Source organism: Anguilla rostrata, chromosome 3, assembly GCF_018555375.3.
Source record: "Anguilla rostrata isolate EN2019 chromosome 3, ASM1855537v3, whole genome shotgun sequence".
Classification (NCBI taxonomy): Eukaryota; Metazoa; Chordata; class Actinopteri; order Anguilliformes; family Anguillidae; genus Anguilla; species Anguilla rostrata.
Window position 1 is genome coordinate 50,057,943 of NC_057935.1, and position 109,533 is coordinate 50,167,475.

The 109,533-nt window shown below is 39.9% G+C and overlaps 3 protein-coding genes across 6 annotated transcripts; 2 read left to right on the forward strand and 1 right to left on the reverse strand.

Moving 5' to 3' along the window:
- The first annotated feature begins 11,171 nt into the window (after positions 1-11,171).
- On the forward strand, positions 11,172-24,534 carry mtnr1al (melatonin receptor type 1A like). The gene is made up of 2 exons (XM_064328065.1): positions 11,172-11,358; positions 22,484-24,534. The coding sequence occupies exons 1-2, from the start codon at positions 11,172-11,174 to the stop codon at positions 23,251-23,253; spliced, it is 957 nt and encodes a 318-aa protein (XP_064184135.1). The 3' UTR covers positions 23,254-24,534.
- A 14,310-nt stretch (positions 24,535-38,844) lies between these two features.
- On the reverse strand, positions 38,845-97,578 carry slc36a1 (solute carrier family 36 member 1). Of its 4 annotated transcripts, none has more exons than XM_064328068.1 (12): positions 94,979-95,206; positions 92,658-92,769; positions 92,303-92,426; positions 89,792-89,882; positions 89,267-89,355; positions 87,807-87,896; positions 87,308-87,392; positions 86,116-86,334; positions 84,107-84,205; positions 83,169-83,335; positions 77,779-77,948; positions 38,845-42,489 (listed from the first exon to the last, which is right to left on the reverse strand). In XM_064328068.1, the coding sequence occupies exons 2-12, from the start codon at positions 92,680-92,682 to the stop codon at positions 42,221-42,223; spliced, it is 1,428 nt and encodes a 475-aa protein (XP_064184138.1). In that variant the 5' UTR covers positions 92,683-92,769; positions 94,979-95,206; the 3' UTR covers positions 38,845-42,220. The 4 variants fall into 4 exon arrangements, with proteins under 4 accessions (XP_064184138.1, XP_064184139.1, XP_064184137.1 ...); XM_064328069.1 differs by lacking the exon at positions 38,845-42,489 and adding an exon at positions 66,534-67,535; XM_064328067.1 differs by lacking the exons at positions 38,845-42,489; positions 94,979-95,206 and adding exons at positions 74,504-75,458; positions 97,204-97,578.
- On the forward strand, positions 95,768-100,885 carry atox1 (antioxidant 1 copper chaperone). The gene is made up of 4 exons (XM_064328070.1): positions 95,768-95,927; positions 96,057-96,129; positions 98,635-98,785; positions 100,490-100,885. The coding sequence occupies exons 1-3, from the start codon at positions 95,922-95,924 to the stop codon at positions 98,757-98,759; spliced, it is 204 nt and encodes a 67-aa protein (XP_064184140.1). The 5' UTR covers positions 95,768-95,921; the 3' UTR covers positions 98,760-98,785; positions 100,490-100,885.
- Positions 100,886-109,533: the final 8,648 nt, after the last annotated feature.

Consider the following 109,533-nt stretch of genomic DNA (forward strand, 5'->3'; position numbering starts at 1 on the left):
GTAATACCAGTTCAGTCCACTGGAAGGAGACATCATGAATGGAAGCAAATGTGCACACACACACACGCTCACAATATTCATAAAAACTTACTCAAATAACTATTTCGTTTAAATTGATCCTGCAGAGTGCAACTATATCGCAGTGTTCACTGAAAATGAATTTAACTTTTAAAGTTTTGGTGTGCTCAAACTAATCTCTGAAATCAATTCCTTTTTTACCCAATCAGTGGTCTAGTTCATAGTATATTAGACTTCACTCTGTATGAAACTGCAAAGAATGTTTCAATGAAATAAATTCCTACCTGGACAACATTTGTTTTATTCACAGACACTGGTGGACTGACACAGTTTTACTTTAAATAAAGTGCAACATATACAAATACAGCAGTTCAAAAATTAAGTTTATGTATCTCCTACTTAAATGCCAATGACGTTTCCCTCAGTCACACAATTTAGCATGTGCAGCTGAACCCTCCAGGGAGTCCAACAGACTGGCTGATGACCTTAAATGTTTGCAATTTGCCCTTTCTCTCCCTTTCCAAGCATGGCGGGCCACTATTGCAGCAACATTCAAACCATTTTAGAAAAAGCACTCCACCTGTGACAGTACTTGTAAATGGTAAATGGACTGCATTTATATAGCGCTTTTATCCAAAGCGCTTTACAATTGATGCCTCTCATTCGCCAGAGCAGTTAGAGGTTAGGGGTTAGGTGTCTTGCTCAAGGACACTTCGACATGCCCAGGGCGGGGTTTGAACCGGCAATCCTCCGACTGCCAGACAACCGGTCTTACCGACTGAGCTATATCGCACTTACTGTTTAAAAACACCGGTAATGTTTTCATATACCCTGATGCCTTAATGTTGCATGGATCAGAATCAGGGTAATAAGTTAAATGATAAATATTGATAACGTGCACTTCCTCACAGTGTCTGCTGCCTGGGTGCTTTGCCTTTCTAAAAGGCGTCTATGAGGTGGTGTATATTTTTTTATATATTTATGTATTTTTTACATTTTGTGCACCACCATTCCCATAGCTTTATGATATAGTCTTCTTTTCACAGAGACTTGTCAATGTGGAGAATTGCTTGCCAGGCCATGGAGCAGAGGTACAGCCCCAGAAGGTACTAATGTACAGGCCTAACATAATGGTGGATACTCTCTAGCCTGTACATAAATGAGGCCTGATGGGCCGTCATTATGTGTCCTTATCGCGTGCTCTTGTGCTCTTATAAATGCTGCCCGTGGATGCGCACAGCAGTTTGAAAATGGGAAGGTGTACTGCTCCTGAACCATTCAGGCAGCTCGAGGGCTACAATGCCAGTGTCACCATGCATGCTGTCATGCTAACAGCCAGCCATCCAGTATCCCACTGTGCAGAGAGGGAAAACTTTGAAATGGCCCCCTGGATCTCCAGGAGCCGCTACAGAATCAGTTCTTTTGAATTCTGATTTGAGCGCCTTCCTGTCTGGTACAATTCCAAAACACTTTAGATTCTCAGCATTAGACTTGTGACAGGGTGAACTCTGCAAGTGTTGCAAGTGATTTCTGAGACCACTGTGCAACACAGCTGACTGAGAGTCATGATATCTAACAAAGACCGTGGCTTTTGTCTTTGTTGTTCATTGCACATGGTTGTCATTTCAAACCTTGTGTTACCAATATGGTCACAGGTTTAAGGGAGTATGAGCAAAATAAAAAACTATGTGTAAAAAATGTCAAAAAAGAGTTTCTAGGCCTACTGGTTAAACAGAAAGGGCATTATGATTCTCTACAGGGCTGGAAACATATGCAAGTGCTAGGGTCAGGCAAACAAAATTACGTAACTGGAAAAAAACATGAGGTTGTTTTGCATCTATGATATGTGGGCTTCCCAGAATTTAACTATGTGCGGGTCCAGAGACAGGACTGATTAGCAAAGAAGCGCCACAATTGATCGGGCCTAACTGAGTCACAGATGTGGTGGCAATGCTACTCTGGTGGCTTATAATCACTAGGAAATTAAGAGAGCCTGGGCACAGAGGTGAAGAACTGCAACCATCCACATGAGGCGACAAATGGGCTACAACCAAATGGCCTCAGTCCCCTGGAACTGTGGGGAAAGATGATCATTTGGATGTCAAACAGGGGAGAATGTAGAAAAGACAAAATTGTTAAAGCAAAAAAAGAAAAATGGCCAAAACTCATAGTTTTCAATGATGTTTAAACAGTTCCCATGCAGACATATGTAGGCTATAGATAGCCATTGTCACGTCACATGTTCCAGTTTTTAGTGTCTGTCTTCATTGCTCTGTTGGCTGCTATTTATAAAAGTATTAGTTAATTGTTAGCGTGATAAATGGCAAGCTTGAGCGGGTTGACTCGTCTAATACTCGGCATTATGTGTTCTTCGTATTAGCTAGAATTTATCTGTATACTTAGCCTATTTGACTCTTTCCTTGCCATGGTACTTACCGAACATGAAATGAGACTATTAAAAGGAGGATCGTATGAGCTGAAAGATCTAAAACAGTAATAATTAATAAGCCAATTATAATGTATTAATAAGCCAAGTGTATAATGTAATGCAATCATTTGAACACCCAAGGTTATCTCAAAAGAGCAAATAAGCAGAAATGCCCTCCACTCACTGTTCAGTGATCAATGTTTCCTTGCCATTTTCCCCAATACGATACCCAGACTGAGCACAACACAAGGAAACAGCTTCCATGCACTGCAATGAATCCTGGGACGTGGAGGAGTTGGAAGTGTACAGTATCTAAGCATAGGCTGCATTTATGACTGCTATACAGACCAGCGTTATGGCTAACAGACCCTGGGTAATTTCTGTCCGCAGACGAACAGCACAGCTTTAACAGCTGTATGTACTGAATGAATTCATCCTTACTCACTAATTATAGCAGAAACATTAAATTAAATGAAACATTATGAAACATTATTCCTTGCCGAGGAGCATACACAATTGCCTATCTACTTCCCAGAGCTCGATTTCCACCCAAAATTATTCACCACCAGCGTCTGCGAAATCTTAAAAACCAGACTTGTGCAACCTCCAAATGGTGTGAAATCTCTGGAGGTAAATGCAAACAACTCTCAGACGTATCCATCCCTCTCACCTTTGTTTCTTAACAGAAATTTGAGGCACCGCCCTACATAAATTACACACCAGAGACAAACTCTTCAAAACTGGATGTTTTCCAATGGCAGTGCGGGACACATTGAGAACCATGGCTTGGACAACAGCAAGGGAAATTATTTTATCTGAACTCTGAACAGAATTTACTTTGAATTCATTTCACTTTTTAAAATTTACTCCTACAATTCATCTGATGCAGTCTGGTGGCTATGAATATCGATAGTTACCCAATGTCTCTTTCTGTCTCAATAATTTAGACACTTTAAGGGGAATAATCCACAACACTGAGACAAAAAGAAACAAAAGAAGGTTCTTCAAATGCACATAGAACAGATCCGAACAGCCTTGTCAAGCACTTGTTTTGTTCGTTGAGTAAGCCATTTGGTCAAGTGAAATCTTAAACAGCTTTAATTCGCTTAACTTTAATTTCCTGTGGGGTGACTGACACACATTGCTGTCACAGTCAAAATCAGTTTGACAAGGGTAGAGTCACAAACACATACAGGCAACTGCTAAGGGGAAACACAGAGAAATGTCTCCTTGAATATTTATGGTAATGAAAACTTGCACAGAACCAGAATAGAACAGAATAGAAAATGTCTTTTTGGATGTCAATGGTGTGGAACGTGACTGCACCTTGTCTCTGCATACACAAAGTGCTGAGCACTCTTTTGTGTAAACAGAGTACTAATACTAATTCAATTTTGATCATCTTTCATTTCTCCTTTCTTTTCTCCCCTCTACTCCTTTGCTTTTCCCACATATTAAGCCTGCCATATTGTGACTTGTGTCATATGTATAATTCCATATGATTTATACCCCCCCATCCCAACCGCCCAACCCAGAAATGCACCCAAGTTAGTAGTTGTGCAATTTGAGGGAAATCACAATCTGAACACAGGCCACAACCCTGAACTCATACATAATGCAATACTGCATTATGATGTGCATGACTGACAGACAGCGGCTAACAGACATATTAGCAAACAAGGCCTCAGAACAGTTAAATGTTTTACTTACTATAGTACATCAGCTTGTGCAAATATTGTAGCACACCTTTTAGAATGATGCCTGTTTGTTGTATTGTACATTTGGTTCTTGGTGTTTGCCGCTTCTGTGATACATATCGAAATGCATAAGGTCATAACTCTTGCCAGCTGCTCTGGAAAATAATTCCTAGCGAATAAATATAGGTATATACTGGTACATTACTACTATAATTAATTTTTTTTCTACTGAAATTATATACAGTTCATTTCTGACCAAAGTAGTGTGAATGTAAAAAGCTGAATATATTAAATAAATGACAGAGATTGGTAGTGACAGGATCAAGGCAAAATCTTCCACAGAAAAGCTTGCTGACAGATGACAGGAGTAAGCCAAGAAGGAGAAACGCTGCAACTGATAATGTCAGCAAATCATGACCCAGAAAAAAAAACAAAACAAAGCATCCATATGATTAATTAATACAAAGCAGATCACAATACAAAGCAAATCACATATCATATACACATGGCTATCTTCTGAAGCCAACAGAATTATTATTATTATTATTATGATTATTATTATTATTATATATTTTTAAGTCACCCAAGAGTATTTTCAATATATTTTCCAATCAAGCATAAAGAAAAGGCATGATGGATGAAGGAGGGAGCAAATAAGACAAATGGAAATGCACACGTAATCGTAACAAGAAGATATATAGCCCATAGACCCAGAGTGAATCCTGGGACCAAAAGAAGGAATTTGTTTGATGAATGAATGCATTATTCAGTACTCTGGACAAAACATGTTTCATATCTTGTCTTGGTGCCAAAATAAATAAATAAATAAATAAATAAATAAATAACCCAGAGCATGCCCAGTTTTATATTTGAAATTAACTTTGCCTGGACATTGCTGCTGTGATTCTCATTCGACTCCTATATTTACCACATTTAAAATCCAATACGTAACAATCATTTTTATTATAATAAATAAATTATGTGTATTATAACTCACATGAAGAAAAAAATCTATATAGTTATAATTGAAAATGTAAAGGGACTAATTATGCGACATATAGTATTTATTTAGCATCAGTGTGACAGAATATTTTCAAGAGACTATCCAGTCAGTTTTATACATTTGTTAGGCAGAAAAACTGAATGTAACATAATATAAGGGAGCTTGTGACAGAATAAACATATGCTTTATCAAATCACAGGATTTAATATAAAAATAATTTCTATATTTTCTCTGTCTTTGTTCTCCTTCAACTAACATGTCATAAACACATCATTTTTATCCATTTCCTTCTGAGAATGAATAATGTGCACATACTGTAGGTCACATGATCCAGGAAAGAATTTAAATGGATTCTAAAGAGCTATCGCCAAACCTCTGAAAGCCATTCATTTTGCCGTCGTGTGGAAGTTGAAGCATTTCACCTCTGGGAAATCAAATTCCACCAAGCAACAAGTGCTGCGTGCAACTCAAACAGTGTGTAAGGCTAGGATACTCAAATACACACCATTCACTTTGGTAATCACTGTTACTAATTACTAATAGCATTTTTGTTTTCAGAAATTTCACTCATTTTTTACTGTGCAACCATGCTGTGATTATAATGTGATTTTTTTTGTATATGTTCTTCTTATGTATCCATATTGCTGCCTTATTGCCCTTTTGGAACAGGTTTCCCTCACTAAAGCGAATATTTTTCTCATTAGGACATCCTGTAAGAATAAAGGTGACTGTCGAACAGTGCACAGTAAACTGTCTGGAGAAACTAGTCACTGACTTCCCCGCCCTCAGTACCCCAATGGCCTTTTAACCCTGTTTTCAGGTTTGTGACATTTTTATTAGGACATCATTCATTTGCACTTATCCCCAGCAGGTGTATCTATATTCATCTTCTTCTACAAAATATACAGTTCAATTTTATTTGCATAGCCCTTTTTACAGAGACACACAAACAGACATATTTTAAAGAAAAACAGGAAATAAGAAAAATAAGGAGAGCCCCCAAATAAATAAATAAATAAATAAATAAATAAATAAATAAATAAATAAATAAATAAATAAATGTGGCAATCTAGTTATACAAAATGTTGATAGGAACCTAGCATAAGTCATTACCATCCATTCATTCATTATCGGAGGGGGGGGGGGGGTCTGGAGCCTATCCCAGCTACTTAATTGCCAATGAAAACTAATATTTAAACTTCCTTTGATAATACTTTTAAAAGAGGTGCTATGGAGAGAACAACCAGTTACTTATTTAATCACTCGGACTCATACTCAAAATTAGAAAAAACATTTAGGCTAACCAAACATGAATCCCTTTTCAATGTTTATGTACTTACTCTCCATTGCCCTCTGGTGAGTTTTCTGGGTAACTCAGTTTCTGGACACATGAATCATATTCAATTTCCTGTTACATACTTTTTCCTTTGGCAAGCATTGAGTGGGAGAAGATATATTACAACCTGCATATATGCCCTGTTATCTCTGTCCAGAGACTGTGATGTGCACAGAATGAAAAACATGATGTATGGCTACTTTTTTATATGGCAACATTCTAAATTATTAAATATGAAGTATATGTATATAGTTTCGATGAACATATGCAGTATTCCTCAGCAAGGTTGAAAAAAGCAAGCTTCTTCTCTCTCACTGAGTAGTAATACAGAATTATTTGCTTGGGTGCTGTTGCAGGCTTGAAATACCCCTGTGAAAAAATCACATGACATTTGCCTTTGGACATGTGAAAATCGCAAGTTCTCATGTGAATTTAACAATTTTACACATGAATTAAAATATCTATATGCAAAATAAAATGTCCCATGAGAACTGGACATTTTCATGTGGTTTTTTTCCACATGTGAATGATTTTCACATGAGAAAAAAAAATGTGCGACTTGAAATAGCACCAGTTACCTATTCCCGCACTCATCTTATAGAATTCCTCGTTTGTTCTTTCTCTCTCTGCCATTTTCAGCCAATACTTTTGATGACAAATACCCAGCCTTCATTACAACTGATACAAAGCGATAGCCGTTAGCACCACGATCCAATGGCCTGCGGAGGACCAGGAAAAACTTTTCCGAAAGAACCACAATTAATCTTAAAGGGTCATAGAGGGCATTTGGATAGCAGCAGGGTTAACTTTTTAAAATTTGGGGCACACCGTACAACAACAATAAGACGACACACCCTTGAATGCCTGACCGAAAGAATTGCGCCATTATTTGGTTCCGTGTTTTAACCTTTCCTAAATGACCAATCACAAGATTACTATGAGGCACTTGGAAAACCCAATGGCATTTGGTAACAACAACAGAGTGTTTTCTTTCTCATGTATTGAACAGCTGACCATCAATCTTAATAACTTAGTTTGCCACCCTACAGAGTGTCTTGTCCTGTGACTGCTCAAGAGCAAAGTCAGACCCACCAGGTGAGCAGGGAGGACCCATCAGCCCTGCCCATTGCCTGAAGCAACATTTCTGTCTTCCCAGGCTGCGTTGAAGCGAGAGACGGTGGCCCCTCCTCCGGGTCATTGTCATTCATGACACTATCCCCAGCAACCGCAAGACGACATTATACACACACCTCCCGCTGTCTGGCGCCCTCTGTAATCATATTCCAAGCCATATCCCTAAGCCTAGACCAATCTGTTCCCAATATCAGTGGAAGGGGAGTGCTGGAGGTAACTACGGCCACCATACTGTTTTTTTTTCCCACAATGGTAAATTCAATCCAGGTGGCAGCATCCCCTTACCAACAGACGGACACTTATCCATAGACGGACACGCCACCCTCTGACGTATGTTCAATCCTTTTCGCAGGGGTGCAAAAAAATTGGTGTCTGGTATTTATGCTAATATTTTGTGAAATTTCATGTGGATCCAAGCAAATATGGACATATAAGGAAGAGTGGAATTGTCTGAGTGCATAAAAGTAAGCCAATAATAGTTACTTGACCTTACAATTCATATATGCGTTTGTAAAAAGTTTTCCTTTGTTTTCAAACTTCTTATTTTTGGGTCACCAGACAAAGAACAACACAGGCACATATTATTATACAAAAATAATGAAGCAGCATCCATCCATGGGTAATGTGATGCTACTATAACAGTCACCGTGCACACACCTTATACCCATCTCAGTGAGATCAGTCACAGCCTCAGTTTGAACCAAACAATAATGGACTAGGGTGTGGTAGTCTCTCATAGCCAGACCTATCTCCACACTGCGTTTCAGCGCTGTGCCAGCGCTGGAGAAAGGTCTGGCTCAACCCATTATCATTCCGGTATAGGGGAAAAAAACGCCCTGGCTTGCTTGTATTTCTTTAAACCAATCACAATCATCTTGGGCGGCGCTAAGCCCAGGATGCAGCGATGGTGCCCTTGCAAAAACGGTAACACGCAGATAGCGGAAGGGGAGGAGAATTCCGACTGAAATAGTCGGCCAATGGCAGGCTTATACCCACAGTCTATATCCTGTGAGTCAGAGTAACAGTGTGGTAACAAATGCAAGAGATTGTAGCCCCTTTGCTACTTGCAGATATCTGAAATGACTCTGCTGGAGTCCTGTTTGAGGAGGAGTCTCAAGTTAACCTGCACTAACAGGCACTCGGTACAGAAATGGCTGGGAGGTGCATGCTGCCAGCATTCCAGCGCCAGCGTCCCTGGCGGCCCTGGGTGACCTGGGACAGGGAGAGGAGTACAGTTAAAGTTGGGGTCCAAGGAAGGAAATGGGGCTTGGGATGTGGGACGGTAGCACGTTGGGGTCAGGGTGTGGGTTTAGAAAAGACTGGGGTTCTTGGGGTGAGGGACAAACTTTTCAGTCCATGGCGCCCACACTGACATCGCCCAACCGCGTGCCGTGGCAGTGATTTCAATGGTCTTGTCAACCTCTTTATTTTTCCTCCTAATTGAGGGAAACACCCATAGAGAGAGAGATCAGGCACATAAACTAAATTACTAAGAGAGGAGAGAACTTTATAGGGGACAAATAACACCTCACCTGTGTGCAATCGCTACTCTGCCAGTAGGCGTGGTCCTAACCAGCCCAATTCCTCCACCCAGACCCACGCCTTCCACAGAAATAAATATATTTCACGTATGACGCATAGGCTTCTTCTCTACAAACTCACAGTATATGGATACTGGCCAGGCCTTACCTGTAGGATTGCACACGTGCTATTTCATATGCAGCCAAAGATTTATATGATCACACACCTCACTGCATATTGCGCACAACTAAAAGACACTTGAAAACAAATAAAAAAGATACAAGTAGCCTATTATAACCCATTGAAGCCATTTTTGTAATATGGATGGATGAGAGGAACTCAGGGGGAGGAGTGCGAACAAAGTTTTTATGGTGGGTGCTTGAAATTATCAACTGCCCCAGCTAACCAAATTAGTTGCAGAGATCTGCTTCCACAAATCGGATTGCAGTACATACTGCAAGTGCTCCATATTCTGCATCCGAGATTGAACGTCTGGATTTGAGTCTACAGCTAGGGTAAAAGTCCTTTTCTAATGCCAAAGTCCTGCAAGCAGTATTCACTAAAGATTCTTGTTCAAAGGTTGTGAATTTATGGTTCAGTTTATATGCTCACTCTGGTTTTCTCCCTGCACTTTCCTGGCATGACATCTCATAAACCTCTCCAACACTGTTTCTTCAATGTGGGTGGATGTACGACAGGGTGTAATGTTGGAGCATTTACTGAAAAAAGCAGGACGGTTACCCACCAAAGCTTTAACCACATATTAAATTCCTTGATTGAAATTGCCTGTGCGCTTTGAATTAAGTTGTACCATCAAGAAATATGCATATCACATTCTGACCAAATATATGAATCCATAAATCAAAAAAAAAAACAACAACAACAACAATACAGCTTGATCCATCCAACCAATGACCCAACCAATGTTCAGCAGCGGAAGCATGCAAGATAAATGGGGTGTTGAAAGTGTTACACGTAATGGACAAAAGACGTCCCGATGGACGGAGCGCACACAATGAGAGTCACTGATGTGCTCAGAATAAGCGACTTCGAATTCGTAAGCAGGCACATTCTAACGCGCACGAGGAAAGGGAGACTGGGGAAAGGGAGAGACCGAGGTCGACACTGTTGTACGTTAACCACACTTGAAGATAAAATTTCTGGATTACAAGAAACGGGGGAAAACAATTATGCGTGTCAAAAATAAAGACAGTAACACCTCTCCAAAGTTTGGAAATGATGGCCATTTCCCGTGGTATGTAATTGACAAAAAATTATGAATGAACGAATTGCAGGAAAGGGATGAATGACGGAAAACCATGAATAAGGACCGTACTTGTGAATGGGTACAGCGCCGCTGCTTCTTCCAAACTCGTGGACGGTGGGTTACTATACAATGGTACACTACACCGGTAGTCCTAGAAAAAGGAAAAAAAGAAAATGTACTACAATTGAAGAGCAGTGTAAAGGACAATGTTTCATTAAACTTGTAGTAGATGAAGAATAAAAACGGGCATTTTTATTTTACTTCAAGAATCATTCTTTTGAGTTGGATTGAAAATGATCAGTTTGCATTTCGTGTAAATCTAAACGCAATGACTGAGGAAAATCGACCTAATAGACGTCCGCTTGTTATTATTTCACCGGAAAAATTGAGGATAGTCGTTGCATTTTGAAGTTGATTCAGTTTACTTAAGAAAAGTGCCCATTGGTGCTCAACAGATATAAAATCGTTATTCTGTTCACAGTCCTTAGGTCTCGTGATTGTATCGCGTATAATAGACTATAGATATTGTGCGAGGGAACGTTTCGGTTTTATTGCTGCCAGTATGTTACGAAATGTAGGATTTTGTTACTAAGCTTGGTGTACTCTGCTTGTAGTTGGATCCAACTTGTGGCGATTGAAAAAATATCGAAAGCAATCAAATATGTTATGCGTTCACTGATAGCACTTTCATTCAGCATATTGGCTGCAAATCAGCGTGAGGACACTGTCATTCTTACCTGCCTCATGCGTCGGAAGATGAACTGAGGATGGCCGAGGGAAGTAATTCCCCGTTGAAAAACATTTCATCTAGAGACGGGGGCTACCAGGATCTCCCATTCCCCTGGGTGGTAACCGTACTGGCCAGTGTCCTCATCACCACGATGGTGGTCGATATTTTGGGCAACCTGTTGGTGATCTTCTCTGTCTTCAGAAACAAGAAACTCAGGAAAGCAGGTAAAAGTGTTAGTTTTGCTTTTATTTTGCCACGTCACAAGAAATGTTTTTCTAACCTCTCTGTTCATCTTCATTATAACCACGTCACTACGCTAATAAAATAAGTTTCAAGGTGTTTGTGTTGTTTATGTTAATTTTAATACCATAAGTATATATGCTAATTTATTACACTTAGTCTTTTACGGAGACATAGATCGTATACTGGTTTCTTATATATCAAAGTGTGAACTGTGAGCAATCAGACAATCAGATATTAGTCAAAGGTTTCACTAGTTTCCATCGGCTAACTTTTGGTGCTCCCACGGTGTCTTTCAAATTACTTGTCCGTTTACTTGCAATTTTACCTGCATGCACTAAAGGGACTGAACATCTTGCTGATTAGCCTTTCTAGTCTTTTCTTCATGTTTTCTATTTTAAATATTTTTTTCTTAAATACCTATACTACACTTTCTTTGGTAGCCTACCTGATCTTAAATATCATTTTCAAAGCTCACTCTTTTACGTTTTGTGGTAAGCTTTTTTTCAACTGTTAGTTCCTACATACCACAGTTTAACTGTCATTTGACAATTGATGTTTTCTTCATCCCCCAACCTCCAATAAATAATTATGCTGTTGGCATGTCTTTTAAAACCTGTGGATGGCAGATCATTTTGCAAGAAAATAAGTTCTCCAAAAAGTAGCAAAAATATTTGAACAGAAATATTTTTTCTTAGCCAGGTGTAGCTGTGTAGCCAAATATATGGCTATATACGTATATATATAGCTTGTTGCGCAGCTGTCATTTGTACAATAGGCACTTGTAGTGTGTTGTCATGATTCCATTTGGCAACATACCATTTATATTAATGCTCCATCTTCTTTTTGGGTTGTATCGTTTAATATTGTGTTGCTAGGAATTATATTTTAAAATTGGATTTGCAGGATTCTTTTTTCCCCATGGATTATTAGGTCAGTACTCTTCAATCCTGGTCCTGGCAGGCGACAGGGTCAGCTGTTTTTTTTTTTTTTTACCTGGAACTTAATTGATCAATTAAAGCAGTTAACTCACCTCACCTCGTTTCTTGGGTCTGAATTGGTTGGTGATATTAAGGCGAAAACAAAAACCAGCACACCCTGCAGCCCACTAGGACTAGGAATGAAGATCATTGGATTAGACCTTTGCATTAGGGTATACTATTGAGGTAAGAGCTATCAAGTGTTTCCATGTTGCTGAGCCTATGATGATTCATTTTGGGATGCATGCGGCACCACTCTCCAACCAATCAGTACAAAGGTTGGGAAACAGTAGGGTAACAGATGAAGATACAATTGTCTGCTATTCTCAATGTACTGAAATGGTATTTTACTGTTGCTTTCAGTTGTCTTGAGTTGGTCATTGCCAGTGTGTTGTGCATAGGCATATTCACTTTCAAAAAACATCAGTGGCTGTTCTTTTGATGATGTCAAGGTCAGTGTGCAACCATTGATAAACTCCTTTCTGCAAGCATCTGTTAATCTGCCAGCTTTTTCAGCACTGCCAGATGACATCCTATTGTATTTCCCAGACCTCAGAAATACTTCTTCCAATTCACCAATTCATTCACTTGCAGTGTATGAAAAGACATTTCCTTGCTATGTGTTATTTTAATTGAAAACATTTGTAAGATGCAATTGATTGTTTTTTTTCCCTACATCTTACACAATGCTTCCTGCCATGCCACATTTCTGCCACAGATAGCCCACGCCTTGTAAGCCAAGGAAAGAAAAAAGAATTGAAAGCCCGGAAAAGCTGTTGTTGTATAATGGTAGTGGTACTGGAGGATGACCTCGGAACTGGAGTTGTGAAAGTATTTAGATGCATCAAAATAATATAATTGGGCATTTCTTTCTGTCTTCCTTTACTTGTTATTTATTTGTTTTTCTTCCTCATGCTGGTTTTCCCAGTATTTGCTGGATTCTGCTAAACTGTGCCACACATATTAGTCTGTTGATGGGCATCAAACATCTTTTCTTGCCCTAGGTGTTGCTCAGTACTGCTGCCAAAAGTGTTTTCTGATATGTGACCCAGGACACCAAAACAAAAGTTAGCCAAAATAATTTCTCAGTACGGTTACAAAAAATGAACTGCTCGAGAATTTTCACATTGGGTTCAATCAGTAAAAGGTGGCAAAGGTGCGAATTAGGGAAAGGATAATTCTGCATGAATATCAGGAAGCATTTCTTTACAGAGTTGGATCAATGCTGGGAACCGCTTGCCGAGCTATGTTTGTGTGGGGAATCCTTGGGGTATTCTTGTCCACACTTGATACCCTGCTGAAAACTCTGTAGTTCTTAGTAAATAGCATGCCTAGATGGGCTGAATGGCCTTTCCTCATAAAGTGAAGACACCAGCTTTCAATTTGGGAGTTTCTAGAGATATCTATTTGTCCTGTCCAGTGGTATGCTGTCTGTGTCATGAATGGTGTGAATGGGAGAAGAAGTATGATTATTTCAGTGTATTTTCATTTCAATTCACAATCATGACTGTGTCATTGCTTGGACAATGCAAAGAACATTTTGGGACAATTAGAAGAAGAATAAAAATCCACAAAGGTAATTTTGTCAGTTTACTGAATTTCAGGTTTTACAACATGTGGTCTGGTCTGACTAAATTTCTTTTTCTCAGGTCAGAGTACACAAGGACCACCCCCAGTAATTTGTGTGGTTGCTTGAAAAATCATATCGGCACCCTGGTAAAATTAAAAACCAGTCTGTACTTTGAAAATTCACAGACTGTTTGTTACTGTTGGTTGATTTGTTTCAGTTGATGCTGTATCATCTTCAAATAAATGACATGCCATGTATTTCTGACAATTTAGAGGAAAGTATATTGAGATCATGATGCAATTTACAGTAGTCAAAGGTAAAGTTGATTTAAGATAATGAGTTGAGAATATGATTTAAAGTTATTCATATTCATAACATCCATCCATCCATTATCTATACCCACTTATCCTAATCCAATTTTCATGCTACAGAAGAGAGCTATAAGAATTGTAAATCGATCGGATTATTACAAACCAACCAACGCACATTTATTAACTTACATGCTTTAAAATTTTGTGATCTAGTTGATCTTAAAACTGCACAGATAATGTACAAAGCACAAAATAATTTGCTTCCTAACTGTATTCAGAAGTTGTTTGAAATTAGAGAGAGCCAGTTTGAATTTAGGGGAATAGGTATGTTTAAAAAAACAAGGGTAAGGACAAATATAAAGAATAGATGTATATCTGTCAAAGGGGTTAACTTGTGGAATAGTTGTGACAAGGAATTAAGAATGTGTAGTTCACTTTGCAAATTAAAAAAAAATGTTTTAAAAAAATGAGGTAAACAAATATAAAACTGAGGTATGATTATTATTGTGTATGAAACGTTTGGAACTTTTGTTTTTGTTTATGTTTTGTTTATGTATAGCCTAAACCTTGTAGTGAAAGGGTTGCCTATTAGAATATGTTATGTAAAAAGGGTAGGTATAATAAGCTAAAGCTTCAGCCTACACCTTTTCGATCAATATTTGTTTTCCTTTTAATTTAATGCCTTATTGTTATTTATTTATTTCTATGTGCATTCTTTTTGGAAAATTGTTAATAAGGAGCTAAATAAATGACTAATTAAATAATTAATTAATTATTAATGACAAACAGCTGAAACATGATTGAAATGTTTATTTAAAGTAGTTCTTATTACAATCTTACACTAGTGCTCGGTTAAGTACGTTGCCAGTTGCCATTCAAACATGACAGAATGATCTGTTCATGTGATTAGGGTTATCTTGACACAATATTTGTCTTTGACAAGAAAACCTGTATATGTTAGGCCTAGGTCATAAAATCTAGGTCTTGGTGGATTTAAAAAAATGATGGGTGCTGTATTTATATTATATTAAACCAGATTTATCTGTATTTCAAAATCCTTCCCAAATAACTATACTATCTCTTTCAGGGAGGGTCTGAGAAATTCTGTGACGTGTGGGTGTCTGATTAAAGTGACAATACCTGTCAGTTTATGTCTTTGTCACTAACATTCTGTTTAAAAATGAATAGTACTGTATGCAGTAGAGAATGTGCATCAACACTCATTTCAGCTCTCGTGTAAATTAACATTTACATTGTTCCATAATGAAATTGTGTTTGCATAGTGTTGTACTTGTTAATCTCTTTGAATCATTCCCTGAAGGCGAAATTGCTGGCATGTTAGAAAATAGCTCTCTAGGACCTTGGCATCAAATAAATCCATTTAACTTCAGTGCCAGTAGTGCAAAAACAGGTATATGTCCAACAAATGCAGGCCAGTTAACATCTTCAGCTGAGGCGATTTGAGGTAATGTGATGCTCCCTGGTGTTTTGAGCAGCATAAACCTCAAAGAAGCAAAAAAAAAAAAAAATGTTTTTTTCAATTTCATTTAAGAAAAAAGCAAGATCACCCCAGTTAATGGGTAACATAGAGGGTGACTATAATCTATACAGTCCATACTTACTACATGGATGATGGTCATAGCATCCTTTCACTTGAATGGGACTAGTTTATCAATGATTCAAGAGAGCAGCCTGACATGGATGTGGCAATGCATGGAGCTTACATATAATGAAAGATTCCTTGACTGCATTTTGCCTGTCATTGAAAATAACTCACCAAGCATGCTTCTAAGGGAATGTGCATTGCTGCTTTAGTGGGGGGAAATGGACCAGCATTAGGCTCATAATTGTCATCATTCATTCCAGGGCAGAACCACTCTGATGGAACTGATGCATTACTTTCATCAGAATTTACTTTGCATTCTTAAGTGAGAATATAAATTCATTACCTAACGCCTGATGAGCATTAATGAATTTACAGCAGATGATTGTAGATTAATCAACGGGCTGTCACTTAACATGGATCACTGGAGGATATGGACATAGTGCATGCCTGTGACCTCTCCTTAACAGTTGCCCTTCATCAGATCAATAACTCTGCCTGCTTTTGGCTATGCCCTACTTTTGAAGACCAGAGAGATAGCGAAATAATTCATTCACAGAACTGTCCTCTGCCCTGTGGCTCAATCCTCAGCTCCTAAGACACCAAACTATGTTCCCTCACTGGACCCACCAATAAGACTGGTTTTATGCTGCCATGTAGAGCTAATATATCATGTAGTTCTGTGGAGAGTGCCATGTTTTAGATTACCAAGGAAGACACTAAGTTCTATGAATAGTTGACCTCATGCACATTTATGAGTTTATGCACATCAATGCTGTTCACCAAATTTCACATATAATTCATATGCATACTCCTGCAATGCATTTTTACAATTGAAATGTTTATTTTTATGTTTAAAGGCTTGCCAGTAGTTTAATGTAGAACCTGGGTGTAAATATTGAAATAGATAATAACCTACAGATAACTGAACATTAGTTAAGTAGTAGATTTTAACATTTGCAGATGATATAAAACTTCAGCAGTTTGGTATCTTTTAATGTTATCCAAGAAGATTTGAACAGAATCCAGAAGTGAGTGGAAACCTGGCAAATTAAATGCAATATAGCCAAATGTAAAGGTCTGCATGTGAGAAACAAAAACATTAGGTATGATTACTTTATGGGAGAAACAAAACTAGCATGTGTTCAGTTTGGAAAAAGACTTGGGAATAATAGTTGATCGAAGCCTTTCAGGTTTTAGGCACTGTGCTATAGCAGTAAAAAAGGCCAACATGATGCTGGGATATACATTATAGCCAAAATAGGGCGGTTGGAGGTTGGGGAGAAAAATTGTTATCGCAAAGGGCACCTGTGGTTAAAAAAAATCACAGCAGCCCAAAGGGCAGGGGGCCATCTTTGCACATGCCTGCCCGGAAGCCTTATTCTAACGTGAGGAAAATCTTAAATCTGAGTGCATTTGTGAATTAGATAGTTTTCCTGTGGTATGATGTTCCATGTTCTGACTGTGCATCTGTGGTGTGGGGATGGCTGGTTTAAGCAGCCACACCTGCCCTGGGTCAAGCTAATTAGACCTGGCCAATTGGATAATTGGTTAATAATTAGATAATTGGCCAGGCTAATTGGACCCAGGAACAGGAGTGGCTGCACCTGTGCGTAGTGAGGTAATCACTGCGCACAGGTTAAATCTGCCATCCCCACCCACATCAGGAGCTTCCGTCATGACAGGGTTAACATCTGCTCATTTGGCGTTACCATCTTGCCAAACCCTCGTGGAATAAATGTGGACTGTTTTAACATCTTCTCCCTGTGTCTCTGTGCTGGAGGGCCCCAAAGAAAGCCACTTCGGTGGCCTGTGGCAGGTGTGTTTGCCACAGTGGCGCCCAACGTGGGGCTCCTCCAGCACAGCAAAGAGGCACAGGAGGGCCAGCCAGGAAGCACACTGGAGGAGGGGCGGCTGAGGTGTTCCCGACAGGGCTTCGGGCGGATCCTCCGGGCCAAAAATGGGGAGCGGAAGATGACCAGGGAGGGGAAGGAGGCAATCCTCAGCTGGGACGCTGAGGAGCTGCACCTGGCCGAGGAGGCAGGTCAGCGACGGGCGGTGCACGAGAGGTGGTCGCGCCGTGAGCTGGACTTGGCCGGGAAGGCGGGTCAGCCACGGGCGGCGCACGAGCGGTGGCCGCGCCGTTTTGCTTCCTTTCTCGTCCGTTTGGTTGTTTTTAGCTCTTTGTTTTGGCCTGGTTGGTTTGCCCGGAGCCCATGAGGGGATAAGCCTGCAGCCGCCCGCCAGCAGAGCCGACTGGCGGCCACCACAGCCACGAGGGTTCCTGGTCCCCAGCACCACAAGGCCAGTCCACCAGCCCACCAGCCCAGCCACCCCACCACAGCCCCTGGAACAGCCCAAGCCGGTGACGCCCCCACCAGCCAGCAGAGCAGCCCAGGACTTCCCGTGCTCCAGGAGGGAGGAGGAAGAAGGGCTGCCTGGTCGTCCGAAGGAGGGTCACCGCATGTACTGGACTGTTCCGGGGCCACCCACCCTGACTTTTTTTTATTTAATTTTTTAGCGTGTTTGGAGTGTTTTGTTTTTGTTTGTTGTCTTTGGCTTTGTTGGGAGTGTGGGGGTGGGGGTGGGGGTGGGGGGAGTAGGCTTCGGCCAGGGATTCTCCCTGGCCTCAGTTTGGCGTTGGGGGTATGTGGTGTGGGGATGGCTGGTTTAAGCAGCCACACCTGCCCTGGGTCAAGCTAATTAGACCTGGCCAATTGGATAATTGGTTAATAATTAGATAATTGGCCAGGCTAATTGGACCCAGGAACAGGAGTGGCTGCACCTGTGCGTAGTGAGGTAATCACTGCGCACAGGTTAAATCTGCCATCCCCACCCACATCAGGAGCTTCCGTCATGACAGGGTTAACATCTGCTCATTTGGCGTTACCATCTTGCCAAACCCTCGTGGAATAAATGTGGACTGTTTTAACATCTTCTCCCTGTGTCTCTGTGCTGGAGGGCCCCAAAGAAAGCCACTTCGGTGGCCTGTGGCAGGTGTGTTTGCCACAGCATCTTTCACATGTCAGACATTCCTCCACCTTGGACACCAGCCATTTTACTCTCTGGGGAACCTGGGGTGGCACCACAGAGCTAGTCTGGATAAAGATGTGGCCCTGGCAGTGGTTTCATAGCCACAATGTCCTGTGCGTACATTCAAATTTTTTCTGATAATGACATCATATTTTCTCCAGCACTGACGATGTGCTTTTGGAGCAGGGAGATGGAGGTTCAAATAAAAATTCTGATCATCGTCCGTAGCATTTTTCCATGTACATGAATTATGTATTTGAGGTGGAGTGCTCTTATGCTCTCATTACAAAAGATTACTGTAGCTCTTACCACAGATATACAGCTTTCACCCGAAACATGCACCAGTGCCCTCTTAAGCCACTTACAGCCAATTCCTCTGAATTATTAGAAGGAAGCAGCCGACCATGAGCAATAACAATTGCAAAACCCCTCAGAAAAGACAAGAGGCGCTGTGCAAAGAAAAAATGGTAAAAGCAAAGGATGGATTTATCAATACCAATCCCTCCCTCACCCCCAACCCCCCCAAGCCCCCCCCCCCACCATGTGTGAAATGCACTGTTGGAAGAAGCATGACCTGGCAGCACCTGTCTGAGATAAAAATGCAGCGCGTGATGCAGGCCACCCGCACCGCACGCTTCGGATGACTCCCCCGCACTTCCCGGCAGGCGATTGGAAATGGCCGCGGTCACGGGAAGCGATAATTTTGCACGTGCGCGCATGAAAGCACGTCAAAGCCCCGCCCCGCCTCTGTGTAATGCAATTCAGTCCACTGGCTCCCAGCGCATTCAGTCTGTTCCCAGATGAAGGGTTTTTCCTTTCCTGCAGAAGAGGGCGAGGCTCGCAGTGTTACGGGGCTGAAACTGTGAGTGGAGTCCATTCCAAGCTGAGTGCTCAGATGCTTGAACACCATAGCTGTTCCACCACTTTATTCACTTTCCCTGTAAAAAAGCAACAAAAGCACTTGAGGAAGAGCACTACCATGGCAATACTGACAGTGCATTAGGACATATTAGAAGGCATTTAATGTACCTGGCACCTGATTACTACTTCATAGTTCATATTTTACACTGTTATCAGTGCTACACATATTAATGTTGAAATGCATCTAATTGTTTAAAATTGTTTGTTGTTGCTGTATAAAATAATTCTCATTAATAAAATTAACATTTCTCTCATTTACTTATCACAGAAATTTGTTGTCCTACGTTTGTCCATGTATCGGTGGTTGTAGCTGTGTGTCCTTAGCTCGTACTCATGCGTGCAAGCTAGCATACGTACGCGCTAACTAGGTTAACTAAAGTAAGTGATTCGTACGCGCTAACTAGGCTAGCTAAAGTAGACAAAACGTGAACATGTTTGGGTTAGCTAAAGTAACGTTAGGCAATAAAGCTGTGCTTAAAAATGTTGTGCCGTACGACCTGCGCATGCGTCCTACTAAACAAAGCACCACCTGCGCATGCGTCCCACAAAACGTCCCTGAAAAGTCGTCCGTGAGTGAGTGAGTGAGTGACCACAATTTGCCATGCATAGCCCACGGCACCAGTTCCTGCACACCGTGGGAAAAAAAGTTAATGAAATTGCCTGCAGCCATGTCACCAATATTGCCTCATCATGCTTCAAACAACTGAATATGAGTTTAGTTAATGCTTGTGATGGGAACCATGTAGATGTTAAAGGAAGCTGCTTTCAAAAACGCGGGCTTGCTTCAAGTTGGGCTTCAGGTAATGTGAAATCCTATTCCATTTGTGATAGCGAGCTGAAGCCATCTTATTCAATGTCACTGCTTGTCAGACCATGATAAGTGATTGTGATACCATTTGCAATTGGTGAAAAGGGATTAAAGAGAAGGTAAAAAAGAGTGTGACCCTTAAGCGGACTTTGAGAAAAGGAAATGCTGGCTCCCGGGCAGTGTATAGGGGACTGTTATAATCTGAAAATGTAGAATAAGGAATGAGTGGTTATACAGAATGAGCTCCATTATGATTTGTACAAAGACATATTTTTTCATGATTTGACTTGTATTTCAGAATCAAAGAATTCACATGTGGTCAAAGTGCACATTCTCAGGTTTTATTTAAGGGCATTTTTATACACTTTGGTTTCACAATATTATTTAAGGGCTTTCTATACATACCCCCACAGTTAGGTTTGTTTTATGTTTCTGTTTTGTGAGGTTTTAACACTGCTTTCTTTTAGATAAGGAATAGCCTAGCTCTGGCCTGTTTTCTGCCTGAACCATCCTGTTAACCTACACATGGTAATATGCTTGTATTTATTTTGTATTAGTGTTTGTAATAAATCTCATCTTTTGGTTATTGTATGTAGATTTCGATCCTTGTTCGGTTTGTGGCATTTGTTGTGTTACTGTCCATTGTACTCCCCGGTTATTAGAACTTGGGCTGGCTTTTGGGACGTAACACATATGTGTAGTTGCCTACTCCGACAATTGTAGCAATATAAACCTTGTGTTCGTGTATTATATCTTTTCACCTCATATTCACCTCATGAACATTCCTTAAACTGCACAATTGTAGATCTAAAAACCCCTGTACTTTGCATGTAACTGGAAAGTGCAACAATGTTACATCAGCCTTCCAAAGAAAATAAAAAGCCCTCCACTGTAAAAATGATTTTAAAATATGTCTTATTCATGTTAATTATTCACACACTCCTCTCTAAAGCATATTTATAGGATTATGATACATCCATTGACCCCTTGTGTGATTAGTCTTATTTCATCCAATCATGGTGTTAAATTTTACTTAGAAAAGTTTGATTTATTTGGTCAGGGCATGGCTTAATGAATAACTAGGATAACACCCAGAAGTCTGCTGTATGGGGGGATTAAGTTTCTGGAAGTTTTGCATGGAACTGGAAAACTTATTCCACATTATTTCCAAAAGATAACTCATTAATCCTGCTTTGTAAAACAGCCTCCAAGTTCATTTGGAAGTAATGTTGGTTAGCTATTACAGGGCATTCTTCCAATGCCCCAGCTCAGTGATAAGGACCCCAGAGTCAGACTCAGAAATCTGTCCAACACACTCACCTGGTTTGGATTGCATTGGATCTTATTTATGTGTTCATATAAATTCTCATGCAAAGAGCTGCCACACATATTTGAGAAAAGAGCTCATAAAAGATTCTCAGAACATTTCGATCTGGTCTTTAGTGCAAACAAGTGAAAATCTATGAATAGAACAACATTAACAATAATGGGTGAAATATATTATATTGGTGAAAATGGTAGCACAAATATAATGTAATATAATGCCCCCCCCCACACATACACACTTCTTAACTCAGACACTGGTGTGATTTCCTTTATGGTGTTAGCCATGTGCACATAAGACTGTTGAACAAAAGGGGCAGCCAAGCGATCAAATAGGACTGTGGCTGCTGAAAGAGAGAGAAATCGTCTCTACGCATGTCAAGACTAGTCAAAACAGTGGTTTTATTATACAGTTTTAAGTGTTTATAATGACGCATTTGTGTTTTTTGGCTGTGCACACATATTTTTTACTGGGTGCCACTAATATTCTTAAAAGTTTGAAAGTTTAACCCAAAATCCTGGAGCCTAACACCCTGCTCTGCCATTAATTCTCTCCTCAGGAAATGCCTTTGTGGTGAGCCTGGCTATAGCAGACCTGGTAGTGGCCATCTACCCCTACCCCCTGGTGCTGACAGCTATCTTCCACGATGGCTGGATTGCCGGCTATATCCACTGCCAGATCAGCGGCTTCCTCATGGGCCTGAGTGTCATCGGTTCCATCTTCAACATCACTGGCATCGCCATCAACCGCTACTGCTACATCTGCCACAGCCTTAAGTACGACAAGCTCTTCTCCAACAAGAACACTGTGTGCTACGTCATCCTGGTGTGGATGCTCACCATCCTGGCCATCGTACCTAACTGGTTTGTTGAGTCTCTGCAGTACGACTCGCGGGTCTACTCCTGCACCTTCGCCCAGTCGGTCAGCTCGCTGTACACCATCACGGTGGTGGTTGTGCACTTCATCCTCCCCATCAGCATCGTCACCTACTGCTACCTGCGCATCTGGATCCTGGTCATCCAGGTGCGCAAACGGGTCAAGCCGGACAACCGGCCCAAGATCAAGCCCCACGACTTCCGCAACTTCCTCACCATGTTTGTGGTGTTTGTGCTCTTTGCCGTTTGCTGGGCGCCCCTGAACTTCATCGGCCTGGCAGTGGCCTTGAACCCGCGGCTGGGCATGGCCATCCCAGAGTGGCTCTTCACTGCCAGCTACTTCATGGCCTACTTCAACAGCTGCCTGAATGCCGTGGTCTATGGGGTCCTCAACCACAACTTCCGGAAGGAGTACAAACGGATCTTGCTGGCCATCTTCAAGCTGCGCTGCTGAATGGCCCTGTGATGGACCGGTCGGTCCTGAAGCAAAAAAAAAAAAAAAAAAGATTGGACAGCATGGCAGTCACATTGAGCATGCTGAATGAATGGCTTCAAATAAAAGAAATGGAATGTAAATAACAATATTAATGTCATGGTGCATTCTATGTTTAGGCTTCTATAACTTATTGATTTATTTTTGGGCTTTATGTGGTGAGGGTGCCTGTTGGTGTCATATCTTTTAATGCGTTATTTGAAACTTTTTAATGGAACTGCTCACTGTTAATAGTTGCCATATTGGATCACAGATGTAGAGCTGGAAGGCTCACAATCAGGCACAGAATTTCACTTAACAATATGATACCTCTTCTTGGCTGCCTAGCCCAGATTTCCTCTACAGAAATATGTTTAAGCTTCAGCAATTTTATTTCTTCCTCCAAAGAAATTACCTTGTTACAATCAATACGTTATTCCAATGAGATAAGCCATAGCAACCAAATGGCTAAGTGCAATATATGAATGTCTGTTTCCATCATGTCGAAAGGTTTTCCTACATCATCATAGTGTATATTTGATAAAATTGTCATTACAAATCATTGGAGTGTACATTGAGCACATCGAAGCAACAAAAGATGCAGGGACCTTAGTTCTGTGCACAAAAAAAAGTAGTAGTAACAAGTCAGAGTTGCTTATCGATAATACTCAGGAGTGAAAAGAAAATGTGTACTTCTCTAAAAGTCTGCGCATGTAAGAGCAAATAGGGTATTTCATTTTGTGCTGCATCTGCAAAGTGAATGCTCTGCAAATCATTCTGCAGGTGAATTTATCCTCATGATGTTTCCCAGTTCTTGTAACCCTCCACCAGATATTATACCGCATACAGAGAGATACAGGGGGACAGCTAATAGAAATGAAATGTGTGGCATAGCATGCAAACATTGTTTGGGTAAGACTAAATATACAATAATGCAAATATTGGACATATAGTGTACCAGTCATGTGTTTTTTGCACATTTCCACGAAGAAGGATATATTGAAATACCTATGAAAATTCATATTTTTATATGAAGAATTCTGGTTAGCATTGGCAAGTACAAAGGAATTATTTGGTCATCCACAGTTGTAAAGGATCACCCTTTTCTTTGTAACATGCACACACCCACAGACACAAGGAGACCTAATAAAGAATGTTCACTGTGTATAGTGTCTGGGAGTTTATGCATTTTTGTGTACCTGTATACATTTTAAATGCACCAAAGGTTAATGTTCACATCATTTTCAGAACATAAAAAGATACCATCCCAACCAAGAAAAAAAACAAAAAAGAATGCTTTGACAGACAATAAAAACATTATTTACATTGAAACAATCACATCAGACCTTGTCAGACCTCTGTTTTCTAGTTATTCCATTGACCTTTGGTATGCGCTTATTATATGTCGCTTTTGATAAAAGCATCTGCCAAATAAATGTAATGTAACATCAAATAGTATGATAAAATTTACATTTTATCAAATTGACTTGAACTTCTAGTTCTGAAGATGGAAGATACCTGGGTGAGTGTGAGCATGACGCATTTTACAGAGATCACCTGCGACTGAGAGAGGTAGCGCTGATAGGGCAACACCGATTGCTCAATAATAACAAGCAGTGTGAAGGTTATAACATGGTAGCAAGCTTGCTAACATTGAAAGTGTCTCATTTAAGGGGTTATTTTATTCACTGACCTGCACACTATAAATAATCAAAGTTGTTCTGTTCCATGTTGTGGAAACCTCTCAGATTTTCAGTACAATGTGCTAAAGCAAGTCTTCAACAAATACATTGACCAATGATTGTGTGCTAACATAACATTTTTTTTTCTAATTATCAGGTATCACTTTGATTTAAAGGTCATTTGAATTTGAACATACATATTCAGCCAGCTATAATACAGATCTTTCAGAGTACGTAATGTAACCTTACCACATCCGTAAAGCCATAACCAGATCAAACAAATGGTGCTTAAAAGTAATACGTAATACGAGTCATACGTATGGTATTACCAACATTCAGTGGTACACATTAAGTAGATCAGGGGTGTCCAGTCTTATCTGAAAAGGGCCAGTGTAGGTGCAGGTTTCTGTCTTAGCCCAGCACTATGACATCTTATTCAACTAATTAACTAATCACAGTCTTCAATCAAGACCTTGTCAAATCCTGCTTATGGCCCCTCAAAGGCACAGGCTGGCAAAAGTCCTCAAAGTAAATGTTTACAACTGGCCATATTGCTCTGAAGTGGAATTGTTACCTTTAGTGACACAATGCATGTACCACTCATTCACAAATTGAAAAATAATTTGAAATAACCCGAAAGAACTAAATCAATGAATACATTCATCCCCTGACCTCAGCACTAAAGTCCAAAGAGCAAGCAATTTCTGTGAGCTGAAATGTGGTTAAGCTGAGGAACAGGATTTGAAATGTATCCTTGTATGAACTTCTACAAACTCTTCCATAAAATTGCAGCTAAATAAAAAAGCATTTCAGTTTCCCCTGGCTGCAGCCTAAAAATAAACTTCCTGCCTGTCAAAATATAGCAGCAGGGGACTCAACATGGCTGCCCTGTACAGGAGCCTGACCTTTAAGTCATACTCGAAGAGAGGAGTAAGAGAGGTAGACACATCTTCAGGAGACCCTTACCTGACGGAGGCCTTTCTGCCAGGTACCATGAGCCAGACCACCAAGAGCTGCTCAGTGCAAAATCTGTGGAATGACACTTCATGGGTCAACAGAAGGTATAAGGACATAGATGTGCTGCATAAGCCTTGATTTAGGGCCAGTTTCCCAGACATGGATTAAGCCTAGTCCTAGACTAAAATGAAAAGTTCCATTGAAAAAAGTTTTTAGTCTAGGACTAGGCTTAATCCATGTCTGGGAAACCAGCAGGAGGAGTGCCATGAGCTAAAATCAATCATGGCACTGGTGGAGTATATTTGAGACAGTGTTTGATGTGGGAGCTAAGCCCTCAAACCTTTCTTTTAATGTTTTTGCCGTGATTTAAAAAACTGCAAAGAACGACCTTTGAAAGCACTGTCAATGGTTTTCCACAATGAAACACCACATGCTTAAGAAAAATAAATAAATGCCTGCACTAAGCAAATCGTGGTTCACAATTTTGGCTTAAGACAAACCTGATGTGAAATATGCTGTTAGAAATAATTGTCAAAATGAAACATCATAAACCTGCTCCTTGGCAGGCTGTTGCAGAATCAGTCAATTCTCTCTGTACACAATTACATATTCTCTCAGTAATGGTAGTGAAAGTAGTGGTTCGGCATAATTTAGTTAAGCTCAAGATACTCAAGATACAGTGTCTGTATTTCAGTTGTGTCATTCTGTCCAATTAAGGATGAAGATTTTTGTGTGTGCTGTGTTTTAATGTTATACCTGATAGGTGCAAATGCTTTAGAGGAAATTATTTATTTATAACTCAATGGTTTTACTCGTGGGTTTTACATCTGAAGGAAAATTCAAATATCAGTTATTGAGTATTTTCTGAAGCTGTCTCGGTCTAAAACTTTTTTTTCTTCAAAGTAAAACTATCAAAAAGGATAATAGTATGATCTAAAAGCACGAGACCATGCTTGATTGAAAATTCATTGTTAAGTATTTCAAACTTGATCATAATAATCACCAGATGGCTGCAGGGACACATTAACCCTGTCAGGGTTTTCAGGGAAAGGACCCAAATGCAGTGTAAAAAATTTTTTTTTTTTAAACTTGAGGTATCAAAAAGGGAAAATTCACATAAACACTTTACTTTCAAGAGTAACAAAAATCAGGAAACCAAAAAATAGGCCACGCAGGGCAATGCTCGATAAACACAAAAAACTTTAGCACAGAAAACAGAAAACTTCTCTAAATTCAAAACCCAGACAGAACAGAACAAGGTCAGGTCAGAACAAACAGGCAGAGGTGTGGGCGGAAGCACAGAGTCAGAACCACAAGGAACCAGTACCCGAGTCAGGGAAGCAGAGAACTTAAATAGACAGGGAAACTAATAAGACACAGGTGAATTCAAAGAACAGTTAAACCGAAGAGGGAGGGGGTAACAAGTCATGAACAAAAACAATGATTGAATAATAGAAAACAATAATAGAAAACAATAATACAATTAACACAGTGGAAAACAACGAGGGAACGAACAGAAATGCAAAACTGAGAAGTGCCGCCATCTGGTGGCCCAAAAAGGAAAAACAGAAACAAAAAGACAGAACCATGACACACCCAATGACTATATCATTATTATATTCATTCAAGGACTTGTATCTGAGATCAAAGAATATTTCTCAATGAATGTTCTGTTAACACAAATGTGCAAGTCATTTTTCATCTCACACTACTGAATAATTGTTTGTATTGAAAAATAGTTTAATCCAGAGAGCAAACAAAAGATGATGGGCAAATTGTTATTTAATCCCAAAACTTAATTAATCGAATAAGGTAATTCTTTTGAAGGTTCTTCAATAAAGATACAATAAGACAATAATGAGGTGCCCACAACCAATTTCAGTTAAGTTCAGAAACAGTCTGAAATACACAATGGACTTTTGGAGGGCATTAGCATTTTCTTTTCTTTTTTTCTGGGCATTTACAGCGGTCTGATAATTTTTCCAGTCACCCAGCTTTATATATACAGCAAAAAGAAAACTAAGCTCCTTATTAATAAATGCCAAACTGATTTTTATGTAGAGCAACCATGGTAGGGCATTTTTATTTAAGAATATTAAATTCAAATGTTAACACTTTTAAATGCAAACTTTTATTTTTATTTTTTTATTTTACTTTTTTATATTGGCTTTTAACTATGGTGTTTTTAGTTTCTTTTAATTTTTAAGCTTTTAATTTATATATGTGTTTATTTTCACATACGTAAGGAATAAACCACGATGGGCTGTCCCATTATTGGAAAATAATATACGATGGGAGTGGTGCTGCGGCCGAGGTGAAGCCAAGGACGCTTAACCACCACCGAAGTATATTCCAATATCGGGAGAGCCCGGAGGGGTTTATTCCACTTATGCAACATGTTATCAAAAATGGCTATATATGGTTACTTTAATATTTATTGATTTTTATCGACTTAATCAGATGAAAGTGAGCAAAACTCTGGTTGGTAGTTCTATTTGGACCGTTGTTACTCAAAAACTCTGGTTGGTAGTTCTATTTGCACCGTTGTTAAGCAAAAACCTCTGGCCGTTAATTCTATGAAAACAACGATTCCATCAAGAAAAAATAGTTCCTTCTTGTTTTATACCATACAATTAGCACCAATTTTGGTCATTTTTGTCATTACATTATTTAAGAAAACTGCATGAAACCAACCATAACTCAATCAAATTAATGTCCCAACTCTGTCTTGCTCTTTAAAATGGTGCGGTCACACAGTGAAGACAAGCGTTTTTCCAAGACCCTCTGAAACCAGGTTTGAATCCCAGCTAGCTTGTCACCTAGCCAATATTGAAATTCAGCTGGGTTTTAGGTCAAAATGATCTCACGGCATGCTTTTTATCCCGGCTAGCTAGCTAGCTAACTACTGAATTATATTCAAAACAGTGGTTACTATAAATGCAATAGTTAACAAAGATACAGAAGAAAATGCGTCCCATAGCCACAACTTAAATACAGAACACCTATTCTACTGTCCAAATAAGGGACGATTCAGTATTTTGCGGGATTATTGTCAACTCTAAATGAAGCCAGTAACTAGAAATGTGATTCAATGTTGCCATCAATTGTGAAATTGGTCATTGTAAAGGGTGAGGTGATGTAACAACAATTCAAAATCGAAAGAATACTGTTGCTGTTTTTACTGCTTTTGAATGCTGCATTTCGTTGCACATTGATTTTAGAACTGTTAAAAGACCGAGGTGTCTTTACTGAGAATTAATGCCCACCCTTGGACCAATCAGAATCGAGTATTCAGCCGAGCCGTTGTATAATTGGTTTTATTTTACTTTATTTATTTTTATGTTACTCTACCCTGATAATTTCTTCCCTTGTGTTTTGAGCATTATTCTGTGCATTAGTCTATCCTTTGAATCTCTAATGTTTCCTCCTTCCAGTTTTGATTCTTTGAACATACATGCAGTCCATTGTAATCACTGTAGCTGTGGACTATTATCTAATCACCTAGTCCAATAAAAGGCCTGTTCACAGTGCTGTGTGTGCGTACAAGTTTGTGTTTACGAGTTTTTGTTATTCCCTTTTCTTTGTAGAGTTTGGTCGCCAGATTGGTCTTTTTGTGTTCCCATTGTTTTGGGGTTTTTTGAACCAAAACTGAACAAATGTTAAATAAAGGATTTTTTCTGTTGCAGGAGTGACGGATGTACTTTCTAATTCTAACCATGAACTTTATATGAACTCTCTTTCTCTCTGTGAAAGTATGGGACACGTCGGGAAAGTCGAGCACCCTCTCTGAGGAAATGCCTTGATTACATTGGCCGTTGGTTCATCATGATGACTTGTTATCTCCCTTGTTGACCTATCCGTTAATTGGACCTTCATGTCAGGCACCCCCTCCCCAGAGCTCAATTAAAACATTTTCTGAAGGAGGCACTATCTGAAACCACAGCATAGCTCCAGTGTGCATTGCAATTCTAAAGCATCAATGAGATCCAATTTAAAGCTAATAAAGCCTTGCCAGCGGTCTTTCTAGAGATACTGTAGCAGAGGTTAGTGCTGCTTGAGTGGGCTGCATGCACTGTATCATTTTTTGCTTCAATAACAGACCAGGGTGCAAAGATGGTCACTGTTATCTGGTATTTGTACTAACATCATGACGCTTGCCTTTGTGAGTTTTATATGAGTTCACCATTTATTTTGCATTTTCACACAGATATTCAAACACTTGAATTGAGTGTGCCAGATGATCTGGGATATGGAAAGCTCCCAAGTCACTTGTGCATACCAGACAGTTTTTAATGGGTTCTGTGGGTGTTTGATGGTCTTTTTTCATTAAATAAATGAAATGATAAATAAAAAATGTGTTTTTGTTTACTCAGTTTCCCTTTGCCCCATTCAGTGGGACAAATATGCAATAATAGAGAAAGGAATGAGGCAAACACTTTTTTACCGCAATGCACCTTGCAAACACCAGTTTAAAATGTTAGCTAGGCCTATAGATCATCTATCACCATGAAATGAGTAGGTCTATTATGTATACAATAACCCGCAAAAAAAACTGTAATCTAGTATGACAAGCATTTTCATATATTTGTGGTAAAATGACTAAATCCATGTCTATATGTTTCTTTCAGTTGTGTGTCTGCATGTATGTACATTTTATGACCAAATCTGGACACCCCTCGGTCTAGGGCTGTTTTTCATGGTTTTGGCTAGGCCCCTTGCAACGCATCATATTGCAAGTGTGTTCATGCAAGCAACTCAATAAATCGGTTGTCATTCTTATCCGCCTGCCTCATTTTAGTTTTGCATTGTACTTTTGCATCTGTGCACCGCATTGCAGCACCCCTCAGCTCTACGTGGACTGGTCACAGGTGTCATAAGACAAGGTTTCACAGGATATCTTTGGGATGGAACAATTCAGCTTTTATAATTATGATTATAAACCTACGTTATAATATGAAAATGTCATCATAATGATTTATTTTATTTGAACTATTATTATCTCCCCAGTTCACCTAATATAGCCTAGCCTATAATTTACAGTGACATCAGACGTTTTGCTATTTGTAATATTTGTACTTGCTATTTGCAATTTGCATTATCGTGTTTTGACAAGTTATTGCTATCTGCGAGTAAAAATCCTCACAAATCCCCGCTTTTGTGAAACGAGCTCCTGTGTCACTGGATTACTGCACAGTGTAATAATTGTTCCCTTTGTGCTTTCATTCATATTAACTTGTATTGGACTGTAAGAGGGAGAATCTCACAACTAACCATTTCCTCTACCAGTAACAATATTGTATACATGCTTTCCTGATATATTTGACACAAAAATCCATGGAGAAAATATCCATCCATCAATTTATATTGTGCTCTATTATGTCTGGTGTTCATATAGACACTGTACATCTCGTACATCCAATAAACACAGGGCACAAAAACCTTACTTGGGTAGTTCTGCAAGCAGACACAGCGTGGAACAAGCACAAACATGACAGCTTGAATGGAAAGCAATTAAAAGTCTGTAAACAATTCTGTTTAGTCTTACAACTGTAACCTCAAGCTAACACTGACAAATGAAAACAAATGAAAGAATCCATCATTGAAGTCAATCTTGTTTACATCAGAATGATTTGTTCCAAAAAAAGATTTAATGAAAGAATCTGTCTAAAAAAGGATTCATCGACACAGTTACCCTGTGGTTTTTAGTGTCAAATGGATAAATAAATCAAACAAAAGTAAGTGATGGTAAGGATGATGGCGATGATGTCGTTGGTTTGAGCCTGGATAGCCTGGAGGTAACAGCAGAGAGGAGGGTGAGGGCCAAAAATAACTCCAGCCTGGATAACCCCTCCCATCCTCACTACTACAAGCTTCAGCCCCTGGCTCATCGTACCCTGGTGTTCGAAGGAGCACTTCAGGTGTTCACTTGTGCCGGCGGCCATAAGGCTGTATAACACTACATGTGACAGTGACACTAGCCTTACCAGATGGTGACCCCCCCATCCACACACAACAAACACTCCCCTGCACCCCGACTCCACTGGATTGTAATGGATGGTAAATGGACTGCATTTATGTAGCGCTTTTATCCAAAGCGCTTTACAATTGATGCCTCTCATTCACCCATTCAAACACACGCTCACACACCAATAGTGAAAGGCTGCCATGCAAGGTACCAATCAACTCATTGGGAGAAATTAGGGGTGAGGTGTTTTGCTCAGGGACACTTCGACATGCCCAGGGCAGGGGATCGAACCGGCAACGCTCCGACTGCCAGTCAACCTCTCTTACCTCCTGAGCTATGTCGCCCCCGTGTCATGTCATACTGTATCACTTCAGTATTGCATAGAATCTAATGCTAAATTACGGTATATGTCAATATTCTATTAACTTCCAGTCCAAGGTCATCCACGTATTTGAGACTGAGAAATAGCTAGGTCTGGCTGCACACTGGGACACACTTTGCTATGGAGAAAAACACATGGCAAAAAAAATACATACAAAAGGGAATAATAAAATGTAAAAACAGGAATAGGCTGACCGCAATTAGGGAGTGAAGATAACAATCAGAAGATGGAGGTTTTCATAAGTGGTTGTGGTGCATTTCAATTGCTTAACTGTCCTCTACATTCAAGCATCCAGCACCCATTGTGAGAGTCCTCAGGTTAATGGTAACACTCTGACGGTAAGGACGAAGCAGTCTATTGTTAGAAAGCAACTCTACTGATGTTGATAAGCTTCTGAATGTCTTATGTCTCGTCTATATGTGCAGACCTTATGTTTTCTGGGGAAAAAAAGATTTGCTTCAACTGCAGCAGAAAGAAAAAGACATGGAGATTTTAAAGGAATGAGAATGTTGAGTGCAAGGCCATTTAACCGTAAGCCGGGCTTTCAGGTAAAGAGATTACGTAAAAACTCATCATTTAGTCATCATTTATTCACTAGATATACATTAAACTTGATTGCCTTTTAATAAATAATCAATTTTTTAAAATTATATTTCTGACTTATATCCAAATATATAGAAATATTACAGTAAAATCCACTGCAAAGCAAATAATACAAAAAAGTTATTTTGGCAGTATAATTCTACAAGTCTGTCCTTTCACAGTTTCAGCTATCTGCTTTGGCTTTAATAGAACTGCTTCTATTTGCAATGTCCCAAGGCAAAGTGCAAAAACAATTTGATATAAACTGAAAATAATTCAACTTTTAGTATTTGATCGATTTACTCACTGAACTGTCGTTTAGTTCTTGAGCTGAGATATGGCCCAAAGATCATCTTTAAATAGCTGCATCATCTTTAAATTTGGACAATAAAAACAAGTAATTCTGCAGTGTGGGAAGAGCAAAAGAAATGTGAGTTGGAGGTTAAACAGTGCATTCATGGATGTTCCTTTGTTGCTTGAGTGCAAGCAATTGTCTCACCAGAGTACATTAACTTCAAAATCCACTTTTGTGTTGCATAAAGATACAAAAAGAGATTGTTCTGCAGAAATCCAAATCCTGCTTGAAATAAAATCACTTCAGATTGTATACTGCATGAATCTTTGGCCGAGCCTGTAAAAACTATGTTCATCTAAGTTTGTAAACTGCCAGCCTCTAGTTAGTAAGCAAGTTAGAAGGTAATAGTGGAGAGTTGCCTAGTGAAAGACAATACAGCCTACTTTCCAGGGGAAAATGAATCAGATGGTCATGAAGTAGACTATGGTCCACAGATTAATAAATATTCAAACCCCATAACTCAAGGAAAAGATGACTGCGAAAGAGAGAACTGTTTCACAGCAACGCTACGTTTCTGTGCCATTCACTCTGTGCCATGCTCTGCCTGCATCGACAGGTGCACTTAGCATTATGCTGATCATGGTCATGGGGAGTGCTGGAGTCTATATACACCCTGGACAAATCACCAATCCATCGCAGGGGCCACACTCCATCCACTCACACATTCATACCCAAAGGGCAATTTAATCTAACCTGAATGTATTCTAACCTGCAGAATCAAACCTGTACATGGAAGAAACCCACGGACATAGGGAGAACAGTTCCAGGTCCACACATGAAGACCCTCGGCTGGGATTCGGCATCTGAAACTATTTTTGGGGGCCAGTCATTATACTACCTCAAATAACTATTTGTGAATAAGTAGGGACTAGTGATTGGTTATTATTGAGAACGTGAACAGTATTGTTATGCAAAGAATCATTTTTTATCTTGTTTGATTGAATAAAAATATTAAGTGATGCAATTAGGTTCACTGTAATTTTGATTTCAAAAATAAAATGTTCCATCATAAAGGTTGATAAACAATCATTAAAACCTTAAAGATTTAAGGTTTACATCAGCTGCCCAAAGTGCTCCCCAGAACATTGTGTCTTATTGTAAAACCCCGGCCAAAAGCTGTTGAAGACGCTTGGGTTTCTTTTTGTGTTTATTCTGTGCTGAGCAAACACTGCTGTGTGCCTTCATGGTTAGCCTAGGGGAATGATCTTATAATCTTTATTTTTGGATTGGCATCAGAGTCAGAGGGTTAGTTTCCTGGAAAATTGAGCATTATAGATCGCCTCTCCCCTTGGTTGTCCTTATTCTGCCACTTTGATGCAGCTTGTCCAGTCAGAGTTCAGGAAGTGCTAATCTCCACAGGCCCCAATCACGGCGTGAGTGTGCACCTGCCCCTGCTCTCCCCTACCGGAGAGTCACGTTTCTATACCTCCTGTCTGCAGTAGATAGCTTGGACGTTGACAGCCCCAGCTAAAGTAATAATGTAAAGACGATGTTGGACTGTCAGCTTGAGTGAGAGTTTTCTGTAATTTTCCTAAATTAGCTTGTATATGATCATATAAACTGTGACAAATAATTCTATAATGGTAGAAAAATGTCAGCTGTAATAGATGACAAGATCGTTACAGCAGATATTCCTTTAAAAAATGTAATCATTGTCAGAATAAAGTTGGTATGTCTATCTTGTCTTTTCTTATCTTGTTCCATTGCTGAACAATAGATATTTTCTGTGACACATTTTCACGGATGTACTCAAATCAGCAAACCTGATCACGTAATGCCAGAGTGTCATGCAGACTGTAAGCAGCATAACTGAATCAGGTCAACATATGACTCACTCTCATGCTGAGAATGCATCTTCCCTGTGAGAAATATTTCAGTTTGCATTAGTCAATTTAGAGTGAGTAGATTCACACATGAGCTTCCAAATCCCATTCAGAACAACTGCTGATAATGCAAATAGAGTAGGTTAAGGTCAATGAAGCATTTTATAAATGTAATCACTTATGTTGCAACTATGCTGAGTACAAGAGTGGAAGTCTTTGTAATTAATGAAATGGCAGTTCATTTCAATGTCATCATCCCATTAGTACAACATTACTGGCTTCAGCATATTCAGTGGGGTTATTTTATAATACAGGGCTTTGCACTATATTGCTTCAAAATGGAAATTACTGCCAATACTTTCAATACTTATAGTTATATGCCCCACTTCTGAACAGTTAGTGAGATTTAGACAGGCCTCCTTATCATTGTCCTTAAGACTGTAATTCATCTGTGCACTTCCCGATCAAACTGCATTTGAGAAATTGAATTATTTACTTTGTCCTACTGCCTATCTTTGTCAACGTGTGTGATTGTTACATATTTCTTGGGGAAAAAATTGACCATGCAGACATTGAGCAGAGATGACAGACAGCAATATGCTCTGTTCCCCAAAGATGTGACCAGTTTAAAAGGCTGTGAATGGCTCAAAGCAAATAGGAACATTTACATAGACTGGTGCACTTTTCAAACACACTAAGTGTGTAATGCCAGCCTTAGTGCTAAACTAGCTGCTTTTAGGTCACCGGATGCATGGTGAGTTCATGTGTCACAGTGTGTATATGTATAATATATAATTCTGGAAGATTTTTGTCAATCTGTGCCATTGGGAAGTTATTAAAGCTATTAAAGCTGCAGTAGAAGCAATCTCAGTAATTTCACTGCACATGATGTTTAGTTGGCCTAATGCTTTGCAGAGGAGTATACACAATCTTAACGCATGAATGGGGCACCTGTACAGACTATTAATGTAGTGACTGGAAATATTTCAGTGAGTACAGTATAGCATGGACGTGCATACAGTATACCTGTATTAGGCCTGTTGAGTTTCAGCTCGTGAAAATAATTTGACTCCAAAACCATGGGATTTTTTGACCACACCACATAATATCAAACCGATTATTCCCATTTAATTAAATTATATCATAGTTCTATATACTTTTAGGGGGGGAAATGTTTTTACCTTTTAAGTTATGTTTCAACATAGCATTCTCACCAGTATTATATTCAAATTACTGCATGGCACCAGGGTTATACTCCAAACTGTCCATTACAGGCAGTGAACAAAAAAATTAAACAACAATGTAAAGTCAATAGGGTGTTGGGCTACCATATGTTGCCTGTGTAGCCAGTATGGCCCATGGTATGGGGAATGCTAGTGTCTGCAATCCTTGTAAGAAAGAAAGACACATTTCTATGAGAAAGTCTGCAAGCATTTGGAAGTAAAAAAAGTATGTCTCAGGCATTGTTCCAGAATATCTCATACGTGTTAGACAGATTTCAGACCTGGTTCCTGAGAGTATCATGGCATGAGGGTCAGCGGTATACTCTTTCAACCACTGGGCCCACTGGGCCATTACTCATGAAAATGCACCCCACATCATTATGGAATGTGGTTCTAGTTTAGTTCACTGCCTGTACATTTTAAAAATTGCATGCTGTCTTATCAAGTATGGGCTAAGACTAACACAGTTATATGGCTATTTGGTAGATATTTGAATATTTGAATTTTACCACCCTCAGGTGCTCTATTTGGTTATGTTTGTTCTAAAAATTCCTTGTATATACATGAAAAAACAGGTTTGAATGTACTGTAGATCTTCACAAACGTCTCATTTGGTTGAGGTAAGATTTTCAGCAAGATGCCACCCTGTCTTACCCTTCTCCCCATAGAAACAAATAGCAATCCGGCGATTATGATAACATAGAAATTGATGAGTGATAAGGAAGGAATACATTTTCCTTGACATTTTAAAATATAAATGGCACAGCCATGTTGAAAAAAAAAAAAAAAACTAGTATACCTGTACATTTTCAAGCTGCATAACAAATGCGTATCAACTGATGGCAAAAATATCTTGGAAAATACATTATTATTTGTGATATAATTTATATATCTCCAAAATATTATAGGTGACTTTACATTATTTTGATTTGCCTTCATACTGATGGAATTTATACTAGAAACATTTAGGGATTGAACAGCTACTTCAAGACAAGTACTCACATTAAGAAGAGCCGCATTTAAAGCACATTTGGTACAGTTCCGTATGGTAACAGTAGAGCGAAATTAGATATTTTTGCTATATATTTGGACTTATGAATGAGAAATACGAATGAGAAAAAAAGTACAGAAAACTGACTTTTATAAATTGTGTGTGTATGTCCTTATGTTAATGACACCACTGCAATACAGCTTCAATGTATCACCCTGAAAAGTTGGCAGAAGCCATCAGTACTAACTACCCCTTTATGAAAATCAGTTATACATCAGCATTCCACTCTATGATAGTTCTTTGATTGATAATGTCTTATATTTCATTAATGCACAAGCGCACAGGAGACTGTGAACCCTCCCTCCAGGTCAGAATATTTCCATGCAGAATAATTTAGCCCTTAACCTCATGAATCTTCATGTTTTGTCATTGCATCTACGTGCTAAATTGTCCAATGCATGTACATGACTGAAATACAGAATTCAAGACATTCTGGGCAGAACTGCAACACTTTCCTTCATTGTCCTGTGAACAAAAAAACTGGGGCAGTGGAAAGCACCCATCATACTCAATTATATTCTAGACAAAACAATTCTTTCAGTGATAATAATATCTGAAAATGCTGAAAAAGCAAGAAATGAAAGTGCATTTACAATGCAGTTTTTAATACTGTACTGTACTGTATATGGGCTTCAGAAAGAATGTGTTCACCTCTTTGCATGTCAGTGGGGTTTTGAGTATTAATGTGTTGAAATTATAAGCACCGTTTGCTTATAATTCTGCCTAACAGTACGTGCTATATGTGCACTGTACTATTCCGATTAAACCACATGATGCCCCCCTCCCCTTAAAATAGCCAAGATGAAAGAAATAGTGGTCTGTCTTTTCGTGGCTGGTCATCACATGTTTTGTTGTGACAGACATGTGCAGTCCTACAGGTCCCTCAAAGGTGAAAAACAAATACAGTCTCCAAGTCTTCACCTGAAAATTTGATCAAAAAAAGAAAAGAAAAATGAAAAAAAAGTAATACACTTTCATTGTCCGCTGAATTTGTTAATGGAATTCCCATCCTTTTCTAGCCCTCTGGAAAGGCTGTATTCTCTGCCACAGTCTATAACTTCCCATATCCCATATGTCGCTCCCTAGCCATTAATTTTCATTTCTCTGTGGGTGCTCAAGGGTGTGATGTCAATCAAGCTGAAACAGGATTGCTTGATGCCGTTAATGCCCCGACAGCTCAAAAAGCAGACAATAAAAATAAACGGCCCTGTCCTTAAAAAGGAAACTGCCAATGTTCCTGCACCGTGATTTCTCAGGGATGTACTGCTGTCAAGGCCCTGCATTCACTCTGACAATGCTCGCAACAAAATGGTGTCCACATAGATGCACAATGAGCTGAAGGACCCGCGGCGCGTGGTGTGTGTTCATTTGCGAAAGGAAACAATCTCCCTTTAGAATGCTTCAATGACAGCATAATTAAACACTAAATAAATATAACTAGTAACTTATAGTGCAGTGTTTTACAGCTCTTAGCTCAGAAAGAATTCCTTCAGGCAAAGAAAATGCAAACACACTTTTACACAAAAAGAAAGATAAGACGGTTCGAAACAGACTGAATTCACATTCAGTTATATTCTGAAAAATTATCACATTAAACAAACATATTGTTCAGTATTACATCTAATGGGAAAACGCATGTGATGTTTACAGCAGCAAAAAATGCACAATGTTTTTGGTGATAAATTATTTCTAGTGTATGTCACCATTTAAGCCACTTAACGTCTAATTACAGGTTAGAATATCTGCAATTCATATACATATAATGGGCCCTCATTAATTATGTGCATGAATCATATGCAAACCCACCACCACCACCCCCCTTCCCCCCAAAAAAAAAAGAAAAGAAAAAAAAACTGCTCTAAAATACAACTATTTACATCTCATTTACACAGTGGTCTACACTGTTGTAATGTCTGATAGAGAGAAGAAAAAAAAAACAGATCACAACCGTTTGTTCAGGATCATGACATATATATACTGTACAAACACATACAGTAGCAGTTACATCATGTCATATACAGTATTTACAGAGTGGGTGACGGAGCATGCATTAAAAGTGGTCGGTATAAAATATTGTCTATAAAAAAAAAGAAATCATTACACCAACATGACTGCATTTTACCTTTGGAGGGGATCAACAGCTGGGTTTCTAATTTAGGATTACGCTGTCCTTACACCAATATTAAAACCAAAACCTAAAATAGCCATGTAGCCATGTGTAGCTATAATACTTTCTGAAAACACATTTCTGAATAAACAGCATCCTAAAAAAGCTTGTGTTCATTTAAAAGTCATCATTTTGTAACTGAAATGGCATAATACAGCACATTACGGACATGACTATTTGCAAAATGAACCACCAGAATGGTAAGGCATAGCATTCTTCAAGAATCAATTATAGTTTACAGCAAGCAAGCAAAAAAAAAAAAAAAAAAAAGTCTAAAATGAAATAAAAAAAACTCAAACTAAAAATAGTCAAATCAAGCAACTTTTTTCTAAAAAAATGCTTGACTTGCAAAATTCTTTAACTGGCATTTATGCATTATGTGTGACAGAAAGACGTGTAAGTTTGTGTTCATGTATGTAAGCGGATGGTACAACGTCACAATGTAAATTGTGTTTAATAATCAACTCATCAAAAGAGGAAGCATTCCTCCATTCCAATTAAACAGCGGGTGACAATCAAACAGCTGGAGATGAACACAATAATGCAACCGCAGTCAATTAAACATTCAAAAATAAGCATCCAATATAAAAATAAAATAAAATAAAATGTTTAAACATTCCCTCATATTTCTTGACATTTTTTTATCTATGAAATTTTAAAGGCTTACATACTATATATTTCAAATTTGTAAAGTCTAGCTGCTAAATACAGACATTCCATATGATTTGCTTTAAAATATTTTCATAAGGTGTCAATCATGTGCATAACACATTATACATGTACAATACTTTATAACAAAAGATACAAGTTAACTAAATTAATAGACAAAGCCATGTCCAGTTCTCTGGTGTGAAATTCATTGACTGTAATTTCACTGCAATCTTGACTGCTCTATATTGAGCTTAAAATTGTACCATTGCACCAAACAAATTTTAACATGGAGCATACTATCCCTGAGAATACCCCCAACTCCCTTCTGGAATTTAAAATATAGAAATGTCTAGGAAATATCTGACCATGCTCATACAGTATTCAGATATAAATGATAAAAAGCATAAGAAATAAACATAAGAAATAAGTCCCTTTATTTCAAACAAAAGCACTCAAGACAAAAAAAAATAAAATAAATAAATTTAAAAACTATTAATTCTTAAACTATCCAGACACAATTGAGCAACTGAACTGTCCACTAAATGAATACAATTATTTAGTGAATATTAAATTCTACCGATAATAAAATTGTGATTTTTAAAATCCAAAATAATAAAATTATTACCCAAAATCACAACATAATTATATTCATCACTCTAGTGTAAACAGTTTCTAAGTAATGACAGAAAACAATGTTTCAATGGTGAATGTGATTGCAAGGCAATTAAAAACAAAATTTATCTCAAAACTGTATTTTTTACTGAAAAATACTGACTAAAATTTTTAAAAAACAAATATATATCTTTGTTTTTGTTTGATTTATGAGATACACAACTGTTTTTTTCGGAAGTAAGTGCAATTCTACATATCAAGAGGTTATAGTTCCCAGTTTTCTTATGTCTAATCTGTCACACATATGAATGGATCTTCAATCAGTTAAAACAGGCAAAATCCTAATAGACGTATCCCATTACACAACTGCACTCCAATTTCCTAATCTTCTGATTATTGGGCTGTAATCTTGCTGCTGTAAAACCCAGGCAAGCACAAATTTAACAATAATCATCCTCACATTCATAAATCCAAATTTCTTAATAGTTCAAATTCAAATAGTTGAAAGTGTGTAGTGTTATTTTGTTAGAATTTCTGTATGAATAACACTGCTAGGGCCTATTTGGCAGGGCTGATTATATATTTTTGCAAATATTACTGGCAGGATTGTTTTGAGCAAGACTGATTAGCAGAAAAAGATAATGTATTTTTTTTGGGGGGGGGGGGGGCTGGCTGGACTGGTGAGCACTGTTAAAAATCAAGGGGCATCACAAAACTTATTTACAGGTCTTTTGATACCTTCTGATTACAACCAGAGCAGGAGTTATTTTTTTTCTGTAGAAAAATAAATGGTAAAATGAAGTACAGTAGGGATTATGGGATTGTGGAAAAAGGAGGAGTAAGCAGAAACAGAACAAGCAAACAAAACTGATGTGTACGGTTTAATGTTTCGCCTACGCATGATTGTGGCTCTCCTGCCAACATAGTTATTCTGGTGATTAAATTAAATACTAAGACATACGAGAAAAAATAAAATAAATAAAAACCAAAAAAGTTAAAAGATAAAAAAGTACCATCTGGGTGGCAAACTTCACCAGATGTTTTGAAGGTTGTAGTGACAAAAGTACAACTGGTATCAAACAGGCCTGGATTCAGAAGGCCTGGATACAAGTGACATTGGTCCTTTGCTCTAACGGCCAACTGCAAGTGTTCATTTTTATCTCCACCAACACAGCTGCGACAAGTTTAGCAATAATCTAAACCGGTGGTTCTCAAATCACTCCTTGGGTATCCCCAGCCATCACCTGCAACTAATGAAGCCAAAGATTAGTTGAATCAGGAGTGCTTCAGAGGAGCGGTTTGGAACCACTGACCTAAACTAACTTGCCAAATTGCTGCTGTGTTTAAGGGGGGAAAAAAAAAAACCCTTGCTCAACACAAGTTCAAAGTCAAAGTTTAGGACGAACATTGATTCAATATGGGCAAAAAACAACAAAAGAAGTGACTTTGTGCAAGTTTTCTTTTCCCCACAAACAGGCGACTCCGGCTTGCATCCACCCTCAGGTGCTCTCAAAGAAGGCGCTGCTAGACCTCAGCCTGCTGCGGGCGATGATCTGCTCGATGCTGACGTAGGTGCCGGCCACGAAGCCCACGATGCCCACCAGGCTGATGAGGCAGTTCTTGAGCACCACCCAGCGGGAGAGGCCATCGTCGTGATAGGCGAGTATCTGCAGCAGCGGGGGGAAGATGAGGGCCAGAGCGCTGCTGCTGATGGAGCCCACCAGGGAGATGACCAGGTCCAGCTCCGGGATCAGTATGGCCAGGAGACCTGCAGAGAGCAGCCAAGAGCGCCATCTTAACATCAAAACCAGCGGCCCACAATGATGGACAGGAAAGCCGCACACAATAGTTCTCTGCTGTCTTCCTTGTATTGATTAAAGAAAACTTTCACGCATTTTAGCAATCAGGGCATAGCTGAGGCTTATAAAAACGTTTGTGACTTACTCAATGTAGGACAGATCATCGGGTATCGTAGTGTGTGTGGCTTTCTTTCCTTTATGTTTTGGTTTACAACAACAACAACAACAACTACTACTACTACTACTACTACTACTACAGTAATATCATAAATAGTAACATACCACCAATATCAATATCATCAGTCATGATATCAGTAGTAATAATGCTTAGTCATAGTACAAATGCACACAATTGGGAAAGGCCAGGAGGGGGAGCCCATCACCTGCTGGCCAGCCCAGTGACAGTAGCTAAAGTTAGACTAAAGGGTATGATTGAGGCATCAGGGAACCTACTGGGTACAGTAAATGATCACAGTAGCAATAGAGCAGACTCTGATCCAGAGTATTTTCAGGACCCTAGTGAAAGGTCAAAGAGATAGGTAGAAAGAGCACTTACAGAAGATTAAGTAATGTCATGATAGATTTCATGATAGATATAAGGGAACAAATCAAATAACCCCATCTAAGATAGAGGTCTGTTCCTACCAATTTTACAGGATATGGTTACACAAAAGTGCAAAAATGAAAATTTAACACAAATATTAAATTTGCCCCCCACAACCAAATAATTTGATAATTCATTATTTACGAATAAAATTTAAATATAGCAGTTTAAAATAATGAAATGGTGTACAGATGCTAATGACACTGCAGGGCCTTTTAAAATTCAATTCGTATTTGATGCCATTTTGAAGCAGAAATTATTCCATCCATGTCCTGGTTAACACACATTAAATTGCCAATGGAAAATTCCAAATTTAAATACTTATCAAGGCCTTGCAATGAATTCAAATATTAATGTGAAATGATTTCTTAATTTCATTTTCTGGGGAGATGAAGAAGAAGAAAAATAAATATTTTAAAATGCACAGCCTGGAGTGGTATCTTCAGTCTGACAGACCAACTGAGCAAAGCTTGACAGTTTACTCCCACTGAAATGTGACTATCATGATCAAGATTCATGATTCAGTAAAACTGCCAGCAATTTCAAAGCACCAACGAATCAAAGATGTTCCATATAATTGCAAAGAATGTTTGTCTAACATTTGCAATGTAACAGGCAAAAATTTTGTATCCTTTGTGTGTGTCGCTCTGGTTATCCACACGTGCAATGGAAAAGTCCCTCCGTTGTAGGCAACAGTCGGTTTTTGTTTGACCTCCTTGGTGGGAAAACGTCACTTAAAGCCTTGAGAATTGATCATGTGTTGCACTTCCATTCTGGGCACAAGCAGCTCATTGTGGCAACTGTGGCTAGGTACAGGAGGCCACTGCAGACAAACCACATCAGACACTAAAGACTAAAGGAGTCCTCAAACAAACGAGGAAGCTGCAGCAGGGCAAGGCATCACACTGTTCACTGATATATGCAACACGAATAGCATAAAAAACAATGCTAATCATCCAAAAAAAAAGATAACTTCAGTGTTTTATTTACAATGATTTAAAGGCTACAATCTTCCGACTATGTATACATTAATTTTAAAGCATTTTGGCGAATTCTGCTTCATACAATAAGCAGCTGTCCTTATTAGCAAGCCAATTCAGATAAGCCTCAGATGAACTTCTGTCATTTTCCATTCCCAGCCTTCAATCCTGAGAGACAGAATACATTGAAAATGTCATGACGCGTCATGCTTGGCCACTTCTTCATATTATCCTCCCAATCCATTGCTTTGCTGATAACAGATCATTTTTCCATTTGTCTTACAAAGACATGAAGGTGAACGTTCCCATTGTAGGATACACACGATCCTGGGAAAGTAACCAATGTGTTTACATGGATTTTAACAAATGCAAAATGCCTTGAATTGGGCACAATGACAACTAAAATATCTACAATGGTATGCAAACTGTTCTTCAAGCAAAGGAAATGCTTGGGGTGAAATGTCAGAATCCATATAGAAAGAATGGTTAAAATGGCTCATTGAAAAGATGTATTTGGGCCATCATTTAATGTTCACTTGCATCTGGTTGGAAGAAATAATGAGTAAAATAAAATGCATAGGATCAGGAAGGATATGAGCTGACATATTTCCACGGGCTGATAACCGCAGTCTCCGAGTTCTCATTACTCAAGCAATCAAGGCCGACGTCGGAATTTTCCTTCGTTCGTTTATTTTCAATAATAACTGGCATCCACTGACTATCCTTCTTTATCAATTTTTCCCCCCATTCCACTTACAGGTAATAACAGACTTTTCATTTTAACTGTCAAGCCTAAAGGCAAGTTTTTGAACATTAATCAAACTTACAGCATGAAGAAAGACAGACGAGGGGATGCTGGGAGGAAGGCAACTGGCAAAGTAAGCTCCTGAATGAGAAAAAAATTGTTGCCGTCACCATCGACGCCTGGTTCCACGTCAGAGCAAAAACGACAGCAGGAAAGCTACAGAACTTAAACAATAAATGAATGCAAATGAGTGGCAGGGGCTACCTCTGGGGTAGATGGAAGGCCAGTGGGCCTGTAGCACATAAAACGTGAAAAGTGACAGAGGAAATAAAGACGGATATTGAAACTAGCCCACAGAACTGACTTGTAGCTTAAAATGTTTCCTTCCGGCTAGCCAGGCAATAGTGAACTTAAAAGGACACAAGGGGATTGAAGTAGGGATAGTTAACTTTACTATAGGGGAATTTTGTGATTTGCAGGCTACAGCAAGAACATGAACTTCAAGTGACTGCAAACTGCTTGTATAGTGACGTTATGAGGTTGATCTGTGTCGATTGCTCGATTATCCTTTAAATATATATATATGCTCAATGTTGGTTGCAACTATTTCCTATGACATGTGCAAACTGAGACCACCGCATTCAAAGAAGGAAGTACTGGCACGATATAAAAGCCAATATTTACGTTTAGAATTGTGAAAAAAACACTATAAAAAATAAAATAATAAAAAATGACTGTATTCATATATACAGCCCCTGGAGAAAAAAAAAAAACACGGCTGTACAAGATGCTTTGGAGTTAGCTGACGCGTGTCTTCCTGCAACACCCATTGTAAAATTGACTGGTCATCAGAAACTTCTGTGAGTAACTGAATTATCCTTCATTGTACACAAAACTGTCTGGGTCAGTTGAAGACATGCGCTAAAACTGAAATATCAAAAAGCCCAGACCGTGAACTGTCCCTTACAACTGAATAAAGACAGCTGCACAGGCAGCTGGGACGGTCTGAATACGTGGCCAAAATGCCATTCGTCCTTTCGCCCATTTCGGCTTCCTCCCACAGAGCAAGGCAGGGACACGCCGGGGCTTTTAAATCATCAGACACTTCCAGAGCATGCTCCCGGCGCGCAACGCACACTCGCCGTCATGTGCCATTTCATTGACAGCGACTGTAAAAGACTTTGTCTTTTTCCTCATATTCGACAAACGTAAAGCAGATAAAAGTCTTTACATCTTTAAATCGTTCTTTTTTGCTTTTATTCTCCCCGCCCCCATCCCCAACCCCCCCAAATTGACTATTTGCATTCACAAAGACTGTGAAATGACACTGCAAAGGGAATAGGTAGGCTGAGCCTGCGATTGACGTCCATGAGACGTTTCGTGCCACCAGACTTTGAGAACTCGCGCATGCAGCTTGACAGCTATGTTGAGAAACAGAGCAAAAAACCGGGACAAAGTCTATGGAGAGAGACATGGTTTGAACGTTCGAGAGGCCTTCTGCTTTAGCTTCCACTTGAGAAGAATCAAGAGCCCTAAAAGAGGCTGCTATTGTTTTGGTCAAAGGCAATTTCCAGTGAAACAAATTGACTTTGTCTACTCATTCAAAAACTGTAATAATAATAATTAGAGCTTCACATAATCATACATTGTTTACACAATATGGAAAAATGGACAAAAATGAATGGGATAAAAACAGTGACACACACACACACACACACACACACAGACACACATGCACACACACACACACAATATACTAGGTAAACTTCCTACTTTGTTCAATTGAATGCTTATGGATGACAGCTGAATTCAAAAAGCCATTGACAAGAAATGGAGTGAAGATATTTACAGCTGGTAATGGAATCAACCACTATTCAAATAAAAAAGGGATATAGTTATATTTACAACACGGGACACAGTCAAGGTTAGAAAAGATTAGGATGAAATATGAGTTTTTTGATGGAAGAAGCCTGTGGTAAGTGGCGTGCATTAATATTGAACAACAGCACAAGGTCACCCCACACAAGGGTTTCACACTCCACTGAAAGGGTCTTAATTGCTCCTCAAAGACGCTTTTGGAGATCAACAGCACATGAAGCAGGCTTCCCCCTCCTCCCAATGTCTCAACAGGCACTCCAATCTGCTCGAACTGCAGGCTCCTACTCAGCTTCTCTCAAAGAGAGGGCTTCCCCTTGATAAGCCCGGTCTGCATTCATCATTGCTTTCACTACAACGGCTTCGGGCCAGTCGGATTTTTGGCTGCCGTTTCATGCTTGCGCACTTTTATGAGGTGACCGCTAATGTTGCTCGTTACTGTCCCCTTCATCCCAGAGTCCGTGGGCCTTGATTATGCACAAATACTAATTCATGAACAAGGAGGATAAGAAATGAAAGAGGGACAGAGAGAGAGAGAGAGAGAGATGGGAGCTCAGGTGGTGACTCATTTTCAGTGTCACACTGCCTGCCCTTTGCAGGTACTGTAAATGAAGGCAAACTCCGATAGCCATCTCAGTGCAGCTAGAGCTCTCAGATCACACACATCATACTGATGTGCACTGAACCTCAAAAAAAATAAATAATAATAATCTGCTACTTTTTTCAACTTTACCCACAGTTTTTATTCTATGTTGTAATGGAAAGTAAATCTTACACATATTTATATTAGGAATGCATTTGAAGATGTTAAATAAACGTTAGAGTGAACAGACAAACAAGTTCCACAAGAAGCAGATTCAACAGGATTAATGTCAAAACCCACCAGATCAAAGATCCACCAAACATTCTGCTACAGCAAACCTAACACTGTTGCGCAAATCCAATCAGAATGCAAATGTTCTTAACAAAACAGGCTTCGACATGTCATCTCATGGGAGGCCCCATGAAGGACATTCCCACCTCTAGGCATGTGCGCTTCATAGTTTTGGAGGGGTAGTCATCTTGGAGATTCGGCATCAGATGCTGCCCATTTATATTCAAAGGCAAGACAACGGTGAGACCACACAGGAACCTGTGTGCCCTGTTGTGAACCTGACCTCTCTGCACCCAAATGCTTCCGTTACCGTAATAACCTCATTGAACTAGAAACGGTTGCTTCGGTCTTTTTCCTACTTCAGTCTTCCATCCTTCGGTTGTTTGGTAAACGGCTATTTCAAGGTTCACTACATACTGGTCAAGGAGACATAAATTATGTAATGCGTGAAAAAAAGAAAAGAATAAGACCTGGACATTGCTTTGTTCTTTAACTGACACCTTAGCTTAACTGTGTTGGGGTGCTGTCAGACCAGGAACACTCCAAAAGTGTTGTGCAGACCCCTTTCTTTTCATCTTTTAGCACCCTGGGGATTTTCCGTGTTTCACTCACATGTTCAACCCCTTTCCCCCACTATAAGTTCACAGAGAGCTCCAGCCCTGACCCTTTCCCTATTCAAGCCCACGCTGTGTTACATCCCATCAGGCATCCTCTACCTGGAGTCCATTCTCTTTGGTCCATTCTCTTTAGTCCTCACAAAAATGTGATTGAGAATATTAAATAATTGTAATTTCTATAATAACCTCTTTCTGTCCTGTAAATATGGGCAGAATGAGTATTCAAAGAGTATTCCATTTTCTATCATAATGTCCCAGACGGCAGGACAAAATAAAGACTGCAAAGGACCCTGAAATACAGACAGCAGCTATGTTGGATTCTGTGGCACTGTTGTTTCCCTTTAGAATGTCATGTCATGCTATATAACGTTGAGCAAAGGCCATCTATTGAAAACAACCTCCCCTCATAAAGCCTTCACTTGACTGCTAGCTCTCAAGAAAATATAAAAAAGCAGTAAGGGGCTGATGAAATTCTTAATTCATTCGATGATAATATTCAGTCTGTGGCTCTGGAGCAAGTAGAAACCATTTTGAATAAGGCTAGCTTAGTCTAACCATAGAATTCTGATCAATAGAAAGTGTGACTCACTGACTAATGGCAAATCAGCAGTCAAAGGCTGCTGGTGGATTTGTGATCTGACAAAAAGCCACCGTCAATTTTAAGCAGGCCTATGTCACTCAGCTCCAACCGCTGGGCACACGTTTTACTAACACAGATTGATTTTCAAGGCGCAATTAAAAGTTAACAGATAAATGTGATTTCATGCTTTCACAGTATGGTGGCCAGTTTAAAAGGATTTAATTACGTTTCCACCACTTTCAGAACCATTCTATTATATACCGACAGCAGTGAATGCAGATTTATTTGTTCTTTATTCCCCATTTCTTTTAGGCCGAATTGTAACGGTAAGCCATTTGCCGTCTGGGGGGCGGGGCGGCGTACGCATCCCCCAGAACGCATGCAGCCAGCCGTGACGTCAATCGCTGAGCAGCGTACCAGCTGAGCAGCGCAGCCACTGAGCTGAAGCCAACGTGCCTCAAGCTCCCAACCGCCACAGAAAGCTTGACAGGGAAAATTCCCTTCCAGCTAAAAACCCCCCTTCCCCAGGTAACTCTACGACAATCAGACGCAAACCCATGGACCTCCTGACTAGAGGCACTGCCATGCCACTGCACTGGCATGGCAGGGAATTGTGGGGCTGAGGGGTACATCACAGTGCCAAAAACCAGCGCATTGGCTGAATACAGGCCGACCACATAGTAGCACCATGAAAGAAAATCTCGGGTTAATATCAATTAAAATACACAAAATCATTGATTAAATATATCCAGATGATAACATTGAATTAGTGTCATGTTGATATTTGAAATGAAAAAAGTAACATGGCATTTCTGCACAATCAACACTATCGGTAATACGCAGAACCAGTGATGGGCAAGACTGCTCTCTTTCCACAACACACGTCCCGTGTGTCCTTCCACAACACACACACATCACCTGGGTGACTTTTATGCACACAAACACGTCATACATGTGCACTTCCTGTACCAATAAACACATTACCACTTTATAAAGGCACAAACACACATTACCTGTGTGTACTGTCTACAGACATATGCACACATATATACATTATATAGGCACATGCAGACTTTACCCAAGTCCTGCCGACACACACACACACACACACACACACAAATCATGTGTGTGTCCCTTCTGTCTTTTCTCTCTTTGTCACAATGTGGCCATTAAACTACATCACATGGGACTTGCCAAAATGTGTTTTTCATGACTGACCTAAAGTTCACCTTATGAATTAATGGACATAATAGAAAGCAAGGAAATAAGAATGTAATTTCTTTTTTTTTTTTTGTTCCTTGGAGACAATTTATCTAGTTAGTGTGTCGGTACTTTAGAAACACTGAGATTTTGAGGTGAGCAGATGTTTCCTTCAAACGCAGACAGATCTATGTCCCTGCAGGTGACCCTGAGAATAATGTACAACAGGTGATGGATTCTGAAATTAAATATTTTATGTATATAACCCAGAGCAAAAATATTATAAAGGGATTTAAATAATCAACAGGCACAACATTCAAAGGAAAACGGTTCAGACTATTTCATTTGCAAGAATGTTACACATTTCCACCTGCTCTAAAATTCACAAAGCCTCAGTCAGTTATGTGAAGGTCACATAAATGGCTACTGCTCTTTCACTTAGCAACTGTATTCATTTGGCCGCTGTTTCTACCTTTTCCCTATCTGCACATCTGTGTGCTTACTAGACCTTTACCGTGCATGAACAGCTTTCCTCTACATTGTTAATGTGAACATTTCAGTTACTACAGGGTCTCTTTTAGAAACTGAAACTACGCCACTTACTTACAGAGATGCAAAGTGTCTGTTAAAGGCAACCGAGCAAAATAGCAATTCAGGCATATTTTAAATAACAGAACAGGAGAAAGACATCTGGGACGCACAGGATCGTCACAGTTAGCGAACCTGCGGTGTCAAAAGGACATCAACAATGGAAATACACTGCTGTTAAAGTAAGCAAGGTACATTATAAAGCCTTTCCATGACATTAAAAAGCCTTTCAATGGGCCCTTCAAGAGAACAAAATCACACTCCTGGTATCTGGATTGGAGCCACATTATGGGTGAAAACAATACCGCCAACAACAATATTGCAGCATTTATGCTATTGCATGAATGCATCATTGACATTGAATGCCATTTCCAAGAGGGAGATGGGCTAAAACACAATACAGCCCAGGTTCCACTGGATCTGCATTGTACATATGCAGTGCATTCAGAATATTATAATACCAACATGCATTTACCATTATGTGAATATTTCATGAATAAAGCACACCTACACAGAACAAGATGAAAAGAAGAAGGCTATGGTATTGGTTTGAAAATGACTCACATAAGTCCAGAAAGTGTTCTTTGAAAAATGCACAAATTCGAGTGCCTGTTCTATAGCTGGAGAAAACAAGGAGGAAAAAACTCACTGACCTGAATATGAGTATTTATCATTAGGCCAGTCATTAAAATTTTCAAAATGAATTAAATAAAGGAACTGAAATGTGGTGACAAAAATCCTGACCAGGGCTGCGGTGATTGTGAGCTGGCCTGGGATGTCCTTCCAGGACCCCCCGTTGTTTAGAGACAAGGGCATAAAGTTTCCACTTATCTTTTTTTCAGCTCCAACTAATGAAGAACCTCTGTGAGAATGTGATGTATGCTGACAGGGCTGCCGTGGAAACAAGCTGCTCTGTTAACCAATTGCCTCTGCACACACAAAACTAACTAGCTGAGCCAGAGAGTGGAATTGTGTGATAATTCAATTTCCTGAAATTGATGCCTGTTCCTTTAAGCTGGAATTCCAGCACAGCCAGCACATCCACAAGCGAACGGCCTGTTTAGTGCCACATTAAACCAAATAACTTTAACGGATGTTAAATTATTGGCATTTTGCTGCACAAAATTATGCTTTGCCATGTACTACTATCGGTTATGACCCTGATAACTATGCATCAGCACTGTTTGTTGCCCAAACTTTTATGTATGCACTTACAGAAGCATCTGATAAATCCCTAATTTACTATATTACGCAACTACAGCTAAATTGATTACGTTGAGATGTCATAAATAATGCAATAGGATGTACTGCATCTTGTTCAATTCCATTTTCTATTAGTGCCAGCATATATTTATGAAAAAACAAAAAGTTGGTTTAGTTTATATAACAGCCAGTGTTAGGAGCTAGAATTAGGAACACCTACTTCCATGTTAGGAACTAGGGTTGTTACACTATACAAACATCAAATATTGAATTTAACTTTGAATTTGCATACCATTTGCTCCCCATTTGTAATTCAGTGAATTACGGGGGAGCAGAAACTTTAACCTCACATGATTATTTAAAATGACATAGCCTTTTGGGAATGTCAAATCAAAATAAAAAATTGGTACCACAAACATATAAATAGTAATCAATAGCAACATGCTACATATCCAAACAGAGTACATGAATAAGAATCTAAGAATTGATTTCAGAGATTTCACTGCATTTACACTCCTTGCCTTTTGATAAAAGTCCACCATCGTATTTACACCGTACTGTGTTCTGCTGCAGAAAAGGCCTGGTTTGCAAAAATGGCATTTTTTCGGTGGCAGTGTAATATCCCGACCCAGTACGTTTCCAGTGTTTCGCTGCCCTTCAGCAAGCTCTATCTCCTCTTTCATCATTATTATGCAGTCTTGTGTGAATTCTGTGAATGGAGGAAAGGTCAGTATTTGTGCCCTCCATTTCTTGAAAGCAAATAGGGGGTGATCATACTTTAGTCGCTGAGATGCAAGCATGCATCATGTTTACACATAAACATACATTAGCAGCTCTGAACTCATCATCCTTTACTGTTGCTGGAACCCATTGTATGGCAGCTTTAATCAAATGTTATTTACATTACATTACATTTATTTGGCAGACGCTTTTATCCAAAGCGACGTACAAAAAGTGCATTTCATGGTCATAGACAACTGCTGAACACAGGTTCAGTAAGGTACAATACTTATTTTGTACAGCTATTTCTAGCCAAGAACACAGTGAACACTATTCTGACCTATTCGTCCGGGTAGAGCAACACTGTCACAAAATGAACCCCAGCCACTGCTGAATAGCACATCACACATGCAAGACTTAAAAGAACGGCCTGTAATGATTTTGAAAACCTGTAGGCTTCTCAATAAGGCCTTGCTAGAAAATGATAAATAAAGCAGGGCCATACACATTGAAACATTGTGTACATTGTGTTCCTACAGGCATTGTGTTTTGTAAATGCCATTTAAAACCATTCCTCTGCCAATAATGTCATAATCATGTTGGAAGGAGGGAGGTGGGGAGTTGGGGCGGGTATACAATTTGGCAACTCACAGTGCAATTTTACAGCCCATTTCTAGATTCCCATTGTTGGCTGTATGTCCATTTCCCACTAGCTGCACAGAAGCTTCCAGAAGACCCTATAACAGAGAGGTGGCCAGGCTCTGTAGATGACTCACAGAAAGATTAAATTGTGACCTCATACCCCATCACCATGTGAGGTCACAGTGTAGCCTTCCTTCTATGGCTACTGCTGAAATTTAGGCTGCAGGCTGCCAAAGCACACCAGCCACAGAGGTACACAGTTCAGTCTATACATTTATTAAAAATTCATCAAATTTTTTTTCAGTTATAACGAAGCTAATCTTAACTTCAAATGCTATAGAATATAGCCTGATAGACTAATGACAGCAGCCTTGTACACCTCTTACTGTATACACATCATGTGCGTGATTCAAAGGCTTGAGGATTACTTGATATGCAATTGACAAAAAATTAATAAACAAATAAAAAATCAGCTACTGTACTATAGCACTGCACAGCACAGGCATTTAAATGTCTTCTCTTCTGAGACCAAGGGCTGTGAGAGTCTATGAATAATTTAATCCACAGCAGGGCTGACCAATCCTGTTCCTGGAGTTCCACCATCCTGTAGGTTTTCATTCAAACCCCATCAAAGCGCTCCTCATGCAACATCTTGTTGAGCCACTAATTAGTTGAATCAGGTGTGAAATGATAACCTACAGGATGGTAGATCTCCAGGAACAGGGTTGGGCAGCCTTGAGCTACGACAAGCATACCAAAACAATTTTTTGTTTTTCCTTGACCCGTTTTTCTCGCTTGCATTCCCATTCTCCACACACACACAGTAACAATCAAGACTAAATGAACTGAATTCTATTTCATTCTGATCCAGTATTAGTTACTTTCGATTTTTTCAGCAACACAGTTAATTAAGTAAACACATGTACATGTGCCTGTGCAATAATGTTAAATTGTAGTACTTAACATCACAGTTACCTTGGATAATGGTAGGAAGATGTAGTTTCCCTAGTGATGTATGAAGAGAGCACTCACCTGCTAAAAATTTCATGAAGCACCGTGGGGTATGAAGATACACTTCTGCATCAATTATTGAATAAATGACAAACAAAATAGAGACACTAATCCCCAGTGAGTGACCACCATGAAACAAGCAAAGTGCAAAGTATGCATGTTTTTTATAACTCTATGCACTTAACAGGTGGAGTTGCGAATGATCAAGATGCATAGTTGTCTACACCATAGTCATGGCAGTGGATGAGGTTGTCTACATCATAGTCATGGCAGTGGATGAGGTTGTCTACATCATAGTCATGGCAGTGGATGAGGTTATCTACACCAGAGCAATCGCAGTTAATGAGGCCGTCTACACCATTGTAATGGCAATGAATGACACTGTCTACACCAGAGCAATGACAGTGAACAAGGTTGTCTACACCAGAGCAATGACAGTGAACAAGGTCTTCTACACCAGAGTAATGGCAGTGAATGAGGTTGTCTAAAATGTTGGATACACATCAGATGAAAAGTGCATCCTTATATCACTACAGGTGCATCCCTTGTTAGCTTCTATACCAGCAGATATGTTAATGAGCAGCTAAAACATTGAAGGACAAACATTCTAATTTTCATATTGTCCTGGCAGAAAATGAATAAAAGTTAATTCTCAGAATAAATGCAGTGTTGTTTCAATCAGATAACACTGGATGGGTGAGGTGATTTTGAAAATGCACATGAATTCATAGGAATTCATATCAAATGAAGCTGCCAGGAAGTGGACAGATGAAAAGCCGTCATGGCTTCAGCTGGAAATGCGAGAAGCTAAATTACAAATTCAGTTTTATTCCCAGACCCATTTCTCAGGTGTACTCGTTCTCAGTGTCTGCAACAAGAAAGACACTGAGGACAACACAGGATAAGATGTGCACAGCATTAAAATGCTCTGATGTGCACTGATGAAAATGTACTGATTTTGAGAATGATGTGTAGTCATTTTGGCACTTGCCTTTCAAAGCTCTGGATGCTACTAAGGCGATTTATCCCTTCAAGATTAAATGTTTATCCTCATGATGATTGAACTGTCTTACTGAAACAGAGATTAATAAAAAAATAACACTGTGCGAGACAAAAATACACTTCCAATGGATAAATTGAATTCCAACAATGTATTCTTCTGCCACAGGAATTTAAAAGTTCAGCATTACAATTGTAATTGTATGCAAAAATATAAACATAATAAGTGATATCATCTAGCAAATTCTGTATATAAAATATGTCTTACTAATAATTTTATGGCAAATCTAGTCTTTTGGAAACCCACTGGACAAAGAGTGCAAGAGACTCGAAGCAAACAGCCAGTGTGGCCACACACTTGACACGCTGTGCGGCTTCAACGTGCTGCTTAACCGCTGTGGCCACCACACGCGTGCTGCAGGTGCAGCCGCACTTCTCCGTCATGTCAAGAGCATTCCCATAATGCTCCACCTCTGCTCTTGTATGTCAGGCTTGTATTACCCAGGGCTAAGCGAGGTCCGCAGGAGACATGCTGATTGCTGAAGACATGCCCCATCACCCGGACACGCAGCGGCTGGAGCCAATTTGTGCGTTGCATGCTGGGATGGCTTTCCCCAAGCAGCAGATAAAAGACTACGGCGAGCGGTCTAATTAAAAGACCTCTTTGCTCAATTGCCATTGTCATGGTAAAGTGTGTCGTTTGGCCTTTTTTAACTTTCTATTGTCCCTTGGCATATAGGCCACTTAAATGGGCCGAGAACCTGATAACAATTTAATGCTTTATGGGAAACGTGGTTCACCTCATTAAGATAATTATTCCAATGGATTAATTGCATTGATTCTGACCGGGAGGCTGCAGTCACAGGATCGAATACATTTACATAATACGACATGATGGGCTGAGGATTTAATTAAATAGCCTGTAACAGAAGGTCAACAGTATGCATACAGAAGACATAAGTTAAGACCAAGTTCAGCTAGAGTAAAGTAATAAAACGGGAAGATGAAACCATAACTCATTGTTAAATGCACGCATTGGAATACTGGAATATGCATTAATTGGTGTATGGACATGTCTTTCCAGAGGCCTTCAATGAGATGTCATGTATCCATAAGGCTAACCACAGCCATGGGCAACAGCCTTGGGAAGACAGATAGATGAGCTAATGAAAAGGGCTATTCACACAGGATAAAATCATTAAAAGTACACAATCTGCTACAAATGGAGAGTTGAAAATAAAATACATTTCCATAAAAACAGACAAACTGCTCCTCTAACTTTGATTTTGCCTTCAAAGTCCATTTCCACCCATGCACACTATCAACACTCTCAAACCCAGTATTGAACTTCCATATAATAGGTTACTTATACATAAATGCTACAATTTAATATAAATACTGTGCTTTTCAGGAACAGAAAAAAAAAACTCTGCATCATTGGCTAAAGGTCAAAATGCTCCTTGACATAGCTGTAGCAACTTTTTTTCAACAGAAAATATAAAACATCCACCCAATAGCTGAAGCAGAAGTGAGTTCAGGACAGAATAACGGCATGGAAAGGGGAAAGAGTCTGTATGTGAATTTGGTGCTCCCAAAAGCAATGCTTTATTAAAGGGGAATTCCACTACAAAACAATATTTAGCTCATTTAAAAGATAATGCCATAAGCAATGAATTATGTGTGTGTGTGTCTGGCTAAAGCAATCACTGTACAGATTGATTGGCAGCAAAAGGTGCAAATTCTGGTAGCGGTATACGTCATAATGCCGTACATCTCTACCCTTCCTCATTTCTGAAGAAATATAATGGGCGGGTAATTTGAATTTGGAGATGGCTCCGACCAGAGCCCTAGGGCTCTGACGTATGCAAAGCGGGTGTTGACCAGGCCTGGATCAAATACATATTTGTTTTGGATTCAAATACTTTTCTGTGCTCTATTGATCTTGCCTGGTGTAACTGAGCTCCAATACACGAGACAAGATCAGTAAAGCATAGAAAAGTATTTGAATCCAAAACAAATACGTATTTGACCCAGGTCTGGTGTTGACGGAACTCACGTCGAAAAGAGATTTTTGGGTAGAGAGATTAGGGGTAGCACTGACTACACGTACGGAACTGGCTGGACCTCATTTAATTTGAAGAGCAACTACTATTTCACAAGCAAACATTCATTCAACAGCTGAATTCCCCCATTAAATAAGCAGAACAGCAGTGTGTCTAGCAGTAACTTAATAAACAAAAAGCTCACGAAGAGATAATGATTGAGGATGAAAAGTGAAACTACTGCCACATTCACAAAACCTGTGTAAACAATCAAACACCTGGAAATGTAATGAATATGTGACTCAAATCTGACATCAACAGTGGGTTCCATTCACCTTTGTCAGAATTAAAATTAAAATTTAGAATAAAACACTGACTTCTGCATATTAGCTTTCCACTGTTACAACGGCTGTGTAATCTTTCATTCCGAACAGACTGCATCAGTTTAAGTCTAAGAATTGAGTCCAACTTAAATATATACACAGAAAATCAGAATTTAAGTAAACATGGCAGACAAAAGGATGAGGATTTTCATAGGATAACCAATACCTTTGACAAGATGGCTCTAAACGTTTCAGCCTATCAGGAGAAATCAGGAGCTCTATTCAGTTTCTGGCACATATCAAAATGACAAAGGTTTCCATATTACTGCTTGACCGAATTCATTCATATTTCAGAGTTAAATAATATGAAAAAGATAAAATTAGGTTTCCCCAGCCAAATCTGACAGCAGAAAATGAAGTCTCTCTGTGCTATTCAACATATAGAGTGTGTGTGTGTGTGCGTGTGTGCGCGTGCGTGCGATAGCAACGAGGGCCACAGTGAGAGGTGAATAGAAATAAAATGGAAAGCTTTGTTTACTCTCTACTGCAGTTCAAAAACAGAAACAAACAACTGTACTAAATCGTTTTAATCAATGATGGAGTGCAATAGGAAAAGTTCAGTTCCCTCTGAAATAAGTTCTTGCAATTGGTAAATGTACATCAATTGTTTTCTGCAACTAAAATATTTCTTGAATTTAAATAATTTCAGGGAAGTGGGAGGTCAATTCAGACCACAGCAAAACTCAGTCAGATGTTATACTCTGTTAGTTTATCAATAGGTGAACTGAGGTGAAGACTGTGGGCTGGATTCAATCAAACACACTCAGACTGTTGACAGACATATGCAATTCAATCAAATCATTCAGTTTAAACTGGCACCCCACTGTCCACTCTAAATACACTACATGGCCAAAAGTACATGGACACCTGACATCCACCATTTCACCCAAAATTATGTGCATTAATATGGAGCTGGTCCACCCTTTCTTGCTATAACAACCTCCACTCTTCTGGGAAGGTGTTATAGTAGATTCCATTTAGCCACAAGAGCATTAGTGAGGTCGGACACTGATTGGGCGATTAGAGTTTTCCAACTGATCCAAAAGGATGTTGGATGGGGTTGAGGTCAGAGCTCAAAAAAACTTAAATCTGGTTGGACTGAATTATAAATTCCCTTAAACTAGCTAAGTTTATCAACTTAATCTAGGGGTGTTTGAAATGGACAAGGACTCAGTGATCAAAAGTCCTAACAAAGTAAAAGCCCAATTTTAAGTGACAAACAGTGACAGAAGTAAAGAGCAAATAATTGAATGAACAGAAGTCAAAGTCAAGGGACACTCTATATTTAAAAAGTAATTAAACTCCGCCATTCTATAGTCTGCAATGGCATAAAGACCACAAAAGTAAGAGATTACCCTTTACCAAGTATAAATATCAAATATCTCTTTTCAACAACATTAAGTGTTGAAAATCCTCTCTCTGGCAACTTTCCTGCAAGCATCAAGGGTTTCCCCTATGTAGTCTCACCTTAGGTGCACCACCACAATTTCAGCACAGCCACAATAAAATAAAAAGTCAGTCAATAACGGGATTTATTTACGAGACGTGCGAGACGCAGCAATCACAGATAAACAACTGCATAAATCTGCAACATCAAGAAGGCACAAAATGCGAAAGTGAATTTTGAAAACGGAAAGTGAACACAATTTACTCCCCTTTCCCATTCTTCATGCATAGAATTGAGACATAATCCCCTCAAGTCTTAAAAGCATTATACAGTTTGCCTGGAAAATAAGGTTACTTCCTCAAATCTACACCATTTCATTTACAGGACGTAGAACAGTGATATGTTCAATTAATGTTTCAATGCACCACCTGGCTAATTTTAATATGAAGTGCATATTGCTGATGAAGCCAATTTGCAAACAATTCATAGCCAATCTATTCAGTATGATTGCCTGGAATGAAAAAAGTTCAAAAATATTATGAGCAATACATAAATAACATCAGGCTGTTACAAATAAACTAGGCTCCCTGGAATACGGCATTAAATACAACATGTCATAAATTAACATACTTACAAAGGAGAGTGACGTACAGTGTTCTTAGCTTATACTGGAGATGAAGGGAGAGAGCCATTCTTAAAAAAGCTAATTTATCACAACATGACAGTCAGGACCGGTTCAGAGCCACCAAGCAAAAATTCTCACAAACTAGCACCCACCAAAAAATGAGGAGGGGAAGGAATCACGGCCCCACACTCAAAGATTTATTCATAAAAGGTCTGCTAGGCAGAAGTTAAGCTAAGCTGTGATAGTGGAGGAGGAGAGGGAAAAAAGTAGTCGGAGACCTTCGGGCTCTCTCTCTGACATCCTCTGGAACCTTCCGTATCTCTTAATCAAAGTGTCACTTTGAGTTTGGGCTTCCTTCTCCACAAAGGAAATAAGCGGACAAAGTGGGGGCCTAATGGCACAGAGTGGAACAGAATGCCTGTCTCGCCGCTGTGGGGGACCCCAATTTCAGAAAGCACCCCAGGCGGGGTCTAAGGGCTGTACATGGTCACGTGACCCTCACATTTCCACGTCACCTTTCCACCAACAGCAAGTGTGTGCTCGGAATATTGAGTCACAGGGCCAGCCCAGCCTCACACACTGTCCTGTCCTGTTTCCATCAAGCCCTGAACATGCCGCCCTCCGGTTTACCACGGGCTGCAGGGCAAAAATTGGCTGGGCACATTTCGGTTCTGGGCTCTTTCTTTCAAGCGCTTGTTTCGCGTTTCGCCAAGCAGGCCGTAGGTGCTTTTTGTTTCATGCAAGAGCAGTTTTTGAAAAGCACTACTCCTCCCGCTCCCTTTCCCCAAAACAAAAAAGGGGAAACATGCCATATTCTTTTATAGATTTGTTTACATTGAAAACAATAGCAACAGAATTCATTTCAGTCCTTGTGTAGTTTTCCTTTTACCCACATTCATTTTGTAGCTGTGTACATTTCACTGTTCTCCCTGCTTCCTGTGTTGCTTCTCTGCACTTGAGTCAAATGCTCAGTCCATGCTTCAGCAAGACTGAGCCATACAATCGATCCAGAGAAGAACCAGATTCATGCTGCTCAAGCTCATTCGGGCACCATGATTGGAAGCCACAAAGACCCTTTTCAGAATATCTTGGATTCTCTGTGGACTCAGACCACTTCTGACCGAGCAGAGCAACTCCATTTCTCCTGTTCAGCCTTCACCGGGAGCGACTGATCAACTTCACACCTGAGAGCCCCAGAGAGATACCATGGCTATTCAGGTAGATGTCAGGGTTTTCTGACACAGTGCTCCCTGAACATCAGCCCTCTCCCACTGTTCCCCACTGAGCAAGATGAGGTGCCGGATTTGCACACTCGCTGCAAGAAGCAGTTGGAACACTGAGGCTCTTATCAACACCTTCCATTTATGGATTAGCCAATGTCATTAAGGGTGAGCTGGCTTCCCGAGAGCTAGAAGACAACCTCAGATCTCTCTGGCCATCTGTATCGACAACCGACTCGAAGTGAGAAAGAGAGAGCAGAGCTTCCACCACTCAACCCTTTCCCCAGACCCAGAACTTCCCATAGACCCCAGTCAACGACAGCCATCCCAAGTACTCTTGAGCTGTTCATGCAGCTGGAACGTACGCGCCTTACCCCACAAGAGCATGACCGGAGGATGCATATAAAGTGCTGCTTGTACTGCAGAGACCCCGGCCATTTTCGATTAACTTGGCCCGAGCTGAAGGGAAATGCCTGGGCTTGTCAGGAGCCTGGGAGCCAGACAATCATTCCCAGCCTAGAGGTAACCCAGGGGTTCCTGCCTGCCACACTCTTCTGGGGAAAACAGCAACACCTCTTCCAGGCCATTGTGGGATCCGGGGCCACTGTGGATTTTTTAAAATCTGCATGCTTACTGCACTGTTTGTTCAAACTCCACTGCCTAGTCCCATCCGTTCAAGCATGCTGTGATGCAGGGCTAACATATGGCCTAGAGAAAGCTCACCACACCACAACACACCCAAGGACATCTTCCCGCCAAAAAATGTCTAACATGACTACCTCACCCACCCCCACACCATTTGAGCAATCATTAATTTTGTTGTAATTGCACTATTTGTCAAAAGCTGGTTGAACAAAGGCAAAGCAACCACTGTTAGCATCGTGACCTGGGCTCGATTGCTCGCACTCACTCTCACTCAGTTTCTCTCAATTCAATATTTTTCTCGCTCTCTTACTCAATTCAATATGCTTCTCTCTCAATATGCTTATCTCTCAGTATTCTCCCTCAATATGCTTCTCTCTCTCTCTCTCTCTCTCTCCAATATGCTTTATTGGCAGGAAATAAACAGTAAATTTTGCCTGTATTAGAAAAATGTTTTGAATATTCTCTCTCGTTTTCATCAAGGTTCTCATTGCAGCGTACTAACCTGCTCTCTCTTTATACACTCTCGCTAACCCGCTCCCAGGTACGGCTCACTGCTGCCCATTTCACCACGTTACTGCTGCATGGCTAATTTGAAAATAAGATCATTTCCGTGTGTGACACCGAGGAAGCAGCCCGGTAGCAAGCAACAATTTCCTGTCACGTTAGACAATCTTGCCCTTCGGATGAACTGCCATAGTTGTAATATGAGTCAGAATGTTGGAAGTAAAGGGTGGCTGGGTACCCTTGCCGCTGTACCCTTGAGCAAGGTACTTAGGCTGAATAACTTGAGGTACGTATCCAGCTGCATGTATGGACACTGTGCAAAAATGCAAGTTTAAGTCTGAATAAGAGAATCTGCTAAATGCCTGCAATGTAATGTAATGTAATGTGTGTGTGTGTGTGTGTGTGTTTGCGTGCGCATGTGTGATGAAAGCAACAGAACCTGCCAGCAATTAAATGAAGATGGTGAATATGAAACAGGCACTGTACTACCTGATTTTCATGGGAAATGAAACTGACTTTGCCCATTTTTATGCATGCCAGGTCATAAATAATTGGATGTCACTCAAGCCGTAGTATTACGTATTGCCAATCCTATCTGCTATCTGACATTCAATATGTTACCCTACATACTTTTACCCTACATCATTTATGCAGATGATATTTCTACATTTTCATTAGCTAGGTTGCCTACAGCAGTAAAAACTGTTCAATTTACTGGACCTGCGCATAACAAAATGTGTAACTGATCACAGGAAGGAACCGTTAATGTAGTCTTCTGTCACATGCCAGAGAGGCCACTTCTATACTGTCTATCACGAGACACCCGCAGGACAATTAAAGCACACAAAGGTTGGGATAAGCAAAGGTACTGGAGGTCTAGAAGACTCCAGGCAGAAACAGTACAAACTGTTGAATGCAACTGAGGATGTACCAATTCCTGTTGCGTTGTCTGTGTTCACCACAGGAGATTTACAAGCCAGTCGCAGTGTTTACGGCCTCTCGGATGCAAAATAAAAGTTCTGCTCGTGTGCTGCATTTTTGACCACTGCATTTAAAAGACTGGAGTGGGAGATAAACAAATGACAAATGATTATGCACAACTACCCACATTTTGTTGTAGTTGTACGTAATCATAGCGGTATTCTCCTTCGCTGACACTTGTAATAGTCCGGGATTTTTGTTTCCCCCGCTCAACATCTCGCTCCTCAGGATGTATAATGAGAAAGCTAATGGGCTCATTAGCTTGATACGAGACACTCTGAATACAAGAAGTGCAAATTGTTCTCTGCAAAAGGTCAATACAGACAGAAGACACCGCTCAGGAAGACAGTCATCCTGAGGCAAATTTATGCATCTGATTCAGCTCAACACCAAAACATACATGCTTGGGACTGGGATTACATTGTAAGACCTTCACCTGCCACAACATATTTAAAACAAGATGCAACAGCCCCTCCCCCCACACCCCACCCCCCCTGCCCCAATACATCCCTTCACAACCATACGCATACCCACACATACATCCAGGAAAAATGCCAGTCACAGTTTTTATTATTACTGCGGGAAATTGTATATACAAGACACAATAACACCAAAATATAATATTTGAACAGGTCCCTATCATGAGGTTTTCACAGCAGTCCAGTTTTTAAAACCTGTATCCTGTATCTCCAGAAAGCACAAGGGAATTGGAGTAGTAAAATGTAAATGTACCAGAGGCTCAGAAGATGTACAGTGTTTGTTGTCAGACTCAGTAAAAGTAACACTGTTTATGGACACATCTGGGCTCAAAGGTCAGGGGCACCACATGCAAAGGGAAACCACAGACAAGGCATGTGAGCGCATGTCAGCTGTTCAGGCAGGACGACTAGTTACTAAGCAACTAAGTACCCGATAAGTACACTACTACCATGCTGTATCACCAGTCCCCATATAACGAAGTTCTGCAGCACAAAGTGTGTGCACTTCCTATGTAGTTGTAGGCAGGGCTGGGAAAGAAATCGCTACAACATTTATTCTGTATTTTTTTAAAGGACAGTCTGTCCCCCCCTTTTGTATTGTTTTGCTTTATTTAGAAGGGGAGAAAGCAGACAGAGAAGGGAAGCCAGTACAAAAAGTGTCATGAGGGAGATCAAACCCCCAGTTACACAGAGGAATTTGTATATGACATGAGAGTGGGTCACCCTATGGACTGTGCCACACATCTCACCCATTGCTGAATTTGTTTCCAAACTCCAGAGGCCCCCAAAAATGCTTCTGCCAAAAAAACCCATCAATGCACCTGATATGACAGCCAATCAACACAAAGCTCATGCAGCTTCCAAGGGGATCATGTGACGTGTTTTTGTCGATCACATGGGAGCTGCACAGCGATGCTTCTGGTGGGCTGTCATATCAACATCTTAGTTTTATTAGAGATGTGTTTTTAAATATTCAATAATTATTGTTATGGTTTATCACCCAGTCCTACCTGCAGGCCAATAATATTTCAGATTGGAATTCACATAGTGAGACATTGCTGACAGAATAAAGCCTGATGCCTGGAGTAGAGCCATATCTCTGAATAAAACGTGTAGCCTGTAGGTGACAAGTAGCTGGGGGACTTGACAAAGCCTGCCTTAAAACAATGAGGGCCCACACTGACATAGTAACATTACCAATACCGCCTCCCCAACCCGAGCCACTGTAGAGCACAGAGACTGCAATGATGTGTACAATGCATCAGCAACCATTTGGTTCATATACCCTTCAGTGGGGTGCAAACCTTTTGCAGACTCAGTAATTGATTTTCTTAAAAGAAAAAGAAAAGAAAAACGTGATTTAATGTAGACAGCAAAAAGAGAAGCCTGACACGCTGAGTAACTCTCACTCATGTGCACCCAAGGATGGCGGATAGATAAAGACTTTGCTTCTAAAGCTTAGCCATCTACGCAACTTAAACACCATAAATGCAGTTAAAATGGCAGATCTTATATGACAGAACCTAAAAATGAGCTTCAAAAACTGCAATGACAGTTCCTGTACATTTCCAATGCAGTGTCAGCATCAGAAAGTTATGAAAAAAAATCTTCACCCAAGAAGACTAAAATAACAATGCAATTTTTTGATTTTTAAAAGACCCAGTTGAGTTTGAGTATCCAATTGTTTCTAGAGTGTTTCAGTTACTGTTAAACATCACATTCTACCAAATAATTAATCATAATCTCACTCACACCAACCATAGTGTTGTGTTTTTCAGGAAATTGCTCTCTGCTTAAGAGCAGAGCACCACATCCTTAGGAGGTCATGTAGAGGAGGGAAATGTGTGCTGAGCTTGCTAATTTGTTGGGGAAAATGCAAAACTAAGGTTGGCGTGTGATAGTGACATAAGCAGTTTTGAAGAAGCTTTGATCAGCCAATTAAAAAAAAAAAGAGAGAAAAAGTATTAAAATATTATTAATATGAATCATGCTTGCTCAGAGCTGTAATCTACTGCCAACCAGTATTATAGCATTAGTTAGTGTCTTTTCTCTCCATCTCTTGAGATGAAACAAAAGAATCAATGCCACATTTTTATGCAGAGGAGTGGGAAGCTGCTGGTAGGTAACCTACTATAATAATGAGAGAGGCGATTTAGAATAGCGATTTACTACAGAGGTATTTTCGTGCCAGAAGTCTAAAGAAGCATTGTGACTTTTTGCATTCATTATGGTCCACTACAATCAATAAAAGACTCCACATGCTTTACATAATCCTACACAATCCATAATTACTGTGTAGAGAGCAAACCAGACATACAGTAATTCCATACAGTAATTCCATGGAGACCAAGCTGACACTGTTACAAGTGTGTTACTTCATAGCAGGGTGTATATGGAAAAATAAGGCAAACGTCCCAGCCAATCAGAATAGAGTATACCGCCAAGCCACTGAGCACTGGTTCTGTGGGCGCACAACATTTGTGAGTTGAGAATAAAATTATTTGTATCATATCACACACTGACTGTGTTTATTGACACAATAGGCCAGGCATAAAACTTTATGATGATGGAAAAACTTGGGCACTGATATGCATTGTTATGCAGGGGTGCATTTTCTATACAACAAGTGGTGCCACCCAGCCAAGATATTTTATAAAAAACAGATCCTTCCCCATGCTAGGAATCAATTTGGAGTCGAGAATGTCATAAATCAGTCAATCTTTATAATAATTGAGAATTGCCGTCCCTAATCTGAACCATGCAAAGTCTTTCAAACAACCATAGGTCTGTAAGTGACCTCAATGGACATCCATCTACAATGGATACACCAATCTTTATTATGAACTGAAACCTTCTCAAGAGAACCGAGACCCTCTAGAATCATTCTAAATCCACAGTGCACACAGGATAATAGTGTTTAAATGAATCCATCCACACACACACGCACGCAAATGCACACGCACAAACAGACGCACAGACACGCACCTCCTCATGGACATCCCTATTGAACCAGATAGGAACCGTGAAATGCAACTTCTTGAAGCGTTTTTTAATTGAACATTTTTTCATAATTTTCTAAATGTCACTTTTGATTTAAAATACACTGGAAAGTTACACAGCAACCCCCATTCCTCAAAAAAAGCTTCATGAATAATGCAAAGGCATTAAAATTAAATTAATTGTTTTTTTTTTCCTTCCAGAGTTCAAATTCGACACCGCGTTTATTGATCTAGTGGGGCTTAACCAAAGTCTTTGTGTCATACCCAGTTTAATTAAGATGGCAAAAACGTGCTTTCAAGCGACACATGAGCCTGTCGCAAAACTGATGTTGAAGGACAAGAGACTTCTCATGCATTGGCGGGCTTCATGATAGCTTGTCACTCATTTCACTCACCGGAACAAGTTAATAGCATCTTACAACCAAGCTGTAAGAAAAATTCTCCATGCATAAGCAATCTTATGAAAAATGGAAACCTGAATTCGGTGGCATGGTGCGAGGTGCATCACCACGTGTCCTGCAAAAGGCAGCACCAGCTCCTCATTTTTAAAAGAAAGAAAGCTGATCAGAGGCTCACAGTTTTAAAAATATTATGCCAGATCAATTGAAAAAATTTCATCACTACATATTGTGTTTATGCTCTCTATAAGGTGCATCTCTGCAGAGTGCTTATCTGTAAGGGTTACACAATCTACCAGCTGAGCTAGGCGACTTCTCTTGAGGTTAACTGTTGAGTGCATTCGTTCACCAAGTCAGAGATGGGATTTGGGGAGAGATCCTGCATAATACAATCCTGTCCTTGCATTGCCAAACGGCTGCCATGAAATAATCATATTTCCCGCTTGCGTCAGATCATTGGGATGAAATGAAGGCCGCGCAAAGGAGCGAATGAAGAATGAGCGACCCGCCGTTCCCGTTGCCATCTCCCCTGAGCTGCACGGTGGCAGGGAGCCGCTCAAGCCGCACTAAAGTGTCAATCAAGGCAGACAAACGTGGTGCCTGGGGAGGCAGGGAGAGCTACGTGGGGAAAGTTCTGCGGAGAGCGCAACGTGGAACTCATCCCCTCCTCATGCTGCGCGTTCCACAGTAACTACACCTACAGTCTGCCGCATCCTACGGGGAAGAAGGAGTGGAGCCTTGAGGTAACTCAGTGGACTTTCATCTGAACAGCACTCAACCCCCCACCCTTTCGTTTCCATATAAAACAAATTCAGCTTCAAATTCAAATGGGGGGGGGGGGGAGAGAGAAAGAAAAAAAAGAAAGCGAGAGAGAGAATCAGTTTTTTTCCATCAGTAAGTAGCCTACACTTAAAAATGATACACCAATCTACCACGTTAGATTTAAGCACTAACTTCATTAATAAAACATACACTTTAGGATTGTTTAAATGATGAAATCTGTGCACTGCATTGAAGTGTCCATGCGGAGAACGGAGAATGTATCCATGATTTGAAATTAAAAAATTATGTCGATAAAATATGCACAATTTTGCGATGCAAATAAAAATTCACTGCACAGAAAGTACAGATGTTGCAAGGGTGCACAGCAAACCATCGATAGTGGCCTTGAAGATGCATACGAGGCCGATGGCCTCGGTCATAATGTGCCCCCGTTAAATAATCAACACCTTTGAAAACCCCATTAGAATCGATCACAAAATCAATCCCACTTATTACATAGTAAAACCTGTTTGAGAAGAGCTCCAGCAGCAGATCACACACTTGTTTTCCTTGCAGCCTTTGGAGAAAAAAAAACATTATGCTCACTGATGTTCTAAATAGACTACAAATGAGGATCCAAGCATCGCAACATGATTTGAGGAACCATCAGTTCAATTTTTCACAAATTAACTTTTAATGACGGTAGTTATATATTGTTAGTATTCCAATTATACAAATTGGCCCAAATCTGCTTTTTACCATTATGACAAAAGAAACACATTCTGGTCTATTTCACAAGGCATAATAAAAAAGTAATGGGGCTAGCACATGATGATGGCAAGAACTGACTAATATAATAGACATAATAAAATGTCATTTCATGAGTATCTCAGGCAACAAAGTTGTTGGGGCTAGACGATGATAAAGGCAATAACTAATGTTGATAAAATGTAATTTTACGGCCGGCTCTGACAACTGTTGCCCACAATGACCGGAGAACACAAGGTGATTAGACCCAGTCTCAACTGAAAGTGCGCCTTCATTTACAGTGTGAAAAAAGGTCATCTGTGTGTGTGTGTGTGTGTGTGTGCATGTGTGTGCACGTGTGTGTGTGTGTGTGTGCGCACGTGTGCACGTGTGGGCATGTGTGGGACGCAGCTGCCAAGAGACTTCTGTGACTCATGTCCTTTCATTTCTGTGAACCTTGGACACCTACAAGAATGTGTGCAAGAAACACAAAACCATGTACAACAATGTGTTGTAAAACTGAAGAGCTCAGTCCCAGTTTGGCACATCCAGTCAAGTTAATTACAAGCCTCAGGGTCTGAAAGTTATTATTGAGGTTACGGCACTATTAAGCGGCTGCTTCAGTGGACACAGGGAATGACGCACGTGAGGCTCAGACTCCGCTTCGTCGAACATTCATGATCTAAGGTTAAAAAGAAACATTATAATGACGGAAACTGGAGAGAGAAAAAACCAGAGCCTCCGTGGATGCAAGTGAGGGTTTAAAAGCATTAGGCTGTCTTTTAGAAATGTGCACATATCATGCATCACTGTGGCTCAAGCTCTATAAATGAATCAAAAATGCCAACCACTTCACGCTTCCTTTTATGGTAAACAAAGTGAATAGGGAATATTGGCCCGAGGTTCAAATGATTCTGCCTTGAAACGAGAAAATTCTGAAAAGCCTACATAAATGTAAAAAAAGAAAAGTTAAATACTACCTTAAAGTTTTTTGGGTTTTTTTTAACTTTCAGAACTGCCCATGACTTTGACTGTGGGGGAAAATGTCTTTTACACAGCAGAAACAGATGAATGTTGTCTTCCAACTGAGATGTTTGGCAACAAGCTGAACTGTGTGATAACAGCGGTGTGCTTACACTGACGCTATCGCCATGAACCAAGAACGCACCGTAAACACGCAGACAAAAAATACACCCAGGCTCTTCAGAGAGTCTACCTAAAGCAGGCATGTCAAACATACGGCCCGCGGGCCGGACCCGGCCCGTTGGATGATTTAATCCGGCCCGGCATAAATTTCTGAGTATGTCAAAAAAAGAAGCGAGTCTCTAGCTTATTTCTATCAAAAGTTATGATTTTTTAAAATAAATACAAACCAAATGCTCCCTCCGGCCGCGGGAGGGCAGTAAATGTGTAAAAGAGCTCACGTCCAGCATGCGGCATTGACACGAGTTAGTACTAAAAATAAACCGGCAATCTTGCTTCACAATTCACCACTACTAAACAAGTTATCGGTCAACACACCCTTCCCAAAATGGCACTGTCAAAAAAAGAAAAGTGGACACGGAGTGCTTCTTTGAGCTACGAGGGGAAATTAGACAGTTCATGGAGAAGAAGGGACGCCCAGTAAAGGAACTTAAATGCAAGGAATGGGTGCAGGATCTTGCGTTTATGGTTGATATTACACAACACTTGAATACACTTAACACTACATTGCAGGGCCGTAACAGAGTTGTCACTCAATATTACGACAGCATAAGTGCGTTCAAGATGAAACTGTCACTGTGGGAGACGCAGCTATCCAACGGTGACACCGCGCATTTCTCTTGTCTCACAGCTGTGCGTCCGGAGGCACCAGACCGTCCCGATAATGATTTGGAAAAATATAAAGACAACATAACAGATTTGCTGCGAGAGTTTGAGCAGAGGTTTCAGGTATTCAGTGAACTTGAGAACAAATTTGGCTTTTTTCGCTCGCCATTTACAGTGAAGCCTTCTGATATGCCAGCTGACATTCAACTCGAGCTTATTGACTTGCAGTGCGATTCCGCTATGAAGGATAAATTTGGGTCCGTGGGATTGGATACGTTTTATCAATATCTCGTGCCAGGTTACCCCAAAATAACAGCCATGGCTGCAAAGGTTCTATCCATGTTTGGGACTACTTATCTTTGTGAACAGGTGTTCTCCGTAATGAACAATAATAAAACAAAGCAGCGCTCAAGGTTAACAAATAAACACTTGAATGACATTGTTAAATGTGCTGCTACTCAGGATTTGACACCTAATATCGATACACTTGTGAAGGCAAAAAGATCCCAAGTTTCAGGAGCCAGCAGCAGCAAGTAGACTGCAGGAGTGCAGTAAGAGAAAAAAAGTGTGATGACACGAAATTTGTTTGCACTCATGAATACAGATCATTAAAAATAAGATTAATCTGGTTTCATATTAAAGACAATTAATATTGTGCAGTATATTCTCAGCTTCAGTAGGCCCAGCCTAGTAGTTTGATCTGATGTAGTCTTTTTTATTTATTTCAAAGCAGTATGACAATTAAGGCGAAAATATTTTTTTCATAGCTCCCACTTGAGTTTGTTTAGTGTGGTGAGTTGGTTCAGGTGTAAAACTGCATTCACTTAACTGTTAAAATAAACCAGTTGTTAACACATTCACCGCCTAACATGAAATCATTTTTTTTTTCCATTGTTGGTGAATAAATGTGTTGTGCTTAGAAAAGATCCCTTGTCATCCGTGATTATAATATGTAGGGTAGGCTACAAATGTAGGCTGAATGATAAAGCATAGTACTGAAAAACAAAGCTAAATATTTGGAGTTGACATTCTTTTACTGATCCGGCCCACCCGAGAACAGAAAGTCTGGATCCGGCCCCAGAGCCAAACTGAGTTTGACATGCCTGACCTAAAGTAAACACTGGAGCACTCACATAGAAAAAAGCATGTTTATTTAACAACGTATTGACTTAGCGGCTTCCCCAGAGTCAAAAAGTAAACTGCATAAAGTGGGTGGTATAAATGTCCTCCTATGTGTCGATGTGGCATGTCTACCTGACGTGTGCATAACAATATTTATCAAGGAAGTTTTTAATTATACTTAGAAGGGCAGTTTTGCTCCTGCTTGTGTAGATCAGTTATTTAATTGTTCAATTGGGTAGTTGACAAGTTGTCAATTGAGTTTGCACTTTTCACAGTGTCCCTCTTGGGACAATACTCTTGGGTACTGTTATTTTGGAACCATAATCTTTGCACTTGCATTGTAAATCTGATACAACCTGTGAATGGGGAAAATACCCACAGTCCTTTCCAGGTGACTTGCACCTATATTGTTCAAAGAATGTTTGAAAGAAGGAAAGTTGAGCCATAAAATATCTGTGAACAGTACCTCTCTAATATGCTCCTCATCAAAACATTAGGTTTCACAAGATAAATGAATTCCTCATAAAACAAGTGCTCATTCAGACAATCATCGAAGAACTGCTTATCGTTAGTGAAGAAGAGAACACTGAAAATGAGTTTCACATGAATCTTTCACATAAAAAAGGAATCAAATTAAATGGTCATTTCACAAAAATAAACCATGTTATTATTATTTTTTTTTTTTAAAAGCACTTTAGTTGTTTCTGTCAAGTAATAGCTGCGAAAATTGGTGCTGATATTAACAGTGTCTGGAACAGTCTGCTTTCTAATAGGTAGCAGTTCATTACCTACAAGGCACATCATTGTACGACAGCTTAAACACTCCAACCCACAGAGCAAAAATCCTCAACACGATTACCATACCAATTAATTTCTACAGTGACAAAGGGATGGCAATGATAGACTCGTTTCATGCTAATCGGTCAGAGTTCGTCCTAGAGGGGAAGCATCTGCCATTACTGCTGCTCTTCCAGACACCTCTGAATTCACTTTCAGCTGGCTGAGCTAAAACAGCCACCCTGGATAAGCAAGACTTCCTGGACCTGGATGACTAGTGCCAAAAATAGATACAAAGAAACAGAAGCACAATACATGGGCAAATGTATCCACGAATAGATTAATCGACAAATACATTGATAAAGAATAAATTAACTGAAATGAATATTTAATTGTTAAATGGTAAATGGTAAATGGACTGCATTTATATAGCGCTTTTATCCAAAGCGCTTTACAATTGATGCCTCTCATTCGCCAGAGCAGTTAGAGGTTAGGAGTTAGGGGTTAGGTGTCTTGCTCAAGGACACTTCGACATGCCCAGGGCGGGGTTTGAACCGGCAACCCTCCGACTGCCAGACAATCGGTCTTACCTCCTGAGCTATATCGCCCCATGTTGTTGAATAAACATTTGGTTATTCAGACTAAATTTCATAACCAATTATGTACTGCACAACTTGACTGAAAGCTGTTTTATTGACTAATAATATTTTGATACATTTATAAATAATTTTCAGATACATTAAGTCTATAGTGTTGTTATTGAATACACTTTCAGACTATTGCTGGAGACTTAATAATCCACATGTGAATAAAAACACCATACTAAGGATGAGTTTGATTTGTCACTGTCAGTGGCAACCAGTTAGTACCTTTAATGTATAGGCCTATATGAACATGCACAGAGCAGCTCATGACTATTCAAAGATGCCAATTATATACTTCGAAAACTTGCAAAATATGAATAAATCAGCACATTATTTAAAAAATCTTATTAAATTATATGGGTATGTGATGAGACAGCAAGTGCCTTTAAAACATTCAGGAGGAACATATTCCAAAACACAGTTCAAACAAATTTATGCACATCAGTGAGCAGACGGATGTTCTTTCTTGTGAAGCGGGCTTACAGTTACATGTTCAAATAAATCAATAAATGAATCAACACTCAGAAGGCCAGTCTTGGATTAGGGAATTAGAATGGGGAGTTCTTTCCTTGCAAAACAGCATGAATCATTAACAGTCCCCCTCTCTTGTGCTAAGAAACACACCCACTGTAAACTTCGTCCAGCTTTATGACATATCAGATATCATCTTCAATTCAATTCAAGTCAATTAACATTATGTTGGTACTATAAAGGCTAATCACAATTAGCCTTCACAGAGGCCCAAACTGCGACATCCAAATGCCATCACTCTTGTTTCTAACAGTTGACTGTATCACAACTGCTGAAAACGTAGTGTAGTTGGGTTCTCAGAACCATAATTTTCTTTAAAGGTTAGACAGAACCCTGTGATTGTCATATTGCTAAATTAATTGCCAAGGCAAGTCCAAATTTCCACAAGCAATGCTAAGGAATGACAAGCAAATCAGAGTAATCTTGGTTGGTGATAGCTGACAGCATTTCAGGACATGCTAATGGTCCAGGTCTTCTTCTTGATAATATTCATACCTTTGTAATGTCAAGCCACAGCTGTCCATAAGGAAGATAAATAATAATCACTTTTTCTCACCCTAACCTTGGAGCAGCTAAAAGTATTCTCACAAGCTTAGAAATTTGTGAAATTACACTGCTGTTCAAACTACTACTGAACACAACAGAACCAACATTTTGCCTTCTTTCAGTTCAGAACTCATATCCCAACCGATTTCCTGCCCTCTTCCTTGTGTACAGTTCAGGACACAAAGTCCCCAGTCTAACCCCCTCAGAGCAGGAGCCTTGCTTTTGTTGAAAATATATTTCCAAGTCAATAGTCACAAGCAATTCTCTCTGATATTGCTGTGCACGTTGCAGAAGATATGGGCAAACATAGGCACATGCACCGTTTTTTAAACACGTGCATGAACAGCAATTTGGCCAGTAAACACAAAATCCCACTGTCACCCTCTCAATCCGCTTTGTTCATGGCACACAATGCAAAAAATCAATTCCCCGTGCAACAGGACAATTAACATGACATTGCTGGAACCGTCTTTCGCAATAACCCTTTGAGGGCGTCAAAGCTAATGGAATAGATGTTTGTGGAACACCTAATCCGTGAATATGCTCCGCACATGGGGTCTGCATCGTGTAGAAACTGTGCCAAATTTGGGCCCGTTCACTGTCAATTATATAAAGATAAAGTAACAAACAGGGTAAATGGCTGTTTGTGCCAGTTTAAATAATGCAAATGAATGAAAAAAGAACAATACAGGAACATCAAGTAACCAATAAGGAGAAATGCCACCCTTCACCTTCAGACTCCACTCTGTATGCCTGATCACATCAAATGAATTAGCAGTTTTTGGATAAAATAACATATTTGGCTAGTACATAATATATCAGTGTCTTATGAAAGTTCATTTATCACAGTTTTTAAGGGAACGTTCCTATCCTTATATCAAAATCACCAACCGAGAACAAGGGGAATGGACGACAGGACTTCGATCATAGCCGGCCCTCCAGTGAACAAATGTGTAATGCCCGCTTCCCAGCACCCATAAGTTTGTGTCACGGAGGAAAACAAACAATGATAAAGAAATAAAAACTGTAAATATCTGCTCAGGCTGCTAATATTATTCTGACTACAAAACGAGCCGTTTGTTGCCTGAGGATGTGTGTGAAAGGAAGGGTGGGGTGGGGGCTGGGCACGTGTTCAGTTCATCTCTGGCACTGGCAAGCGTGGCTTCCTGTGTTCTGTTGGATCAAACGTGATTGCCTCATTATCTTCCATGGCAGAGGAGCCAGCTCGTGATAACAAACGCTTTCAGGGACTGTCAACCACAACCCTCCCCCCCCCGAAAAAAAACCACCTCACATGCCTGTCAGCTGAATGTCACCAACAGGCAAGGACAAGTCAGAGCTGTAAGCAAGAGCACACACATCCACCATCCTTCCCTGCCTTCCAACTCCAGTCCCATTCTACGCAGGCATGCTCCGATTAACAGAACTCAAGGGAATGCAACTCGCCAGGACCCCTGCCATTTTTCCCCACTGTCCTTTTTGGGGCTTGGTAGAGCTGTGAGTGAGCCTAAAATAGCCTGAACCTCAGATACAACATAACGTGTGCTGCCCAAAAAAATAATGACTTTCTTTCTGCCTCTGTCCATGGAAGCGATGGAGACCGAGCTCCTCAGCCTTTGTATGCAAGGAAGCACACATTTGTATCCAACACCGCTGACTGCAGCCACCGCAAGCTTGGAGATGAGACAATCCACAATCACTGAGAGAGAATATACATCATGAAAGTCACACATGGACAGGAATATTAAGATGGCACGACTGCAGGCACACATTCTATAATCAGGGTCGCTAGAGCTACATAATGCGCAGTTTAACAAGCCATCAGAAACTTGTGAAACAAGCATACCGTTTTATTAAGGGAGAGGAATCTTTTTTCAAAAGACATCGGATTTATCATTCCAAGTGTAAGTCAACCAACCAGCATACACAATGGCAATCAGAACTATCTGGGGTGAGATTCATTTTTACCCTCCCATTCCAAAAATCTTGATTGCAAGTACTTTTCTATAAAACGTAAGCCATACTGAATTCTCTTGTGCTCCTTTAGCAAACATATCAAAAATATGCATGTGTGCATACAACAGCGAGTCATTTTCCCTTGTTTATACATCAGTGAGCAATGATAAATAATTTTTTTTTTTAATCCCTCTTGTTTTTAACATCCATTTGTAACGTTAGGGCATAACAATGTGCCCTGAAGATCTGACAATCGATCTTTAACAATACATCAGGTTGACAGGTGAAACTGCTGTTAAGTATAAAATCAGCATTTTCTTCTGGATATTCCAAGCCAAGTCATGTGCTAGAGAAAGTTAATATCATTCATATATTTTGACAATACCCATGCTAATACAATACTTTTGAAACCGGAGTTCCCGGATTAGTACACTTCTTTTTTATAACAATGATCAAACAACGACGTATTTATTGCAAAGGCACGTTCTATTGTTTGAATCCTTTAGGGTAACATACAGCCACATTTTTTTGTTGTTGCCATTTTTCTCCCATTTTCACCCCAATTTAGTCGTTATACTAATTCCCTGTGCGGACCAGCCACAGTCCTGGTTGACGCGCTATCGTCTGTTGGTCCGGGGAGGGTGTAGACTGCCACATGCCTCCTCTGATACATGTGGAGTCGCCAGCCACTTCTTTTCACCTGACAGCGAGAAGTTTCACTGGGAGAGCATAACGCGCGCGGAGGTTCATGCTATCTCCCCGGATCCCCTCCCCGCTGGACAGACGCCCCGACCAACCAGTAGAAGTCACTAATGCAGCGATCAGGACTCATACCCTCCTCACCGGCTTTCCACCCGCGAACACTGCCAATTGTGCTCGTAGGAACGTCTGACCAAGCCGGAGGTACCGCTGCCGGGGATTGAACACAGGTCTCTGTGGTGGTAGGCGAATGCTTATACCTCTACACTACCCAGGCGGCCCTATTTTAAACGGCTTTACCTGACTGAGTCACCAAAGTGAGTGTAATGTTAGTGAAGAGTGAACTGAAATGAAGCACCGAAAGTTTTTATGACCACATTCTCTTCACATGGTAGGATGAAAAAACACAGGGGCAAGTTACATTAAATCATTTAAGAAGCACTGGCTAGCATTGCTTTGTAATAAAGCTTGTTTGATTTGTGTGAGCGAAAATAGCAAATATTGTGTAGTAACTAGGCTTCATTTTGATATAAATACTTGACTGACAGGCCTAGATTTTTATTAATTTTAACTAATTACTTACTCATGCATACAAAGCACTGTATGTAAGTTTTGTTGATTCATTTCTCAAACTGTAAAACCTCTACCAGGAGAACTGCCTTTTACTGTTTTACCTTCAGGTGGACCACAGAGGACCAATTAGTGACCATGAGTTTATGAACATGTCTTAGTATGCAAAGGTGCTGGTGTTAGACAAAAACGTGCCTTCCACTTGAAGTCCCAATAAAGGCAAGCACACTAATTAATAAAAGACTGAACAATCTCCAGGCCCCTTAAGAGGTGCTCAGAGGTTTGAGAGCGTAGGGAGAAAAGGGAAAAAATACAAAAGGGTACAATAGATGTGGACCCTTGAACAAATCCCCTTGATCTCCGTGAGATTACTCTTTGCATGCCACATATAATTTGCCTTGGCCATTGGTGTGTGCTGACATTTCATCTGCAGGTGTTGAGATGTATATGGAAAGTTTTACTGTGATCTGTTCTACAGACAAACCAGTGATTGTGCGTACAGCTCATTTAGCCAGGGTAACTGGTGGTTTAGATGGAAGTAAAGTGCCAATAACATACAACGAACATCCTACAAAATTCAATTGATGTAACCAACCAATCACTCACTGTCCATGGGTTACATTTTTTCACTGATGCCTCCAAAGTGGGGTTTTCAACCAAAGCACATTCAGGGACAGTGCCGATTTAGCAGTCACACATAGATTCGTCCCAGACTTCCTCCCCCAACCCCACAGAGTCTATGAAACAAGCTCAGTACTGGACAGAGAATTGAATTGCAGAGGTTATGAACTTACAGGTGAAGATAACGAGGGCAGTGCGGATGAGAAGGTCCACAGGAAGCTTCCACCTCTCTCCAACACGGGCCACTGCGGTGGGGGTGATGATGTCAGCTGGGACGTAGAACTGCAGAGCGTATGTGAAGAAGATGCCCCCACAGTATAGGAGCTTCACAACCTGGTACATCCTGTTGCGAAAAAGAGGGTTTTTGTTAAGTCAGCTATCAGACATCCTATTAGACAGTGTTATTGCTCAGGGGGCACCCACAGCAGCACAACACAATTCTTACTTAAAATAAGTATCTAATTAGATTAAATACAATATTTCTTCTGTGGAGACACAATTTTTGTGTTCTTATTTCCTTCTGCTTCACAACAGGCTAACCACGATCACTGTGGAATCAACCCTGGAAACTGTAACAGTATTAAATGCATTCACTGCGGCTCTATAACTATGTACTTTGTAAACAATTCTTCCAATCAGTGGTGAACACGATGGTATATAAGCCATTCCCCCCTTTTTGTGTCTGCACTATACAGAAGATGCAAGTTCAGTAGCCTATGTATTAGTAATGCTGGCCATACTGCATCACAAGAAAACAAATTACCTAACCAAACCATGCGGTTTTTCTTTTTGTTTCGTAGGAACAGCTAACAAAGAAAAGATGGCTAATATGCAGCTAGTCAATTTCCCTCTTTGCCAGAAGCTGAAAATATATTCAACCTCTCCCCATCAGATGCTAGGGGTGAACTGAGGTAAATCTGTAGTTCAAATCAAATCAAACAGCAACTGTGGATTAAATTTGAAAAAAAAAAATAATAATAATTAAATAAATATTGCTGGAGCCAAAGGGGCACTTTTGCCGTTGCTGGGCATATTTTATAGGATATATTTTTAACGTAGCTTAAGTTAAAGAGCTTATTGGCTGTATAACCCCAGTTACTTGCCAGCTGTCACTTCAGTACTGATACAGTAATATTAGCTAGTACTAGGCTAACACTAACATAGTCGGATACTGTTGAGATTTTGTTGCCTAGCCCCTAGTTTTGTTTATTTATCTAGATTATTTATATAGAGGGACCATATCCTTTGGCTGACTGAAGCCATTAATGAATTGCTTAATATAGTGACAGTTTGTTGAAAATGTGTCAAAGTTTTCATACTAGTACACATACAAAACATTAGACCGTGACTATATTCATAATACCATGGCCCATTGTGTCTTAATGCTTAATTATGCATTGCCTAAATTTTTTCTCCAATGCACTTCTTTCCAGAAATCAAAACCTAGAATCATCATATGTAACCAATGACAACATAGAATGAACACTATCGCCAAGCTGCAGTTTAACACGTTAAATTACTATGGTACTGCCCAGTGTGTTTTTTTTGCCCCTTTGGGACCAGCGGGCAACACGATCATGCCCTGCTTTTCCTGCATTAAAACACTGTAATAGCAAGAGAAAAACATCACTTTTCTGTTGACACATTGGCATTCAGCACTTTTCATCTGGAATGCCATGTTTTATTTGAGAATGTTAAAAATCAAGCCTGTCTGTGTACACATATTAAAAATGCTGACTGTATCATTACATTTTCTCTTCTCGAATGTGTGCAGAGCTTTTTATTGATCGTATTGTAAAAAGTAGGTCACTGACACTTGTAACATTTATAAGCGTCTCTGCCTGCCTTTACAATGAAATAAAAATTTCAGGAAATCAAATAAAATGAAAAAACACAGGCACAGTTATGAAAGAGATTCAATCTACTTTTCTCAACATCAGATGTAAGAATCTGTTCTCCACAGTGGCTGTGGTGTCGCCCTCCAAATTCAAATAAAATTGGAGTGGAATAGGTGAAGCTTGGAGTAGTGAATAAAGAACAGGTATTGTAATATAAAAGGTTGCAGGTTTAAATCTTTACAGACACTGCAGTTAGGACGGAGTGTAGCACAGTGGGTAAGGAACTGGGCTTGTAACCGAGAGGTCACAGGTTCGATTCCCGGGTAGGACACTGCCGTTGTACCCTTGAGCAAGGTACTTAACCGAAATTGCTTCAGTATATATCCAGCTGTATAAATGGATACAATGTAAAAATGTTATGTAAAAGTTGTGTAAGTCGCTCTGGATAACAGTGTCTGCTAAATGCCTGTAATGTAATGTAATGTCAGTTCTACAACAAAATAAGGGACTACTGATGAACAGCCTACGGCAAAATATGTATGAATGTATTAACAGATAAACTGCACGCCAAATGAAAGCTTTGTTACAATAAGGGCTACGCAATATATAAACATCACAACCCTTTTCTTCTGTATTCACTGTGCTCCACAAAGCACTTTCTACTATGAGGGACTCTGTACTAAATCAAACACGATTGACTGCCTGACCTTCACCACAGCCATGAAAACCACTTCACACAATAGAGCTTTTGCGCCTAGTCTGATTGACAGGCAGCTAACGCAAAACAACAAAGTAGTCAATGTGAATAAACAGATAGCCTTGCTAGATGATTCCATAACCTCCTTCCAAAACACATGAACAAAGCAGTTTCCTTAAAAGTACATTTAACTTTAATTTGACAGCTGACATACATCTCCACTATGTATTGCTTTTCCTGGACATTTTGGCAAGGTATATCTCCGTGCAAGTGGCCCTTGAGGCTGTTATGGGCTCACAAGAGGCAATTCTCTTAACCATCAGCGGTGAGCCTGGGCCACTGTTCGGGCCACGGATGGCGCCATTCTCAAACAGCCCCCCTACTGATACACCCTGGTGGCAACATGCTCCAAGAAACAAGAGAGAGAGGCCTCTTTTCTTAGGCCACCCCCACCACCCCGTCCCCCCGATTTCATCACGCCAAGTAGTGAGCAGTGAATTTCCTCAAACTGACATTCTCCCTCTCAGACCCTACAGATGTACTCGCCTTTGTCTCTTCAAATCAACGTGGCTGATGACTTTCAACAGTCTTTCTATTAAAGGACACTGGTGTGTGTTCCAGAAAGTTACACCTCACCATCCTCATCATCTACTTGGAATATTAAGTAGCAAAAAACTACTTTAAACTGTACTGCCCTGGGACTAGCATAGTAATGACTGTGCAAGTAATCCAGTGGTTCCTAACGTGGAGGACCCCTGAGAGTACTGGTGGTTTTCTTTCCAGTCACAATTGCACTATTCTGACACTTTCATGTGACACAAGTTTGATTGAACACGTTCTCTTCAGATGGTAAAAATATATGGCAAAGTTACATTAAATAATTTAGGAAACATTGGGCTGGACTAGAGATTGTCTAATTTGTGTGAAGATAGCCAATATTGTTTGTTGTAACTTGACCTCATTTTGATATCAATATTTTTAACAGAAGGCCAAGATTTTGCAAGTTCAATGAATGACTTACAAGGGGGTTTACTCTTCAAACCATACGTAGCTATTTCTGACATCATGTGGCTAAAAACGGTAAATAATGCCTCTAAATATGAAAAATACCTAACAAAGAAAAATTAACATCTTGTTAAAATTCAGAAATTGCAAATGTGGTTGGAATGAAAACCAGCATACACAGAGGTTGGGAACCACTGAAGAAGTAATCACTGGAGTTTTATTCAACAACTAAAAAAAAAAAAAACAGTAAAATCTACCTTATCAGAATTAAGCACGCGTCTCGTTTAAAAACCATGTCAAAGCAAAAGTTGCCACCGCTCGGCTGAAGAGACCTTATAACAGAAAAGGGTTAATTGAGTCCTGAATGTTGAAATGTAAACCAGTTTCATGAGTTAAAACTGCCCAGGGCTGATTATGCCTCTCTTTAGGAAAAAATCACATCACAGTCTTAAGCAGCCTCATGAGCAACGGAGAGATAGTATATACAATCGCAAAGCTAAAATCAATTTAATACCGTCAAGGGCCGTGGAAAAAAAAAGGTTGCAATAAATCATGATTAAGATGCATGATTAATAACAACTCAGAAATTAATATTCATTCACGTGTTAATAAATAAATAAAACCCACTTGCCCACTTTAATACATTTCACTTCTGATCATGGATGAGAGCTTTCCTCTCGACGGCAGGCGAAAAGGAACAGAGTCGGAATGCAAATGAAGCCTTTCGGATTCCTCAAGGTTTAAAACAGCTGAAAGAGCTGAGGCACTAGTTCCCATCTTTCACTCAAAGGTATTCAAACTGGCACCTGTTACGAACCCCCCCCGTCCTTCTCCCTCTTTAACAGAAGGAAAGTGAGCCTGTGTAAATGATCTGGAGGAAGGGGCGAGCACATACACTGTGGGGCATGATTCTATTTACACCCCCCATCAGGTGAAATGTTTATCCACCCAAAGCAGTGGTCTCCAACCCTGGTCCTGGAGAGCTACAGGGTCTGCTGGTTTTTGTTTTCACCTTAAAATCAGCACCCAATTGAGACCCAAGACACCAGGTGAGTTGGGTTAACTGTGTAATCAACTGCTCTAATTGATTCATGAAGTGCAGAGTCACTATGAAAATCAGCAGACCCTGTAGCTCTCCAGGACCAAGGTTGGAGACCACTGACCCAAAGCATTTTGCTTGCTTGATGAATATAATCCAAAAGGCCTGGAGAGAGATAGGGAGAGCAGTGGAGAAGGTGTATGAGAGGGTAAGAATGGGTGAGAGGAAGAGTTTGAGATAGATATTAAATAGACAAATCTCCCCTGTGTAAAGGATTTCTCCTCCAAGGGAAGAAGCATTTCTTATAAGGAAATAGAGTAGGCTACAACCTGAGCGAATGTCCCGGAGCATGTGCATCCTAGAGCTCCTGCCTACTCTCCATGCCTATACCTAAACTGTACCTAAATTTAACTCCAACATTTGTCCTTAATTTTGCCTTGATAGAAAGAAAGTGTGTGTATTTATTTTATTTTTTCTCCACAATCAAAATTTGGCAAGTTCAGTGATTACAACCATAGTAACATCAATGTAAAAAACATAAGATTTTGGGCAGCTCATCCTGTTATGGCGCTGTCCTGGTGCATCGATCGAGGTCTGGTATCGAATCCGGGCCGTTCTAATGCCAGCTTTGACCGGAAATTGGCTTTAGCGTTGCCCAGAGACGCCCCCCCCCCACCCCACCCTGGCCGAGCGAGCGCTCACGGGTCCACCTGCTAAGCTGCACATTAACGGTTTGTGCCCAGTTTGGGATCCGTGCTGTCATAAGAAGCTGTGGCTGACATCACGTGCTTCGGAGGAGAGAGCACATTCTTTTCTGCTCTCAAATCAGCAGTGGAGGTCGCAGCACTAAGCCCTGATATTTACAACTGGGAATTCTAAACTGAATTTCAATTTTCTATATCTTACATGTTAATGGAAAATGGCGATTTACATCGAGTACAGATTTTTCAGACCGGAGCGAAGGCCGATGTGGGAAGAACTCACCAGCAGTTTGGCAGGTTGAGGGTGATGCTCGCACCGATGACGTTTCCGAAACACAGGTACCCGATGGTGCCCAGGCTGATGTAGAGGAAGCTCACCATGGCCATGCCCAGGTACAGAACCAGCCTGAATTGATGGGGTTTCTGCATTTTGTTCTCTAGAGGGAGTACCTGTGGATGTGGGTGGACAGAGAGTGAGTGTAAAAGAAAAAACACACACATTCTGAAACACCCTGTCTCAATGTCATGTCTACATTCAGGCATTGGGAAGCCACTATCCAGAGTGACCTACAGTACACAGCTAGCTTGCTTCCTCACCCCCCCCCCCCCCCAAAGCAAAGTAATGCTTATTCTGACAATTATACAAACTAGAAAAACATTCCCGATTATATACAATAAAATGATATAACGCCTGTATTGCACTATAGTTTTGTAATTGCACAATGCACTACTGTTACCCTCAACTGCACTACAATATTATTATGCCTATCCACTACAATAGGGTTATCGATTACAACAATATCCACAAATGGCCGATGTGGGTGCAGGTTTTTATTTTTTGCCGGGCAGTGTCTTAGTGCTGGGCTAAAACAAAAACCTGCACCCACACTGGCCTTTTTAAGATAAGACAGGACACCCTTGTATTACAGTACCATCCATTGTACCAGTAGACACTGTTTAAGCATTATTTTAAATTTAAGTACAAGCTAGATAAAGTTAGGGGGGGGTAACTAAGTTTATGGTTGTGAAATTTTGAATGTGCAGCTTCAGAACTGTAGGAGCAGTTCCCCAAAATTTAATACAATAAGGATCAGAGGGAACAGTAAAGGCTTTGCCTTTGACAAGCTAATTAAGGATCTTTAGTACCTCTTTAGTCGTGCTCTGCATTTGTGCCCAAGAGTACCACAGAAGGGTTTCACCGTGATCTAAATTAACACCTACCACTCCTATCCCTTCAAAAGCGAATATGGCAGTTCCGAAGAAGAGGGGGTAATCCTTGGGTATTCCAACATATGGGAGGTTGACAGGAGTCGGGATGTGCTGGAAGTGGAGAGAGATTTTAAGTTCAAGTCCGATTTAGCCGTGGCTTTCTCTACTGCACAGACGTAGACCTTCAGTCCTGAAATAAAAACTATTCGGGGAACATATGACCCAAGACAAATATGCAAACAAAAATCACTTCCCCATTCTACCCTCTTCAGCACTGCAGTTGCTCTAAGAAAGTACTTATGCCATCTTTGTACTTAAAGAATGTTCCAGTTTCACATGCGGTAAATTTTCTGGCACTGCAATGCCTTTATAAATGTGACCTCCAGCCGTTTGTGATGTGGGAGTGTTAAAAACCCAGAAGACGGCATTGTCTCGTCCTCGCTGACCTTCCTCTGGAGGCAATTAGGCCTTCAAGGCAACAGAAACATTAAGACGTTACCATGTGATATGAATCTATCAGCGCAATGCTATTACGGAAGGATAACTCAATAGAAAATGGTAATTAAAGAGAGATAATTTGATGAGTCATTAAGGAGCTTGTTTCCATGTGGGTGCAGCTGACGGCCACGTTACCCTCCCTCACACTAAAACAAGCAGCATTTGTGGGCGAGTGGAACAAGGCATGGATACAGAGGACAATTAGCACTCGGACAAAGGGTTTTCAAGGGCCCAGAGTCACATACACTTCAATTCCCGGAAGAACTTAAGGAGTCAAATGAGCTGAGCATTGATTTTGAAGGAAGTTAAATTGGAAAGGCATCTCCTTCTGGGACACGAGGAGGCTTCTTGCAGTTAAGGGGCAGAATTTAAATGAGCCGGCTCCCTGTAACTGACCCGTGTCTCTGCAGACCAATCGTATTTCTAATGACTGCCAGTCGGCGAACTCGGTTCCCTCCGATCAGGCAGAAATGTTAATTGCGCTAGAGAATCACAGAGGCAGCTGCTCGGTTTAAAACTTGAACAACCGAGGACATAGAGGGGGCATGCGCTGTACGAGCTGGAGCTGGAATGACAGCAGGGTCTGGGCTCCTGAAAATCGCTAATAGACTTCACCTTGTCATTTCATCAATTTATCGACTTAGACAGCTCATTAGAACAATTAGGTTTTTTCTCCTTTCTCCAGCAAACGTTTGACACATATTTACTGAAAAATCAATTAAATCCTACAGTTTTCCTGGATTCCATGTCCAAAACGGGTCTTTCAGACATAAAAAACTCCTTGAGGAAACTTTGTTTTCTGGGCACCATCCCCACTTGAAAATTGCTAGGTGTGCTCTTATCAGGGTCACACACACTACACAATCTCCTTCTTTTTATCATTCTATTATTACACATTTCCAACAGGAGCTGAAAACATGGAGACCTGTCACTTACTGTTTCTTACTCATCTATAAGAGCCATGTACCCAAACAGGGAAGAGCAAAGATGGAAACAGGGACCCAAATGGGTACAACCTTTACTAGATACTAATTTTAATCCTGAATAACGCCCTCTGTTTCCTAAGAAAGCCCAAAAAGCTGTGAATGCATAAACTCTAGAACACTTATAGTAAAAAAAGGTAATGGTAAATAGCAAAAAAATAAATAAAAATAACAATTATGTAGCAAACAAATATCACTAAGATGCTTACGTGGACCATATTTAAATATACACTTTTGCAGAGAGCCTAGTGGCAGCTGAAATCCATTAAAAAAATGTAGAAATCAAAATTATTTCAATATAAAAAGAAAAATGGAAAACACAACTGACCTGAAGAGGAGTGAAAACAGGTAGCTCAGTCCTGCCTTAAAAAGCCACCAAGGAAAGAGGTGTGGGGCGTGGCTTCATTAAAACTATCCCAGTGGCATCAAAGATGCATCAAAAGCACAATGTACTGCCTGGCCCATGAGGACGAATGGTGTCAGCGTGACTGTGAGTGTGTCTGTGTATATTCGTGTGCGCGCAGGTGTGTGTGAAATTACCAGAATGGAATACCAGTAGATCAGGGACAGACTGGCACACATGGCCAAGTTGGCCACCAGTGAGAAGGGTGCCAGGTACTTGAGATTGGGCGTGAACACCAGGAGAATGATGAAGGGCAAAAAGCAGAGCATGTAGAGGCGGGAATCAAAGCTTGGCACCATCACCGAGGTTTGGTTGATGTGGCAGTTCACAGTGGTGCCATTGGCAGCCTCTACCACCTAGAAAGAAGACAAACATCAGAGTTAAACATCTTGTTTTGCTTCCTCCCACATTGGAAATACCCTCTTCAACCTCAACAAACATGAAACCTCACATTACCTACTAGATATACATGGTAATTCACCAGCATACAATTCTCAAGCACTTAGGAAATGTCATTTCTTTTGAAAGGTTGACCACGCTCATGCAAGACTGCCTGCTATATGACTATGTCTAACCAACCACTATTGCAGGAGCAACTTCAAATTATACATGGATTGCTCTTGTGTGAAATTCAATTATCTTATAAGGTTGAAATTATATCTGTGATTTCTTTCCCTTGAGTAAAAAAATACCACTGTGGTAGCAAGTGATTTCATTTCCCATTACAGATGATGACCTTCTGTAGTGATACAGAGGAAACCAGTAGTCGATGTTAACCTTTGCAGCAGCATCAAAGAAGACATACATGGGAACTATTCACTAACACTTTTTTGTAAATCACAATACTGCCCTCTTGTGGTATGACCATCTCTAGGAAGTACTGTATATTTTCACCTAATTCAATTGAATTTCAGGCAAGAATGTATATAACGGTTTGAAAGATGGTGTGTGTGTGTGTGTGTGTGTGTGTGTATGTACAGAGCCTTCAGAAAGGTTTCCACCCCGGTGATTATGTCTGGCTTTGCAGCATTGCAAAGTCAAATTAAAATATATTCAAATTATGATTTTGTGTCACACTGCTGGGGGACCTCAAGATGAAGTTGTTAGGAGGCAAAAGGCAAGAACTTCCAACATTTTGAACCTCCCAAGGAGCCTCCCAAATTGGAACAAAATAATTCTGTCAACCGGGACACTATCAGCATCAGGCCAAACATTTACTGCAATATATAATTATTCATGCAGCTAGATTTTCCTCCCCATTGGGAGCAAAGAACCCTGTACAAAAATATAGGCTAAACCAGGATTCAAGTATAGTACTGTGCTTCTCACCTGCTTAACGTTGTCACTGAGGAATACAAAGTAAACACAGCAGAAGCCGAGCTGGGTAACGATCAGGAATAGGTTCACCACATGCCTAGAATTATACAGAGACAGGACACCACCACATTACAGCAAATAAAGTACTAGGTGTGGTTAAACACCCCAATAACCACTCATATTCATACTGATATTTACTTTTCCGTACTTGGAGAAGAATCTTTGATCTGACCAAAGGAAGACATTCCACTAAATCTCCATAAAGCCACTGCTAATTAAAGCATGAGGGAAAAGCCCAAATATCATTTCCACACAGGGAATGTGACATGGGAAGACATCCTATAATCGCAAGAGAATTTGACCTAAACATACAGTGCACTACAGTAAGTACAAAAATCACTGCATTGTATCAAAGAACTTCCTGAGCCATTCCACTATGGTATGTCTCCTGAACCACCTGGTACCTTTAAGAAAGCTTTAACATTTTGAACCTTCATCTAGCACAATTTACCTTCCCCAAACGGAATATCTCCTCAAACAGGAAACATTTTCCATGCTCTGCTCCATTACATCTCCGTAATTCAAAGAAGGTTTGCCCAACCTAGAAAACGAAACATTGCATTAATAATGCAAATTAACTTGCCTGTAACTAACACAAAAAAGAAAGACAACAAAGCTCTTTCACAACGGGAAAAAATATTTTACATGGAAAACTATGCTCACACATTTTACAAGGGACAGCACACTGGATGCCATATTATATATTTCTAGATATTATTTCAGTTTCTGTGGATATTTTCGCTTGGCCCAGACAGTTTTTGTGTGTGATAAATGGGATTTTTGATACTTCCAGATGTCTTTGATAACCTGTCGGCTGTACATTGCCCAGTGTATGGCATTATGGGTTTGTGGTTCACAGCAAGAGGTTTTCAGAGGTTATACGTTCATTTTATAGTGTCTATTCACAATTATAAACATAAAAATCTATTTTTATTTTGAGCTGAAACTTTGTTCCTTTTCAGCTGATAAGTGGTTCATGCTTTTCATTAATGTTAAGGACCAGACAGGCGTGGTTTGGACACATGGGTAGCTACAGCACTGCCTGTTCTGGTAAGTCTAATATGAGCAAAGATACAAACTGAAACTGAAAATATGATTATGTCTGTGAATAACTGTGAAACACAAAGGAGTTTCAGCTACTTTCTTAAAATTTTACTTATTTGAGCCTGAATTTACAGATGAGAAACTGTAACAGATAGAGTCTGAATGGTGAAATAGGGCGAGCAGATATCCTGTTTGAAGACAACTAGCAAGGTTTTAAAGGTCTGTGTTATCTAAAAGTAGATAGTGAAAGAGAATTTTTTTTTGTTTTGTTTTTGTTTCTCCCCCGAATTGGAATTGCACAAGCAGGAACCATTTCAGTCCTTTCGACTTGTTGCTACTTCGAGGAGCTTCTCACTAGTACTTTTGATACAGGAAGCCATGTTGTTTCTTTCCTTGAGTTCAGCAGCCTCAGGGTGAATGTGCTAATAGTTCCAACCAAGTATGAGATTAAATATTATTAAACCTAAGTTTAAACAGGTAATATACACATGCAAAACGTGAGCAGACATCCCATCACTGTACAAGCTGCCTAACAGTAACTTGGAAGTGTATTTTCTTGCTTGAAACCACAAACCTGTTAATGTACCTACACCAACCACTCTGAAACCAACAGGTCGTGGGAACCTTCTGCAAATTGCTAAAATATACTTCAGAGCACACAGAAACTGAGTCAATCGAAAACTTACACTAAAACTGAAACATCATCAACAAAACTCCAGAAAGCAAACTACCCTTCTCAGAGAAGCCTCCAAAGTGCCGTCCCCAGTACAGGAATACAGCAAAAAAATGGCACTCATATTTTTCAACTGATATCGAAACCATGAAAACATTACATTAAACTGCCACGACAGAAAATAAAGTTCTTACTTATTGCCAAGGTGATGCGAGCACTTGACGAGGACACTCATGCAATGGACCGCCACTATCCCCATCACAAAGAGACTTATGGGACCAACCTGCACACAACAACAATGGCTGAGATTTAACAGCCTTTTCTCTAATACAGTGCATTTGTTAATTAGTATAAAGGGTAGAATTAGAAGAGCATGTGCGCAGATGACTTTCATTTTCAGTTAATAACACAAGTTCAAAGATGCATATATGAAAGGTTTACAGTTCATTTTCTATGAGTTCATGGAAAATGTCATTGAGTGACAGACAGTTATATAGTCCACAATGAGACAGACAGGAGTCTGACTGCCATATTGGAAATCTGATTAAAATGGAATGCATACAGTAAATTATTGTATTCAAACAGCGTTGATCCCGTACATTTTTGTGGATGGCTGGCTTCGGCTTTTGGAGCTGTTGCTGTGTGAAATGGACCTGAAGATGCCATCCGCCCTATATCACATCAACACATATTTTAATTTATCGAGATCATTTCCTCACCACAAGCCCTGCATTCTTGATCGCAAGAGGCAAGCCCAGAAGCCCTGTGCCAATATTCCCCTTTAGTAAGTGGATCAGAGTCTGGAAGAAACTGCAAAAAGACAGACAGACAGGGGAGAGGGATACAGAAAAGAGAAAGGAAGAGAAATAGGGAGAAAGAGATGGAAAGTGTGTGTGTGAGACAGAGAGACAGCAGAGAGAGAGAGAGAGAGAGAGAGAGAGAGAGAGAGAGAGTCAATGTTATACGGAATAATCTGCTTCAGCGTTAAAGAAAAAAAAACACATTGCACTTTCGGACCATAATAGCCATTTCCAGAACTAAATGTTATACATAAATTCTTATTGCTCTTCCAACTCCTGCTAAGTATGCATTCTCCTTCAGTTTTTACATAACAATTCAATTCTTCTGCCTGGTGATCAGGGCTAAATATTGACTTTTTCTTTAACTGTTTTACCTAGCAGCACGTGTACTTCAGCATTAAAAAAATAAACAGCACATGAAGAGCGACCACTTATTTAAATTTAAAAAGCACTTATTTCATAGGAAAAGGATGCAGGTTTTTATTAATAAATCCATCTTATTGTTGTTTCATAATCGAGACAAAATGCATTGGCCACATTTTATAATTGAATCTCCAACAGCACTGTGAAGAGAGATAACCTTTTCCCACAAATAATGGAGTAAGACAAAAATGTGACCACTTGCTGCTGAAAAATAGGATACAGCAATCCACAGTGCTCTCAGTTCCCTTTGGAATCTATGTGGTATCCCGCAACAAAACTGCTGCACTCAGGAGTATAATGCTGAAAAAGTACAAAAAAAAAAACACATATAGACGTCTTTCAAAGTCAGTGTTGAAGCACAAAGCAGACTATAATAGTAGTAGGCAACAAGATTTAAAACGGATTTTAAATTATACCTTTAATTCATTTTGTGGGAAAGAAGTGAACGCATTCTGTAGGTTAAAACACCGTGTAAATAAGATTCTAATTGTCAATTGCTTGTTTGACCTGAGGAGCAGGTTTAGCCTTCATATTTACTGTGAAGAGGCTAGAGAATACGTGGCTTTCCCCCGAAGCATCTGACCGCAGTACACATAACAGTCATTTTATACTGAGGTTGGCAGAGAGGGGTTTTATTACGCATTGTCAGTAGGACATCAGAAACTCCACTGAAGCATTAATGCAGGCAATGCTGAATTTTAGTTCCATTTTCATTATTGCGCATTATGTGAGGTTCTTTTTCAGAACATCAGATTTTTTTCCCCCCTTTAAGCTTGATATATCTTACCATAATCAAACATGAGTGCAAAAATTCTGTTATTTTTGTCTCAATCTTCACATTTTCTAAAAGTCAACCTAATTTTCTAGGCAACACTTACTTTTGAACAGAAGCACATTAATACTGAGTTTAACCCTTTGCCAATGAACAAATTTGAAAATAACCAACATATATGACTGATGAGCCTCATTTCAATTCATATAGAATCATGACAGGATATCACCTATCCTATTTTAGACTATAAAAAGTTGAGGGGAACGGGAACATGGGGGTGCTTTTTTGTGTAGAAGCTGTTCAGCAGTTCTGCTTGACAGTAGCTTGTGCATAATACAAATATATTTCCTCATCAAACAGCAAAAGAATAAATAAACACTTCCTGATCAAGTAAGTGAATTATATGTCACATCTATGACATAGGAGGACACAGGAGAAAATCAGTCACTCTGTCGATGATATGTAAATGCAGCATAGATAAATCCTATCATCATCCAGCCAACAATTATTAAGATGCTCTCATGTTAATTACATGAACGTTATTACTCTTGGTAAGACAGGTATGGTGGAAATCAGTGACATTTTTGCAACTGTAATTTCTTTTAATTTGCTTGCAAATGGTAATTATACAGTTGTTTACTAGTGTCCTGAGGATTTAATTACCAAAAAAAACAAAAACCCATTTCCTCTGTGCACAGGATACCACAAAAAGTTAGACCAGTTGCATGCACAGAAGGGTGCATCAAAGTAAGTGATAGAAACAGCAGATGTTTTTCAGAGCTTAGCAAACAACTAACAAACGCATTTCACTGCCATAAAATAACTTAGGCATCATGCCACATCTGGCTCAAAATATAATAAAACATTACAAACCAGTAGCAATGTAAGCTAAAATGCACATGCTTTTGTCAACATATTCAGTTCAGCTCTTGAAATATATACAACTTATAGACAACCTGCCCTGCATTCACTTTTCAGTGCAGTTTGTTGCCAATAATAATAGCAATAACAATAATAATGGTATTGCATTCCCTACTCTTTTAGACATAGCCCAAAGCCAGTGTCATTAAGACCGTGTCATACTGGACCTATTTACAATACTGGCCAGACCTCCCTTGAAAAACTGAAGGGTATCTCAATGAATTCACAAGGCTAAATAAAAGATTAAAAATACATATATTTAATCAAATATACTGCATTTCAATCCAGTGGTATAGAATTTAAAGCCTCCTTACGTGGTTCCTTTTTTGCTTCCAAAACGTTCATAGTGGTCCTGGCGTTCGGAGGGGCCAGCCCCGTGAACTGAGGACACATCAGACTCCTCAACAGGGGTCTGCTCTCCATAGAAGGGCACGTTATCTGGGAAACAACACATCCAAAAAAATAAATAATTCCTTGAACACTTTCGTATGCCTAGCTACAACGTGGGCAAACAAATACATGTGCAAGAACAATACGAACATAAGAACATTTGACAATGAGAACAGGCTGTCAGCTAATTTTGGCTCATCAACTGTAGCAATATAGGCTATTGCCTGTGGCAGCCAGACAATTCTACCCAAGCTACACGCAGGAAGGGAAATTATTTACCTTGATCAGTGATAATGTCGCCCATGATCGCAAGTGGTCTGGATTGCGTTCCACATTCACAGCTTCACTAAGAGCTTAGAAGATCCAATCCGCCAGCCCACATTCAGTGTCACTGCAAGGACATGTTACATTACATTACATTACAGGCATTTGGCAGACGCTCTTAACCAGAGCGACGACGCAGAAAGAAGAACAAGCAGTTCAAAATGAAGGAACACACTGTATGAAAGCCCAGCAGGAAGCACACAGCTGACAGTGGTTTTCGGTGTACATTCATCTCTTGTCTCTTCTTTTTAGTGTACAGCTGAGTCTGTAGTTTTATTAGCACACAGTTAATTCCGCAGTTATGACCATAACTGAGTGACTGTCACAGTACTGATGGTGACAAAGACAATGATGATGTATACAAAAGACTGTGAAGTGTGGGCTGGCCTGTGCTGGAGAACAATTACGTATGGCAGGGTGAGTCCTCCGGTCTTGGTTTTCAAAAAGTAAAACTATATTAAGTTTCACAGAAAGCATTCCCCAGGTATAAGAGGACTATATGGGAGCTAGATAGTTTACAGAGTTCACATAAATGTGTGCCCACTTTTCAAAGAGAAACACCAACAGTGTTCTTAATTGATTGAGAAGATCCAACCTGAGCCTTCACCATGACCAATTGGACATCACTTGAAGACATTACCCTGCTTTGTGAATGAAATACATCTCTATGCATATGAACTGTAAAGTGCACAAGCAAACCCAAATAAACCAGTATTAGGATTGACCACTGTTATACAGCAATGAAGGGCAAATATCACTACATCCCCAGTATGGACCTGGGGCACTCTAATCACTGTATGGTCCATCTTAAACTGATCTACAGACAGAAACTAAGATCCAGCAAGCCTGAGGTCAGCACAGAAAATGAAGTAATGGACTAGAAAGGCGGCCAGAGCAAAGCTACAGGCCTACTTTGGACGATTATATGACACAGTGACATCATACATCAGCTCTTTGAGGACAGCTGTATTCCCATCAGGACCCAGGTTAAATGCACCAATGACAAGCTTTGGTTCATTTCAGAAAGTTTTGTTGGTCTAAAGGGGAAGGCTACATGAGTGGGGACAAAACCCATTGCAAGCAGGTCAAATATGCACTGATGAAGGGAATCAAACAGAACTAGGCTACTCTGAAAGGCGGAAGAACATGTTTTCAGCCAATCACCCATCAGCGGGGTGGAGGGGCCTGCACTACATCATCAGCTGCAGAAGGAAACCCACAAATTCAATGGATGAGCATCAGCTGGCTTATTACCTTACTGAGTCCTATTGCAGGTTTGAAAGCACAAAGGCAAGCCTGGGTCATACCCATCCACCCCTATCAGCACCACTCTTCACACTTTGCTCCACCATCAAAGCCCCCCGCCCTGACGATCTGTGAAGATGCGATCTGCCCACCCCCTAGTACCTGTTCACTTCCAAGGCCAGGAAATGAAGGGACAAAATCATCGTTGACCCCTCGCACACTGACCACCACATACTTAAAAAAAATTACCCTAGGTATTTAAGAACAATGGATACCAAATCCACCAGACATGGGAGTAGCTTCTTCCCACGTGCCAAATCACACCGATAGAACTGAATGGGCTCCTTGAGACTGTAGAATCGCGAGTATATTTCAAAATATGACAGCACATTTATTCGGTCTGTACATGCGATTATGTTTCCTGAAGTAGAAATGTAAAAGTAACAACGTAAAAAGTTATTCCAGACTGGAGTTAACTAGATAGTCACCAGAATCAAACAGGAGATAGAATCAAAGAATCAATCATCTTCCGCCGGGGATCGTGTCATATCTAAAAAGATAACATTCAAGTAAAGTACACCATCTGCCCTTCCTATTGCCATATAGAAACATTGCGGAAAACCTCCTCGGAGTTTTACAAAGTCGCTCATAATAACCTGGGTAACACAGCAAATAACTATGTTTCTTTATTATTTATGTGTATGATTCATTTTGCTCTCACTCCTCTCCATGGTGACTGATTCATTTAATCAAATATCAAGTCAATAACTTTCAAGAACAGACCGTTTGAGAAATAAAATTAACTTGTCTTCGCTATCGATGTATAAAGTTGTAAAGCACACTTGTGCTGCAAGTAACCTTAAGCCATCCACACTGAAGCTACTACAAGCTAGCACTATTGCCTAAGTTAACCAATATTTACGATTGATCCAGTAATAATGACCAATGCCACGGTAAAATAAACAAAACTTAGAGCTTTATCTAGAATCAACAGAAAATACATTTTCAGAATGCACAGACTTCTTTCTTACCAATGTGACTGTTGTCCTGGTTGAAGCCGCTCTGATTCAGAAGAATCAGGTTGTCCACCCTTAACTGAGCTTTTGTGTTCCTGCTTTGGTTTCCTTGATCACATGATTTTACCAACACTTCTGTCAGCTGACCTAAGTCTTTATATGGAAACATTAGACATATCAGCGCTCATTAATTATAGTTTGTTTAAATGGAGAGCGAGGTTTCATATTTCATATTGGATAAAATGTGTAACGTCATAGAGTTTTCGCTAAATTGACGCAAACACAACGTTGATTCATTACTTTGTCCGATCACAACAGTAAAACAGCGACATGTTCTTTGCTAGTAATAAGCTTTGGTACCGTATATACTGTTAAATAGAATTAGCACATACAGATAATAATCGGCGATTGATCAAAAACAACTATAAAGGCTATGTTCTAAGAATAGTTAGCATTTTTTGTCAATAAATAACAATAATATCGTTCTCTATTGAGTATTGCTTCCGGGACACATATGCAGCGCGTAGACATTAGGGATAGACGTTAAACTACTACAAAGTCATTTAACGTACTAGGCTTGTATATTTAGTTGACTAGGCATGCAGAAATTGTGACGAGTACAGTCCCGTTTGATATATATATATATATATATATTCGATTAGCTGTTTTACACTTTCTGGCTACAACAAATCATTCATTAAAATGTAGTTGAAGTGACGGCAATGTTGTGAATTTTACGAGGACTTCTAGAACAGAGAAGACTGTCGCGTCTTCTGTGCTGACAAAGCGAGTGAAACCGACTTTGCGTAGCTCGAATCGTCTGCGTTCGTGTACGTACGTAGGGTTTACGTGGTTCCAGTGGACGTTACTGTTTGTTCTGTTGTTCTTTTTAGTCTAAATTAGTCGGAAATTCTGTAAGCGAAAAAGAAGTTGACGTTCAGCTCGAGGATCTTGAAAGATGTCGGTAAGTGTAATATAATTAAATTCACAGCTCTAGCTAACGCTAGTTGGTTATGGGGCAAAAAACTGGAAACGGCCATTGTTTTGCTGCGTAGAACGTTTTTTAATTCTGATTTATTAAATATTTTCACAGAAGCACGAGTTTTTCGTTGACATGACTTGTGAAGGGTGTTCTGGTGCAGTCACACGAGTTCTAACGAAACTAGGTAAGTATTTTTTTTAAATGTTATTTTATACTATTTTTGCATGTCAACCCAGTTTGGCTTGCTTGCTTGATATGGACTGGTCAACCCAGTTTGGCTTGTTTTCTTGATAGATGAACTGGTCAACCCAGTTTGGCTTGCTTGATAGATGGACTGGTCAACCCAGTGTGGCTTGCTTGATATATGGACTGGTCAACCCAGTGTGGCTTGCTTGCTTGCTTGATAATAGGCCGTCGCGTCCCGTTTGTAACTTGAGTCTCTTTGCACATCATGTTCTGACGTACACTTTAAGTTTAACTTCTTGGTCATGGTCTTGTCACTATATGTAAGTGTGATACACTAAGTTCTCTGGTTAAAGAAGTTTGCCAGTTAAAGCCAACGAAATTCATTTCAGGCCCAGCTGGACACAGAGAGAGAGAGCATTTTGCGGCCTGAACCTGCAACCGCTCCAAAAATGCAGGATGCGAAAGTATTTCGAGTCCGTATTCCTTTCATCTAAGAGCAACTCTGTTGCATGACCGCAAGACCATAACAATGGTGCCATACTGCCATTTAATCTTAAATCGCTTTTGTGAGGAAACTAAATTCATAAAATGAAGCACATCGTTGTTGTAACAGAGATAGAAGAACTGGGCCCTGTTTCGGGAAGCAGGAGTTGGCTATATAACTTTACTATGTAAAACACTGAACCATCCCAAATCTGGGACTTTGACTGAGGTAAAATGAGTTTATCCAGCTAAATCAGTAATTCCGCTTTGTGGAATACCATCCACTTTTTATTAAATGATATGAGACTTTATATACTATCAAGGGTCTTGTAGGCTAAATCCTTTCCTTTTTGATAGGCTTGTCTCTCTTATAATAAGAAAATGCTGTGGACTTAAAACTATTGGTAGCATATTTTGGCTGTTTAAATTACCGAATCAGAAAAGGCTATCGTTGATGTTTTATAGCAAATATCAATAGTGGCATATGTTGATTGCCTAAGTTTCCCTATCAGAAAATCCTACCATTGGTGTTTTAGCGAAAATATCAGTTCAAAAAATTTGTTTTAAAGATTTTGCCTCTGTGACTTACCATATACTGACGGGTATGATCCCGCAGACAGAAAAGTGTGTAGGCTATGTCTTCCCACTACACACCATCATCGCCTACTTCTGCATGCGGCGGTAGAGCAACAGGTAGCTATCATGACTGAATAAACATTACTTATTTGAGGTATGGCTATTGTATATGTGTAGCCTACCTGATAAACTGGCCATATCGTGTGTGTATGAACATCACCAATTAAATATGCGGTAATTAAATTGAAAGTACGTGATTGAAGCTAGTCTATCGTGATGGCTGACTACAATGAACGTTTGGCGATTTGGATTGGGATGGCAGTAGCCTATGTCATCCGCCAAATTGTGGTTTAGTGGACATGCCCCATACTACAGCACCGAGTGTCTAGCATATTTCTTGGTGCTCTACAGAAATGACCACACTCATCCCTTAAGAACATTAACTTCTGTACCTTCTGTCATCACGCAAACACAGAATTCAGATACAACTTCACACATCAAACTCAATGAAGCCAAATGTGTGTTATTGCGTTTTCTGCTTTGTCCAACCAATTGCGTCATCACAAATGCTCCAGTCCCACAATCAATAAGTCTTCCCTTTGGACATTTAGCTACACCTTCTGCCAACAACAACGTCTGACCAAAGTAGCCCATTACAGGATACACGGTGCCTGCCGTGAACCGATAGTTTAACTTCTTTCAAATAAAGAGCGAACAATGACATTTAAGAATGTCTTATTTAGGCAAGTCGCTTTGTTTGAATCATTTTTCGTGAAACACAGCTACACTGTAGACAGTTTTTATTTTGGTATTTTGACCGAGTTGAATGTTAGCTAGCTTGCTAACGGTAGGTCCTACTTGTCGTCACTGACCTAGTCGACAGAGCAAACGTGACGCTAGTGCATCGACATTGCGTTGGTAGGTGGGTACCGGTCAAATGGCAACCGGTCGGTTCCATAGTGCTACTTAGGGGCGTGAACGACACATTTCTGACCGTTGACTAGTTGCTGTCTGACCAATTGTTTTTTATTTTTTTTATTTCGTTTTTATTTTATTTTATTAATCTTCACATGCGCAATACCCCTGGGCAGGTGAAATCTCAGAAGGCCACATCCTCTAAGATGTGTGAAATTGCTTGTGATAAATGGGGATTTCGGATTTTCAAGTATGTGCTAGCGTGTGCATTGAAGTCTATATTTGCTTTGTAATTAGTTTATTAAAATACACATACTGAAGATTCAGCTATTTGGTATCCAAATTATATGAGGAGACTGTGCAGTTTTACCTGTTTGGGCATATGTTTAAAGGATTAGTTGCACCCAAAAGACATTTAACTTTTCACCAAAAAGCAGCAAACTGTTGTTAATGTTTTACACCTCTCTGGAAACATTTTTGAACTTGCTTACCCATTGAGTCATTTTGTGTTTTCTCTTTTTCCAAACAGATGTCAAATTTGATATTGACCTTCCAAACAAAAAAGTAGTTATTGAGTCTGACAAGAGTGCAGATGATCTCCTGGCTACGCTGAAAAAGACGGGAAAGGCTGTCAATTACATCGGACCAAAATAAATACCCCAGTTCTCAGATGAAAACAGGTGAAGGACTCATTTAATAGCATCTGTCATACGTCACTGTTTTTAGCTCCAGAACCTGTTCTATACAGTGCAGTCTGTAAGTCTTTGGTCTGTGACTTGTTTTTGGCTGTGTACTCTAGTACACTGGATTTAAAATGAAACCATGAATATTAGGTTAAAGTGCAGAGTTTCAGCTTTAATTTGAGGGTGTCCACCATATCATATACACATTGAACTGTGTAGGAATTATAGCCATTTTTATACATAGTCCCCCCTCCATTTTAGCAGACTCTAACCTAGCTGTTTTGTTCTTATAGCAAGGGTTACCTGTGGTTTGCACTAATGATGCAACGACACCGCTGGAGAAGACACAACTGAACAGCCAATTGTCCAATAACTTTTGGTCCCCTAAAATGGAGAACTATGAATAAAACGGGCTGCAATTCATACATGGTATAGATGTAAACACCCTGAAATTACAGCTGATAGTCCGCACTTTAATCTTATATTCATTGCTTTATTTCAAATCCAGTGTGTTTGAGTACCAAGCCAAAACAACGCAAAGTGTGTCACTGTCGAAATACGGACTGCAGTGTGTGTGAAATGGCATTGGATGTAGTAGACATTTTTACATTAAACATCCAATTGAGATTTCCCCCTGGGTGTAAAATATAAAAGCAGAACCATACATCGATCAACAAGTAATACATAAATACCACATTACGCACACAACACAGTACTAGTTCCAGCAGGCTTCAGTACTGGTTTCCCATCTGGATTGCCATACACTTATTTAAAATAGAAACTCCAGAGAGCATAAGTGTTTTCTCATACAGCCTTTTCCTGGCTGTTGGCACTTTGAACTTACAACCTGATGGCAGCCAATAGAATGAAGAGGGCATATTATGGTGAGTGCCATGGAAGGACTAGCCAGGGATCACTCCCTTTTCCACATCCTTCTTTTATGAGCTTTATTAGCACCACAAGCAAGGATGGGGTAAGACCAACATTCAGAAGGCTAGGGGAGTTATGCTAAAACCAGCCACAAGAAAAATGGCAGTACACTTTGTTTTATGGACTTGGCATATTGCGTCAAAATATATCATCATAATAATAGTTTAAATATGCAGGTTTTTATAAAAGTTTGGACTTAAATATTGTCTAAGATGTAACAATAAATGCAGTTTGTCTTCAAAGCACCAGTTTTTCGCTTCAGCTAAAGCAAAAGTTTGGATTGGCACTATTTTGAACTCTGGCCTTTCCCCCTCACAAAACCCATTTTGGAATGGCAGAAGAAATTACCAGCAATTTAAAAATATTCAGCAAATATTTGATATCAAATGTGAGCTATCTGGGTAGGTGCGATACTCCCGGTTCTACTGTATTTTTGCTGGCAAGGGAGCGGCTGTTGACTTTTCATTCCACCTTCAGTACATAAGCTTCCTATGTTGAGGAAGAAAGGAGCAGAAGTCCGAGTTAACCTTGTAACCGCCATCCCACTTGATGAGCTCCTACGGTGCCCGTCAAGCAGAAGAAGTCCTGACAAAAGTGCACTATGTTCTTTCAAATCCACTAAAGCACATCATGTGACAAGGCTCCTTGTCTTTTCATGCTCTCATGTAAAAATCAAAGAGCTTCAGTGGTTTTGAAACATTCTAGCAGAAATGCAGTTTTTTTAATATATCATTTATGGTCAATATGGTTCCTTTGATTAAATGCTCACAGAAGGAAGAATGAATGAAGGAGTGCTGGACAGAACTATCGGCTGACAGCCCACATAGGCAAAGCATCTGCCCACCATGCTGAATGCAGGCAAATCCTTGGAACTCCCACCTGCCAATCGGTGAACACCTGGGGACCATTGGCATGCTATCTTTAAAACCATATACCTCCTTAATTCTAAGTGGTTTTTTTTTGTGATGTATTAACTGACAATCAGAAGAGACATTTGTTTTCGTGTCTGCTTTTTAAAAAGCCTTGGTATTATTAACAAGGAGTTGTGTAATTAGGAAAAGCTTCTATTTGAATGTCCATGCTCAGATTGAGCTTTTTCCTGTATGTTTTTGTGTTTCCAATTGTCTGTTGATCTAAGTGGATAATAAAACCTACACTATCACGTGATGTGTGTTTAACAGTGTCAAAAGCTGCAATACAATTTTGTTCTTTTATTGACGTGCAAGCTACAAATTACATGCATTTTTTGAAGTATTATGAAACAACTTGCCAGTAGATGGCAGTATTTATACAACTATGAGATTGATATTTTATTATTTTTTTGGAGAACAAAATGGTGTGCATCACTTTGTTGAAATGATTAGAATGAAGCAATTTTTTTGGATCATCTGTATTATGCAATTGTATTCTTAAGATAACTAACTAGCAAATTCCATTTGTATGCATTATTAGCTTTTACACAGTAAAATGTCTACTGTTAACTCTTAACAGAGTACATATGAAACAATTGGGACCATATGTACCTGGTGAGAGTTAATTTAACACTGATAATTTTAGTGTATAGTCCAGTCATCTGGCAGTATAAATTTGAATTTTGGATTAATGTCTCAAATTATTGAACAATGTGTGCACAATTTGTTCAGTTTTGTGTAGTCTTGTATGTTTCTATTTTTAATTGGTTCAATGTCAGTCTTGAGTCTTGCAAAGTCTAGCTCTTAACACACGAGGGGTCTTATTTTAATGGTCAAGGTGCAATTGACAAACACTAGCCCTAGGCCCTGAAGGATCGGGGAATTTTGAACTGAATTTTAGTAATTTCGTGACATCTGGCTTTAGCACAACTGCAGCACAACTGTAAAAGAGGATGGTTCAATAGGAATAAATTAACTGTGGGTGTGTAAGGGGTTTGGTTTCATTATTGCCAATCAGATCGCCCCATTTATTTCTCTTTAAAAACAGTGCCGTAGCACCATAGCCAACAGATAATTTGTCATGGCCGTAGAACGAGTGCATTATGAAATTCTCTGTTATGAGCCTTTCTACGAACCATTAGGCCTACTTGTGTTTTGGAAACCTAAGTAAAATGTTATAAGTTTTAATTTTTATATTTTCCCCTTCATAACATATATTTTTCATTTACATACAAGTGCTTGTTTCTTTGCTGTCAATGTTTAATACAAAAAATTAACCCACTTGAAATAAGTTTCATTAATTTCTATTACACCAAATACATTTGATATCCTCGACTCTCTGTCTGCTTCTTATTGTGGTCTAGTTTTTCTGTGGGGGGTTGGGGGCCTACTCCAGTGAGGCTGTTGTCACATATTACTGGTTTGAAGAATCCCCCCTTAGACTCAGCTGGGATAATTGCTGGATATTGTGGGACAATCACAGCTTTGTGGGGTTTGCCCGATTGTGTGGCCGGTGCGCTCAAGAGGATAATGCATGCTTACCCGTCCAAGCAGTGAAGTGCAACTGGAGAAGCCCTCGTTGTTGTGGCAAATGGCAAAGCGGCCCTTGCTCATCTCATGGGGTTGAGCAAGCCATTGAGAGGTTCAGACGCACATTGTGTCAAGGACAAACTCCACAGGGACCATGGCCGCCATCTTAATGCTGTCCTGGTGTCTTGTTTTTTTTTTGTTGTTTCGTTTTGTAATAGGTGTGTGGTTTTCAGTGGTGGTCAGTTAGCTTTGTTTCATTGATTGTGTCCTCCTGCAGCTGATGCCTTATGAACCCATCTATTCTCAAAAACTGTGGTCACACATCTTGCGTCCATTCTCATCCTGTGTGATCCTTGAAGATGATAGTAGTCAATATTTTCTAAACTGGCCGCCCTCTCCTTTTCAGCAGGTTACTGCAGATATCAATTCATTTTTATGTCCTTTGCTTATTCTCCAGTCTAGCTGAAGATACAGTGCTGATGTTTCTTAACTGATGGTGTTCAAAAGAGTGGGAAGGCAAGCTAATTCAAAAAAGCAAGCACATTTTTGTTCTTATTGGTTCAGAAGACTCGTGCATTGGTTATGTTTTTGGTTGGGGTACTTTTGAGTGGCATTCTGTGTTGGTTTGCTATTCTGTTTATCAGATGTGGTCTAACACACAAGATTTGGTTTTTCTACTAAAGTGTAGCATAAAATGTACATACCCCATTATCTCTAACGCTGAGTGTTTGCACTTCCATATTTTAAACAAGTACAATCCCAGCTGGTGAGTTAAGATTCCAACATATGCAAATGGATATATTGTCAGAGAATACAAAATTTTTTATTTACTTGTTTGCTGATAATAAAAGGGAGATGTTTGTTTTTCCTGTTATCTGAAATATCACTTTTAAAATCACTTTTCCAATTTGAAAGTACAAAACAATAGCCTGTTTATCATTCCTCAGGAGCCACACTGATAACAATATCAAAAAGAAGATGCCCAATGTGCTCCAAGCCAGCTAAATAAAAATGGGCTGGATGGGTGCTCAACAGCCAGGATGGTCAAAATATAGTAAAAAAACCCCTCACCCAAACGCTTCACAGGGACTGGCCTGAAATAAGGAACACTGGAGTATCCTTTGCTCAGGGCAAAAGACACCATTTAATGAACAAGGTTGGACTGATTTTTAGATATCTATGATGTCTTCCTCAGAGTCAAAAAACCCACATGCAAGGGCCACACCGGGAGGAATATAAATACCCTCCCATCAATTATAAGGTGCGCATGTGTAGAAACTAAAAATAGCGTACACAAATTACCACATACCAGTTATTTCTGCAGTGACGACATTGTGCATGCAAAGTAGAAATGTAGAGAAAAGACATCCTTTCTTCTACTGCAGCTTAACTTATGCTGTTCCCTACATTTGTGCCTGTCGGTATTCCCCTGACTCTCAAAGTGCCTTCTTTAACACTCTAAAAACACTCTAAAAAATGGATTGTTCAAAGCTAACTGAAAGCTAACTCCTCCCTCCAACATATTCACACACAACACGCACAAATACCCCACTGTCCTAATCTGACCAGCAAGCTGCATCCTTCCTAGCATGCAAAACAGTCCACTGAAATCCTATCTGTCTGCCAAGGAAAACGGGAACAGTTAATGTTTATTCATAAAGCAAAGTGCATGTTTTGACTATTGAGGACAAATATGCAGCACCCAAGTACACACAAACACACACACACACACACACACACACACATATATACCTTGTTTGGATGGGAGACGTACCAGTTCATGTGGTTTAATGGAATGTTGCAGAGTAACACATCGATCTTGTTTTGGGGGGAATATTTACAGTACACTTATAAAAAATTCACAGGTAGTACACCAATCACTTTTAATAGATCAAGAAAAACACAATCCTGGAAATCTATTATGTTATTACATGCCTGTATCTGAAAATGTAACTGAAAGAGTAAGTAGTGAATAAGAATAACAATAAGTTAGAGTACATCAGAATGTATTAAAACATTCAAAGCATATTGATGTAGTGAGGAAAAACCATTGTTCTAATTAAAATTCTATAAAAATAGCAATGATTATAAACATAATAATGTACTCTTTTTGTAATAATGATTTCAAGCTCAGCTAAATCATGAAATATTCATAGAATGTACAATATACAAATGCCACATAATTATTTATTTTCCTTTTCTGTTCTATGCAATAAATTAGTTTATAAAATACTCATGCAACTCTGCTATCTGATTGCTGCATGTGCCTGTAATTTATCACTACATCTTGATGACAAAAATGAGCTTTCATCAGTTCACTGAACTTTTAATAATCTTTTACTTGTATGAATAAAATCAACTGGGACAGATGCTATTCTTAAAAATGGGTTACAACATTTATTTTCCTTGTAAGCACGTACAAGAACATCCTCACAACATTGTGTCCAGAGCTGTCCCCCCAACTAGGCAGATCAGGTTCTGTGCCTAGGGCCCCATCACCTCATCCAGGGCACCATCTTCTTGCCTTAGATGGCAGAGGAATCAGAAGAGGCCAATGTTTTGGGGCCCCCACATTTTTTCTTTGCCTAGGACCCCCAAAAGTCTATGGACGGCTCCAATTATGTCATTGTAACACTTGGTTTTTAATCTCCAAACATACAGGCTCCCCAGCGTGGGGATCGGTTCCTGGCCACCTTCTGTCCCAAGAAGAGACTGCTTTATAAAATCATAATCCAGACTCTTTCTGGACAGCCATAATGCAGGGTATTACACAAAGTTGTTCTGAACGTTTCTGCTCAGCCCCTTTTGTAAGGCCATGGATGACTGCAGTGTTTCACCATTTTTGTGGACTTTTTGTCCTGCTGAAGCACTTTTTGCTGAATTGTACCCTCCATTTTTGTGTACTGCCGCCATCTCTGGAAAATGTTTTGGTGGTTGCGTGCCATTTTGAAATTCCACAAAGAAAAATAAGATGAAATCTCTCTCTCTTCCTCTCTCTCTCTCGCTCTCTCTCTCTCTCATAACCCTTTGGCAGGAAGCTGGTGTCTACCACAGAGGTGACAGATGGGGATTCTGACTGAGTCTTTATATGAGCACAGAGTACGCTTTCAATGGCAGCTGGGCAATGTGCTGTATGTAGCCACCTGGTGCTACTGGTGCACACAGTGAACTGCACAATGAGTCCTGGGGAATGCTGACTAGCTCACAGCCTGCTGAAAATCAACAAGCATGTCTTTACTTTCGTAAGCTCGAATAAAATCTGAACTAAATGCCTAGAACATTCCATCAAATGTCCTAGTTATATCAGGCACTGTTCAAATACTTAAAAATGATTTACAGTTATAGTTGTTTTCTAAGAAATATATGAAATAGGGACAGTTTCTCTGATTGACAAAAGCTGTAAAATCTTAATGTTGTGAGAAATATTTTTCTTGCTTAGTCTTTCTTCTCACCAACATATGTTCAGGTGTATTGAAAAAGGGCTTACTCTGATGACTGGGTAGTTATCATGTGAATCCTCTGCTAAAAGGGAAGAATAGTTTACCTGTCAGGTCTGGAGTTCCCCCTCATTTTGTAAATCCCTATAAGGCCAAATTGTGTTTTAAATGAGACAGGGGAGCTGCAGCTGCTACAGCAGCTTTCATTGACTTGACGTCTTGAAAATGTTAAAAAGCCTGGGGGTTGGCATTTTGCAATTCAAAGAAGCACAAACTTCATCTTGTTATGTTTCAAGTTGAAAAAAAAGAAAACACATGAAAACAAGAAAACAGTACTTGTGCTTGGGGGTGGGGGGGGTCATTTCAAATATGTCAGAAAGTGGAATATGACAAATTACAGGGAAGCATGTGGGGTGGGGGTTGCAGTACATGGTTGGATATCTTGGTAGCAATAAACAACATCAAAATGTCCCGCCTGATAGCTTTGATCGTCTTGTCATTTTTGAAAACATGAGTTCCTTTGCATCCTGCATAGGAATTTACAGAGAATTTACAGTGAAGGTTGTTTACGAACAGAGAGATTTAGTAAGAGGCCCATTTGCCACAAGTGAAAAGGATGTTTTGACTGCTCCCTCCTCTCCTTTAACTGAGACTCCGTCTGAAAGAGGCTGACGCTCACACTATCACACGCAGACACATGCAGAGAAATGAAGGGCGATACTCTGATACTCATATACATGCACACATACTTCACATGCCACACTACCTCATGGAGACAGTGTTGGAAATAAGGTCAGAATCATTGTAATTTTTTTGTTGTTGTTTTTCCAGCAGCACTATATGGTGGATTGTATTGTGCTTTCAAGTGTGTATTTTATATTATTTCGGGTTTTTAAAACCCATATTTTAAGCAAGGTAATACGGTTTTACTCCTTAACTGAAAATCTCTGTTGCCATTATGGGACAGAGAGGGAACTTACCACTGTTTCCGCCATTAAGCAGTCAGCTACCAAACTAGATGGCCATATAATTTGGCCGCCTTCTTGCTGAAAGGTTTTTTGTTTTTTCACCCTTTCCGGGGCAATTTGAACAATTAGATAGTTTTCCACTGTTGTTAAGTTTCTAATGTTAGCTATAGTTTATTATAATTTGATTCCAGATACATTTTGGCTGTAGATTTTCCTGAGATATAAATAAAACATTATGTTACCTTCCTCGGATACACTACATGACCAAAAGTATCTGGACACCCCTTTGTCTGGGGCTCTTTTTCATGGTTTGGGCTAGGCCCCTTAGTTCCAGTGAAGGCAAATTAATACTTAATACTACCGCATGCTATCAAAATCTAGATGATTCTGTGCTTCCCCAACAGTTTTGGGCAGGCCCTTTCCTATTTCAGCATAATAATGCCCCCGGGCACACAACGAGGTCCATACACAAATGGCTTTGCTGAGAATGGTGTGGAAGAACTTGACTGGTCTGCACACCTGGTGTATGAAAGAGGGGTACAAGTTTATCAGGCACTGGGACTCCATTAGGGACTGGGGTGGCCTATAGAAGTGTGACGGGCTGCACCTAAACCAGAAGGGTACCACTGCAGTCGGCCAGCATATGCTTAGGGATGATCAGGATTATTTAAATGAGGGACTTGGGGGTCAGGGAGGTTAGAGAGTGAAAAGAGTAGGGAGGTGCAGTCTGCAAATAAACCAGTTCAGGATCTCATACTGTGTCATTACATTATCATTACATTGCATTTATTTAGCAGACGCTTTTATCCAAAGCGATGCACAATAAGTGCATACCAAAAGTCAATATTCATACACTATTGACAATATTCATTATGTAACAGTTATTCATATCCATGAACACATTAAGTCCAGTTCACACAGTAAGCATAGGCTATGTCAGACAGTACTGTGAAGTCCAACGAGGAGGCAAGACAGCAGGCTACAACATCAAGATAACGATAGAAGTGCAATATAAGTGTTGGACGGAGGTACATGTGTAACATGGAAGTGCTACAGGAACAAAGTAGAAGGATACAAATGATAAGAGTGATCCTATATTGGGAGTGCCCTGCAGAGAAGTCATAGTTAGTCCAGGTAATGTCTGAAAAGATGTCTCTTCAGACTACGACGGAAGGTGGGCAATGACTGAGTGGTTCATTGGGGAAAATTGAGTTCCACCACTGGGGAGCTAGGGTGGAGAAGCTCCGTGGTAAGGATGAGCAAGAACTAATCATTCGGTTGAGAGGGAGTACAAGTCGCCCTGCTGCAGCAGAGTGGAGTGGTCAAGCTGGCGTGTAGGATTGAATAATGTCCTGGTGGTAGGCGGGGGTTATCCTGTTAGCGGCAGTGTAGGCAAGGGTCAGGACTTTGAACGTAGCCAATGGAGAGACCTCAGCAGGGGAGTGGCGTGAGAGAACTTAGGAAGGTTGAAGACAGGCAGCAGCATTCTGAATCATCTGTAGAGGCTGTATGGCACAGGCTGGCAGGCTTGCAAGGAGAGGGTTGCAGTAATCAATGTTGTAGTAAGAAAACGAATGTTAAGGAGGATGTTAAGTGGATTAAGACTAAGGAAGCAGTATTGCTTTATAAGAATAAGGATATTGCTGATGCCTTACTTTGCTGAGAGTTTTACCAGAGAGATGGTTAGTTATAGGCCAGAAGGCATGTTCGGTACTCAGAATGTCTTAGCAGATATTGAGATAGGGGATAGTACTTGATAAATTATATAAACTAAAGACAAATAAGGCAGCAGACTCTGATGGAATATACCTCAGAGCAGTGGCGGACTCAGGCTGTTTGAAGGGCAGGGGTGAAAAAATAAAAAGGGCACCTACTCCACGACATGGGGCCCCATCAGCAACCAAAAAGCTATGATGCATCGTGTTTTCTCACTTGGAAGGGCATCTAAGAGGGCACTTCATGAGTTTTTTTCATCAGAAAGGCACCTGTAGGGAACCTCAAGTTTATCCCATTGTAAGGGCACCTATATGGGGTCATCCATTAGGAAACTCTCCCACATTCTCACGTGTGTAGGGACACCCTTTACAGCACTGCATCACATTTTCTCCACTGGAGGGGCACCGATTAGGAAAGTTCCCCACATTCTCACCTGTAGGAGTACCTTATACAGTACTGCATCCCATTTTCTCTACTGGAAAGGGCACCCTTTGGGACACTGTCATGAACTGGCGGCATAAAGGGCGCTTCATAACGGCACCCTTTTCCATTGGAAGGGCACCCATAGGGAACGTCAAGTTTAGACCATTGTAAGGGCACCTTATAGGGCACTGCATCATGTTTTCTCTACTAGAAGAGCACTCATTAAGACACGTTATCAAATTTTCTTGCTCTAGAGGGCACATCATCACAATTTATTGCATGAAGGGGCACCCTAGAGGGCACTCAATCATTTTTTTCCCATGCGAAGGGCAGCCAATGGGGCACTTTTCGCCACTCGTTTTCACCACTCTAGAGGGCACTTTAACCACGTTTTTTCAATCATGGGTGTCCGCCAGTGCCTCAGAGTACTCAAAGTTACAGAGTTAGGTGTGATCATGTGAATATATACAAAAAGGTTCTGCAATTTCTACATGGTGAAACCAAAGTGTACATATATCATTAAAGAAAAGCTGAGAATATGCACTTTATTGTACACATACCAATTGTTTGATAAGAAATCTAAAATTGTGGAGGACAGCACCAGATCAAGCAAAAAATATGCATTTGTGCCAAACATTATGGAGCTCACTGTATAGGCAATTTAGAATAATTTTGAAAATTGTAAAGTAATCGTAAGAACTGTACTTGTAGCATATGGGCTTCGGCTGAAACCCTGCCAAAGTTTTTTTTTTCCCCCTCCACTACAGCGGAATCTATTGTAATTTTTTTTAAAAAGAACCAAAGAAGTACCTCTGTGAACTAATCATGGA

Excerpts from the sequence above, each read along its gene's own strand:
- atox1 (XM_064328070.1), top strand. Across the intron at positions 96,130-98,634 it reads ACGAGTTCTAACGAAACTAG|ATGTCAAATTTGATATTGAC; the intron begins GTAAGTATTTTT and ends TTTTCCAAACAG.
- slc36a1 (XM_064328067.1), bottom strand. The coding sequence starts at position 92,682 with ATGGGCGACATTATCACTGATCAAG. Across the intron at positions 89,356-89,791 it reads TCAAGAATGCAGGGCTTGTG|GTTGGTCCCATAAGTCTCTT; the intron begins GTGAGGAAATGA and ends TGTTGTGTGCAG. Across the intron at positions 75,459-77,778 it reads TGCCCTCGTTATCTTCACCT|TGATTGTGGATTGTCTCATC; the intron begins GTAAGTTCATAA and ends ATTCTCTCTCAG.
- mtnr1al (XM_064328065.1), top strand. The coding sequence starts at position 11,172 with ATGGCCGAGGGAAGTAATTCCCCGTTGAAAAACATTTCATCTAGAGAC. Across the intron at positions 11,359-22,483 it reads CAAGAAACTCAGGAAAGCAG|GAAATGCCTTTGTGGTGAGC; the intron begins GTAAAAGTGTTA and ends TTCTCTCCTCAG.